At 54.6% G+C, this 136475-nt stretch overlaps 30 protein-coding genes across 35 annotated transcripts; 18 read left to right on the forward strand and 12 right to left on the reverse strand.

Annotated features, from left to right (window-relative positions):
* Positions 1-16387: 16387 nt before the first annotated feature.
* IUM83_03067 (uncharacterized protein) lies at positions 16388-40556 on the forward strand (the record flags this gene model as incomplete). Its single annotated transcript, XM_067927043.1, has 3 exons — positions 16388-16404; positions 16480-16989; positions 40448-40556. The coding sequence occupies 3 exons, from the start codon at positions 16388-16390 to the stop codon at positions 40554-40556; spliced, it is 636 nt and encodes a 211-aa protein (XP_067784031.1).
* Positions 40557-42164: 1608 nt separating this feature from the next.
* Positions 42165-46722, reverse strand: IUM83_03068 (DNA repair protein REV1; the record flags this gene model as incomplete). The annotated part of the gene is made up of 4 exons (XM_067927044.1): positions 42165-42291; positions 42359-42699; positions 44891-46301; positions 46403-46722. The coding sequence occupies 4 exons, from the start codon at positions 46720-46722 to the stop codon at positions 42165-42167; spliced, it is 2199 nt and encodes a 732-aa protein (XP_067784034.1).
* A 169-nt stretch (positions 46723-46891) lies between these two features.
* On the forward strand, positions 46892-47629 carry IUM83_03069 (GTP cyclohydrolase I; the record flags this gene model as incomplete). Its single annotated transcript, XM_067927045.1, has 1 exon — positions 46892-47629. The coding sequence occupies one exon, from the start codon at positions 46892-46894 to the stop codon at positions 47627-47629; it is 738 nt and encodes a 245-aa protein (XP_067784033.1).
* Positions 47630-48094: 465 nt separating this feature from the next.
* Positions 48095-50796, reverse strand: IUM83_03070 (ef hand family protein; the record flags this gene model as incomplete). The annotated part of the gene is made up of 2 exons (XM_067927046.1): positions 48095-48233; positions 48326-50796. The coding sequence occupies 2 exons, from the start codon at positions 50794-50796 to the stop codon at positions 48095-48097; spliced, it is 2610 nt and encodes an 869-aa protein (XP_067784258.1).
* Positions 50797-51005: 209 nt separating this feature from the next.
* On the reverse strand, positions 51006-53114 carry IUM83_03071 (Double-strand-break repair protein rad21; the record flags this gene model as incomplete). Its single annotated transcript, XM_067927047.1, has 5 exons — positions 51006-51432; positions 51518-51618; positions 51687-52438; positions 52513-52640; positions 52741-53114. The coding sequence occupies 5 exons, from the start codon at positions 53112-53114 to the stop codon at positions 51006-51008; spliced, it is 1782 nt and encodes a 593-aa protein (XP_067784313.1).
* Positions 53115-53715: 601 nt separating this feature from the next.
* Positions 53716-54378, forward strand: IUM83_03072 (uncharacterized protein; the record flags this gene model as incomplete). The annotated part of the gene is made up of 1 exon (XM_067927048.1): positions 53716-54378. The coding sequence occupies one exon, from the start codon at positions 53716-53718 to the stop codon at positions 54376-54378; it is 663 nt and encodes a 220-aa protein (XP_067784404.1).
* A 913-nt stretch (positions 54379-55291) lies between these two features.
* On the reverse strand, positions 55292-55798 carry IUM83_03073 (molecular chaperone DnaJ; the record flags this gene model as incomplete). The annotated part of the gene is made up of 1 exon (XM_067927049.1): positions 55292-55798. One exon carries the CDS (start codon positions 55796-55798, stop codon positions 55292-55294), a length of 507 nt encoding a protein of 168 aa, XP_067784283.1.
* Positions 55799-56340: 542 nt separating this feature from the next.
* IUM83_03074 (Ancient ubiquitous protein 1) lies at positions 56341-57518 on the forward strand (the record flags this gene model as incomplete). The annotated part of the gene is made up of 3 exons (XM_067927050.1): positions 56341-57015; positions 57085-57192; positions 57261-57518. 3 exons carry the CDS (start codon positions 56341-56343, stop codon positions 57516-57518), a joined length of 1041 nt encoding a protein of 346 aa, XP_067784403.1.
* A 2078-nt stretch (positions 57519-59596) lies between these two features.
* Positions 59597-67540, reverse strand: IUM83_03075 (putative integrator complex subunit; the record flags this gene model as incomplete). Its single annotated transcript, XM_067927051.1, has 9 exons — positions 59597-60499; positions 60568-60885; positions 60962-61078; positions 61631-63838; positions 63907-63984; positions 64054-65841; positions 65912-66115; positions 66194-66292; positions 66362-67540. 9 exons carry the CDS (start codon positions 67538-67540, stop codon positions 59597-59599), a joined length of 6894 nt encoding a protein of 2297 aa, XP_067784282.1.
* Positions 67541-76297: 8757 nt separating this feature from the next.
* IUM83_03076 (putative adherance factor) lies at positions 76298-77240 on the forward strand (the record flags this gene model as incomplete). The annotated part of the gene is made up of 2 exons (XM_067927052.1): positions 76298-77139; positions 77219-77240. 2 exons carry the CDS (start codon positions 76298-76300, stop codon positions 77238-77240), a joined length of 864 nt encoding a protein of 287 aa, XP_067784257.1.
* An 89-nt stretch (positions 77241-77329) lies between these two features.
* IUM83_03077 (putative adherance factor) lies at positions 77330-85577 on the forward strand (the record flags this gene model as incomplete). 3 transcript variants are annotated; one of them, XM_067927053.1, is made up of 3 exons in its annotated part: positions 77330-78338; positions 79725-80641; positions 85026-85577. In XM_067927053.1, 3 exons carry the CDS (start codon positions 77330-77332, stop codon positions 85575-85577), a joined length of 2478 nt encoding a protein of 825 aa, XP_067784281.1. The 3 variants fall into 3 exon arrangements, with proteins under 3 accessions (XP_067784281.1, XP_067784280.1, XP_067784279.1); XM_067927054.1 differs by lacking the exon at positions 77330-78338 and having other exon boundaries at positions 79763-80641; XM_067927055.1 differs by lacking the exons at positions 77330-78338; positions 79725-80641 and having other exon boundaries at positions 85128-85577.
* Positions 85578-86421: 844 nt separating this feature from the next.
* IUM83_03078 (Zinc finger, RING/FYVE/PHD-type) lies at positions 86422-88134 on the forward strand (the record flags this gene model as incomplete). Its single annotated transcript, XM_067927056.1, has 5 exons — positions 86422-87102; positions 87166-87210; positions 87293-87665; positions 87751-87998; positions 88087-88134. The coding sequence occupies 5 exons, from the start codon at positions 86422-86424 to the stop codon at positions 88132-88134; spliced, it is 1395 nt and encodes a 464-aa protein (XP_067784405.1).
* A 1398-nt stretch (positions 88135-89532) lies between these two features.
* On the forward strand, positions 89533-90785 carry IUM83_03079 (uncharacterized protein; the record flags this gene model as incomplete). The annotated part of the gene is made up of 2 exons (XM_067927057.1): positions 89533-89592; positions 89688-90785. The coding sequence occupies 2 exons, from the start codon at positions 89533-89535 to the stop codon at positions 90783-90785; spliced, it is 1158 nt and encodes a 385-aa protein (XP_067784406.1).
* A 1085-nt stretch (positions 90786-91870) lies between these two features.
* IUM83_03080 (uncharacterized protein) lies at positions 91871-93400 on the forward strand (the record flags this gene model as incomplete). The annotated part of the gene is made up of 2 exons (XM_067927058.1): positions 91871-91903; positions 91982-93400. 2 exons carry the CDS (start codon positions 91871-91873, stop codon positions 93398-93400), a joined length of 1452 nt encoding a protein of 483 aa, XP_067784028.1.
* A 1025-nt stretch (positions 93401-94425) lies between these two features.
* IUM83_03081 (ATP-binding Cassette (ABC) Superfamily) lies at positions 94426-98526 on the forward strand (the record flags this gene model as incomplete). 2 transcript variants are annotated; one of them, XM_067927060.1, is made up of 2 exons in its annotated part: positions 94426-97599; positions 97669-98526. In XM_067927060.1, 2 exons carry the CDS (start codon positions 94426-94428, stop codon positions 98524-98526), a joined length of 4032 nt encoding a protein of 1343 aa, XP_067784400.1. The 2 variants fall into 2 exon arrangements, with proteins under 2 accessions (XP_067784400.1, XP_067784401.1); XM_067927059.1 differs by having other exon boundaries at positions 94426-98526.
* Positions 98527-99048: 522 nt separating this feature from the next.
* On the reverse strand, positions 99049-100591 carry IUM83_03082 (Zinc finger, RING/FYVE/PHD-type; the record flags this gene model as incomplete). The annotated part of the gene is made up of 2 exons (XM_067927061.1): positions 99049-99428; positions 99517-100591. The coding sequence occupies 2 exons, from the start codon at positions 100589-100591 to the stop codon at positions 99049-99051; spliced, it is 1455 nt and encodes a 484-aa protein (XP_067784027.1).
* Positions 100592-102308: 1717 nt separating this feature from the next.
* IUM83_03083 (uncharacterized protein) lies at positions 102309-103745 on the reverse strand (the record flags this gene model as incomplete). The annotated part of the gene is made up of 3 exons (XM_067927062.1): positions 102309-102499; positions 102591-102831; positions 102912-103745. 3 exons carry the CDS (start codon positions 103743-103745, stop codon positions 102309-102311), a joined length of 1266 nt encoding a protein of 421 aa, XP_067784399.1.
* Positions 103746-104191: 446 nt separating this feature from the next.
* Positions 104192-104416, forward strand: IUM83_03084 (uncharacterized protein; the record flags this gene model as incomplete). The annotated part of the gene is made up of 1 exon (XM_067927063.1): positions 104192-104416. The coding sequence occupies one exon, from the start codon at positions 104192-104194 to the stop codon at positions 104414-104416; it is 225 nt and encodes a 74-aa protein (XP_067784029.1).
* A 526-nt stretch (positions 104417-104942) lies between these two features.
* Positions 104943-106533, reverse strand: IUM83_03085 (nuclear acid binding; the record flags this gene model as incomplete). Its single annotated transcript, XM_067927064.1, has 5 exons — positions 104943-104962; positions 105067-105331; positions 105415-106073; positions 106175-106303; positions 106446-106533. The coding sequence occupies 5 exons, from the start codon at positions 106531-106533 to the stop codon at positions 104943-104945; spliced, it is 1161 nt and encodes a 386-aa protein (XP_067784305.1).
* Positions 106534-106882: 349 nt separating this feature from the next.
* Positions 106883-109806, forward strand: IUM83_03086 (the record flags this gene model as incomplete). 2 transcript variants are annotated; one of them, XM_067927065.1, is made up of 5 exons in its annotated part: positions 106883-107648; positions 107723-108490; positions 108602-108647; positions 108716-108866; positions 108961-109806. In XM_067927065.1, 5 exons carry the CDS (start codon positions 106883-106885, stop codon positions 109804-109806), a joined length of 2577 nt encoding a protein of 858 aa, XP_067784303.1. The 2 variants fall into 2 exon arrangements, with proteins under 2 accessions (XP_067784303.1, XP_067784304.1); XM_067927066.1 differs by having other exon boundaries at positions 107723-108247; positions 108566-108647.
* Positions 109807-110070: 264 nt separating this feature from the next.
* On the forward strand, positions 110071-110382 carry IUM83_03087 (uncharacterized protein; the record flags this gene model as incomplete). Its single annotated transcript, XM_067927067.1, has 1 exon — positions 110071-110382. One exon carries the CDS (start codon positions 110071-110073, stop codon positions 110380-110382), a length of 312 nt encoding a protein of 103 aa, XP_067784145.1.
* An 875-nt stretch (positions 110383-111257) lies between these two features.
* IUM83_03088 (Acyl-CoA synthetase short-chain family member 3) lies at positions 111258-113952 on the forward strand (the record flags this gene model as incomplete). Of its 2 annotated transcripts, XM_067927069.1 has the most annotated exons (10): positions 111258-111433; positions 111505-111674; positions 111758-112380; positions 112448-112629; positions 112706-112792; positions 112858-113093; positions 113168-113286; positions 113364-113471; positions 113540-113623; positions 113698-113952. In XM_067927069.1, 10 exons carry the CDS (start codon positions 111258-111260, stop codon positions 113950-113952), a joined length of 2040 nt encoding a protein of 679 aa, XP_067784398.1. The 2 variants fall into 2 exon arrangements, with proteins under 2 accessions (XP_067784398.1, XP_067784397.1); XM_067927068.1 differs by lacking the exons at positions 113168-113286; positions 113364-113471; positions 113540-113623; positions 113698-113952 and having other exon boundaries at positions 113010-113043.
* Positions 113953-114157: 205 nt separating this feature from the next.
* On the forward strand, positions 114158-117296 carry IUM83_03089 (Acyl-CoA synthetase short-chain family member 3; the record flags this gene model as incomplete). Its single annotated transcript, XM_067927070.1, has 2 exons — positions 114158-114694; positions 116976-117296. 2 exons carry the CDS (start codon positions 114158-114160, stop codon positions 117294-117296), a joined length of 858 nt encoding a protein of 285 aa, XP_067784396.1.
* An 899-nt stretch (positions 117297-118195) lies between these two features.
* IUM83_03090 (Cation Diffusion Facilitator (CDF) Family) lies at positions 118196-119593 on the forward strand (the record flags this gene model as incomplete). The annotated part of the gene is made up of 1 exon (XM_067927071.1): positions 118196-119593. One exon carries the CDS (start codon positions 118196-118198, stop codon positions 119591-119593), a length of 1398 nt encoding a protein of 465 aa, XP_067784146.1.
* A 117-nt stretch (positions 119594-119710) lies between these two features.
* Positions 119711-121557, reverse strand: IUM83_03091 (inosine-5-monophosphate dehydrogenase; the record flags this gene model as incomplete). The annotated part of the gene is made up of 3 exons (XM_067927072.1): positions 119711-120785; positions 120894-121105; positions 121174-121557. 3 exons carry the CDS (start codon positions 121555-121557, stop codon positions 119711-119713), a joined length of 1671 nt encoding a protein of 556 aa, XP_067784147.1.
* A 152-nt stretch (positions 121558-121709) lies between these two features.
* On the reverse strand, positions 121710-122630 carry IUM83_03092 (ATP dependent DNA ligase; the record flags this gene model as incomplete). Its single annotated transcript, XM_067927073.1, has 1 exon — positions 121710-122630. The coding sequence occupies one exon, from the start codon at positions 122628-122630 to the stop codon at positions 121710-121712; it is 921 nt and encodes a 306-aa protein (XP_067784148.1).
* A 3482-nt stretch (positions 122631-126112) lies between these two features.
* Positions 126113-127120, forward strand: IUM83_03093 (PPR repeat protein; the record flags this gene model as incomplete). The annotated part of the gene is made up of 2 exons (XM_067927074.1): positions 126113-126580; positions 126692-127120. 2 exons carry the CDS (start codon positions 126113-126115, stop codon positions 127118-127120), a joined length of 897 nt encoding a protein of 298 aa, XP_067784055.1.
* Positions 127121-127262: 142 nt separating this feature from the next.
* IUM83_03094 (kinesin-like protein) lies at positions 127263-129348 on the reverse strand (the record flags this gene model as incomplete). The annotated part of the gene is made up of 3 exons (XM_067927075.1): positions 127263-127550; positions 127622-127693; positions 127762-129348. 3 exons carry the CDS (start codon positions 129346-129348, stop codon positions 127263-127265), a joined length of 1947 nt encoding a protein of 648 aa, XP_067784149.1.
* A 1141-nt stretch (positions 129349-130489) lies between these two features.
* Positions 130490-130858, forward strand: IUM83_03095 (uncharacterized protein; the record flags this gene model as incomplete). Its single annotated transcript, XM_067927076.1, has 1 exon — positions 130490-130858. One exon carries the CDS (start codon positions 130490-130492, stop codon positions 130856-130858), a length of 369 nt encoding a protein of 122 aa, XP_067784150.1.
* A 3707-nt stretch (positions 130859-134565) lies between these two features.
* IUM83_03096 (putative secreted RxLR effector protein) lies at positions 134566-135033 on the reverse strand (the record flags this gene model as incomplete). The annotated part of the gene is made up of 1 exon (XM_067927077.1): positions 134566-135033. One exon carries the CDS (start codon positions 135031-135033, stop codon positions 134566-134568), a length of 468 nt encoding a protein of 155 aa, XP_067784151.1.
* Between the last annotated feature and the right edge of the window lie 1442 nt (positions 135034-136475).

Here is a 136475-nt window from a genome sequence, read left to right on the forward strand (position 1 = left end):
GTGAGGCGGCTGCTGGCTCTGGTGCACGTCGAGGGCCCGCTTGATCGCTGCCTCGTAATATGCTGACGGCACGTACGCCAACCAAGGCGTGGAGTCCAATTGCTCCCAGTAGATCGCCGAGACTAGCATACTGACGAGGGCCTTCTTTCCAAATTGGTCGTGCAGGAGCTGCGGCTTCCCGGTCTGGTCCACCATATCCCAGAAGTCGACGCCAGCGCGCATCAATTCCCTGACGTTGCCACGGACATGCTCCCACGGCAGATGTCGAAGGAGTTTGAGCGCTGCTAAACGATCTGAGACCCGAGACGGAGATTCCTTGGAGGCGCGAACCTTCTGGGACGAAGGGTATCCGGGCAAGTTCATCCGATCGCTGATACGCGTGATCCTAAGGAGCTTGGATGGGCTCGTGCTGGAAGCGGCGAGAAAATCTGAAGACTGGCTCGGCTGGGCCGGAGCTTTTGGTGCCTTGCCACCAGCTTTTCGAGTACTGCTCAGCGATGGCGTCCGGGCGGAGCCAGACTTGGGCTTACCCTTCCGCTTGGCTTTGTAGTAGAAGTGGCCTTGGGCTGAGCTGAGGCTTTCACTTGAGCCGGGGCCGAGGTGGGAACCTGAGCCGATGTTGCTGGTGTTGCTGGAGGCATAGCGGAGCCCAGGAGAGATGTTAACGTTGAAGCTGCAGCGCTGAGGCCGCCGCCGAAGCTGGGCTTGGAACTGGATTCTTGGTGCCGAGAGGAACGTAGGGCCCGCAGTCATCCAAGTCTGGTCCCGCGCCGAGATCTGAAGCGTCGTCCTGAAGCTGACTGGGACGTCCGTCTGGCTCTGGAAACGCTGAACCAGCTCGTACAGGCGTGACCAATGACCGGAGGTGTTACAGTTCGCCATCAGGAAGTTCATCAGCGTCTCGGCCGAGAACGGGACCGCGCTCACCAACTGGTGCTTGGGCTGCGTGGTGTAGACGTCGCTGGCGTGTAAGGAGCTCTGGCAGGCTACGAGGTCGCTGCCGCACTTCTTCAGCTGCTCACAAAGCGTTTGGTTCTCAGCTTGCGCATCACTCACCTTCTTGGTTAGCGCTTGAACTTCGGTTTCTAGCCGTCGAGCTGGGCTGGTGGCTGCGCACTGAGTTGAGCCCGAAGTTTCTTGTTCTCGGACAACTGGAAATTGAGCTGAGCTTCAGCTGCCTGGAGCTCATCCCGGACCGCCTGCTCCCGCCAGGCTGCGGCCTATCATACTGGTGAGAGCGTTGGTAGTCGCGCATCTCCTGAGCGTGGCGCTCGCGGTCGCACTTCAGCTCCACGATCAGCCGGTTGATCTCGGCCGAGAGCTGCCCGACTTGAATGTGGGTCGCACCGCCGGGGCTGGGATGTTCGAGCGCTTGAGCGTAGTTGAGCATGCGCTGCAAGCACTGGGCTGTGCCAACAACGCGGCGCGCGAAGTGTTCCACGCCGAAACATTGCACCAAGGGGGCGGTCTCTCGCTCGAACTAGATGCGCGATCGTGGATCCGAGAAGTTGAGCGGTGCGGAGGCGACTGACTGACTCACGTCCTGCGAGGCGGTGACATGCGCCATCCTGCTTAGCCACGCAGGCTCACTTATGGGGAAGCGCGTGACGTCCTCGATGCGCGCGAACCCACCTATCCCATCGACGAGGTTCGCGTGGTTCTCGACGTCGGGAACCGTCGCAGGGACCCGAATGATGGACTGCAGCGACGGGTGGCGTTGCGAGGGACTGAAAAGCGTGAACGACTGCCGTGGACCCGCCAGAGACGTCGCCGAAGGCGTCTGCAACGCTAACTGAGGCGTCAGGACTGTCGTACCGACCGATGCGAGCGTCGTGGACGCGGAGGGGTGTGTGGCCGATGTGCAGGAGCTCGTGGTGCTACCGGACGGTAGCTGCGAAGCCGGCAGTGCCGGTGGAGAGCGCGGTACCGTCGAAGCAGATGTCGGAGTCGCCGGGGACATACTGGGGCAGCCGAAGACGTCGTGGAGCCCCCGTGCGCCCTCGAGGAGGTCGCCATCGCCGTGAATACGGAGGCGGAAGCCGTGGGAGTGCTGCCAGAAGCCGTGAACGTGCTACTTGTGGTCGTGGACACGCTGCCGGAGGTTGTGGAGCCGCAGGAGTGCCCCGTGAACGCATCTTGTCCACCGCCACCTAGCGATGGTGCGGGAGACGCTGGTCGGCCGCGTGATCGTCGGCCGTCCGAAAAATGTGCTGCGCGTGCCAGCGCTGCAATGTGAAGTTCTGTGACTCCGGACTGTTCGCGAAATGGCTGGGCCCGAGACTCGGGAGCCGCGGCAAGATATTTCGCGACCGGGACGGGGCGAGTGTTGGCATCTTCCGGTTATGTGCACTGGGGCCAACTCGATAATGATCTCTTTGGACCGAGCGCACATAGGGGACATTTGGGACGAGGGCCGAGCCAATTCTAGGCCAAGACCTAGCAGTCAGAAGCTCAAACCCTACCTCGTACCGGCCACATGTCACTTGAAACATGAATATTTGTTGACCCAAGTCTGGTCTTTGTACGGACTTCAAGTTGTACTGGCTACATCTGGAAGTTGGGCTCTGGGGTCGTCAAGATGCAGCAACCCCGGACCCCCAGGTCTGAGATGTGAATTCGGTCTGGGGGTGAGGTCTGAGATTCGCTCTAGAGACCACAGATCCGGGATTCCAGGCCTTGAGTCAGACAATGGGGAGACAGCCGAGCTTTGGCCTTTTGGATCTGTGGTTTGGAACCACATGGCTGCTTAAGGCCCAGGTCCCAGATCTCAGATTGGTAACCTCACAGTTTGGAGTGACCGGGGTTCTGAGACCTGAGAGTGATGTCAAAGTCTGAGATTTTGAGTTCAGTCTGGGGTTTGGCTGTACATCAGACCCTGATATGATAAGTCTGGGGTCTGGGAAGAGAGCGTGGCGTGCGGCGTCTGTTTTCATCTCAGCTCTGGGGTGCCACAGCTGGGATACGGAATCAGCATCGTAAATTTTTGCCCCCAGCTCAGATTCCCAGCCTCAGGGTCCCAGAATTCGAGCCAGAATTGAGACATGTCAAATTGGTTGCACAGCCGGAGTATGGAGTCGGTATCATATTTTTGCTCCCAGCTCAGGTTCTCAGCCCGGCAGCCCTTCAACTCGGGCCAAAACTGAGACACGGCGATTGTGGGTGCAAGTTGGTGTCTGGATGCACGATGTTTGTGAGGTTAGAGTGGGGACTGGCGAAAGACAGCAGCTGCTCCGAGCCTAGGACGTGGCTAAGAGCTTACGGCGTGCCTGGAGGACCTGAAGTGTGACTTCGTGGTTTGGGATATGAAGTGGCTACATGAAGATGGCTACATTACTGGTCTGGGAGCTGCGGTAGTTGCTCTTTGAAGTTGGCGGTTGCCGCTTGGAAGGTCGCTCTGAAGGGTCGCCCCGTTGTGGCTTTTCGGCACCTGGTGTCGGGCACACAAGATTCGGCCTGACCAGTCGCCTATGGATTTGGGCCAACGGGAGCCACAGGATCTTGGTGTCATCTGGATTACACCTGATTTGTACCCAGAGTAATCAGTGTAATCAAGTGATGACAGACCAAGTCCGGCCAATGCCGACCACAAGATCCTGGCGTAATCATGATATCACTGATTTGCACCCATGTTAATCAGTGTAATCAAGTGATGCCTGACCCAGACAGGCCAATGGAAGGACGCCAAAGCAGCGACGCGCATTCACGGGCGCCGCCAAGCCAGTAGCTTAGTGGGTGTCTCACCCTTGTTCAAGGTGTACCCAGGAGATGTTTGCACCCTTACTTGATAGGCCCTTTGTATGTGCATGTGCATGATACTAATCAGAGTTTTGCCCCGAAGACCGCAAGCTGCGGAGTTCGTTTTGCGCCGACGGACGTGTTGCTTCACAGGGACCAAGTCCCTGCCCCCGGCGGCGTGCGCAAGGCCAAGTGGAGTCGCTATGAGTGTTCTACGGTTAAGCTCAGCTAACTCCAACTAAATTGAAGTTCAATAACCAAGCCTTTTCGTGTTTCGGCCCGGTTTGCCTTCGTTGTTGTATTTCCACACGCGGGACATTGGTTTTACTGGTTTTGCTTGCTGGTTGGCTGGTTTCCTGGTGGTGCTTCATATTTTCGGGCGGAAGGTGCTCCACTCTGAGGTTTCGGCAGAGCAACACCTGGGATAGTGATTTCTGGGGTTGCTAGTGGTATCCGTGTGGCGCGAATAGTCTGGGATAGTGGTTCCCAGCTTCGCTGTGTCGCCTACATCAAGGCGTGGTGCGCGGAAGTCCCAGGGTGCAGAGCGAGAACCCTGGATCAAGGCAGGCTCAGACCGAGCCAACTCTCGGGGCCACTCTGGTCTGAGGGGCGAGTGAAGACCGTTGTGCGGCTCTCAGTTTGAGCCGCCGGAGGAAGTGTCGTGACTGGAAGCGACTCGAAGCCGAAGTCGCTGGGCAAGGAGGAGACTGTTGAGGCCCTGAGTCCAAGGGCCTGAGAAGAGAAGTGGACTAAGTGTGTGTGAAGTGGACGTGATTATATTCAAGAAAACGGGGCCCAGCGGACTTCGCACGTGCGTACAAGGGCCTTCCAAGCAAGGAGCAAGCTTCGTCTGGGGGCATCTGGGAACTGTCGAGTTCGGAGGCAGCTGGTGTGGCCGACGCAAATCTGGGCCCACAGCGTAGCCTTAGAAAGAACCAAGTCGAAAGATTGCAAGAGTGAGGAACACACGCCTCACCCAGCTTGGAATTTGAGATCAAATCTCAGATTCTAAGTTGAGTGGTCTGAGATCGAGGTCTAGCCGCCAGGCTATTCCCTGATTTTGGAGCTCGCATCGCCACAGGTCCCCGTACAGTAGCTCCGGACCGTGTTTCTACCCCCGTCTGGCTAGATCCACCCGCGCCGTCCAGCTCCAACGCCTTCTGTAACGGGGTTACACGCACAAGTGGCTACAAGCCATTTGTGATTTTAACAGATAAGATATCTGTTAAAAGTTTTAGATACTTCCTCACCTTGGTGTAAGTCACACCAATGGATACATTGAAGTGGGCCACCACAATGAGTGGTCCACACCTACCCAAAGATTCTATTGGTAGAAAGCAGCATCTTTCTACCAATCAGGGACATGCATATTAGCAGGGTTCTGACAGCCAGCCGCTGCCAACCCTTTCATAGATGATAAACAGTTTTTAGCAGATTTTAGAGGAAGATCAATTTACAAACAATACAGTTCTCATTTTACCTAATCAAAGTCACTTGGAGTCTTATCTGATTTAAATTATATTTGTGTATTCAAATATAATTAACAAGTAATTACGAAGTACTTACGCTACCTCATACACGTTGCGCAACGTGTAAGCTAAAGTAGTGAGTCAAGTTAGACCCACTACACCTGGTAGCACTTTGTAGTCCGTCCAACGACCGACTGCTTGACGTTCGTACGAGGTGTACGAACGCGGAGCCGAGAACCACATGAGCACGGAGGTGCCCATGGAGAGCTCCAACACGCCTGCAACGCATGTTGCACGCGCCGACTGCCCCCACCTGTCTGACCCAGAGTGGGAAGCCCTCCAACGACTGTCAACAGTCATTGGAGAAGCGGCGATAGCTACGATGCTGCGTACGCTATCGCCGACGGAGCAACATGGTGTTGCTCTGGGGTTCATCATGAAGGAGCAGCGTGATGCTGCTTCCTCAGTGACGGCGTCGTCAGGGACGACACCGCGTGCTCAACCATTAAAGTTGAGCGTAAGCAATTACGTGGGGAGAGAGGGCGAGCCTCTCCTCCGATGGCTAGTCGAGCTCGACACAGCCATAGCGGCTCCACGCATCGTCGACCCGCTGTCGAAGGTCGCGTTCGCCATGTCCTGCCTTGGCGGACGCGCAAGGAGTTGGGCGTATGGGCGCCGACTCTCCGATCCTACGTGCTTCAGCACGTACGCAGTATTCAAAGAGGAGCTCAAACAAGCGTTTGAGCCCCCGCAAAACGAGTTCCGGTCGAGGGCGGAGTTCCTCGACCTTCAGCAGGGTAAGCATGACGTTCATGCTTACGCGCAGCGCGCACGATATTTGGTATCAAATATCGTGACTAACCCGATTGACGAGGCGACCAAGGTCGTCACGTTCATGAAGGGGCTTAGAGATGGGCCTGTGAAGACCTATCTCTTCCGAGAGTACCCGAGTACCCTCGAAGCTGCAATTACTCTTGCCATGCAAGAAGCGTTTAGCCTGCGGCAGGCTAAACTGCATGTGAACGTGCCGAGGTCGCAACCGCGCCCGGTAGCGAGGACGGGAGGTCCGGAACCAATGGACCTCTCGAACGCAACGACTACTGGTTACCAGCAGCAGGGAGGTAACGTGCGATGCTTCCGTTGCGGAAGGATCGGTCACTTTGCACGGGAGTGTACAGCTCCCATGCCCCCTGGAGGTGGCCGTCGTGGCGATGCTAGGCATCGCCGCGGACCAACAAAAAACGCGAACATCCAGTAGGCGCGGGGCGCCCTACTGGTAATGCAGTCACGCGTGCCGACATCGGGCACGCGACGCTGAGGACTGCAGCCCCCAGTGAGATCAGCTCTCACTGCAAGAAACAAGATGACAGGCCGAACCTAGTCATCGTGATGGTTTACTCGAAGAGAGCGAGTGACTCCCTTCGAGCTTTGGTAGATTCAGGCGCGTCGAACAACTTCGTTCGACTACGAAGCCTGCCGAGACTTGACTTCGAGGTGGTAGATACCGGAACAGCCGTGCAGTTCGTCTCCGGATCAAGATGCCTTTCAAGCGTTGGTCTCGGTGTTACCTGGATGCCCAAGGTCGGATCCACTGCTCGGCCGAGGTTATGTTTGAACCTGCTGTACTCGGTGGACAACCTGCTCTGGGCCCCCAAGTCCGCCGATTGGTGCAAGGATGTTATCGAACTGGATGGGCAGGAGCCGTGGCGTAATTGCTGGGTCGACGTCCCGGCCCAGCACCCGTACAACACCAAGTTCGCTACATGCAACCCTATTGTACCAGTGTTTGTCCCTCGCGGGATGACTCTGCAGCATGTAGCGTTCGCGATTACTATCGATCCCTCGTTGAATCCCCAGCAAGTGGGTTCGCGAGTTCACCGACTTCCACGGTCCACCTACAGCGAGGGTTCGTGCTTCTGGAGGTGCTGCGGATGCTGACGAGCAAGAAGCTGAAGGATCAGATGAGGTAGATATCGTGGAGCTAGTCGTTGACTTGGATAACGAGGACTCGGAGCAGGAAGACGAACCCTCAGCGGGCAAAGATGCCCGGAAGCAACCCACTGCCGAGGACTCGTTGGAGGAGGTCAAAGGTGGCACCAGCGGCACCGACACTTCGGCCCCAGCCTCAAGCTCCAAAGTCTGATCCTCCCGTCGTGCACTCAAGTGAAGAAGACTTCGAGGACGACCGAGCTGTTGAAGACTCGGCAGCCAAGGTCCCAACTCCATCTTCGGCTTCAAGCGTCGAACCCTCGGCCGCGAAGTCCGTTTGCCGCACTCCCAAAGCGACGCGGCTCACAGTCACCGCTCGGGTCTCTTCTGACTCGAGCCACTGAGACCTCGGTCTCCCGTTTCAAGTTTTCCCGTCCGTTGCCGTAGCTAGCTCAGAATCTCAACGTGGTCGTAGTGTCAGGGCAGCTAGTATTCAGGCTTAAGTTAATCGTTATTTGACCATTTTCGTGTTTTTCATCATCTTTCTCTAATCGTAATATCCATTCGTAAGCTCGTTTCACATAACGTGCAAATATACAATCATTTTGGTGCCGTAGTAATTTTCGTCTACTTGGGTGGGCTGCGTCGCCCCCTCTCCCCCGGCAGGTCATCATTGACCACGCGCTGCAGCTAGTCCTAGTCAGCGACTTGAACCATCTGCAGCCGCTGGTCACGGAGCGTGCCACGCAAGTAGTCGTACAGCAGGCCGCCACAAGACAAGTTGGCGGCCAGATCCCACGAGGGCTCATCGTAATCAGCCCACTTTACCAAGAACTCCCTGACCGAGCGTTCGGTGCTGTTCGAGAGAGGGACGCGATCATCTAGGATCGCCTCTACCTCGTACGCGCCAGCGAGCTGGTCAGGTTCCCAGCTATCTTCTGGTAATAACGACTCGTCAAAGTCAAGTCACGAATCCTCGGTGACGTCTGGGGTCAACAGAGCTCTCGGTCAATCTCCGATTTCCATCACAGCTTTTAATCGCGACACATGTACCACCGGGTAGAACCGGTACCCTCTTCAATCAGGCAATTCAAACTCGTACGCATACTCGTCCACCTTCTTCTTGACACATAAAGGTCCATGCGAGCGGTGTGCGAGTTTCTTAGTCAGCCCAGGTTTCACGCGCCCATGTATAACCACAAACAATCTCCAGGATTGAAATGAGCGCTCGTCACCGATGTCTCATCAGCCTCACCGAGCTCTCGCTCAGTATCGGAAACGCCGCCTTCTCCTTGTACTGACCTAGGCATGGCTTCCCTTTCCACCCTTCTCAGCTCGGCGAGCTGTTCTGGTCGCCTGACACTCCTTCGCCATAGTCAGGGCAATTTCGTGCTGTCGGTTGACCTCGCGTCACCAAGCTAGGGCATCAGACTCCCAACCGAGTCCTCGCTTGAGGGATGAAACCCTTGCTCGAAGACTCGACCGAGCGTCCCAGCCACGCACGAAATAGAACGGGGTGTCTTTCCTGGTTGCGTCATGCGAATTGTTGATAGCAAAGATTAGCTTCTCCACAATCTCATCCCAAACTTGCTTGGGCGGGCCCTCCACATACACTCGCACTTGCATTACGGTCTTCAGCGAGCGTTCCTGTTGGCCGCTTGCTTGTGGCCAATAATTCAAGGTAGCTCGAGACCTCGTTTGCATCATATCGGTGAATGCTTGGAACACATCCCTCATGAAGCGTGGGTCGCGGTCGTGTCGTATTAACGACGGCGCACCGAACCTTCGGTAGACACACTCTTCGAATGTTTTTGCCACACAGAGGGCTGAAGTGTCGGCCATTGCCTTTCCCATCACAAAGCCGGTGAATGGGCACTGAAATAATAATAGTACTGTGCTCCCTCGCCAAGTCCTCGGTAGAGGTATAGCGAAGTCCATCGACACAATTTCCAGCAGGCGCTCGGCCAGGATGTTCCCCGGCGAATATCCATGAAACTGTGGAACACTTTTGCTTGAGCTACAATCCGGACACGCGCGTACATGTTTTTCCACACCAGCGAATAGGCCAATCCAGTAATAGTCTGCTTTGAATCGGTGGCAGGTTCGAACGATACCTTGGTGTCCACCCTCCAGCGAGTCATGGCAATCTTGCAAACTCTCTTGGTCCATAGGTGTCGGTACCACTAAACGAAGTGAATCCTCGGGGGCGCGTTCTTTTCCCCACCGACGGTTCGCTCCAACTAAATAAAGTAGCCCGTCTTCACTTAGCACAAACTTGTCAGCCATTTTCCAAGCTCCGCGAGCGGCTTGGTAGCCGAGGCTTGCTTCTTCTCCTCTCAGTACCGCCTTTAGGTTAGACCATCGAAGTTCTTCATCTTGGCTGTACTTATGCGCCGACGGCATTCTTCCTGCACCACCGAGGGGTCGATGTCGTGAGCACTCGGTTGGAGTATGACCGTTGCGTCAAGTCTCGGTTGGGTGGGTTCGTCATTTGAAACCTCGGTACTGACCCCAGTTGGCTCAGACACGGGTTCTTCACCAGCTTGACTTCCGACCAAGCCTTCGTCAGCAAAGCGGACGCGCCTTCGTTGTCCTTTTGATCGGCGTCTCGTCACCGCATCTACGTGTCCCGATTCCCATACAAAGTCGAAAAACTTCCGTCTACGGTTTTGATCATGCGTTTCAAGTACTCACACAGAGTTGAAAGAACGTGTAGTTTCTTCCACCGAGCCTTCCGAAGTGTCGGCCGGGGTTTTCAAAGAGTCGGGTGAGGTTTCGTAGATGACTTCTCGGATTCGATTCAATTCCATCCGTTCTTGCTTCCTTTCGTCACTGTCCACCACCACCGAGGCCTTCTTTTCCAATGTTTCGCTCGCGAGCGAATCAGCGGCCGCATTAAATTCGCGTATTGCATGCAGGTATTTCACCGAGCGAAGTCTCGCCGTGAGTTCCTTGTGCTTGTTCAGTTGTGTCATTAGGGACTCCTTCCGACATGCGATCACCCCTAGGTATTGCCGGATTGCGCGTCTCGAGTCCCCAACGATAATTAAGTCCTCAGACCCATGTTCTAGGGCGGCTGAGACACCATTATTCATACCGGTGTATTCGGTAAGGTTTACCGTCGAGGTCTCGAGATAAGCACTCGCAGCACTATGTGGAATTCCGGGAGTTTCCACAAAATCCAGGCACAACTGCCATAGCCACCGTGTTTGTCGGGCTTGGTTGATCCATTGAACGAGAGTACGAAGCCTCGGTTCGCACGGGGCAACCGAGCGTACAATAGTTGCGGGTCCATCCGAACGGTCCTGGAGCCACGTGTCGGTGGGGTCACCGAGGCCAGCGAGTCTTCGAGGTCGACGAAACTAGTAATAGTCGACTGTAGGCGTTGTGCATACGCACAGTCCTATTCTTTAATTCGCTGTACCACCAATTGCCATGGTGACAGTAGGGCCGCAAACTGAGTTGCTCGTCCATACAGTGTATTCGACTTGTGGACCCAGTCGAGCGTCGAGAATCGCGTATAGACGTGGATGGTCCGATCTGCGAGCTGCGTGTAACACACCTTTGACAGCTGAAGCAGGACCCCCTTTTCTGCCGGGTGGTAATTCATCTCGGTGTCCTCGAGGCCTCGACCGCAGAACCGCACAGGGTGTATTTTGTCATCGTGCTGTCGTACTTATAGCCCTTTCATTTGCGAAAAGGGTGACGTGGACTGCTCAGTCCCGGTCGAAGTGTCGGGGGATGGGCGCCTCACCGAGCCTTCGTTGTAACTGAGCGAAACTTCGTTTAGCCGCGCTGAGGTCGCCCCCGACCATGAAATCTTCATTCTTTAGCTGATACAGCACGGCCCCATGGACCGCAAAGTCCTGGATGAATCGGCTGTAGTAATTTAGCGCACTTAGGAATGCTTGCACGCCCTTTTTCGACCGAGGAAATGAACGCTCGGTTACAGCTTTGAGTTTCTTGGGGTCAGCCCTAATGCCCTCTCGCGTTACTTCATGCGACAGGAAATCCACCTTGGGCTGTACGAAGATGCTCTTAGTAAAACTTATGCTAATGCGGCACTCCTCGAAGCGACGGAGAAGTCGGTCCATTGTCTCGAGGCAGTCATCAAACGACTCACCCCCGAAGCAAATGCCATCCACGAAAGATCGTCGGTCGAACACCGGAACTGACGAGGACTCGTCGGGTTCTCCGGTCGCAAACATGTTGGCAACCGGGCTATTAACAAGCGCCGCGGCCGAGTCCTTGGTCGGGGTGTCGTCACAGCTCACCTCAAACTTCGTTGGCGCCTGACTTGGGCTGGCGAGGGGTCGCCCGAGGTCTGGCACGAGGCAACAGGAAAATTTACAGGTGGCCCAGGCGCAGCTGCCCCCGGCCGATCTGAGAAGAACATGTGATTGCGTGGAGAATGGAAGGTACACGCAGGATGACGTACGCCGAGTGTGTCCTGCTTTGGAGTTTGTGGAGATTTGGATGCCGGGCAACGTATAACCCCACATGTTCGGAGGCGCTTGCAGCGCCCAGTCCGATCACCGGCCTTGCTTGATACTGGGAACCCTGAAAGCAGGAGTCAAGAGCCCTCGTTGAACGTACCCTAAGATGCCATCCGCCTTGACGGGGCCGGAGCATTCACCGACATCGACTACAACCCAAGATCAGAAGTAACTCAGCCACCAACACCGAAAAGAAGGGCATACACGCCGAAGGAAACCACCACCCAGGTTGCAGAGCAGAAGAAGACCCCGAGCGAGCTTCACTGAATTAAAGACCTGAAGCAGCGATGCAACGTGCAGCGCTCGAGCTCGTGGAGTTGCCCGCAACCTGAATCGGAGATTGACCACCCGAATGGAGGTCGTGCCATCTGAATTGAAGATGCCCCGCCTGAATGGAAGAAGTTCAGAATGAGAAGCCCAAGGCCAACCCGAATTGATCGTTGGCAACCCGAATGGAAGAAGTCCAAGCGACCACCAATGACTAAAGTCCCAGGAACGTGCCCGGTCCGCGAAGTCAGCGGCCGGGATGACGTCCAAGTGCCAGTTCCAAGTATGACTTAAATTCACTATGGAGAGCTAGCCGTACCGCGCCCGAAGTGTCGACGATGCAGCAGATCCTGCCGTCAGGTCCCAAGTCCCTCCGACATCAAGTGATGTGTGTGCGCTACCAACTCACGCCCAGGCATACAAACCTCAAGAGATCCTGTAAAGGTGTGGAGAATTCCGACGAAACACGAGCAGAGGAGACCGCTGAAGAATAAATCCAGAGGCCCTCAAGGTAAACGAAGAAGATAACCCGAGAAAGAGATAGGAGAGAGGGATAAAATCAAACAGAGTTCATTTTGCGTCCAAGAGCACAAGTGGTTCCTGTGCATCCTAACCTTGGACGCATTTCGTCAAGAAGCGACGACGCCGAGGCAAAATCACCCCCCCACACACACACACACACACACACACACACACACACCCGCCCTGGACGGATAGCGCGAGCGATAACCGATGGACGCCGAAGATCACGCGCAGCAGACTCGCGTGGCACTCTCACTGCATTTCCATCCCAAGTCAGGTACCCCAAAAGTTGTTGGTCCACTCGGGCTGGTACACCTGTTTGATTTGACCAGTTGCGGTGTACCCCCCCCCCCCCCGGGTGTAAATTCGCATTTCATATTCCTGTTATAGGAGGTTGCAGCAATCGCCCCCTAGGACCTGATTGTAGGTTGCGTGTGGTAGGACGGTACCTGTATAGTTAGTTCCCACGACCTTTAGGGGGTGGTGCGCGTGGGGCATCCTGAATTATCTGTATTCAGGGTGCAACCAATTACTGACAGGCTATATATTGACTGTACAAACTCTGTATTGATTTCGGTTATCTATTTTTTAGAGAAGGTCTATGCTCGTGATCTAACTGACTTCCCACACGTGCAGCGCATGGAAGTTCTCTGCATTTCAATATATTGATCCCGAATTGATAGCAATCGGTGTTCGGTTAGCAAGCTCGGTCCGTTGAACATAAACGACGCCTATAGGGATTGCACAAGGTCACACGCCAACCGAGATACGCGGTTTTCTATCGTGTGTTTCTGGTTACCATGCGCTAACCCCTCCCGAGTCTACGACCCGCGGGGTGTCTAGGACATCGTTATACACCTGGACGAGAAAGGCGTTCACCTGCCTCGCATCAGCTGGTGCGTGTACCCGGATTTGGTTGCCTAGGGTTTGACCGAACATTGTATATTGATTTTCGGATCTTTAAGGGGTGCTGAGAGCTACTAACCTACTAACGCTGGAGGTTATGGCTAGAAGTGAGAGCACACGCGAGAAGGGACGCGGCGTACGCGCGGAAGGAACGCGCCGCTCGCGTTGGGCTCAAGGGATGCCACCGGAGGAGTAGCTCTCGCTCGAGAAAGTCGAGCGGAATGCTCGCCGGGCGAACGCCGCGAGGAGAAGGAGTCGACGGACGCCCAAGACCAGCCGCCAGCAGCCCAGGATGCACACCAAGTGCTGCCACTCAGGACGGCGAGGACAAGGCGTGCCCGGGTGGCTCGGAGGCTTCCCGCTCGGATGTGAACGCGGAAGATGTGGGTGCATCCGTCCCGGATGAACCCGCCCAGGCGTCTGTGGGAGGCGCCGTCAAGGTTGAGTCGCCGGTCCCGAGTGGAACTTCGGAACCGCCTCGACTGGCCCAAGACGTGGTAGTCCTGGAGGACGACTCGGATGATACATCCACACCAGTGTCCACGTTCACGGATGAAGGCCCGCTCCCGGCCGTTCAGGAGAAACCGGTGCTGATCCACCCGGACGAGGCCTCGCAGCCGAGTCCGGAGGCACCAGAACCGACGATTCCGCCAGCCGTCGATAAAGTGCCACCCAGGGAGGCACCACTGAGCACCACTGAGTGCGTCCCGAATGGCCATCGGCAGACCGGGGCTGCCGAAGATTCCGCCGGGCAGATGACGGTTGCTCAGGCGAAGGCCTACGTGGCGGACCAGGTCCGCCGGAGAGAACGAGTGACGCTCGGTTCGTGGCGTCTCTGGCGATTGAGTACGCGTGACCAAGTCCCGCGCCGAAGTTCCAGCCGTGGTGGGCCGCCGCAATGGCGACGTCCGAGTACGTTGCCGCCGGGATGGCGATTACCCACCCGAATGACGCTTGGGTCTCCTAATGGAACCTCGTCAGGCTGGTCCCCAACACGGCCGCGGACATCAAGGCGATCACGATGCCAATGGCGACGCCGTCTCCCCGGTAGTGCGCGGCCCTCGTCCAGACAATGTTCTTCGAGGCGCGATTCAGGTTTCGCAACCTGATCCCCGAGTGGTTCCAAGTCCGCGCCTCCCGGATTGAGAAGGCCTAGGTCCGCCTGGTCGCCGGAGACCTGCAGCAGATGCTCGCCTCGGAGCTCATCGAGTGGCACGATGTCACTTCGGGTGTGCCATCCCGAATCGTGCTCACGGTGAACGTCCGAGCGCTTGAAGCGCTCGGACGCTACAGAGGACGTGAAGGCGGAGATCCCGGGCAGACGCTTGCTGATCCCGGAGTATGAGGCTGGGCTACTAGGCCAGGAGTGCCTCCACCGGATGGAGGTGGCTGGAGTCCGTGCTGCCCGAAGCCTAGCGAGTTCGGCTGTCGGCAAGCCTGAAGCGAAGCGCCTGCAACTCGGGCCGCCGCGCCCGTCGACCATCCCATCGCTGAGCTCGCACCTGTCGTTCCGATCGCCAGCTCATGCGAGCCAGACGCAGACACCTTGAGCGGTCGAATGTCGACCGCCCAGAGTGCATCTTCGAGGCGCAGCGCGGATCTAGAGTCAAGCCTGTTCGGGACGACCGTGGTGGGCTCGGACGAGTCCAGCCCTGGTACACCTGGATCGCGATCATCAGGGTGGCACTCGTCGTCCTCGCCCTCGATGAGGTCGCTCGGAGGAGGAGCCGGTACTCACGCTGCTCCTTCCGGAATGGTGATGACAGCCCAAGGCGGTGCTGCTCAAGCACGTGAAGGTTGGGATGTCCAAGTCACGGAGACTGTCCTCCCTGCTCCACCGGTGCTGGTCGACCAAGACGATGTCATCATGTCGGAGTCGATCCGTACCAGCACCTGAGTGGACGCAGGTCGAGGACCTCCCGGAGGCACCGATCCAGAAGCCCGGCTCAGGTGGGTCATCCAGCGAGTCGAGCTCGGACGACGACGACCGACAAAGTTCCAGGCGCGCTCGGACGTCGAAACGCAAGCCCAAGTCGAGAAGGTCGCCGAGCCGCTCGGGGACGTCCGAATGGACCCGGGGCTCCGAAAGGTCCTGTTGATCCGCGATGTCGGGCGCCTCTTAGGTGGCCTTTAACACCATGAGGTCGACCCAAGCGGTGCTGGCCCGAATGGAGTCCACCCAGGCCGTCCAGGGCGAGAGTCTCCGGCAAGCCGTCCAGTCCCTCCAAGCGGAGGCCGCTCTGCGCGCGACACGCCTCCCAGGCGGAGTACGCGCAGGAGTCGCACCGCGAAGTCGAGGCCACCGTTGGGAGGACCGCTCAGGACGAGGAGCTCAAGAAGGCCCTGGATGAACTACACCAGCACTTTGAGCAGCGGATCAAGTCGCTGGAAGATCAACGCCTCCAGGGTCAGACGACCATTCGGTACCACGAGAGCGTTCAGAGAATTCGCTCGCGCAACAGTCCGACGACATCGACACACATTCAATGTGCTCAATCGGCACCCGCTCCCGACCTGACTGTTGAGGTCAAGAGAGAGCGAGTGCGCTCGGCTATGCACCAAGAATCCAGTGACGTAATCAAGGGACAAGCGGGTGACAAATCAGATGGCGATCTTCGTGTAGCACAGCTTCAAGCAACTCTAACGCGTATGACTGGAACTGAGTATGTGAAGGAAGAAGCTACGCCCAGGGCTCCCAAGCCAGCGCATCCCGAGCGTCTGCTCCGAAACCTGAACCGCAGCCTGTGAGCTCGTCTAAGTCCGACGACAAGAAACCGGCCGCTCGGAAGAGTTCACACTCTTCCGAAGTGGGCCGATCCCTCGGACGACAGCTCGAGCGATGAAGACTCCGACAGCTCGGTGGACGAAGCGCATAGCAATGTTGCGACGACCACTACCCAGGGCTGCGCTACGGTCATGACCTTCAGGTCGTACGTGAGTTCCGCCGCCCTGGAAGACTTCGCCAAGGACGCGCGGCTCCCCGCCCGGAGGCGTTGGTGGGAACAATTCCTAAACCTTGCGCCCCAGGGCGGGTGAACAGACCGGACCAAGGTCTGCGAGCTCATGCTCAAGATGTCCCCGTAAGTCCGGAACTGGCGTGGTCATTTTTCCAAGCATGACCGCCAGGACTGGGCGCGGCTCTCCCGGGCGTTCAGGCGCGAATACTGCAAGTCCAAGGTGTCTGAGACCGAGCACTACTACCCTATGGCGCAGCGCAAGGACGAGAAGGCTTTGACGTTCCTGTACCGCCTGAATATTGCCGCGGAGCGCGCGGACGTGGACTTTCGGGAGTTCAGCAAGCAGCACGTGCGCCAGTTCATCCGAAGGATCAAGGGCTATCAGCTCAAGTCGACTTTGGAGGGTCACCGATTCAAGAAGGTCGCTGACCTGGAATACATTTTGAAGTGCCGTGAGGAACTGCACGCCGGCGACGACGCTCCATCCAGGAGCACCGCGACTCGGGATTTCCGGGTTGGCAATTTGCCACACGATCGGTTCAGGCCCAAGCGTCGAGATCGGGCGTACGTCGCCGATGCGGACAACTCGGATGAAGAAGATGAAGAATCGGCTGAAGACTCGCCGGAAGTGACAGCAATCCGGGAGGTGCAAGCTCCAAACCTCCCGAATGTGACGTCTGGAACCCCGGTGACGCGAGAAGGCCTCGCGTATGAAGTACATCGTGCGATGGATCGCGCTGGGTGGCCGCATGGCCGACCCGCGCCACCTCCAGGGGCGCCGCATCAACAACCGCCCAAGCCGGCTCCCGCTCAGGCGTATCCGCCCCGGGTCAACCCGGATCGGAACGAGTATTGCGAGGGATGCCACAAGTGGGGGCATCGGCCGGAGAATTGTTGGGGCCCATGACGTGTGACCGATGTCGGCGCCAAGGATACCCCGCTCGGGTGTGCCCCCACGCAGTTCGGGTGGTGCAGCTGCAAGGGAAGCCGAAACCACTGGCTAGCGCGAATCCAGGAGTGGGGGACAGCAAGTTCCCGAGCGTGGTGTATGCACGGCGAAAACGGTCGAGCCACTCGAATCGGATGTGGCGGAAGCCCCCGACCCGGAAGTGAAACACTCAGAGCGTGAAGCGGGAGTCGTGGAAGACGTTGAATTGGAGTCGATGGAAGTACATCCAGAAAGTGCCTGGCGAGATGGCCCGAGCGAACCTGTTCCGGAGTCTGATTCGAGCCTCTCGGGTGGAGGCCGTCTGGGTGATGATGAACCTGACTTGGCGGTGGTCACCCCACTCAGGCGGCTCGAGGCGGAATATGCTAGGTGGATGCGAGTGAGTGCCGAAGAGCTGAACTTGGAGCCGGCTGTCTACATTCACGAAGGAAGCGCGCTGATGGCCTAGTTGAGGGATCAGTTGGTTCTGCTACCTGAATTGCCGGATCTCAGCCCCGAGTGCGACATCGACAAGGCGGACGTGGGAGTTCCAGGCAAAAGCAGTCCCGCTCAGGAGGGCAGGCTGCGGGGCATCCTGAAATACCACCGGAAGATATTCTTAGGTGATGGCAATGCTGCCCCAGCACCTGCGCGTGGAATGGTATGTGACATGGACGTGGGTGACGCAAAGTTTGTTGCCCAACGTCTCCGATCTGTTGCCCGCACCTTACAGTCAAGGTGTATGAGCTTCTGAAGAAACGTTTGGAGACTGGACTGATCGAGCACTCCGAATCGATATGGGTTTCGCCAATTGTGATCGTCCTCAAGAAAAGGGCGTCGATATCAGGATGCGCATTGACTATTGAGTGGTGAACAGCTTCATTCAGCTGTCCAACTACCCGCTTCCCCTGATTGACGACTTGTTAATTGGCTTTGAGGGCGCTGTATGGTTTATGAGTCTCGACATGGCCAGTGGCTTCTGGGCCATCCGAATGACTGAGCAAGCCAAGCTGATCTCGGCGTTCGTGTGTCCACTCGGGCACTTTCAGTGGGTGCGGATGCCATTTGGGTTGAAGAACGCGCCGCTGATATACCAGCACGTAATCAACAACTGTTGGTGGGGATTCGTCCGACTGTCACCCGAAGAGGGGGCTCTCGTGGACCAAGACGTTCTGGACTTCCTGAAGTTGAGCCCGGATGGCCGTGGAAGCGCAGGTACCAATAGCCATTCAGGTGGACCGCACTCGGAAGGACAGCTGCCTGTCCTGACGGACCAAATGACGGTGTTCAAGCGGAACATACCTGCGCAACCCCAAATGGGACCAGTCTTAGGACGCAGCTCCTATATCGATGACATCGCTCATGGAGCTGCCACCTGGGACCAACTATGTGATGACTTGGATGCACTACTCTACCGGCTACGCTGCTGGAATATCTGAATCAGCTTGCCCAAGAGTGAGTTCGGAAAACGAACCATCCCGTACCTCTCCCACGAGATTGGTGCAGAAGGGATTCGGGCTACCCCGAAGATTGCCAAAGGGATTCAGAGCCAACCGTTCACGAAGGCCCTGAAATGGGTCCAATCTTTTCTCGGGAGTCTGAATTACTACCGCACGTTCATCGAAAATTTCCTGGTGGTCGCTGCCGTGCTGTATGAGTTGACTGATGACCAAGTTCGGGTCGGGCAAGACTTGATTCGGGCGAAGGAGGCTTTCGACATCCTGAAAAGGAAGATTGTGTCCACCCCGATGCTTCGGCATCCTGACCGGACTAAGCCATTCGTGATTATCCCGCATGCCAACCGTTGGGCAGCCTGTGCTGTCCTAGGGCTGGAGTACGATGGAGTGATCCAGCCTGTACGATTCACGGGGCGCGTCCTGAATGATGGGGAGCTCCGCTATTTCATCGCGGAAAAGGAAGTTCTAGCAGTAATTCGGGGGTGCTCCAAGTGTTTAAGATCCTGGTCGAAGGATGCTCGCTGATCTTGTATACCCGTTACTTGGTTCTGAAGTGGGTAATCAAGTCAAAGACTGCGGATGGCCGCACGGTGCCGTGGGCGTCGCGCTATCTCATTGCGATTTGAATATCCAGAAGGTACAACGTGACGAAGACGGACTGGCGGTCAGCCTGGGCACAGGCATCATCCCCAGGGAGCACCTGGATGAGATCGCCGAATCGTTGATCCCAGCCAAGGGACGCGTCTGAGCGCTGCCCTTAACGAGCGTCGAGATGCTTGAACGTGATTACTCTGGAATGGCACTCAGTTTCGATAGTGCGGCCAAGACGTCCAGCCGACGGGGCAGCTGTGGTTGTATACTATGGCATCTACCCGAATGGACCGTCCTAAATACCCGAGGTTACGTTCTGGATAGAGTCACGGTGAACGACGCAGAATATTACGGGTTGCTCAAAGGCATGACTATGGCGCTCGAACGGAATATTCAGGATCTCGTGGTGATAGGTGACTCAAGGATAGTCACCCAGCAGGTCCAAGATTTGATTAACTGTAATCAACCCAACTTGCAGCGGAGATTGGCCGAGAGCCAAGTGCTGAAGGACAAATTCAGGACGGTCAGGCTGGTGCACGTCAAGCGTGAATTTAACCATTCGGCCGACTACATGACAACTAAGACGCTTGCTCTCGGCGAAAACTGCACCATTCAGGATGACGATGAACGGAGACACCTGGAAGTGGTCTCGAAAATCCTAGAACAGTTGGTGAAGACGCCGGAGCCAGAACCCAGTGCGGAACCCGCGGGAGTGCAGGATAATTCAGGAGGCCCATCTAGTGGCGCACCTGGAAGTGACCTCGCTTCGAGCCCAGAGTCGGCGCCATTGCCACTAGCTGCTCGAGTGATGGCCGTGATGACCCGGGCTCAGGCTGCAACCCCCTCCCCCCGGATGAAACACCAGAGATGGGACCCCTGGAATATCAAACCGAGCGGTGGCGACGCATCAAGGCGCACCAAGCTCAGGACTACTACCTCATGGAGATCAAGGACTTCCTGAATGGAGAGGTGGAGCGATTCTCCCCTCGACGTTTGAGGAAGATTGCCAAGGTGGCCGATCTGTTCGCTTTGGGTGCCCGAGGCGTGTTGTACCGCCTGGCGCGCTCCACCCGCGGCTGCCCGCGCGACACGGAGGATGAGCTTAGGTTGGTCGTCCCGGAGACACTTTGGGAGGACATGCTACGCTACGTCCACGAGGATTACCAAGGTGGTCATCAGGGTATCACCCGGACTCACGAGCGCCTGCGCTCGGAGTTCTATTGGCCCGGCATATACGCAGATGTGAAACGCTTCGTAAAGGAATGCTCCGATTGCGTTAGCGGCAAGCCCCCCCCCCCCGAATCCAGGACCGTCACCTAGCAACATTGAGCCGAGACGTCCATTCGAGGTGGTGCCCATGGACTTTGTAACGCACATGCCACAGTCCGCCCGAGGGAACACTTTTCTGCCCCTGTTTCAGGATGCATTCTCCGGGTACGTCATGTGCAAGCCAATGTCCTGCACGACCGCGCAAGGTGTCGCCGAGGTGCACGAAGAACGGGTGTTTTGGAGCGTCAGCCATGACCAGGCACGACCAAGATCCCAGGTTCATGAGTGAAGTCTTCACTCAATTCAGGGAGCTTTTGGGCAGCAAGCAACATCCACCCTGGCGAACCGCCCGCAGGCGAACGGACACCAGGAGCGATCCGTGCAGACCGTCATTCGGAGTGTCAAGGCCTACATAGCGGGAGCCGACCAGTCAGATTGGGACGGCCACGCCGAAAGGCTGATTTTCGCTCTGAATACGTCGTTCGACGCGACCCGCCTGGACACCCCGTTCTACCTGGTGCACGGGTGGACGCACAAGGCACGGTGGCCGCAATGTTAGGGCCAAAACCCTCCAGTCTTCCCGAGCTGACGGCCTACGAGTGGCGGTGTTAGTTTCAACGCGACTACAGCTACGCTCGAGCCTGCGCCGAAGACTTCCAGAAGAAAGCGAAGCGTGCCCGCTCAGATGAGCAAAACCGAAAGTGGCACGAGCTTTCCGAGCGTTTCAGTCAGGTTTCGAGAGGAGTGACGACGTGTGGCTGTACATCCCGAAGGTGCAATCCGGATTGAGCAGAAAGTTGGCACACCTCTGACATGGGCTATTCAGGATTGAGGAAATCCGAGATGACTTTCGGGTGCGCCTCAAGGTCGAGAACACGGGTTACTGTGTAAATCACTGAGTGCATGTGAGCCGCCGGAAGCCGAGGGTCATCTTCCCGAAGCGTCCCACGGTTGAGCTGGAAGTGGAGGAAGCTGATGGTTTTGATGCCGCGTTGTTACCGGAGGACAGCTGGGAGCCGGGCCTCGCGAATGGTGAATTTGAGGTGGAGAAACCCCTGTATCAACGATGGGTCAATCGTACGCGCACGTCTAACGCACCCGGGTAAATTGATTTTCCTCCTCAATCTGTTTATCATCTATGAAAGGTGATCAAACCACAACCAAATTTTGGCTGATCCCGCTACACCACGCGAGTGCCACATGGGCGTGCTCGGTGGAGGCTCTAGCTGCGAGATTCACTTGGTCTCACCTTGTGTACCCGTCGGCGGGCGGGCTATGCTCTCTCGGGACTCCTAAGGTGCAGCACTTAGCGAAGATCGAATGTTTCGGCGTGACGCGGGGAAATCGGTTGGCGCAGAGCGGGAACCTTCGCTCTGCATCCGATTATGGAGTGATCGTGTGGCCTGGGGTTGATCCGGGGCTTGTAGATGCCTTTCCGTAGGTGTTTTCTTCTGTAACAGGGTTACACGTACGAGTGGCTACAGTTACTTGTGGTTCTAACCGATTGGTGTCTGTTAGAAGTTAGATACTTCCTCACGTTGGTGTAAGGTACACCAATGGCTACATTGTAGTGGGTCACCACAATGAGTGGTCTACACCTACACCCACCCAAAGGTCCTATTTGTAGAAAGCAGCATCTTTTTACCAATCACCCCCCCCCCCCAGCGTTTGGGCGGGCAGTCTTTTTTTTGTCATTCAGCTTCAGTGCCTTCTTACAGGTGTCATCGCGGAGATCATGTCGGGCAAGCGAACTCAGCCCTCCATCACGAACTTATTTCCCAAGAAACCGCGTCCTGCACCTGACTCGGGGTGCAACACAACTGCGACACATCTACCAGTACCTGTAACGGGGTTACACGTACAAGTGGCTGCAAGCCACTTGTGAATTTAACAGATAGGTTATCTGTTAAAAGTTTTAGATACTTCCTCACATTGGTGTAAGTCACACCAATGGATACATTGAAGTGGTCCACCACAATGAGTGGGCCATACATACCCAAAGATCCTATTGGTAGAAAGCAGCATCTTTCTACCAATTCGAGACATGCATATTAGCGGGCTCTGACAGCCAGCCGCTGCCAACCCTTTCATAGATGATAAACAGTTTTTAGCAGATTTTAGAGGAAGATCAATTTACAAACAATACAGTTCTCATTTTACCTAATCAAAGTCACTTGGAGTCTTATCTGATTTAAATTATATTTGTGTATTCAAATATAATTAACAAGTAATTACTAAGTACTTACGCTACCTCATACACGTTGCGCAACGTGTAAGCTAAAGTAGTGAGTGAAGTTAGACCCACTACACCTGGTAGCACTTTGTAGTCCGTCCAACGACCGACTGATTGACGTTCGTACGAGGTGTACGAACGCGGAGCCGAGAACCACATGAGCACGGAGGTGCCCGTGAAGAGCTCCAATACGCCTGCAACGCATGTTGCACGCGCAGACTGCCCCCACCTGTCTGACCCAGAGTGGGAAGCCCTCCAACGACTGTCAACAGTCATTGGAGAAGCGGCGATAGCTACGATGCTGCGTACGCTATCGCCGACGGAGCAACATGGTGTTGCTCTGGGGTTCATCATGAAGGAGCAGCGTGATGCTGCTTCCTCAGTGACGGCGTCGTCAGGGACGACACCGCGTGCTCAACCATTAAAGTTGAGCGTAAGCAATTACGTGGGGAGAGAGGGCGAGCCTCTCCTCCGATGGCTAGTCGAGCTCGACACAGCCATAGCGGCTCGACGCATCGTCGACCCGCTGTCGAAGGTCGCGTTCGCCATGTCCTGCCTTGGTGGACGCGCAAGGAGTTGGGCGTATGGACGCCGACTCTCCGATCCTACGTGCTTCAGCACGTACGCAGTATTCAAAGAGGAGCTCAAACAAGCGTTTGAGCCCCCGCAAAACGAGTTCCGGTCGAGGGCGGAGTTCCTCGACCTTCAGCAGGGTAAGCATGACGTTCATGCTTACGCGCAGCGCGCACGATATTTGGTATCAAATATCGTGACTAACCCGATTGACGAGGCGACCAAGGTCGTCACGTTCATGAAGGGGCTTAGAGATGGGCCTGTGAAGACCTATCTCTTCCGAGAGTACCCGAGTACCCTCGAAGCTGCAATTACTCTTGCCATGCAAGAAGCGTTTAGCCTGCGGCAGGCTAAACTGCATGTGAACGTGCCGAGGTCGCAACCGCGCCCGGTAGCGAGGACGGGAGGTCCGGAACCAATGGACCTCTCGAACGCAACGACTACTGGTTACCAGCAGCAGGGAGGTAACGTGCGATGCTTCCGTTGCGGAAGGATCGGTCACTTTGCACGGGAGTGTACAGCTCCCATGCCCCCTGGAGGTGGCCGTCGTGGCGATGCTAGGCATCGCCGCGGACCAACAAAAAACGCGAACATCCAGTAGGCGCGGGGCGCCCTACTGGTAATGCAGTCGCGCGTGCTGACATCGGGCACGCGACGCTGAGGACTGCAGCCCCCAGTGAGACCAGCTCTCACTGCAAGAAACAAGATGACAGGTCAAACCTAGTCATCTTGAAGGTTTACTCGAAGAGAGCAAGTGACTCTCTTCGAGCATTGGTAGATTCAGGTGCGTCGAACAACTTTGTTCGACTACGGAGCTGCCGAGTCTTGACTTCGAGGAGGTAGATACACCTCGAAGTCTTCTGGAGGTACGACTGGCAACAGGTGCCATCGTGAAGACTGAGAAGCGCGTCGTGAACGTGCGCTTCTCGGACAAACAACGAGTGTTTGTCGAATACTTTATCGTCCTGGACCTGGACGATAAGTTCGACGTGGTAATGGGCATGCCGTGACTTGCACGGCATGATCCGGTGATAGACTGGAAGAAGCGCACACTCGTGCGCTTCGGCCGCGGCAGCGGAACAGAGAGCGATGGCCCTGTTACCGCAGCGCACGCACCAACAGGTGTGCGCGGCTCACCAGTCGAGACAGCGCTTAACGCTGCTGTCCCGGAGTGCCCAAGGAGTGCGCGAGGGCGCGCACAAGTGAAACCCACGTCGGCAATGCTGCCGACGTCGGAAGAAAAAGATGTGTTGGTTCCGGGAACCAACACCCACGTTCAAGCGTGTAAAGGACAGTCCCTGACCCGAAGAGGTCAGGTCGACAACGACGCGTCGGCTCCGGGAGCCGACGCACCCTCGGTCATGAGGGGCTCCGCCAATGAATGGCGTCGAGGTGACGAAGGCGTGTCAACTCCGGGAGTTGACGCTGCAAACAGTGCGGACGGTTGCAAACGTACCGCACTGACGCAATTTGCATGCTGTCGTGCAGCCGGGCTGCACGACGAAGCGCCATGCGATCAAGCCGGGCTTGATATCGCGCGCCCGCAGACAGGGTCCGCCGGCGAACAACTGTCCACGGCCGGTCCTGGACCAGAAGAACAACTGTGCGGAGCCGGGCTCCGCACAACAAGAAGACGGCGCAAGCGGGGAACGCTGCGCAAGTCTCGGTCCGGGACCGAGACGCCACGAGAACAGTCTGCTGGGCAGACAGAGGCGGTGACGCCGGACGTCGAGACGCTAAGCGTCTTGACGCGCACCGATACTGGATTCCAGTATCGCGAGATGGAACTCGCTAGTCCTCCGACGACGGCGTCGGAGTTGACTTCGCTTCCAGCCATGAACTGGAAGCGCTTCACGCGCGACTTGCACGATGGACGCATCGAGCAGGTCTGCGTTCTTTCGAACAGCGAAAGAACGACGAGCGAGAGCGAAGAGCTAAGACAGCTCTTCATGGGAAATACCACTGAGAGTGAAGACACTCTCAGTGCGAAGACGAAGCGAGAGCGCTTCGAGGAACAAGGTTGGGACTCGCTGAAGTCGAGTCCCTATTACGAATTGTTGATGGAGTACAAAGACGTACTCCCGGAAGAGATTCCTGCGGAGCTTCCGCAGGATAAGGGCATTCAGCACGAGATTGATCTCGTGCCGGGCACGAAGTACTGTGTCACGCGGCAGTGGCCACTGCCGCGAAAGCAAGTGAAAGCGATCGACGACTTCTTTGAAAGGCGATCGACGACTTCTTTGAAAGTCGTCGCAAAGCAGGACAAGTACGGGAATCAAAGTCCCCGCACAGTGCTCCGACGTTCTGTGTCAAAAGCCACAGGGCGGATGGCGCATCGGTCATGCCTACAACAAGCTGAACGATGCGACGGTACCGGCGCAGACGCCGATACCGCGAAAAGATGTTATCATCGATTCGATGGCCGGGAGCACCGTTTACAGTGCTCTCGACTTGCGAGACGGATTTTACCAAATCCTAATGCGTGAGAGCGATATCCCTCTCACGGCAGTGAGCACGCCAAGCGGCATGGCTGGTAATGCCGCAGGGGCTTAAGAACGCCCCTGCGACCTTCAACAGGTGCGTGACGCACTTGTTGCGCTCGGTGCTCGACTTCGCACCGAGCTACTTCGACGATGTGTTCATCCACAGCCGGGCTGTGGACGGGAAGACCGACGTAGAGATGCACAGGGTGAATCTCCGGAAGCTACTTGAGCTTATCCGAAAGCATAAGCTCTACGCGAACCTGAAGAAGTGCATCTTCGGGGCGAGCGAGATACCCGTCCTCGGGTGTCTCGTAGGGAAGAATGGCGTCCGCCCTGACCCCGAAAAGGTCAGAGTGATAAATGAATGGCCAACGCCTTCAAGTGTCAAGGAACTGAGGCAGTTCCTTGGCTTGGCCACGTACTTGTGCAAGTACGTGGAGGATTATGCGGGCAAGATCCGCCCGCTGTCACAGCTTTTTAAGAAAGAAGCTGTGTGGAATTGGACACCCGTTTGCCAAAAGGCATTCGATGCAGTCAAGCGGGGCTTGACTGAGGCGCCGATCTTGGTAGTGGCTAACCAAGATCGTCCATTCCACGTCGTATGTAACGCATCCAACTTCGCGATCGGATGCGCGTTGATGCAGCACGATCACGAGGGCCGTGATCGTGTCGTCTACTACCAATCGCGTCAGCTGAAGCCAGCTGAGCGCAACTATCCGGTGCATGACAAGGAACGCCTTGCCATGAAATACGCACTCGCAAAGTTCCGAGTGTATTTGCTTGGAAGTAGACCGTTTGTGGTCTACACCGACCATGCATCACTTCGCACTGCAGTGAAGTCGCCACACATTTCACAAAGAATGGCGAGATGGCTCTCATTCTTTGCGGAGTACAACTTCCGGGTCGAATACAAACCCGGAAGATTGAATGTAGTGGCCGACGCGTTATCACATCGGCCAGACTGCGCAGAAGCTGCTGACGTCAATACAATTGACGTCACGCGATCAAGCAAACCCACATCGTCTCTGCTAGACGATGTGAAGGCCGCGTTCGCGCATGACGCGGACGCGAAACTCTTGCTGGCCTATGGCACAGCACCTTCTGACAGGGCTCGTCAGAAGTTGCCCAAACACCTTCGTGCGCGTGCACACCGATATCAGGTGCACGACGGACTACTGCTTTACAATGCAGTCGACGACAACGCGGATCGCGTTGTCGTGCCGAATGACCATGACCTGCGACTCAGGATCATGTACGAATATCATGATGCCCCGACTGCGGGACATCTCGGACGTGAGAAGACATACGTCCTTCTCACGCGCGACTTCTGCTGGCACCACCAGTATAAGTGGGTGAGCAAGTACGTCCGTGCTTGCGAGGTGTGCCAACGCGTAAAGCCTGCGCCATTCGCGCAGGCTCCGTTACAATCACTACCGACTTCGCCGGAGTGTTGGAAGTCCATGTCTTTGGACTTCATCTTTGGTCTTCCCCCGGACAGCGGAGGGAATACCGGTGTTGTGGTCTTCGTCGACCGCCTCAGCAAGATGGTACATCTTGCTGCGGTGCCGGCAGAAGTGACCGCGAAGCAGACGGCCCGTCTGTTCGTCGACATGGTGTTCAAACACCATGGCATGCCGTCCGACATCGTGTCGGACAGAGACCCGCGCTTCACAGCGCACCTGTGGCAAGAAGTGTTTACACTTCTTGGGAGCCAGCTTTCCATGTCGACTGCGGGTCATCCGCAGACGGACGGTCAAACCGAGCCCGTGAATCGCGTGCTCGTCGATATGTTGAAGAGTTACGCTCACTCGTTCCAATACTGGAGCGAGTGCTTATCGATGGCAGAGTTTGCCATCAACAACTCAGTGCATGCCTCGACCGGGCATACACCATTCTACGTGAATGCCATGCGGCATCCACGTCTACCGAGTTTACTTGGAGTGATGGCTCCCACTTTAAGTGGAGGGGGGTCTACGACTGCAATACAGCAGCCGCAGAAAACCGCTGACACTTGCACAGTGTCAGCTGCAACAATGAACAAACCACGTGAGTCTGCGCCCTGCGCAGACTCCCCCAACAACAAGGACAACGACCACGGGTCTGCGCAGGGCGCAGACACCGCAAAGAACCACGCAGAGGCCGGGCCTCTAGCGGAGAGCGAGCTGAATGACTTCAGCTCGGATGCAATCAGTTTCATCACCAAAAGACAAGCCGTAATTCGGTTTGTCCAAGACACAATAGCAGCTTCTGTTGATCAACAGAAGCTGAACGCAGACAATGTGGGCAGAGGCAACACAAATGAATTTAAAGTTGGTTCATTAGTTTTGTTAGCTACACAAAACCTGCCTAAACATGCAGTTTCGGATTTCGGAGCAAGCTTGCTTGCTCCGCGCTTCATCGGGCCGTTCACTGTGTTGGTACGGCACGGCAACGCATACACGCTAGACATACCGTCTAGCATGCGCCTCCATCCGACCTTTTACGTCGGACGGCTGAAGCCATACCTGCAGCACGAGCCATCTAGCTCGGTTGACCCGAAGCCTCGGCAGGAGCCGAGGCAGAAGCCGAGGCAGAAGCGGAGGACTTGGCCTCGGCGACGAGCAGCCTCTCCTCCAGCGCGCGGACGCGGTGGAGTAACCCCTTCATCTGGGTCCCCAGCTCGACCTGGATATTCGAGGCGGTCTGCGAGACCGCCGCGACTTGAGCCTTCTGGTTCGCCAGCTCCTGCTTCAGGGCGGCGAACTCATCGCCCTGCAGACGCTCCACGGCGGTCACCCAATCGTGGAGAGGCGCATACTGATCAGCCCGGGGCTGATCATACCCGGGGCGTGTTCCCACCCACCCACCCCCACCCCCACCGCCGATCCGTGACGCCCGCGGCTCAACCCGCTGGATTGTTGAGCGGATTGTTGATCATAGTATCCCGAAAACGAACCCTCAAGGGGCTCGTTTTCGTATTCGTTGGAGAGGATTTCCTCCCCATCAAGATACATGGGAGCCGCGGAACGTCTTGCTGGAGGACGTTCCGGAAATGGTGAGGGCGTACGAAGAGCAGTACGCGCTGGCCCAGCGGAAGTAACACGAGCGCTGCGATCATCGCTAGCGCCCGAACCCTCACGTGCTAAGAACTTAGCACGGAGCTCTTTGAGACTCTCGGGCACACGAAAGGACGTGTACCCGTTCAGGTCGCGGTCGCTCAAGCGGACCGCGCCTGGGAAGCACTTCGTGCACTGAAAGCCCTCGGCACAGCGTACGGCACATTTGCCTCCTCCGCAGCAACGTGGAGTTGCCCCAACTTTCCACGCTTCGAGTACGTCTCGAAGCGATCACGCGCTTGCTTAATCCGATCACGGTAAGCACTCGGCCTCTTGTTGAAGTTTTCAACAAAGGCATTCCAACTTTGACAAAGTGGCTGCCATTCGGGCACTTTGCTGCGAGAAGATGTCTTCTTGCTTTGAAACCATCGGAGCTCATGAAAGTCCGATGTAGTAATCGCGCCTTTGATGCGTTTCCGCATCAAAGTGCAGCTCGGCAGCCACAGCGTCATCTTTGATGGCGCTGCATACGTACAGCGGCATCTCATTCGGAGGTACCGAGTTCCCATACCGGTCCGCGATCTCGGACGCGGACGGCATCCATGGATCGCGCGCTGCAGGCGCAGCGCGCGGAGAGCCTTGAGCTTTGACATCACGCGCTGCAGCAGCAGCGCGCGGAGTACTGAGAGCCCCAGCGGAAGCGAGTGGGGTATCGCTCTCAGTACGCGAACGCTTCGAGCTCGAAGCGTCCGATTCGTCCCCTTCACGCGGGCGAATGTTCTTGGCGTGAGGGTCGAGCGATTCGCTCGACACTGAGTCTTTGCGCTTTGAGGGTGAGTCCTCCTCGCCCTCCATATCTTCATCGTCGTCGTCGAAGTCGACGACGTCGCCGTACTTCGCCTTCTGGCGTTCGAAGTAGTCGTCGATGGAGAGATGACTCCCCACCGACTTTGTGGACTTCTTCTGAGGCGCGCTCATCGTTGAATGAGCGCGGATTTCTTCTCCAAACGCAGAGAATTGACGAATGGTCAATTCCAAAGATTGACGTGCGGGGACCCCGCGCGTCTAACCTTAAGGGGGGGATGGTGTAACGGGGTTACACGTACAAGTGGCTGCAAGCCACTTGTGAATTTAACAGATAGGTTATCTGTTAAAAGTTTTAGATACTTCCTCACCTTGGTGTAAGCCACACCAATGGATACATTGAAGTGGGCCACCACAATGAGTGGTCCACACATACCCAAAGATCCTATTGGTAGAAAGCAGCATCTTTCTACCAATCAGGGACATGCATATTAGCGGGCTCTGACAGCCAGCCGCTGCCAACCCTTTCATAGATGATAAACAGTTTTTAGCAGATTTTAGAGGAAGATCAATTTACAAACAATACAGTTCTCATTTTACCTAATCTAAATCACTTGGAATCCTATCTTACTTAACTTATATTTGTGTATTCAAATATAATTAACCTAAGTAATTACTAAGTACTTACGCTTCCTCATACACGTTGCGCAACGTGTAAGCTAAAGTAGTGAGTCAAGTTAGACCCACTACAGTACCGACTTCGTACAAGAGCATGCTGCGCGTGAGTGGTGTACGAAACAGGGCGTGCCAGACAGAGTTGCTGACTTTACTGTAGCTGACTTTGGCAAGCGTAATCCTGCTCAGAGACGCGTAACTTGTTTTTCATAGAACAACTAGTTGGTCTTGCGAGAAGTGATCCAAATCTATATTGCCATCGGTTCCTATTAATCTCATGAAAATAAGTTTCCAGCGCATTCAATTGGAGGTGTGATGAGACCGTTTCGTGTGGCCCGGTACGCACAACATACATGGCTCGAATATTCGACAACAAGCGACGCAGCATAGTGTTTATATTGTTATCTCTCTCGAGATGCAATGATAATGGAAAGTGAGGTTACTGTGTACGCACAACCTGGAGTACGCTACAGAAACTATAAGAAAGCTACGAGCAAGGATGGTTTCCGAAAGCACGTGGGCCAAAACTGCTCCAAGCGCCGCTCTGCTGCGTTGGAATACGCTAACCGTAAAACCACCTTGCGATATGTCTCCCTGGTCATTAAAGGTCAATCAAGCAGCGAACGGCTTCAAAATCGATCGCGACTCAAGTTCATACTCGAGATCTGCCTCATGCTTGCAAAGCAAGAAATTGCATTTCATGGGAACAATGAAAATGATTGCGTGTGTTACTATTACTGTAAGAATGTAGATTGTTCTAACTCCGATTTCCTACATTGTAATACGATAATTCTGAACATAAAGGGAGCTTCCTCAGTTCATGGTACGATATGTACCAAATTTTGCACGGAGAATGACTGAGGTAGGTAATAACGCCCAATACACTTCGCCAAGTGTGCAACGTGAACTGATTCACTGTACAGCAAATATTTTACGGCAACAGGTAGTTTCTGTCGAGGATGCCAGCGGGTTTTTTATTTCGGTACTAGTGGGCGAATCAAGCTGTATGACTAAGAAATAGCACATGGCGATTGTTATTCGCTGCGTATGCGTTGTTAGTGGTACTATCAAAGAACGATTTATGAGGGCAGTGCATGTGACTGATACAAACGCCGAAGCCTTATACAACAAACCAACAGCTCAATTGGAACTATGGGGTCTGCAACTATCGAAGTGTCGTGGATAAGGCTACGATGGAGCTTCAAATATGTCTGGCGAGTTTAACAGACTTCAAAGCCGATTGCGTTCTCGTTATCCCTACGCGTACGATGTCCATTGCTTTGCGCACCGACTAAATCTCGTTATAGTGTCAGTGGCTATGAACACCATATCAGTTATAGATTGCTTCGATACGGTGCAAAGCATTCACACAGCGGTAGGGGAATCATGCAAACGCAAGATCAGCTTCTGGACGAAGCATGTGAACTAGAACGAAGCATGTGAACTAGAAAGTTTGCTAGCGCAATCAAACGTAAAACCTGGAAAGGAATTAAACCAACCGATGATGACTGAGGGCCTGAGTCAGACACGATGGAACTGCCGGATTCGTGGCTTACGAAAAGTTAAAAAGCTGTGGACGCCAATCACATCAGTTCTAGATCGCGTTACAGCCTATGCTATGAAGCCTCAAAAATGAGCAGAACGAATCTGGGGTACTCGACAAAATGTGGACATCTGATTTTATTTTCCATATTGAAGTTCTCGTTTCGATCCTTTCGAAAACCAACCTGTGTTCACAGGACTTACAAAGACAATAACGTTGACATTGTATCGGCTGTCAACATGGTTCGTCAAATACTCTGTGAACTGGTTCAAATGCGCGACTCCACCTCTCCCCAGTCTAATCCTGCGAGTTTTGATTCAATATGGGGTGCATCGGTCCAATTTTGTGAGCATATACAAGAGGAAGGAACTCCAGCCATTCCGGGAAAAAAACGGTTTCTTGGGCTAGACAGGATGTTAGCAGTCGCGGTCGTGGAAAGAAAGGTATTCCAGGGGCTGATGCGTTAGAGGTGTTCGTGTTCCGACAAAAGAAGAACACTTCAGAGACAGTGTTTACTTGACCATCGTGAATGATATTATTTCCGAGTAAGAGTCACGCTTTAGTGGAACTGCTCTTAGTCTTTTGCAGCTGAGTGGATCACTAAGCCCAAGATCTAATTTTGAGGTGTGAGATGTTGATGAAATTACTCAACGCGCAGCTAAATTCTATGCGGATGACGTTAGTGATGAGATTGACGAGTCGCGATCTGAATCTACTCGACTTTTTGAGGTAGCGGAGATTGACGTGAGATTCCAAGGATTGGAGAGTACTCATGAACTGTGTACAGTACTCGTTCAGACAGACAACAGCGAAATCTTTCCGACTTTGTACAGATCGATTTACTCAGTCTGCGTGCTTCCTGTGTCGACCGCCGTTACGGGGCGGTCTTTTTCAGCAATGAAGCTAATAAAGACGCGCCTGCGCACTACAATGGGAGACACCTGGATGTCAGACTTGATGCTGCTATTTATTGAGCGTGATCTCACGAACAAAGTCGACAAAGATACAGTGATCGATTTGATTAACGAAATCGCACCTAGACCCACTCCAATTTAATTAACTACTATCCAAATTGGAAATTTGCTCATATTTTAGGGGAAATTCCACGTTACGTCCTTAATTTTGAACTAATCCCAAAAGACCGCAGAGAGCCGTAATCACCATAGTAGAAGGCTGTGTGCACCAAACATACCTTGTGATCAAACTCGTACATATAACAAGCACACAGACCGAACGCACACCACTATATTACTTCTACAAACCCTTCGGTAAAATGGCTCGCAGCCGTCGTGAGATCAAGGAACCGTTCTAAGAACTACACACAACAGGAAGCTAACAAAGTGCTTGCCAACAGTTCATCGGCGCTTTTGACAGCGACAACGGTGAATACGTATTCACGGCAGGAGAGGGAAGTCCGCGGTTCCAGGATGCTCGCTCAGCGCCCTACTACTCCACCTCACAGATGTTATATCTCCTTTAGTGTAGACCTTTTGTAGTATGTATGCAAAATTGCTGCTATATGTACTCGTAGCAATGTGATGAACCAGCACGTCAATACAATCGCTATGGTATACATTCGAATGTACTCTAAGTTTCCCTCTGGTCTAAGCGTTCCGTGGTTGGCTGGCTACGGCGTACAATTTAATTAATTTAGTCATTTAACGCTATTTATTAGTTTGATCTCTCTCGTTACATACACATGTCGTTATCTTCAACCCGTGTGACCTTCCTGTTACACCACAGCGTAGGTAGATAGTTAACACAAGTTGATCACCTCAGCGGTTGGGAGCGCCACGGCTAGCAGGGGAGTCCACCAGTGCGAGGTCGATCAGTGTCGACCAGGCTTTATTGGCCTGCACACATGGCCAGGATAGGGATGGCTGGGAGGAAGCATTATCAGCACTAGTGGTCGGGTGGTCCCACTAGCCGCTTCCTGCTCGTAAACCCGGTTATATGAACCGGACAGCAGAGTCCTTCGCACACTGGCACATCGGAGCCCTGTCGTCCCTCGGCCGAGGAGCTCCAACTACCACAGCCCCCGTGGTCTCTCTCCACGGTCCCACCACCCTATTCGAACACTGCCCTCATCTGTACACGAGCCTGCCTCTGCTCACCTGTCTCGACCGGAACCCTGCGTCGGCGCAACTCGTGTATATTAGTCTTGACCCTCCACTAACCAGTGAAAAGTCGCAACTGAGGATCGAGCCCCGACCGCCGCTCGCTGCCCTCCTACTCCCCGTCGATCTACCTCTACTCCAACTGTACGGGCACCTTCCTAGCCTACTAGTCCTCTCCCTCGCCTGTATTTCAAAGCCTTACAGCCTCACGCTCCTGCTCTTGATCTCGCCTGCATACTCTTCGACCTTGTCCTTCGGCGTGTCACCCCACGTCTGCGATCTTCTGTCGTCGCTGTCGCTACTTCAAACTTCCACTGCTTGCTCAACACCCGTCGGTGGCTGGTGGCACTAGCCCACTGGCTCGCCCTCGTCACCACCCGTATCTTGTTGCACACTACGGCCCGACTTGGCCACTTGACCACCGTACTCGCTTCACGACAAGTCGATCACCGCCACGCGATCGTCTGGTAGTGTTCGTTCGTGGCCTTGCGCTACGCGACGAGCCAACCTACTACAGTACACACAGGACGGACGTACAGTGTTGGCAAAACTATACGAACGGCACCTTTTCCAACGTTTTGACCCATGTAACGCTCTGATCGTGCTGAAAATTGGTCAACCAGCGTATCTCGGCACGCCCTATCGACTGGTGGTCTCCATTTTAAAATTGGAGAGAGCTGTGAAAAATTACGCCATCGAGGCAGCAAAATATAAGAACGAAGGCGTAAAATACAGATATATAATGCTAGCGGGATTGCTTTAATTTTATATTGATACACCCTCGTAACTAGAGCACACGGAGTAGTTAGAGAAAGTTTGGCCGGAATTGCTTCGGAGTGAACACAATGTGCCGTGACATCTTAAACAGTAATTGGCTCAAAAATACGACCCACCTTGTTTCTCTGGGACTCTGTAGCTCAACTACGTTTCTTAATATAAAATAACGTGCTGGGACAGCTTCGGTAGTAGTCTGAGAATACTCTAGACGTCTTGATTACGGAGGGTAGACATTTGCTAATCTTGGGACGAGTGCAGCGTGCACCCTAGTGAAAGCGACTTTCGAGTCATGCTAAAATCAAGATAAACCGACTTGAACATGTTGCTGAGTTGACCTTGGACGACGTTTGGCTCGAAAACGTCACCATGGACTTGATTGCAAGTGTTTATACTGCTGTAGTACATAGATTGAGGTAGCTATGTTAGACTCAATTATCACCTTTAGACCTGAAACAAACACGGCGGTGCTTCTAAGATACCGGTGAAAGGGACGTGTAGCAACATTTTGAGCCTTCCTTATTTGGGCAACACGGGCCCGTACTGCCATTCCTACTAACCGTTAATATCCCTAATTTTCCTATTTTCTCTAACACTCTTCCAAAGTGTCTGATAGCATTTTGATTTCAAAGCAACGCCGCTAGCATTATATATCTGTATTTTACGCCTTCGTTCTTATATTTTGCTGCCTCGATGGCGTAATTTTTCACAGCTCCCTCCAATTTTAAAATGGAGACCACCTGTCGATAGGGCGTGCCGAGATACGCTGGTTGGCCAATTTTCAGCACGATCAGAGCGTTACATGGGTCAAAACGTTAGAAAAGGTGCCGTTCGTATAGTTTTTGCTAGCACTGTATTCTGGAATTAGTTCAAAGTTACGGGCGTACTTTCGAATTTCTCCTTTTTGTTATTGCACTACAATCAAACTCCCCCCCCCCCCAGATTTTTAAGGCTGCGTCCGCCCCTGCTGATGACGCCTGATCACTGCTACACCTATTTGGGCCGCGATAGCAGTACTGACGTTGCTTCCTATCCCAGTATTAAATTGCCGAATGTTGACTATTTTGGTGTGTACTTCTCCAGTATTCCGTATGCTGATTATTTTTACTGGTAAACTGAGTAGCCAATCAAATTCGAGAGTTGAGAAATACAGTGCGCTGACAGTTCAGCCCAACCACAATTTTTTCACTAGCAATTTGGAGCGCACAGCCGACGGCGGCATGAACCAGAATGCAGTCGCATAAGTGGCGCCGGCCAAAAAGATGCTCGGGGCTCCTTCACGCGGAATGCGCAGTGTTACGTTGCTTGATTTCATTTTATCTGTAAGTTCTGGTGCTATGTATTGGGCCTGCAGTTGTGCTAAGGTGCGCTACTTGCGTTTTGTTTTGAAGCGAGGTTTTGGTACATTCTTCGGTCTGAAAAAAAAACTGTGTTGAATCCCAACTCTGACTCCAACCTATCCCAGCCTTCGCGAAGCCGTACTTGTCAGGAAAACGTCGTGTAAAACTTGTGGTTTCTATGCATTTCTTCGTGCACTGTGCACGAAGATTTCACCGAATGCAGTTATTTCAGGCATACAAAAAGCTAGTGGTTTCACGAGAATGCAATCATTCACTAGAATTCATCGTGCAATTTGCACGATGGGACTCGATGCGTGATCAGCTCGAAAAAAGAAAGAAAATATACATTTTTCAGCGTAAGTTTTGGGTGCTCATCTCTCTAGCTAGTGTTTTCCACGACAAGTGATCTAATCTTCGTTCTCTGCCCCTACTAGACACAGACGAAAACGGAAGACGAGATTTGATCTGCTCATACAGAAGGCCAGCAGAGTCGGTAGAGCTTTTAGCTCGGCGCAGCTCGGTGTTTGATAGTGAGCCTTCTATAACATGCATCAGTCGCTGGAGCTCAGCCAGCCGAACCTTTCCAACTCGGGTAGCCATGTCATGCTTTGACAGCATCCGTAGTGCAGGTGATCCAACACACCAATGCTGCCATATTAGCCGGAGGGTCCCGTTAGGAAGTACAAAATCTTCTGCAACTCGGTGAAAGCCACACCCCATTGCTGTAGCTCGAGAGGTGATTCCGTCGTGGAAACGACATCAACAGTCCTTCTATCCGGTTGTTCGCCAGCTAAATGGGTACAACTAAGTTGTGAACGAGCAAGAACCGCAGCAAAAGCTGATTCCAACGCCTCGATCGTCATTATTGAACCATGGACGTGCCGTTTAAGAGTATTCTCGAAGGAATTAGTCAGACCTTGTTTTAACGAATCAATTTCCGCTTTGTACTGTGCCAAGTTGACCATTATTCCCACATGTGGAGGAATTCCACTTGGAGTGATGGGATCATCGACTTGAAAATTACGACAAACAACTCGTTGGCGAAGCCACTCAAAATGCGATCGATTGCATGGTGTAAATAAAGAGGTAGTGAACAGCAGGTGATTATGGGGCAAGTGTTCGCGTAAGAACACAAAGTGATACAGAATTGAAGCAAGACCGAACTGACACACCATTCGCAAGCTTGGTGGTGCTCCAGAATAGACGGTATCCATGGCAAACTTTAAACGCTTTTCTAGCTCCAATCGATCTTCTTCAGAGTTGGTTTTTCTAGCTCCAATCGATCTTCTTCAGAGCTGGTTACTGGGCTAAAAAATGGGGGTAATGTAGCAAAGTTTGGTGAATCAAAGGGCAGACCAGACACATAGCGCCCAACAATCATATCACCAGCAGCCTCAAACCTCACATACTTGTCCTGGACCCCAGGAAGAGTCCAGCCAGCGCGAAGGCATATTGACGCAGCGGACGGACCTGATGTTGAGCAACTGCTAGCGTATGTAGAAGCTCCTTTCCTCGCCGAATGAGTGCCAAAATCCTTCACTGTCATCCCTAACTTTGATAACACATTTTGCAATACGTCTTCACTTAGCACGCGTTTCAGTAACTTGAGAAATCGACTATATTGATTTCCACCCTTGAATAATTTTCCATCGCTGGCGAAGCCCAGAACAGCAAAATAAATCCCCAAGCCCAAAATCGGACAAATCTCTGGCATCGTCGGGTTGGCGTAAATATGGCGAGGATCCCGAGGACGACTACCGTCTTGGTCATTCTTCATGTGTGCAAATTTTATGGTAACGGCATCTTCTTGCCACGAAACATGTGCATGTCGAATGGTTGCTGCATTCTTAGCGCGGCACATTAAATTCCAACAAATAAGTAAAAAAGAGTGACCAAAAACATCTTTCTTCTTGCTTGAGCGCAGCATAGCTTTGGCAATCTCTTTGTACATCGAAAATGAGAACGGCTCCTTACCCTCAGTAAGTCGCTCGTTGTTTCGCTGTGCAGTGCGGGCAACAGTGTGATGAAGTCCCTTGAAAAATCTTTTCATTTGGCGGTCAAAATCATGAGGACGTGAGTGCTCAGTCGTAGCGTACAGATACACTAAAGCCGAACGAACATTGCCAAACGTGGACTTCCCTCCTATACCGCGCTGCTCCATCGAGGTTAAATAGCGCATGCAATCCTTAGTCGTTAGCACCTGCAGGTCCATGGGGCTCTCCAAAGGTTCACGTGTGAACCATTGAGATATGCTGTCATCATTGACGGACTCCAGTGCGAGAAATTGCCTTGTAAACAGGACTTCACGGTGATCACGATCTGTATTGGCATATAACCACCCCACAAGCTGTATCAATGCACGACAATACACGTATTTGGTGGACGCTGCGGTGGTGTTGCCGAGTACTTCATCAACTCGAGCGTCCAGGGCCTCCATGATGCTGTTGTGCGACTGTTCACTAGATTTGAAGTCTCAAAATATTTTCTAAAATAGACTGCGTGCACTTTGCACGACGAAATCCATTTATCTATACATTAATACTCTTACTAAAACGACGAATTCGTGATATCTACGAGGAGACCGTGTCCGCAATAAGTTTGATAGACTTCGGGTCCATCCGTAATATCGGTGCTTCAGTAATTTAAAAAAAAATGGAGTATATTTAACAGAGTGCTGATCTGCCGTGTCGAAGATATTTGTCAGGCACGACGAAAAAGCTCTCCAACGGGTCTTTAACGATTGGTGATGTCTTCAACGTTACTCGAACGCGTAACTGGTCGATTTGACTGCGAGAGTCCTGGGGGCGATGAAAGCGCGACTATTTTCCATGTTGGGCATTTTCTGGTCAAAGATTGGGTCTTTTATTGGAACCGGGTATAAACCCACCGGGATACCCTGTAGATGGTGAAATACCCCTAACCGCGCGAATAATTGGGGGTTCTCTGGTGAGACACATATCGTGATTAAATCGATCTCCCAGCATATACACGTTCTGCCAGGGTTACGGGACACACAATTATGGGACACCAGCAACTATTCATAGTAATCAGGTTATATTTGGCAGAAATTGACTCGATCTTCTAGCAACTCCACAGTTCGCAGTTTAGCTCGTTGTGCACCGCGTCAGAGTTTACTTTCTTGTCGTTATGGTAAAGGTTATCGGGCCTAACGTTCATGTGCCCAACGAATCTCCACTGGACCAAATGGAGAGGGCTATCGCAGCTGTAGAGAGGAAGGAGATGTTAATTCGAGGAGCAGCTAAGGCGTTTGGCGTAACCCGTAGTTCTCTTCATCGCCGTGTTACCAGACAAGTTCCATTGAATGCTAAACGAGTACCGGACCCCATTCTAACAGAAGGTGAGGTCCAAGGAGTTCTGAAGGCCGTCGACGCGCGTACCAAATGAGGACTCTGCTTCACGAGATCCGAGTTGAGCATGTTTATCAGACAAATTGTTGAGGAAAGCCCGTACACACGTGAAATACCCGCAACGTTTCCGTCAGCTAGCTGGACCAATGACTTCATACATTGTAATAAATCACACTTCGGCAGACGTAAAGCTCAAAGTGTAGAGTTCTGTAGAGCACAAGCGTCCACCGTGTTGTGGCAACGCAGACGGTGTTGTTCCGCCCTTCATCATCTTTCCAGGAAAGAGCTATGACAGGAAGTGCACACAGGGCGGGTACCCCGGTTCAAAGTACGCGTCGAGCCCCAGCTCTTTCTTGGTAACATCACTCTTCGAGCAATACTTCGAGTGGTTCGTGAAGCTAATTCCTCCTGAGCGCCCTGTCCTTTTGATCATGGATGGATACAAAGCCCATTTTTCGGTCCGCACGTTGGCGTGTGCAAGGAAGAATGGCGTTATGCTGTATGCGCTTCCGGCACTCACGTCGCACTTCCTACAACCTATGGACGTCAGCGTCTTCAACCACTTTAAGCGCAATCTTGGCGATGAGATTAGAAAATACCAACGGTCAAAGAAGAATATAGTGGACGAAACCAATATCATGGGTGTTGCAGTGAAGGCCTTTCACGAGGCTTTGACCCGTGCTCACTTAGTTGATGGTTTTGAGAAGACTGGTATATATCCGCTAAGTCGCGACAAGATGGTCGCTAGTATTATAGGAGACCAGCCCACACCCACGAAAAAAGCAACGATTATTTTAAAGACGACTATCACGATTTCCGAGAGAACTACTAGAAAAATAGCTCGATCGGGAGATAACGTAGATCAAGTGCGTGTGGAATCGATGAATCACCGGGTTATGGAAGAGCGGGTGCTGTACAAGAAGCCAAAACGTGATATTAACGCTCAGATTGTTAGTGGTGCGTGTCTGATGACTAGCGATGAGAGCTTTGAACACCATGTTGCCAAGGAGAAGGAGAAGGTAGCTAAAGCACGCGAGAAGGAACTGAAAGCACAAGCTAGAGTGGCTAAATCCAAGGAGCGGTAAGAAAAGAAAGTAGCCAAGCTAGTAGCCGGCGTCCTCAAAGAGAGCGAAAAAGCCGTACTCGCTGTCGCCGCAGAAAAGAAACGTGTTGCCACTGCGGAAGCCAAGGAGGCGGAACGGATTGCCAGGGCGGAAGCTAAAGAAGCAAAGCGTATCGCCGACGTCAAAGCAAAAGAAGCGAAACGCATCGCAAAGGCACCAGCTAAAGAAGTCATGCTGGTCGCGATTGCTGAAGCAAAGAAAGCTAAACGCATTGTGCATGCCCAAGCTAAAGCATCCAAAAGGATTGCCACAGAAGTGGAAGCAGTGGCCGCCCCAATCCAAGATCTCTATACAAACTGCGAGTACAATATCACTTTCTGAAAGTGTCCCGCAATCTTGGCAGGCTGTTAGAGCACTTTTCCACTGAACGATTGCTCATTTGGAGCAGACTATTAGGCAGATCAGACTGCACCAACAAACTACATATTCCTTCTTCTTTCAGTCTTAGCTGGTTTTGTTTGTATTGCAAAGCACGAAGTCTACCTTTTCAGGCCATCTCCAAGTGTCCCATAACCCTGGTAGAGCGGATAACGTTTTTTTCAGCGTGTAGCTGTGTGTTATGCCGATTTACGTAGACTCTTCCATGCCCACATACAAGACAAAGTCAAAATACCAATGTAGGCTGTCTACAGACTGACGAACCGCAGTTAATGATCTCGACAGGTATGCTGGTGACAGATGCCGAGACGTGTCCTCGCATGCTAGCAGGTTCATATTCGCATGCTTCGAACCAGTTCGATACCATGTCTGTGCATTACCACACCGAGCATAACAGTAAGCCCCCTCATAATTCGCTCAGAACCCGCGCCTCTACGTGTTGATCTCACTCCCGATCGAACAAGTGCATGCTCGAGTTGATGCACTTGGATAAGATCGAAGGGTAGCGAGCGTAAGCGCGTTATAGTTGTCGTGGGAGTGTACAAGTGCAGGAATTCGTGAAAAGCGTGATATTCAAATAGTTGCATGGCCTCGCTTGAGCGATTGATTTGCACACGAAAAAATATAGGTTATCCCGAATTACCTAGTCTTTCGAAGGTTAATAGGTCCCTCATGCGATTTGGCATAGTCTCGGGAGGATCTATAATTTATCACCAAAGATGCGATATTTGCCGAGGTGCCGACCAACTCCCTAGATGACCTACACGTACTGTATACTCGTTCTGGAGTCCTATCGATCTGCCGCATAGCCAATACAGTGGAGATGAGCAAAATCAACCAAATTGGATCGCATTCACCTGTTGTTGTCGCACAAGAGTGATTGATCCCAAGGTAAATACTGCGTTGAAACGCTGATACGATTGAAATGAAGGTTCCTCTACTTGATATGGGATTATTATAGGAAGAAACACATCGAAAACGTGAAGCTTGAACCTTAAAAGGGCACATTGGTCCTTCAGCAAGAATGCAGCAATAAAGCTATGTCGTAAGGAGATAGGGGGGGGGGGGGGGGGGGGGCATTAGTTGAGTGAACGAACACGCGTGTACTTGGTTTGTTCTATCAAACACGGATTGGTCGTGCTCTGGCGCACTGCATCGGATCGACCGAGGGATCATTTCCGAGCTGACGACTTACACGCAATCGTTCTGGTTGACATGAAATTTGCCCGTTTTCGAGTCTTCGCAGCCACACTCACTCGTGTTGGGGTCCTTGATGCAACCCGTGCCGACACCCAGCGCAGTTCCGTTGATTTTGACACTGTTCACATACACATACATGAGAACTAGCTGGTCTCAGCAACGGGCGGAACATGGCAATGACTTACCCGGCCCAGAAGAACGTCCAGCAGTCCTTGTTGGCGACCATTTGGGGGTTCACCTTGCACGTGTAGGCGTAGCAGTCACCGTACGGGTAGCCGTGATTGCCGTCGTACTGGTGATCCTGCTTGAAGACAGCGTAGGTCTGCTTTTCGTGGGTACGCGTGTTGTACGAGCACTCAGCGGCCTGGATGGCCGTGGACACCTTGGTAACCTTGCAGTTATGCAACTTAGGACACTTGCCCTTTAAGTTGGCGTGGCACGGGTCCAGAGTCGCATTCACAAGAGCGGGGGCAACGAGGAGGACGAGGGCAACAGAGAGGCGCATTTTGGTGAAGGACTTGCGGCGCTGACGGAAAATGGATGAATGAGCTGATGTTGAACACATCACCAACCTCGGATTGATACTGTATCAACCATTACAAAGTTTGTTGGTTTCGAGTGCCATCTGTGCCTGCTTGCTTGTGGTGGCCAAGCACTCAACTCGACGACGGACTGTGCCAGCTTTCCAGCTGTAGATGCATGTACATAATAATATTGTGTATATTACTGGTATGTATCTATCGTATTGGCAACAATTTCTTGCTCGCTTAGGTTGCAACCTTCCTACAGCACGCAAACAATAGTGCTGTGCCTTAGATTGAGATGGTGCGCCACGACCATGCAGCGGTTGTCTCTCGCTCGACGTGGCTACATCAAGTCCTTCACAGACACGGCTCTACCACAAACAGCCAAACGACGCTGTTTCGACTCTAAAACTGTATTTACACAATCTAATCTCGACTGCACGTAGCTCAGCCCAGTTCTATGGTACATGAACCCCTCGATAATAAAACGGTTTCTAATCGAGTATTGCGAACACCGAAGTTGCGAAGCAGCAGACAGGTTTCTGGTGCTTGGTGGCTTTAACGCTTTGCCAGATCCAACAAATACCGATGGATACATGTTGTGCTCCTCGAACGCCGTACAATAAAAGTGTTTGATGTCGTACCTCCATCCTTACAATACATATGGCTGTTTCGTGAGCCGAAACTTTGTCAACTCAACAACAACGCCCGCTGAACGAGCGTAATTTTTGTGTTGGAATAGTGCGTGCGGTGTACTACTCTTAACATGTACTACAACTAATATCTAGTACATGAACGTGCACAACAGCTCTCATGTAAGTGGAGCTTGCTGCATCACCTGTATGTCCATTTGAAGGAGTTTATATTTGCAGAGCGTGGGACATACGAAAATGGTTGTTTTTTTTATTTTCGATTGCTGCCCTATGAATATTTGCTGTAAGCAAAAACACGCACAAGTCAATGTCTCTTGGATTCGTATTCCAATGGGGCAACCAAGTCCAACGTCAGCACCCCGTTGAAGTGTCGTCGAACGTCCCGGTTTACAAGATCGAGGAGGTGGTTAAAGCCACACTTCAACGAATCGGAGAGTTCGGCGGGGCTAACTGCACTGGAGCATTTACGCCGTAGGAAGCGAAGCATCCGCAAGGCCTGATCGAGCGTTCGGTTCTCCACTTCAACTAAAATCCGCGAGTAGATTGCATCAAAAGCGGCTGGTTGTGTCCGAATATTGCAACTAGCAATCAGGTGTTCGTCGTCGCACTCCTCGTCAACAAAGCGAACCTGGAGACTCTCCACGAGATTCGCGTATAAAGCCTCTATAGTCGGTAGTACAACAGGGAATGGCTTCTTTTTCGCAGTTTGGTCGGGACTACTGTCGGCTGGGGCTCGCGGTCTCGGTATGGGGGCAACCGTTGACGTGGGTCTGCGCTTCTTCGCATACCGGTCAATTTCTCTGCGGATAGCAAACGGGAGGGAATGGTAGACCTCGGAGTCCACTTGGGACAATCGAATGTCATTCAGTGCGTCTTCTCTCCCCGAGTCTACTGCAGGACTCTGCGCCGCACGGGCAAGTCTGCTGTTTGACTTGGAATCAAATATGTTCCGTGCTGGATGTTTCCGTCGAAGCGAAGCCTTTCCGTTGGTCTTTCGTGTGGGTTGAGGTAGTCGGGCTTGTTGAGCAGCAGGGGCACCAGCCTTGGAGCCTTGGTCATACGAAGCCAGAATTTCGTGGCGAAGCTTCTCGGGTAGCTCTTCCAGCACGTCCATATTGATCTGAGAGAAGGTTGTACCAGCAAAGTCACGCCTCTCCGTGTTTGGTCTTGGTTCTTCTACACTTTTTGTCTCTTGATCAACTTGGTCATTCACGGATTTTTGTTGAGCTGCTGTATTTCCTGAAGAGTCTTTCAACCAAGCCTTGAAAAGTTGCCCACTTTTATGGTTTCTGCTTGGAGCATCAGAAACGAGCTTCGTAGCCTGGACGCCAACTCCACGTAGCTCTTCACTTGGGAAGTTAAATTGGCGAAGAAGCTCAACGCACGCTGTTCCTATTACATTTTGGTCATCTGTTGCTTCAGACAGCACTTGGCTCTTGGAGAAATTATCACACACACCATGGCCCATAAACTTGGATGGCTCGATCGGAGCACCTTCCCGCCGTTTCTTGATGAGCAACGTTAAACACGTCGTCCGCACCTTGAGATTCCGAAGACGGTGGCTGAGCTCCTCGCCCAGAGCCATCAAGAATATAGCCGCATCTTCCCACTTTTCAAAGCGAATGCCGAAATTCACGACAGCGGAAACACTTTTACGCATCATATTAGACTCCACAGACAAAGGACGCAAATCGATCCCACGAGCGTAGTTGTACAGCATCTCCCCCGATGCTTTTCCGAGAGATCGCACCAGTTCGCCTTTAGTCATCGAGATCACCTGTCCAACCTCTTCGATCCCTAGGTCATCCAACTTCGCTCCTGTCTTGTATCCCACTCCAGGGAGATCGCTAACCTTCAGCGAAAGCATGAATTCTTCTGCTTGACTACGATCACCGATTTGGTACATGCCATCCGGCTTTGCCTTCTTAGAGCACAGTTTGGCCAGCAGTACGTTAAAGGAGATACCAACACTGGCAGGACACCCGGTCTGCTGGAAGATCTGCTGTCGAATCAGCTTCGCCTTTTCCATCCCGTCGGTTCCTTTTCTAAACTCGAGGAACGCTTCATCACAGCTCACCGCCTGCACGTACGGAGTGTGAGCGAAGAAAATGTCGTAAATCTGAAACGACACGCGCTGAATGGCGTCGAATTGGTACGGCAGCACAACTAATTCAGGACACAATTCCTTTGCCGTCTGCATGAACATGCCTGCGCCGACACCTTTCGCTCGAGCCAAGTAGCTACACGACGATATTTCGGAAGACCCAGCGTTCCCAGAGTGCGCGACGGCAACAGGCACCTTCTGTAGCTCCGGCCGTCCTCTCACAGCGACCGCCACGAAGAAGCAGTCCATGTCCACGTGGAGAATCACTCGATCACTAGACGAAGCTGGCGCTCTCGCCACGGGTCCGCCCATGTACTTGGCTTGGAACCCGGCAGCTTTCTGCTGGAACGTGGCTCTCCATGTGCCAATATGATGCAAGCGGGACTTGGCGAAGAAGTGCCGGACGAACTCCGGTCCATCTCTCGTCGAATTGGTCCACAGCTTGGTCGTCGAGCTCGCAGGCGGCAAAGCTGGCGGGTCTTCTTCAGGCACATCCTCTCCGTCCTCGTCCTCCTCGTCCTCCCCACCGGCCAGGACACCCGGTTCACCACTACCAACTTCATTTCCTGTAGTTCCACAAATGGCGTGTTTAGACGCTGGATCGGCAGCACCAGCACCAGCACTGGGCGCTCGCTTGTCCTCAAGTTCAACTGCAACACCGACATGACTCTCCGAGCCCTTGGCCAATGAACTTGACAGCGACGACGCCGACAAGCTCAAGATGCTGCTCTGGGTCGGGTCGGCGAAGCCCGCGTACAGGAATTGCTGCACCGGCAGCAGCTTCCGCTGCTCGATGCTCTGCACGACCCAGTCCGGGTGCACGACCGGCAGCGGCTTCCTGGCGCGCCTGCCAAGGCAAGGCAGGACAGCACAGCACTCACGACCCAGTAAGTCACTCCTTACTCGGGACTAGGGCAACTTCAACTTCAACTTTCACGTGGCACGCACTTAAGTTGCAGCAGCTTGGACGCCGGCAGGTGAGTGGCTAAAATGTGGGTCACGCGGCCCGTCTCGTAGTGCTCGAAGCCGCCGCCGTGCAGCAACATAAGCCGGCGCAGCTCCTCCTTGCCGGGCACCGTGTAGCCATCTACATACACGTGCACGCCGCGGAACAGCGTCGCTGCTGCGCCCTCCGCCTCCGAGGCCGCGCTCTCGTTCTGCCCGCGCAGCTTCTGGATCTTGTGCGACATGTACACGCCGAAGCTGCCGTCATGGTGCTCGCCCAGGCGCTTCCTGCCGGCGTCGGCCTCGCCGCCTCGGCGTCGCATGCCTGCTGGCGGTCTATCATCGGCCCGTTTTCCTCCACCACCGCGTTTTCCACCAATCCCAGCCCCCTCAGCGACACACCCGCCCTCCCATTGGTCCAAATCGCCCGACCCAGTGAAAAGCCGTCCTGCCCTGCCCGCCGGTCATTCCGCAACGTCCGTCTGACCAGCCATGGCGCCCATCACCACGACGCTCGGCGAGCGCGACGCGTTCCTGCAGCCGTCGGCGCCCAAGCCCGTGGCGCACAGCAGCAGCAGCAGCGACGGCGAGGCGAAGGAGCAGACGCTGGCGCGCCTGTCCATGGCGCTGCCCTCGCGCGCGCCCGACGACCACGAGCGCGACGCCGCCAAGCTGCAGCAGATGGCGGCGGCCGTGACGACGCTGCTCGAGTGCATCGGCGAGGACCCGCAGCGCGAGGGGCTGCTGAAGACGCCCATGCGCATGGCCAAGGCGCTGCTGTACAACACCAAGGGCTACGGCCAGAGCCTGGCCGACGTGCTGAACGAGGCCGTGTTCGAGGAGGACCACGACGAGATGGTCATCGTGCGCGACATCGACCTGTACTCCATGTGCGAGCACCACATGGTGCCGTTCACGGGCAAGGTGCACATCGGCTACATCCCCAACGGCAAGGTGCTGGGGCTCAGCAAGCTGGCCAGAGTCAGCGAGGTCTTCTCGCGCCGCCTGCAGGTGCAGGAGCGGCTCACCAAGCAGATCGCCAACGCCATCATGGGCGTCATCGAGCCCAAGGGCGTGGCCGTGGTCATCGAGGCCACGCACATGTGCATGGTCATGCGCGGCGTCGAGAAGAGCGGCGCCAGCACCGTCACCAGCAGCGTGCTGGGCGTGTTCAAGAGCGACCCGCGCACGCGCAGCGAGTTCATGTCGCTCATCCACAGCAGGAGATAAAGGACGACAGCGCTGGCATGTCGCAACGGCGTGTGCTCTGCTCGGCGGAGTGTAACCAGAGGAGGAGGGGGAGGAAGACCCAGTAGACGGACCCACTTTTGCTTATCGCCGCCGAGCCGAGGAGACTTAGAAATACGCCCTTCCGACAGGCGCGCTTGTTAATAGCTAACGCTTTTGCTGTTTTGCTTTGAAGGAGTGGAGGTCGGGCAGATGAGTGTATTCAACCAGGGGGTGCAAGTGATGTTGTCTGATAACTACTGTAGTTGTAAGATGTGTGCCAGGCCTCACGAGTAGTCCGAGTCGACGGCCTGGATGAACGCGATGTAGTTGACGTCGTTGGTCACTTTGCGCCCGTCGCGGTGCGCGAACTGGTGCGTGAGCTGCTGCACCTCGGCGGGCTTCAGCGACAGCTGCATCATATCGAGCACGGCCGCGTACTGGAATTTTGTCACGCGCGTGACGTTGTTATGGTCGTAGTCCTGGAAGTACGGCTTCATGTGCAGGCGGCGGTGGTTCACCTCGTTGCGCAATCGCTCCAGGATGAGCTTCGTGGGCTCGTCCAAGCCGTCTTGCTGTTGCTCGCCAATGATGCCGGCGGTCGGAGCTGGCACGCCGTGAGAGAAGTCAAGAGCCTCCATGAAAGTTCTCCAGTCGATCTTGTCCGGGTTCCTCGCCGAGCGGAAGTGCAGACTCAACGTCTGGATATCCGAGGCGTCCAGCACGCATCCACTGCGATTCAGCGCTGTGTGGAACTTGGCCACCGTGATCTCGCCGGAACGCAGCTTGTCGCCTTCTGCGATGAACTCTTTTAGGCGGATACGCTTGGAGCTCAGCTGCCGCCGAATCTCGGCGAGAAGCTGCGATAGATCCGCTGCACCGGCGAGGTTGTCTCGAGCCCTCCGCCTGTTGGCGTCGTGGTTCATGACACCGCCTTGGTACAGCTCCTGGCGGAACGCGACACTGCCCGGTAGAACGAGGTTCCGGAGGTCTTCACTGCTCGCATTGTTCGTATAGCCCCCGAGGATGTGAAGCGCTTGTAGGAAGGCACGGTAGTTCACATCGCAGATGGAACTTAGCGTTGCACTCGTTCCGGTTGCTGCCTGCTCCCGGAACTTGATCAGCAAAAGCCGCGAGTCCGAAGCTTGAGCAGGCAGCAGAGCAAACATTGACAGCACGCGCTCAAACTTCGTCGCAGAAATGAAGCCTTGTTTTGAGCGGTCGAAGTCCTCAAACGCTGGTTTGATCTCCATGCGCTGGCGGTCGATGGATCGCTTCATGGTGAGTAAGACCCTTTTCACTTCATCTTCCTCCGCTGGAGTAAGGTCTTTATCGACGACAACGCCACCAAACTGCCCTTCACGGGTCTCCAACGTTTTCAAGTCTTGGTGTGGCTTCTGCTCCAGCCCCTTCACCGTGAACACACTCTCCACATCATCGACGAAGGCTTTCCACGCGATCCAGTGCTTCCCCATACTATCGACTTCTTTGCACGCATATTCATCTCCAAGCAACGTCATCTCTTCCCGGGACAGGAGGAAGCCCGCAGCGTTCAACCCTGCACAGAACTGAGCGGCAGTGATCTTGCCATGTCGAAGTTTGTCGAAATCTCGGTAGTACTCTTCCAGGCGAATTCGATCACGCTTGATAGTCTGCTTGATGTACCGGATAAGCATCGGCACCGATCGAACATGCGTCTCGGCCGCAGTCTCCTCGAATGTGTCAGCATGTAGCTTTGACGGTGCAATGATCTCCGATACGACGCCACCTCGCGAGGACGGACGACTACTCGAACGCTGGTTATCATTTCCCCAGTTTTCAAGGTCGTAGCAGAACGTGACGTAGTTTACGAAGCGTTCTCCATGAGAACTCGAGTATCGTTGCAGTAGCGCCCGCCTTTCACTCTCGCCGTTCAGCGTCAGTTTGAACATGGCCATCACGCGGAAGAACTGGTCGACCGTGATGTGTTCACGTCTGCCCTTATCGAAGTCTTGGAAAGTTGGCTTGACCAGAACTCGCCGAGTGGAACAAAACGTGTGAAGCCGCTGCATCATAGCCTGGTGAACCTCTGCGTCCGAGTCTGTCAGCGACCCGCGCATCGCTCGCGAGCATTTATCCGCAGTCGAGTGGTTGGTGGCCTTGGTGATCGTGGCGAGGATGTCGTCAAAGTTGTTGTCCTTGAGCGATTCCAAGTTAGCCTTGCCTTCGATGTAGTTGCAGAACCGAATGTAGTCGACCTTCGTCGTATCCAACGTCTTTACACTCCCGTACTTCTGAACCAGCAAGTTCAAATCGTGGTCGGTCACTACGGGGAAGCACAGCTTCACACAGCGTCTGAACTGAGCCTCAGTGCACTTGCCCGTTCGTAGTTGATCGAAATCCGTGAAAAAGTTTTTCGTGCGAATCCGATCGCGGAGGACCAGCTCCGACAGCTCTGCCTCGAGTTCTTGGAGTGCACTGGAGTGGAAATCACTGTCACTAGCTCCTGGGGCTGATCGATGACGTCTCTCCGGCGAACGGGGCATCGCTACTTTCGTTCCCGCACCAGACGCACCGGGGCAGATATCAAAGTGCAGCGCCCGGTAATGCACGTCCAACTTGTCGCCATACGCCTTGAGCAGCACATCCATTTCGTCGGAAGATAACACCACGATGTCCGAGATATCTCGGACGAACTGCGGTCTGGTCACCTTGCCAGCGTTGCTTCGATCGAAGTCGTGAAACACGTCCTTCAGCACGATTCCCTTGTTCATCACCGCTGCGAAAATCTTCTGCTTCACGACCCCAAGCAAAGTGTCTTCCGAGGGAGTCAATGGTTCAAAGGCGAAAGACTTCACCACCGGCAAGTCGCTGTGAATGTTCGATTGGTGTGCAGGCTTGGCCTCCAGTCCTTTAACCGTGAACACCTTGTCCATCAAGTCGCAGAAACGACGGTAATCCACAAACGACGGATCGTCCGGGAGCCTGTATTTCGCAACGATGAGGTTGACTTCCGCGGTGGACAGGTGGAGACCGCTTACATCTAGCGCGCGCTTGAACTGCTCGGTCTTGATTTTCTTGACTCGGTGGATGTCGAATGTCTTCATGAACTCCTCCAGCCGGATGCGGCGTTGCTTGCATAGCACGCGGATCTTGGCCTTCAACGACCGAAATTCAGGAGAGCTGTGCATCTTGACTGCTGTCACGAGACTTGAAAAAGCCTGAACTGCTCGTGCTCCAGCCTTGGGGTAGATGCCGTACGAAGAACGTCGCGCTTGGCCCCACCATGCGAGTCTACACAACAGCAAAAATAGCGGCAAAACACCCACGCGAAAATAAAACCTGGAAACATATCCGTTCATAGCTCTTACTTAGGGTACGCATCAAAATTGCCTCACTCTCAATTCGCATCCACGGCAGGAATGTGCTCCGAGAAACGAGCGGCCTTGGAGATCTTGATGTCGGAGTACGGTGCGGCTTGCTCGACGTCCACGTAGTCCAGCGTCTTGAGCTGCAGAAGCTCGAAGAACAACGCGGCTGCAGTTCGTCGGTCTTGGGTCTTTTTGGTGAGCTGCTTGTACGTGACTTCCTCTTTGTTCTGAAGCGACTTCCGCAGCACCTTCATCACCTTCACAGTGTGAGGATGCCACTTGTGCTGGGCAGAGGTGGCATCTGCGTGGTCAATCTCGGGGACGCTGTTCGCCTCGGCACGAATGTCGTTCACTGCCCCCAGCTCGATATCCACATTGAGATCCTCCAAGTCTTGCTCCGCGGGCTCGAGTGGCGCTTCGATGCCGTAGTCTGGGAAGCCTTCCTCCTCGCGTTCACTGTGAGATTTCAACATATAACTATTCGTTAGCTCGTCTTATTCAGCATGCGCGCCTGTGTGCGAAAGTAAATAAATACACTTACGTTGTGGTTGGGCCCATATCGGCGAATTCAAAGTGCTGTTCCTCCTCGATGTCGTGCAGCATCGAGGCATCACATGAGCCCATCGTCACGTCCAAACCAGCCTGAACATAGCAGGTTTAACGTTAGATTTTGCTCCAAAAGCACAAATACCACTCGAGTAATAGCTTACAGAGGCCGAGCTGCGGCGCGAGCTTGTGCTCATACGACGAGTCAGTTCGATATCTTCCGTTTGATTCGTCTCCTTCTCCTTCGAACCGAAAGGGAACTTCCGCTTCTTCATGGTCACCTTGAACATACTCAGCAGCTCCTCCGACATGTTGATCATACACGGTCGGAAGAACATGTCCGCTCCAGCCTGCAGGTCAAACTCGCTCTTGCCTCCGGTTTTCGTCTTGTACGTGATTTCTCGCGTGCGGGTGATGTCGGAAGTGTCCTCCATCCCCTTCTTCAAAAATGCCGAGGTCAGCTCCGTGACGGTGTCACGCGCGATCTTCCTCTTCTTCTTGGGCCTGTTCGCCTCCACCTCCACGTTCACCAACGCCGCATCCAGCGACGCGCGCGTCGAGCCGTTGATGCTGACGTTGATGTCCGTGCTAATATCCAGCGTTCCGCCACTAATGTTCATCGGGTCGTCAATGGGGTTCTCCATCTCCAGTCCATTGTCGGCGGGCATCTCGAACGGCGCCTCGTTGAAGCCGAACTCCGGTTGCTCTGCATCCGCCAATAACGAGCTCCTGTCTGTGGATTTGTCTCCAGCGTTCATGATCCCCGAGTCGTCCAGCGGCACCACCGGGGCGTCGGCCTCACGGGCAACTTCAATGTCACTCACGGCGCTGATATCCAGCCCGGAGCTGCCGAAGTTGTCGTCCAGATCGAACGCCTGCCAGTCTCCTCCGAACGAGTCCTCCATATCAATAGCATCTGCAAAACACAAAACAAAGTCAGCACCAGGAAAAAAATATAACAAAAACAACAATAAAAATAAAAATTCTCACCTCTCTCCGCGAACGCATTGCTCTCCCGGATCCTGTCCAGCGGGTCCGCCAGCGTAATATCCTGGCGCCTCGCCACCGTCTGACTGGACGCCGCGACCCACTCGTCCAACGACGGCACTGAGATGGCCCTGCAGCAATAAGAAAAAAAAATACAAAATAATAATTAGTCGACCTATAAAAATTAATACTTGTCACCCCACCCCTATTTTAAATAATTATTTAACGCACTCCACCGAGTACGTGACCTCGACCTCGAACTCGCCGAAGTTGGCCACGTTGATGGCGTGCGGCGCGGCCTGCTGGCTGGCGGCGGGCAGGTCCACGACGCCCGGGCGGAAGGCCAGCTTGATCTTGACCAGCGCCTCGCTGCAGTCCGCGTACAGGTACTTGACCTTGCGCGAGTAGATGCGCACCACGCCCAGCAGCAGGTGGCCCGACACGCGCAGCGCCAGCGGCACCTGCGGGTTCAGGATGCTGTCCACGGAGCTGTGCACGTCTGCCGAGAAGATCTGCGCCTTGTTCAGCTTCTTGTCCCAGTGGGCCGCCAGCCAGATCTTGCCCAGCGGGCCCTTCTTGGCCAGGACGATCTGCGAGTAGAACATCGCGTCAAGACCCGGCAACAATGTCAACAATGGGCACTAACTGCTGTGTGTGGCAGCGTTGGGAATGGCGCCAAAACGTACTTGGTCGGAATCGCGGCTAAGTGCGATATTGGAACCTCTATTAATGAATGTTGACATTTGGGTCCTTAACAACTAGATATGACAGGGTTGTTGAGAGAGAGATTAGTATTGGTAAACATGTTTACAATTGTTATTGTGACGGAATCTGAAAGTGATTAACTATTATTGAGATGAAATTGAAATTGATATTATTGAGATGGAGAGGTGCAACTTGCACGGCAAAGGCAACTTGCAAAATGAAATGCACAGGGTGGCGAGTCAAACGGACAGGTTTCTCGGGGGAAGTAGGTCGAAGGGTGATGGCAGTAGTAAACTCGAGTCTTTCCACAACTTGACGTGGAATTTTCCGATTGCCCTCATTTGAAGAATCGATGGCACGATATTTACCGACTAGCAACGAAAAATACAGACTACGAAAGAATTCCGCGCCCAAGTCGAAAGCCCTACTTGGCAGTCGTGGCGCCGAGCTGCAGCCAGCACGAACGTGGAGCCTCGAGTCGTCCTCCCAGTGAGCCCAGACATGGAGGCCCAGTGGCGCAACCAACTGGCCACGACAAAAGACATCGTGGCAGACTTTGGACGGATGCTCGAGGAGGTGAAAGCTATCATCGCGGCCCAACAACGCAAACTCGAGCATCTGGAAGTGCAAATTGGCATGCTTCACAGGGTGAACGGGACGCTTCGAGGTAGGGTCACAGTTCTGGAAAAGAACAATCGTGCTTTTCACAGGGAGAACGGGACGCTTCAAACCAAAATCTCAGTTCTGCAAGAGGCGTTTCATGCCAAGACCAGATACTACGACAAGAAGTTGGCGGCCCAGTTCGCGACGACCACGAATCACGCCAAGTCGATTGCGTCGCTGATGAAACACCATGGGCGGGCTCAAGATGTCAGCCTACGCGGTACGCTGGATAAGTACCGGGAGAAGCTCCTGCAAAAACTACCCAAGCGCAGGAAGAAAGAGAGCAAGGCTTCTTGGATCAAGCGCATGAAAGCGGCTACACAGAATTCGCTGGACCGGTTTGTGCTCGACGAGTACCACGCGGTCTCTGGCCGCATCCACGAATTACCCTCTCAGGATGAAGCTGAGGAGGCCATGACGCGTATTCACCCATCAGACAAGCACCGGGTTGACATGTATGCCGCGTTGTTCGCCGGCTTGTATCCGGGACGTGCCAACTGACGCAGCCTTCTTACAACATGTCCCCGCAGATTCCGTTGCCGCAGGCAGTTCCTAGTTTTTAATTTGATGCGTGTTTGAAGCGTAGCGGTATTCATCTTTCTTGGTGACGAATTGGCATTAGACCTCGAGATCGTTGGTCTTATTCTAGTATTTCAGAAGAAGATAGAGTAATCGCAGTCCCGGTTCCTGCGCACTCGATGGAAGAGATCGAAGCCAAGAAACGCGCACAAGCGCCCGCAGCTACAAAATTCAACTCGCAACATTCCACGAATGCTGCACACGTGGTGGACTTCCTCTGTCTGGCTGGCCTCCCGCACCGCAGGCTGTAGAACTCGTGCCGCAATGTTGAATGCATCGTTGACGCACTCGTGGGGTTCTCGTCCCGCTTGGTATCGCAGTACACGACGAAATTTTGTGGCAACTTGGCCGACGTATCGGTGCCAAGTTTTCTGTATGTACCCGACTCGGTGTGACGCGCAACGCGATGGGGAAACATGGTTCGCAAATAAAGCCTGACGGCCGGGTACAGTGCCTCTGACAAGCGGGCATGGCGGTTAAATACCGACGGGACTACGTTAGGGCACAGGAGTTTTCCCTAGTTGTTCTCGTGGCCAAGAATTGGAGCTGCTATAGATTGTGAGGGTGCCCCGAGCCCGCAGCCCGGAGTGGCCGTGCAGCACCGGGAACTCTCATGTCATCGTCATCTTGACAAATGCCAGACCGAGATTTCCTTCATGTATCTCTTTGCACGGTGGGGGGCTGCTTCGATTGCTCTTCTTGCTTGATATCGGATCCAAGAATCGGATAGCTGCATTGTAAATCACAACTTGCGTCAAACGTTGTGAAAGTCGTCCCGAGGACGTGAGAATTCATCCAGACAACGAAATCCTTTTCCTTCATTGATGGACGTTATTCACCGCGCGTGGGCGAGCAGTAGCTCGTAGGCCTGTAGGATCTGCTTGAAGACGGCTTCGGCCTCCGGGTCCTGGTTGCAGTCCGGGTGCCACTCGAGCGCCTTGGCTCGGAACGCGTCCTTGACCTGCTGCTGCGAGAGCGAGACCTTGTCAACCGGCGCTGCATCGATGCCCAGAATCCCCAGCGCCTGGCGGACGTCCGCCTCGCTGGCCGCCAAGTGGCGTGGGTCGTCGTCGCCCGGCCGCCGCCGCTGCCTGGCGCGGAACTTGCGCGGGTCGAAGTTGAACCAGTTGAAGGGGCAGGTGCTGCACGCCACGTCCCAGCCGCACAGCAGGCAGCAGAACTCGAGCTGCTGGCGCTGCAGCGCCGAGTGCGTCGACACGCCCGAGCGGTCGCCGCTCTCCTCGCCCCGCTTGGCGTCGCTGTGCACGACGCTGTAGTTGCGCACCCGTGGGGGGCCTATGGGGGTCAAAGCGGCGCGACGCAGAGCGCGGCGGGGCAGCATGAAGCTACAGAGAACGATCTCTCTAGGCAGTGAAGACGACGGCGAAGATGCAGATCTGACGGGCGCGTGGCCGTGACCCAATGAGCGCCGACTATATGCGCATGGTGCAGTGCTCGGAGACCCCTTCGTCGTTACAAGAGCTCTCCCCCGCGATTCCCGTGGCCGCGGGCAGGGGATGAATGAAGGAATGAGAACATTGCTCTCAACCGTTGCAGTTGGTTCACCACAAGAACCTTTCGGGGCTTGAAGTCGTCGACACCACAAGTGACTGGAGCACCTGGTTGTGCTCCTTCTCGACCAGGTGCATCAGAGAGAGAGAGAGAGAGAATGGAGAGGAGATGCGGCCGGGCGACATAACCAGCCGCCGTCCCACCGACAGCCCCGAGTCTCTGCCAGCGCCGTGACTGGTTCGCCCGGCTGCATCACCCGCTGCTGCTTCCTGCTCTTGGAACGAGCGTGGCATTCCTGCAACGTCTAAATCCGTCGCCAAGGTCTCTGCTCCGCTCCTGCTTGAAGACAGATAGAGCGACCGACCGACAGCCATGGCTCCGTCCGTCGTGGGATCGCCCGTGGCGCCGTTCCTGGACCTGTCGATGCAGTCGCAGTCCCCCACGGTCTCGGGGGTGCGGCGCGGCCTGGACCTGCTGGGCGACGGCAAGACGCCCGTGACGCTGGACCCGCCCACGGAGCAGCAGCTGCTGCCGTTCGAGAGCATGTTCCAGTTCGAGCGCATCAAGTGGCCGCTGGGCTTTGGCCACCTGCTGCTGCTGCTCTACACGCCGTTCGGGCTGCTCCTGCTGCTGCTGCGCGGCTTGAGCTGCTTCTTGGTGGCTCTCGCGCTGCCGCGCGTGTGCTCCGAGGACCAGATCGACCGGTGGCGACTCGCCCGAGTCTTCGTCTGGCTCACGGGCACCCGCGTGCGGCGCGTGGACGAGCACCTGTTCGAGAGGGGCGAGGACCGGGCCGACATCATCGTGTCCAACCACATCAGCGAGTTCGACGCCATCGCCATGCTCGACATCACTCCGGCCTACATCTTGGGCTACGACTTCTACAAGAAGATGCTGTTCTTCAAGCTGCTGGGCGACAAGGCCGGGCTCGTGTACGTGCCCTACGTGTCGAGGCAGCAGGGCAACGGAGCCGGACGCGATGCCGTGCGGCAGATTATCGTTGAACGACTAGCGAGAGGCAACAAACCGCTGGCTGCGTTTCCGGAGGTAAGAGGGGTGTTTTTGGGGTAGATGTCGGTACTGATGTCTATGTGCTGGTTTTTGGATTCCATTTAGGGCGGACTCACGAACGGGAGGAAGGGTCTGCTGCAGTACCACAAGTTCCTCTTCTCGCTGGAGAAGACAGTGCAGCCGCTTGCTATCCGGGCGTCGGATGGGCCTTTTGTGAGTAGTTCTGGGTTTCAGCGCTACCTTGCTACTATTTTACTGATTTGTGTTTGGCTTCTTGGCAGCCGGTGAACATCAACGACGAGACCAGCACGTTCCTGGCCAACGTATTGTGGTACCTGTTTGTGCCGTGGCATACCTACACGGTGCAGTTTCTGCCTTGTACCAAGGCAGCTCCGGGGGAAGACCCCCTCGTTGTAGCACAACGAGTGATGAAGGCGACGGCTGACGCTCTGGAGCAGCAGGCGTCTCCGTTCATGTATCGTGACAAGATTGCATACACCAGGTATAAGACGCATCAACGCAAGAAAAGCAGGAGGTGAAAGGTAAATCCACAGCCTAGAAAAAATCCTACTGTACACAAACATCTCTGATATTACGAATCATGTTAAATGGAATGTTACCACGGATCGGGTCATGTATATAGCGTAAGCTGTCAATCAGAACACTTTTTTACGCTGACAGTTGAAAGAAAATTTGTCGATTGGTGTACTCGAGTCACATTTCAATACGATTATCCCATGCACTTAATTCTTCCGTATCGTTCCAAGCCGTTGCAAGCCTTCAGCTTCCAATTGCGCACATTCTGGGGGTATCACGATGAGTCCTCGTGACAGACGAGTGAGGGCCAAAGTAAACGCTGCCGCAGTTGAAAAGTTTGCAGGCCGTGAGCCGTAATACAGCACTGAACGATAAATCCCACAAACCACCGATAGCTGTATCTACGGCGTCTGCGATCGAGAAGCAGTGTAGTACACGACTGTCGGTCCGTTAATCCTAAACTTACAGAGTAAAATCGAGTTCTACCACCAACTCTACTGAGCTGGCGAGGAGTTCACAAGCTTTTCGTTAAGAAGCAGCCTTCCTAGCGCGTTTGTGGCCTCGACAACGTCTTCGGTCCCTGCCTCCAGCGTGAACCGAGTAAATTGCTTGGAACAGTCGTCCTGTGTTGGACCCGAACTGAAGTGCATCGGCACGTGATAAATAACCAGTCTAAGCAATGTCTCTGGTAGTGAGGAACTCGTCAAGGGGGTCGCGACACACCACCCCGTCCAGTCAGCGTGCATGCCAGTGAACAGGCCTTCACCTTCAGTAAACGACCGCCACACAACCACCGTTTTGCCATCTTCATCGTAGCGTCGACTCACAACGCGCTGCAGAACCGACACAACTCGACCAGATTTCAGTTGAGTGGTGTTGCGAAACTTGAATGCCAGTGTGTTGGGAGGGCCGAGGTAAGCTTGTCGGCCTTCTTGGCGATGTTGCAAACTCCCGACCGTCCAAAGTGTATCGCTCGTTTCCTTAAAGCCGAATGGCATGGTCTGTTTGTCCACAAACGTGTAGAAACCATTCTTGTCCTTCTCGTTCCACTGCTGCTTCGGATCATCCGAGCCTGCAGTCGTCGTGCATAATCCACATGAGCGCAGCACCATGTCGGTCTGTTCGTACAGCACATCGAGTTTGTTCCAATAAGTCTCGTAGAATTTTGCATCGGACGGCTCAATGCGTAGTCTCTTGTGTTGGTGGTCACCGCTTAATAGCAAGTCTTGGCTATTATCCGTAATACCTTCATTAACGTAGCGTTGCAACTCGTGAAGCAACACAGTTCGGGATTCGATCGCAGCGCACAAACGGCGCTGGTGCGCCTCGGCGTTCAATCGAGCTTGCTGCTGCCACTTTGCCACCATTTCCCAAGGTGCTGAGATCACCAGTTTGCTGTGTTCTTTTGTCTTCTGCAGATGCTCCAACTCCTCGGTGAGTTCCCCAATCTCCTGTCTGAGATGCTCCTTTTCCTGCCGTTCCCGCTCTCGACATGCACTGCGTCGCTTTCGGTCTTTTGCTCTCACTCGTTCGAGCTTTGCAGCAGCATCGACGGTACTCGGTGGTTTTATTCCTTTTGACGTTCTTGAGTCACCGCCGGAGACATTAATATCGACTCGCTCGTGTGCGCCTGGGCTTGAAGTTGCGGGTTCACCGACATCGAGAGCTTGAAGCAAAGGGAACGTGGGCAAGTCGAATTCGAGCAGAAATTCGTCCATTTCTGCCAGAAATTTAGCGTCGGGGGTGGATGGTGCTGACATCGTCGAAGCAAAGAAATGAAGGGGGGGGGGGCATTACTACGAGCAATAATTCCCGACACACAGCTATTTTTAATATTTTCAAGCTGGCTAGCAGTATAAAAATTAACAAGAAAAAATAGCCGCGTTTCCGCTCTTTAGCGAATACTATGCATATGAGAAGAGGCCTTGACAACGGATCCACTAAGGTTTCACCACGGAAGGATTTTGCACTTCATCTCAGATTAAATTTTATAAGGTACTGGTAAATCATCGTGACGAATCTAAAAAGCACTGCAAAAAGACTTGACAGACGACTGTATTACATTTGGACCGAGTTACAGCTACTGCGGAGCATTAGATGCGACGAGAAGTGTCGTCTTGAACGCGGCACTTTTTAGATACACCCCAAGCTTGCTCTTGGCGATCTCACTGGGGTCATCGAAGAGCTGCTGCAAGATCTGTCGTCGCTGTCGCGCATCTGCGAAGGCCAGATATTCCAGAACGGTATTCACAGCCGATTCCTTTAAGCCAGGACGTACGACACGCAGACACTGCTCATACTGGCGCATGACATCGTCTACGCAGACTGAGTCATTCTTCATAAGGTTGAGCAGTGTTTGGCATAGCGTAGCCATGACTGCCTTTGTCACCGTCTCCGAGACCAGCAACGAGGCCACTGGTGCTGCACAGCGCCGTAGCAATGCCACAATTGCTGCTCCTTGGTCTGTCTTGGCGCACAAGAAGTCGATTGCCTGCAACCCTTGAGTGATGACAGCCATGTCAGTGCGCTCGGTCAACGCTTTGCCGTTTGCTGTGGAAGCAAGATCTTGGTTCTCGATGCGGGTCAACAACTGCTCGATTTGCTGCTGCTGGCTTGCTGTTGAGTGGTTCTTGTTCCGCCCAGCTCGAATTGATTCTAGGGTTACATGTAGACTCCACTCACTGTGTCGTTGGGCCATCACTTCTCCGAAGGCCACCGTCTCAGGTTGCGATTCATACATGCCGACAATGCTTTCCAGCAACAAAACGCGAGGTGCTGCGAAAATCAATTCACTGGCGAGGTCGAAGTCGGCCTCTAAGGCGTCGTAGAAGAACTCCCATGTGTGTGAAACGAGCTGATGGAACTCAACTGCGTGGTGATCGGCGATCACGCGCAAGATCTCAAAGAGGAACTGGCAGAACGGATCCAGCACGCTCCGATGGTGCCGCATGTGGGGTCGCATGATCTGCATCGCGCTCAGGATCTGATACAAGAGTGATAGCGAGTTAGCCACAATAAGAATCTAGGTATCCAGCGAGTTACTTAACTTACATTTTGGAAGAATGTTGTGTTGAGATAGAGCTGAGACAACGAGACAGCACCGAAGTGCTGCATTAGTTGTCGAGGAAAGCGCGAAAGCACCAGCATTGGGTGGCATCGGGTGAGCTCTCGGAATCGCTCCATTACTTCGCTTCCTTCGCGCGTCAGATCACGCAGAATGTCGTCCACCTGCGATAGCAAACGGCGATCGCGAATAACCAACTCTGGCTGCGGCTCCCCGCTGACATCAAAGTTTACAAGTGACTCCCAGTCGGGGTTCAACACATCAAGCAGTCCAGCCACGAGTTTGGGGTTCTGGAAGTACATAGCCTGTAACGTGAGCAGCAACGAGGCGGTTAGTTGCAAACCACACGAAAAGCATCTACAAGCAATCCCCTATACATACCCCAATGAGATCTCGCTTGACATCTCCATGAATCGCGACAACATCACCAAGGTTTCCGAGATGGGGATCCGCAGTCATGATCGGTTCTAGCAGGTTCAGCATCGTGCTGTCATCTGTCTGGTCATACGCGATATCAGCCAAGACGTTCGCAGCGAAGGAGTTGGAGACGTTGTTTAGTAGGCGTTGAAGAACGTCTACTTCCTTGACAAGCACCACTAGGTTATGCAAGGCCATAGCATCCAAGCGAAGTGGCGCACCCTTTGATTTCCACCCCGCAACAGCCCGGTTGATGAATTGGACCACCAAATGCAGAACTGTGTAAATATCTGAAGCCACTGTCAGATCTGCAAGCATGTAAAGACCCTCAACAGTGGACACTTGAGCAAGATGTCGGACGAAACTGACCGACGCTGAGTATGAACCAGCGAATCCTTCACTAAGGTTATCCAGCGCACGCTTCGCAAAGCCAAGGCATGTTTTCCGGTGGACATCGCTTGGGCAAGTCGGCAAGTGGCCCACAACCTGAAGTAATGCCTTAGCAAGTTGGGCAGCGGCAGCTTCGGAGCTGCAGGAAGAGCGTGCGAAATGCAGCAACGATACTTGCAGTTCCCATAACTCAGCGGGGGAATGCGCCGTTGATTCACCGGCCTTTGGACACGAACGACTCACGGCTTGACTCGCAGCAAGAACGAAGTCCTCTGGGGCAATTACTTCTGGCAAAGAGCCCGTGCTGGAGCTTCGCTTGAGCTCGTTCACCACGCCATCAAACAATGGCACACTATCCTGAGAGACGCCAAAGTATGTATCCTTGAAAACGCTAACGTCAGTGTTCGGGCTTGCCGTAGTTTTCGACGGCACAGACTTCTTGGGTGCCTCAACCATCGGTTCTGTGTAGAACGACGAGGTGCTAGGTGCTTCAGAAAGCTGCGTTGCTTGAATTTTGAAGGTGGTAAATCCTTCCGACAGCAGAAGTGCTTCATCATCATCTTCATCGGTAACCATGCTACCGTTCGATCCGCTCCGCTGTTGAAGCCAATCGCGCAATACCTTCAGCTGTTCAGTCGCCACTGACGACAGTGAGACCTCAGGACTGTACGCGCTCAGCTGCATCAGCACCATATCTGCTGCCATCGAGGCATCCGATGCCTTCGTCACAGCAATCAAACTAGCAACAGCCTTGCTTTCATTTTTCTGAATAGTCTCGAGGAGTGTACGCAACGCGATCTCCAGGCACTGCTCGCTTAAAGCAGATTGGTCGAGAAGATTCCACAGCGAATCGGTTGACATAGCGCGAATAGCAGTCGCGCAAAGATGAGAGGTTACAGGGGTAGCTGCAGCTGCAAGCTTGGTCAGCAAGTGGTCTGGATACAAACGCGCATCCTTTGTAGCGACAAGGCCTGTGCTAGACAGGATCGCAGCGTTTGGTGCTGCTTTGGGGAACAAGCTCTGCGTTAGTTTCGCTGTGCAGGTGGCGGTTCGTTTGCTTTCCGCTGGCAGTGGTTCCTTGTGCGCATGAGGTGAACAAAGCACCTGAATGGCGCCATGGATAATTGCGAGTGGCAGTTTAATCTCACGAATAGTGTTTGCCCCGTCTGTCACGTAAAACACCTTGCAGTCTGAAAAGCTGATCCCAGTAGTTGCCTTGAGCTGCGGGGCCATTTCCAGCTGCGATTCGATCGATCGCCAAACCACCTCCACTGTGGTTGCATAAATATCATGGTCCTTCAGCAACAGTGTCGCCACCAAGTCACGCCCTGCAAGTAGTCTCCCGTACGCCCCTGCCAGCATAAGCGATTGTTCAACGGCGGACTTTTTCGGGTGACTGCCATCCTCCTCCTTTTTAACACCTTCAGTCTCGTTAATGCTGTCATCGCCATCCTTCAAGAAGTCGTGGAGGGCCATCACACACATTCGAAGAGATGGAATCGATGCTTCGAGCTCGAGCAGATTTTCCAGAGAGCGGAAGATCTTGCTGCGGATGCTACTGTAACACGGCAGCTTCGCTAGCTCGCGAAGCCATGAGAAGCTAAGAGTGCTCTCGGTACCAGATGTAGCGATAACTTGGTGGATCTCATCCGATAACTCGTCCACGCTGCGAGGCGCAGTCAGCAAGTATAGAATATGAGCAGCAACTCGTCGCGTCGACAGCACGGGGGAGTTTAAGCTCTCCAAATAATACAACACGACATTCGACGCCACCCCAGAGCTATCACTTCCATCAGCAAGGTACTCACGCAATTTGCTGAGCAAGCGCGGGATGATTTGAGTCAGAGCTGGCTGATTTAGCGGTACTTGAGTATCAGAATTGTTCTTGGTGTTGTTCGGTCTGAGTGCGAGAAGGAGCAGCTGGCACAAGCACCCGTAGGGAAGATACTGCACAGTATCGAAGTCCTCGCAAACGATGTCAGCGATCCACCATGCGCTGTTTGCCGCAGCGCCTGCAGGATTGGCGTTTTGCGCTGCATTTTTGTCGTCGTTTCTTGATACCATTTCCATGAGGAAGTCCTTCTTCCGGCTCTGCCGAAGACGCATGCCAAGCTTGAATTTGCGATCCAAGGTACGAAGGTGCTCCAAAATTGCTGGTGGCGGTTGGCGTGCCAGTCCGTTTGCATCGAACAACATCAGCGGATCCCCCGTGACCGATGGATCTGCTTGGTTGAGCTGTAGCAGTTGCTGCTCGTAGTCCCGCAGCTGCAAATTACCCTGGATCAGGTCTGGGAACGCCGATCTGTGCTTGCCAAGTAGCAATGGGTCAGGAGCGCCAATAGCTGGGAACGTGTACCGGCCAGTGATTACCATCTGCATCAGTCCCCGCAGCGTCGGGAACTCCTCCCACAAAAAGGTGCCAACGGTGTTGGGGTTAAAGCAGCCGACAATCTATGGGCCAACAAGACCGATTATTTAGCAATTACGACGCGCGCAAGATTAAAAGAGAATGCACTTACCAGCAAAATGGAGCAGCAAATCCAGAAGCGACTAGAGTGACAGAATTCTTGCTCCTGCTTGTCGTCGCCGCCTTGCCACTATTCCAGTAAAAGCAGTAGAAGTTAGCATTTTCAGACGTCGAGATTGAGAGCAAACAATGTACGTACCATTGCAAGCTTGAGCAGGTACTGGACGAACTGGGTATTCTTCACTTCAATTCCAAGCACACCACCATTCTGAGCGTATGAAGCAAGATCATCTTCGTGGTGCTGCCACAAAGTCTCTCGGTGCATGTGAGCCTCAGCACCACGAAAGACGATCGTTTCCAGGGTCCGCAGAGCCTCCACACGGTCAATAGCTCTACATGAATTGTACAAGCTCGTAAGCAACTCTAATGAATCTTCGTGAACAGGGATGTCTTCCTTGGTGGACTGGAAGCAGGTTCGATCGTGCTCTGTAGGCTGCACGTCCGATGGAATATCAAGAAAGAGTAGTTTTTTCACGATGTTTTCATACAACATTTTCTCGAATGGCGAATCACCATTGAGACCAAAGTGCTTCAGTACATCGCGGCAACAGATAATCGCCTCGCGCTGCACAAAAGCAAGCGCCTGTTGCAATTCCTCCTTGGCCCATACCGAGATTTTCACCGTTTTCGATCCTTCCGCTGGTGCACTGCCGCCATTTCCACCGGTACTTCCACTTGGACCGTGGCCACTTGGAGTGTTGCTGCCGCTACCTGGGGTGTGGCTTGACGGTTTGCCAATTGATGGTTTTCCTTTCTGAGGACCGAGTCTATTAGCTCTGGAAACTGGAAGAGGAGGGTTCGATCCTCGCCGGGCGATCGGCTGTGTCGCACCGTGTTTGAGTCCTGTCGATCCCAGGGCGGTTGAGTTTGTGCCCTGGCGATTCGATGCATTTGACTGCTGGATTTGAAGGCTCTTCACTGCCGCACCTCGCATCAGCAAAATCAACCACACTACACCAGTGACGAGTCCCATGTAGTCCAGAACACGTGCGTCACCGGCCAGTGCATCCCAGTGACCATCATTATCGAGAATTCCAACGCACAATGCCTTGATGTCCACCTGTTCAAACGTTAATTGCTTCAAAATTTTGCGTACAATAGTCTTCAGCACCGGAGCAACATCTGATACGCTAGCCATTTCACGGAAAACTCGAGCCAGCTCCCGACTAGCGAGAGTTCCCTGGTGTTCAATCGGCTGTCGGTAAAATAAATCATCAGAGCTACCTAGGATAGAAGAAGCAGACAATGATCGCGACGCCCGGAAGATGTGCTGAAGCATCTTGATATTGTCCACGTCTCGAGACATGTTGTTGGGTCGCTCCCGAGCAATAAACATCGACAACGCACGGTTCAGATACAGCGGGTGGTTGCATACGAGATGCGTGATTGCTTCAACCTTGAGCTGGAACATCGTCGACTTCAGCTTCAACTTCAGTATCAGATCCACGGTGGTTATATCGTGAGAACTCGTTGATTTGCATAGCGTGACAATTTTGTTTAGCAACTCCTTTGCAGGGCCCTTGACAGATGGGTTTTGTAGCCATGATTCCAAGTTCTCCGCACCAAATACGCGCACCTGAGGAATGCTAGCAAAATCGGCGAGAGTCATGATCATGTTCCTGACTGCGTGGTTACCGCCAACACCTGAAGACCCTCCCATACTGCCAGGTCGCTCCTTTTCCAATTCCACAAGACGAGAGCGGATGTGGTTGGTAATGAGATCTCTCATCTCCTGCACAACGTTAGCACCCTGAAAGCGTTTGCGAATGAGAGGTTGTGTGGGCTGCTGGTCGCTAGCATCTGTCTCCAGCACCGTCTTCACGTTCTGAACAAAAACCTGGCTCAGCTCGTGGTCGACCCACACTCGAGAATAAAGAGAATCATCCAAGAACACTTTCACACTGTCCACTGGCCACTCATCGCTACCCTAGATACAAATCAAAGCCACGCGTTGAGAAATCACAACTGGTGCACAGCAGTTAAAAGAGCGAATTTACCTTCATGATCTGCACCAACACATTCGTCACCAGAACAGGAAGTGAAAGTTGGAAATATTCTGTCGTTCCAGCCAAATGCCCCGATCCCAGTGCAGTGGACGTGCTTGGCTTTTTGCCGTGGTCTGACGGGTCCTTCAATCCGGTGTAATGCTTTGATCGTAGCAACCGGAGCAAATATTTTAACACCACTGGTTGGCCGAAGCGCTGATATTCAGTCAGAAACGTGAGCACACATTAAATAAACTGTCACAATAAATGCGTCATAGATCTTGCGGCGCGTACCTTGGGGGCTTCCTTGACGGCACCAAGTAAACCCACACAAAACAGTCGGCTCGGAGATTTGCCTTCTCGGATAAGCCGACCGCACGCTTCCGTCAACACCTAAAGTCACGATACGTAAGTCAGCATGCGGCAGCAAGACACCACCAAGCTTTTGCTAGTTCAACGCACCTCCATCAGCTTCGCATCAGTGTTGGCTGCGCTGAGTGCCTCACGCAAGTGCTGGTCGGGCACTTCGTCCGCATCTGTACCAGCGTCCGACGCTGAGGCCGATGCCGGGGTCATCTCCACATCCGCTTGCTCCTCATGCTCCTCCTCGTCGTCGTTAGCGTCATTCATCAGCGTGTCAATCGACAAGCCCTTGCGCTTTGCAGGCGACGAGGCCGGGGTGGGCGCAGCGGATGGCGGCTCGCTCGCCGACTTCTGCTCCTCCTCCGCTTCCTCCTCTTTAGTCTCGCTCTTGCCGCTCTCGTCCTTTTCCTCCTTGTCTTCTTCCTCTTCGGACTCGCTCTCGGCGCTCTCTTCGATCTTCTTCGGCGGCTGGCGCCTCTTGGCGGTTTTCTTCTCCGGAGGCGGCGTCTTCTTCTCGGCCGCCGCCGTCTTGGCCCTCGTCTTGCCCCTCGGAGTCGGAGTCTTGCTCTCGTCCTTGCGGGTCTGCATCTTCCTGGTCCTGGGCTTCACAACCTCCTCCTCCTCCTCCTCTTCTTCGTCATCTTCTTCGTCGTCTTCATCGCCCTCTTCTTCCTCCTCCTCTTCTTCTTCTTCTTCTTCCTCCTCCTCCTCTTCTTCTTCTTCATCTTCGTCCTCCGTGTCGATGATCTTCCGCCGCTGCTTCTTCCTGGGCGGCGGCTTGGCGCCTCTCAGCTGCGGCTTGCGGCCTCCGCGCGTCCTGGCGCCTCTGCGTCTCTCGCCGACGTCTGCCTCTTCTTCTTCCTCCTCCTCCTCCTCCTCCTCTTCTTCTTCTTCTTCTTCCTCGTTCTCCTCGTCTTCGTCTTCATCTTCCTCCTCCTCCTGTTCTTCTTCTTCTTCTTTTGCAGCCTTCTTGTTTTTCCGCTTGTTGGTCACGGTCTTCTTCTTGTTGTTGCTGCTGTTGTTCTTCTTGTTCTTCTTGGCCTCCTCCTCCTGCTTCTTGGCCTGCGCGCGCGTCAGCTTGGGCGGCGGCGTCTTCTCCTTTTCTTCCTCTTCTTCTTCTTCTTCTTCTTCTTCTTCTTCTGCCTCCTCCGCCTCCTGCTCTTCCTCCTCCTGGCTCACGTCCTCCGCCTCGTCCTCGTCTTCCTCGTCCACCACCACATTCTTGCGGCGCAGCACGCGGCGCGTCGAGCCGCGAGTCGCCACTCGCCCGCGCTTCATCCCGCTGCAGCGTCGGAGTGCGCACGGATTACAATCGGTGGCGAAAAGAGGGCAATCGGTGGTCTGGCTGCTTTGCTACTGCCACTGATCAACGCATTTTGTCGACTTGTGATTGGATACCGTTTTAGACCAATCCGATATTGCTAATGATCGACATGGATACATGGACATGGCTACACACATGTTGAAGTGAAGAAGCTGCGCCAAGTAGGTCGCTGTAGCCACTTGCACGAAGCGAACGAGTCCGTTCTCCCTATCGGTATTTAAAAAATGGCAATACCACTTCAACCTCCGTGGCGGTCGTACGTGCCAGGGCCGGGGCCAGGCCCCTTTGCGTGGTGAAGCCGGCGAGAGATGACGAGCGAGAAATGGTCGGCGTTGCCCATTGTAAATTGCGGCGCTCGTCGGTCACGGAGTGAGCACTTTTCCGGGTAAATCGGAGTGCTTGTCGACGAACTGGTTGATGAAGACGGCCTAAAGCGAGATTCCACAGATGAGCCGAACGGAACGATGACGATAGGGCTCTTACTAGGTTGACTCTGCTTCGGTGATGCCTCCTGGTTGCTTAACGGATTGGCGGGACTGCTGTTGCTTGAAACGAGAAGAGCAATTTTACTTGAAGGTCCACGGACGAACGATGTGGGTCTTCGAATGGATACTGACCGACCAAACCCGCTCTTCGGTTTCTGGGGCTTCACTGGGAAACTGGCCTGTGACCTGGTCCAAGATGTCCCATTATCGTGGGTAGCGCTGCTAAACGTAGCGCTTCTCATTTCTTCGTCCTTAGATGGGGTCGAAAACCGCGGGGTATTGGTAAAAGAATGTCCCGCCATGCCCGTCTTTGAAGGTGAGTTCAAACGCTTGTCCAGCCACGAGTCAAAGCCCTGTACGTGTGCTGGTGAGTTGCTTACGCTGTCATCGTCCAGTTGGACGTCACTATTTGCCCTGCAGTCGCGATTTTCGGGGGGTGCAGTGCTTCCACTCAATATCAGACTCCCTCTTTTAGAGGTGGAACGCCGGCATTCTCTTCGACGAGGGGACCGCCGCAGCAGTTCTCGATCTGCTTCACTCTCTTCATCATCATCGCTAGCTTTGACGATAGTAGGGCGAATGTAGACTTTGTAATTAAGCATGAACTGGTAGTAGGCTGGCTCTCGCGATGGAATAGCAGAAGGTGGAAGCTCGTCCATTAACGAAAAGTTCCACGTGCTTACAGAAGCGCCGGTCGCATTTGCTTCTGGAGATACTTCAGGTGACGTCCGAGAAGTGGTTTCTCTAGTTTCGCACCCACCAGAGTTGCTAGAACTGCTGATACCAGGTTTAGTCGTGAATACAAGCATGGTGAACCGATCACCAGCGTCAATGTGGGCCAGTCCGAGACGGATAGGGTCGGGCTTTGCAGCAGCAACAAGCTCACGCAAACTGGAAACTCTGGATAAGGAAGAAGGTGAACCGCACGTGGCAGACTTAGGCGCGCGTAGGTCCATATACGCAAGCAGCCTTGGTTTCGGGAGAAAGGATTTCGTGCCATGCTGAGTATTGGCCGACAACGGCAGTCCGAGTTGCTCAAGTGAGTTGTCGCCCCAAACAAACATTCGGTCACGGTCATCGAGCGCCAGCGTCATATTTTGCTTTGCTACCATTGTGCGAACGCTGACGCGATGAGCTGAGCCTTTCAGGATTCCTACAGGATGCGGTACCCACACACTTTTGTCAACGACATCGACCGTGGAATCGCCCTCCAAGTCGAGTCCTAATTGTCCCTCAGCTCCTCGACCCCACGTGTAAACGACTCCAGTCCGAGATGTAGCAGCTGAATGCGCCGTACCGCAACCTATTGCAATCGCAGCTAGATCCTTGAAAAACGCGATTTGTCGAGGAACCCACTCACTAACAGCATCACCGTGTCCTAGCTGCCCGTCAACGCCATTTCCCCACGAGAACACGTCTCCTGTGGCTGATAATGCGAGGTTGTGTGTACTACCAGCACATATTGCGGTGATGGTGGGCGGAGTCATACACCCGTTGTTACCAGCAATCCCGACTCCAGGGACGTTAGAAGCTGCCAGCCACGTCGTGAGCAGCGCTCCTTCAAATCGATCTTTCTCATCTCCAAGCCCAAGTCGCCCGTTCATTCCATCGCCAAAGGAAATAATACCCGTCTTGGATTTCGCAGTAGTTCGTCTGCTGTCCGAGTTTCCTCTCTGAGTTCGAATGGCAAGAGCCAATGTGTGACGATCGCCACAGCTAACATCCGTGAATCGCACATCGCCACCATCTTCGACAGACACTGCGGCGCTCAGCGTCTTTCGATGGTTCGCCAGACCGGGAGCAGCAGCAAGTAGCGTTGACCATTTCAATGTTACCATGGTCGGGACGGTGACGTTGTCTTCGTCACCTGTACCAAGACGTCCATACGACCCGCTCCCAAACATATACAGATCACCAACGTCCAAAACAAACCCACCATGAGCACTTCCACATGATAGACGTAAAATACGTCGTCGCGGTTGCAGGCAGAATGGTGAGGACATCAGCATGGGTATCATCGCGTGTGGTCTGTCATGACCTTGCCCGAGCTGTCCGTAGGTATTGTCCCCAAAAGAATACGCTCGGCCATCATCACAGAGCAGACAACCCCAGCCAGAACCACAACTCACTTGCACAATTGGAGAGTCAAAATTAGCCGCGATTTCGTGTACAGCGGACGGATGAGCGCTATTGTCTGCGACTGGGGGCTTTGATTTCGACGTCTTCGCGTGAGTCCAGTCCCCCAGTAAACATATTGTGTACTCGTGAGAGTCGGGCGAAAGAGATTCGCCATTGCCAGTGTGTTTGGCTGTCGATGCGGTGACGCTAGAAGCGACCTCTGAAGTGGATTGAGTTGGCATTGCAAGAGAATAAATTATCTTCACAATTTCGGTGATGGAGCGTGTGAGGCTTTATTCGTGGTCTAGAAACTGGGACGTGCCAACATGTATTTTTAATTTTTTGGCGCTCACTAAAGCCTTCTGAAATCAATTTGCGCCGTGATCAAACAACCAAGGCATTGTGAGCCGCTTTAGATCGTTGAACGAGCGTCAGAAAATCTTAATGTGAACCGAGTTCATGCTTGATTTCGCAGCTAGCAGGAGCTAAAGGTATTTAATATCAGGTGCTAGTTAGAACACTTGATCCCTTATGAACGAAGAAGATGAATGAATAAGGTGTCGCGAGCAACGACGCATATTGAAGAAGAGGTTACGTGTTTACGGTGGGGCCCAAAAGAGATTCATGTTAAGAGAGAAGTTCAAGAGCTGCAACACCAAGCGGGAGTGAATAACACCGATTCTGTCGACTTCGAAGGTAGACGTATTTGATGACGAACAAGCCGAGGCTTTTTGTGCACGAAAATCCAAACTAATCAGCTGAGTTTGACAACTCGTCCTCACTACATGTACATGGCAACGTACTGCTGTCATAATGATCAAATATCAACTGTACAGTATGGTATCTACGAGCACATCCATCCGGCTGTTGAAGCGTCCGTAAACTTCAAATCTCGATTAAGTATCTTCGACATGAATGTTCTCGCATCGTCCACAAATTTGTTCATTTCTGTTTTGACCATGTCAGCACCACTCAAACCTGACGCAGCATTTCTCGCCGAGGTGGAAGAATTCTTGCTCTCGTGCGACTTACCGACGTTGCCTTCGCTTCAAGCTCTCGATGCCGACGAATTCGAGAGGGCATCTATAATGCCAATTCAGGGGGCGGGGGAACGAAATAATACTAACGTCTTCCGCAGTGACCCAAGAACGCCAAGAGGGAGGAAACCACTGAGCGCCGCTGATGCTGCTGCAAAGCTTGACCTGGAGAGAGCAAAGGATCGGAAGCGGCGCAACGCATATCGAGCGCGGCAACGGCAGGAAAAGGAGCATCTCAGACGGGAAATTGGAAAGCTCACCGAGGAGTTGGAGCACCTGCAGCAGACAAAAGAGCGCAATACGTTGGCGATGTCAGCGTCATGGGAAATGATGGCAAAACGGCAGCTGCAAGCTCGATTGAACGCCGAGGCGGACCAGCGCCGACTGTGCATGGCGATTGATTCCCAAGCTGCGTTGATTCACGAATTCCGAAGCTACGTGAATGAACATACCATGGACGACAGCAAAGAGGTGCTGGACAGTGATACGTACCGTTCGCACAAGACACTATGCATCGAGCCTTCCGACGCAGAATTCTACAAGACTTATGTGCTGGAGCTCGATGCGCTGTATGCAAAGACTAACACGGTACTGAGTTCCTGTGCCTTGGACGAGGCGACCGCGGGCTGGGATGTCCCGAAACAGCAGTGGAGAGAGGAAGGCAAGAGTGGTTTCTACACGTTTGTGGACGTGCAGACCGTACCATTCGGCTTCAAGGAAACCAGTGAAACACTTTGGACGGTTGGGCGTTTGCTCCATCGCCAAGAGGACCGCCAGGCTTACCATGGCCTCCCGAACACACTGGCATTCAAGTTTCGCAACACCACTCAACTCAAATCTGGTCGAGTTGTGTCGGTCCTACATCGCGTCGTTAGCCGTCGCTACGATGAAAATGGCAAGATGGTGATCGTATGGCGGTCATTCACTGAAGGCGAAGGCATGTTCACTGGCATGCATGCTGACGAGACGGGGTGGTGTGTGACGACCCCCTTGACGAGTTCCTCACGTCCAGGAACTTTGGTCAGAGTGGTCATGCGTCATGTGCCAATGCACTTCAGTTCGGTTTCAACGCACGAAGATTCTTCAAAACAATTTACTGGGCTCATGCTGGAGACAGGGACCGAGGATGCTGTTCAGGTCACAAAAGCGCTTGAAAAGCTGCTTCTAAACGAGCAGCTTGCGAGCTCTTCGTTGTTACTTTAGCGAAGTTGTGGCGGCACCTGAACTTGAGACTTAACCATTTCCTGCAGTTCATCACCAAATTCAGAGACCCAACTTGTACTTACGCTTACAATGTAAATTCTATGATTTAAAAATGCCAACTGCGAAGTACGAACTGCGGAGAAGAGATGCATCGTTTTCGTTTTAAGGCGAGGTATAGTTTCAGTCTTTTAGGCTAGAAGAGATGCAGTAAGCACTGAATTTTAACCACCGTGACTTAATATGCAGTACAAAATAGTTACGTACGTGTTTGCATTTAGTTCGCTTTGTTTTTTTTTTCTTTCAACGCTACAGTCGATTGTAGTTTTCGATAACCGGTTACAATAAACTCTAACCGCGGCGTACAATGTATTACGTGGGTGAATTCATCGGTTTGAAACCGCGCAGTGTCGGCGGCTCTAATCTTCGACAGAATCAACTACAGAGTTCACCCTTGAAGGGTGTCCCAAGCGATGGCCGAATGAATGGAGCATCTATTGACGGCTTAGGTAGGACGGTAAATCGACTGGTGGACATGGGCTCTGATGACCTTTCCCCTACCGGAGAAAGCTATATTTTAGCTGCCTACAGTGCATGTGTGTCGCCTGCGGGATGGAAGGGAAAATTGGCGCATCCCAATGTGGCAACGATTCTTCCGTTCAGCGCTTCATTTTTCATTTCCGTGGAGGACCGGCCGCCATTTACCATAATATATCTACGTGAGCAAGCGGGCAACGGTAGATACCTATCCAAAACCATAATGAGACCGTTAGGGCGTCTTTGCAGTGGTATCGAGGTTCGAGTAGACATATCCTGAGTAGACAGAAGCGTCCGACACCACCGCATCCGACACCACCGTAGACAGCAGCATACTCCCCACCGCAGTCCAGCCGAAACCATTATTCTTCTTCCTGGGAGACTCGATCACGGAGGAGGGTATCAACACAGCAAAGGGCGGCTTCATTCCACTGCTTCACAACAAGGTTTCGCGCTCGGCCGACGTCGTCGCTCACGGGTTTTCGAGCCACAACACAATGTACACCCACACACTTGTTTTTATCATTTCGCTGATTTTTAATACGCGTTTCATTTTATTGTTAGCTTTGCTTATTGTCTACTACACTATAGCTAAAATATGCAACGCGAGTCGTTGAGGATGAAATCAGCAACCACACGTTCACCCCGAGTTTGATCACAATGGTTCGGGACAAATGACGCCGTCCTGATGAACGGTAGCAGAGCTGAGAAGCACGTCCCGGTTGGTTCGTACTGTACAAGAAAATCAGGTGTCAACATAGCACAATTTCCAAGCGTTGGTACCTGCCGCCGATATACTTAGTCACACCACCGCACGTCGATGACAACGCCAGACACAAGCATACAGAGGAAGATATATGGAAATGGAAAGGCATAGTGGATCGATCGGATGCAAGGTCAGGGATTTATGTTCACGCATGCGTCGAAACGGGCAAGGAAATCGGCATTCCTGTGCTTAACCTTTACACGTACTTCCACGCCATGGACGCATCGGCGCGAAACGCACTGCTATGGGACGGTCTCCACTTTGCGCCGGAAGGCCACCAAATCGTTTGCTAGAAGGTTCTCAACATAAGGCAAAGGGAATTCCCTGATGTAGCTACAGGTCGGATCCTGGAAGATCATAGGTTCCAGCGTCTTGTCCGATACCGATCCATGGATATTAGACAGTACGGACGAGACGGCGAGTTGATGTTACCCACTTCGCGTAATTGCCTGAAAGTCGAAATACAATACTCACGCTGGAGCAACAGTGCATGAGCACGGTCCAAAGGAACCACGGCAATTAAAAGATAGTGTAAAAAGCCGTTCATTCCTTGATTGGTGTGCACTAAAATCTCATCCGTTTTTGTATAATACACCGTCGTCACCCCTCCCAATGATCAGGTATTAGATGGAAGCCAATTAGAAAGGGAAGCCGGTCTACTTGTCGCTCGATAACTCGTGGTACTTCGGGAACAGCGCCACATCGTGAATTTCAAATGGTCGGGGCTCGTACACGCCTCGCGAGAAGTTCTACAGCATGTGCTTCTTGTTGCGCTCTTTGATCTTGTCCATAGTGTCGTATTATAATCCTCCATGGCGACTTCGATAATGTAGCCTTGGAACGCCTTCAGACGTGAACGGCCTTCGATGTCGGTGGTGGTGGTAGGAGGAAGTAAATCCTCTCAATTGTCGACGACGGTAGGGTCAAAGCTCTCTCGAACAGGTTTGTATATCGTGGTTGATCTTCTCTGTCAAATCGCCTCGTCAACATGTATTTCACGTAAAGCAGCCTTTCCAGGTTGGCGCTCTCCCCTGCCCCCCTCCGCTACGGTTTTGCGTTGTGTTCCATAGTTTGAACGCCGATCGACTGACACCTGAAGGCATACTTAGTTCTCCACGATTTGCCCACCGTCGTCAGAGCTGGCCTCGTAGATGCAGGTGCTGTAGCATGGCCTATTATAATACTGCCGTTCACCATGCGTGGTCGACTTATCGTGCAGCTCCACCGCGGCCACTTCAACCTTCAACATCGACGCCAGCATGACATTGTTTAAAACACTGCTCGACTGAGCCACAAGCTGACGACAGCATGCAAGTTGCGCAATGATTGCAGCAATCAGGTCCACCCAGCAGAAAATCGGCCCAGCTTTCCGCTGCTCAAACAGCCATGTTGGTTGCAATCGCGTGGCGGAGGCGGGGGTGCGCTCGGCCACGCAAATGCTGTCCGCTCGTCGTGGGCAGAGCCGCTGGCAACAACACCTTGGCGCGGGCACCGCCAGGGATGTTGTGCCCGTCGACGCCAGTGTCGGACCGTGACCTCACTCTCAACCTGTGGGACCACGCTTTTCTTCCCTATGAGCATTTTACTCACGTTAAACGATGGCGCGGGGGCAACGGCGATGAATTTTGGTGAAGAGGCTGAGGTTGCTTTCCTTCTCATGCGCGATGCTGTCGTTGCCGTTGTCGTCGCTGCGTCGGCGACTTCGGCGAGCACCGTCGATCCTTTGAGCCGTCTCGGTGGCGTCGCTGACAGCTCGCCTATCCAGGAGGAGACGGCGTGGTGCCACCACCACTGGTGGTGGTGGTAAAGCTCTTCCACGCCTTCAATGTTTCCCCAATGGGATAGTCCCAACTAGCGGCACTTTACCTCGCGGCAGCTTCGGAGCACTGAGGTGCTCAAGAGCATCGTAGTGGTCGGAAGGGCGCCAGGATCACGCCGACCACTCTCGTGGTGTACATGTACTGAACGATTCCACCTTCACGAGCTCGTCGTCGCTGTTGTTCTAGTCGTTTGGTCGTAAGTCCACAAGTTGCATACCGACGACCTGCGTCGAAGCGCAATATTTGCAATACGCAGCCAATCAGGGGGCTCTGCTACAATAACGCTCGCCGCCCATTGGCCGACCGGCTTGGAGCCAGCATTTTGACGTGCGTGGCCATCTGGTTCGGTGCAGCGCTTGCAGCAGTATAAGACGAACGAGGCCGCAAGAGGCAGAGAGCGAGAGCGCGACGCCAGCGCCAGGCCGATCCTCCCCGCCAGCAGTCCGCGCGCAGTCGTCTAGATCGACACTTTCACGGCGCCACACACGTGGACGTTTCCGTCTCTGTTTCCGCCGAAGACGCAGCGCAGGTACGGTACAGCCAGCAACTAACTCCAGGTGCAAAGGCAACTTAACTTGCCTTCCTGTTGCAAATTGCAACACCGCTCGGTTAGGCTAGTGCTAACCGTCTTCTTTCTTTCCCTTCCCTTAAACTTCCAACCTACAAAACGCAAACGCAGGACAAGAAAATCTCCTGCCTCCACTTGCGCATTTGCTGGGGATCGGACGACCATCACTCCTCCGCAGCCATGGGCCGAGCGCGCACGCTGAGCCGCAGGCGCGCGCAGAGCGGCGCGTCCAGCGAGGAGTCGTGGCAGGGCGCGTCGCTCACGGCCAGCGAGCGCGCCTACATGATCCGCAAGGCCAAGGAGGCGTCCGTGGCGCTCGTGGACCACGCGCACACGCTGGACGGGCCCGTGCAGTGGCACTACACGGGCAAGTTCCGCGGCATCCAGATGTACCGCGGCGAGGGCAGCTACGACCGCGTGGGCACGGCCGGCACCGAGTTCCTGTGCGGCGTGACCACCATGATGGGCTCCATCGAGGAGGTGGCGCACTACTTCGACCAGCAGAACACGGAGCGCATGCTCGCGCGCAAGGCCGAGGACGTGCTGGACTGCGGCGTGCTCTACTCGCTCGTGCAGGGCGGCCCGGACAACCCGTTCTACCGCGTCTCGGCCAAGTACCAGCTCTACGAGGGGCCCTCGGCCTTCTCGCGCGAGCGCGACTACTGCTACCTCGAGTGCCAGAACACGTTCCGCCACGCCTCGGGAAGGCGCGGCTGGGTGCTGAGCATGCACTCCATCAAGCTGCCCAGCTGCCCCGAGCTGGACGGCGTCGTGCGCGGCAGCATGTACCAGTCCGGCTACGTGTTCGTGGAGGCCGAGCGGGACGGCTACATGGACGTCATGCACAGCCTGCAGATCAACTTCAAGAGCACCAACCGCCTGCCGCACTTCCTGCTCAACTCGGCGCTCAAGCGGCGCATCCTGTCGGTCGTGACCATCAGCAGGGAGATCCAGACGTCGAGAATGGGGAGGCAGACGCTGCTCAAGAAGAAGGACCTCATGCCCAAGCGAGCCAGAGCCCTGTGCGTCAACTGCTCGCGCAAGTTCTCGCTCTTCGTGCGCAAGACGAGGTGCCGCGTGTGCGGCGAGGTGGTGTGCCAGCCTTGCGCCCCGCAGGTCATGATCTCCACCAAGCGCGGGCCCGTCAAGACGCGCGTGTGCACCAAGTGCTACCATTTGTCGGCGAGTGATGAGTATGAACCTGTCGGAGCGATGCCCAACCCCAACTACGCAGGAGACCCGAGGCGCGGGCAGAACGACACCCGGTACTCGGACATCTTGCAGGACCAAGATCACCCGGACATGTATCACGAGGAAGACGAGGACAGCATGGAGGAGGACGGGGACGAGGATGGCCTTGAAGAGCAGTCGGATTACAGTGTGTTTGCCGCGTCCCGGTTCACGGATGCGAGTCGCGATTCCGTTGCGACGAGTCAGTTTGGCGCCTCTCGCAGCAATTTTGAAAGCCATTTCGAGAGCCATTTCGAAGGATCGAGCCAATTCGGCGGCAGCAGTGAACTTGATGACAGTCAGTATTACGATGGTGGTGTTAGCGAGGACAGTTTCGTGAGCGGCGTGAGCGGAACCAGCTCCTCGTACTGGCACGGAGGAAACAGTGCTGCGAGCAGCGCGATGGGGTGGAACCAGGCTAGTAGTGTCAAGCCCACGGCCGGATACATTTACGACCCTCAAGCCTCCATGATGAGCAGTAACTACGGAAGCGACTTTGGATCAAGTAAATACTCTGCCAACGAGGAGGAGCCTGCTAAGCGAGCAGGTAGATACAACGCAGCAGCGCCTATTCCCGAAGACGAGCCCACCAGCCATCGTGGGTACACCATCAGCCCCAACACAAGCTACAATTCGAGCACAGACTATAACTCGACCCAGGGCACTAACTACAACTCGACTCAGGCCTCGAACTACAATTCGACCCAGGGCTCGAACTTCAACTCGACCCAGGGCACCGATTACATCTCGACCCAGGTCTCGGACTTCAAGGCAACACAAGCCACAAACTACGATGCCAGTTACGCCAGTCATGACTCGAACACAAGCCATGCTAACAAAACGGTGTCGATCCAGAATCTTGCTAAGGCTCGCTCGGCGCGCTACGGGATCAAGAGTCAGTTTCCTCCTTCGCCCCCGCCGCCGCCACCGCTATCTCCTCCGCCAGAAGAAGCTGACGAGGATGAAGAGGGTGACAGCCCCTTACATCTCGGTGCGCTGAAAACAGACAACACCAGGAACAGAGACCGAAAACCCAAGGGGATTGCTGCTCGTAAAATGTTTACACCTCCACCTCCGAAGGAAGGACGTCGCGAAAATGATGCAAGGGCATCGTCTAACCGCGTCCCTAGGGTTCCCCGGAGCAAGGAGTTTGCCGCTGCGGCAATTAGTAGTAACAAGGACTCGCGGATTTCCCAGGCTAGCTCGAGAGACTCGCGTGGGTTCGGAAGTACACGGTCGTCGGCGATTCTACAGCAAATGCGCCGGAATCGCCAGCGAACAGCTCAGCCTGCTCCTGATAGCGAGCGATCTTCAGCGCAGCTGAAGAATTTGGAGGAAGAACATTTGAACAGGATGCGCGAGATTGAGCGGATGCAGGAAATGGCCAAGGAGAAGGCGGCGCGACGATCAATGGCATCCAGTGCAAGTCGCTCTTCCATGCAGAGCTCTCAGCGTTCGCATAGTGGTGTTCGTTCCCAGAGTAGCCGCGGTAGTGCCGCTGGCGCTGCCAAAAGGCAACAGGACAAATTCCGCCGCAGTGCTCGCAATTCACCACTTAACTCTCCGATGGCTAGAAGGCAAGATAAATTCCGTGGCAGTGCTCGCAATTCACCACCGCACTCTCCGATTACTAAAAGACTGGATAAATCCCGGCGCAGTGCTCGCAACTCGCCACCCCACTCCCCAACTGGACCGCCACCCAGTTCGCCCATCGGACCGCCGCCTGGATCTCCGCCTGGGCCTCCGCCTCGATCTCCACCGGGTACACCGCCCAGCATGCGAGGTCAGCGACTGCCCCTCAACGCATCGTTTAACCAGCGCGCGAATCGCTCGTTTGGTGGTCGGACGGATGCTAGCAGTGACTTTGGCAACAGCCAGCAGCTTTTGTCAAACAGATCAAACGGTGCTTTCGCCAATTCGGCTGTTCGAAGCGAAGATCTCATGTTTAATTCCCAGCGGTCTGGGTTCCAAAGCAGCAAGGGAAGCAATTCCTCCTTCCGTGGCCGACGGCTAGATGCATCTCAAGCCTCGAGCAAGGGAAGCAGCTCTTCGTTTGGAGGTAGCCGGCGGTTGGACGCGTCTCAGATCTCCAATACTCCGATGTCTACGCACCCCGACGACCTCGCTTTCGATGCCTCTCAACTTTCGGTTGACAAGTCCAAGTTTTCCAGCAGCTTTGCCATCCTGGAGACTCCTGCCGAATCAGCAGATCACGTTAGTATAATGGAAAGGCCGAGTGCTGAGCGTGGGTCCAATTCGTCTTCGTCATTCGACGAGGACCTGCTCGATCAATCGTCAGTAGGCATGGCTCGTCACATTAGCTCAATGAGAGCTCGTGCACCGTACCAGCTTCCGGATGAGGAACCCCGCCCTTCAGACGAGCTCCGGAAGAGGCAAGAGGAGCACCGTAAGCGAATGGAAGAGCTCACCCGAATGGCTGCGAATCATGTTGGCGAGGACAATATTCGCGACAGCACATCAACGCTTGGTGGTCTCCACGATAGTTCCATCAGCCTTTCGTCTGGAAACCACTTCGGCGATAGCACCATCAGCTCCATCAGCTCTGCCAGCTCTGTTGACATTGATGATGTCGACTTCGACTTCGAAACTCGCCCTCTTGGACGCACAAAGCGTAGTGGAACGATCCCCTTTGCTTTGGAGAACCTGGACCAAGTACCGGATGTAGAAGACGAGGAGCAAAGCGAGGGGCCGGATGATTCTGAGACTTCGTTCTGCATGAGCGAAGGTGCTATGGAGAATGAGGACGACAATGAGCTGGGAGATGACAAGCAAGCGTATCACGAGGGCAAGGAGTCTGTGGACCAGATACGCCCTAGTGAGCCTAAACGCTCATACAGCCCGCGTGAAAAGTCGATGAAACAGGAGCGCACAGATGCACAAGGCGTTACCGACTCGTCTTACCGATTCAGCGACGAATCCGCTGAACATGATCGCTCTAGTGTGTCGGACGGTGTGGACTCATCATACCGCATGAGTGAGGAGTCTGTGGAGCAGGGACATGAGCAGGAGGATGTGAAGTCTGCAAGTCGCGTGAGCGAGCCGTCTTTTGACCGTGAGAGTGACCAAGTCCGTGCTGCTTCTCCCTTCAACAACAATTCGAGGGAGCGCAAGAGTGAACAGGAGAAGGCCGAGTCAGCTTACCAGTCGAGCGTTGAATCTGAGTCTGAACCAGAAGACGCGGATGCAGCTTACCGCATGAGTGGTGAACCGGTGACGCCTGCAAAGAGTCCCAAGTCTCAGACTATTGCCGAATTCACTGATGATAGGTCAAGGGTTGGTTCCAGCGGCGCGTACAAACCAACAGATTCAAGCGATGGCACTCGTTCACCACGCGACACTGAAGAACGTCACCAGCAAAGCATGACGGTTGTTCCAAGCGTCGACAGCGAAGACACTCCACACGAATACGAGTACAAATCGCCCAAGGCAGAATTCTCCAACACGATGTCGCTTAATGACCTTGCCTCACCTCGCAAGTCGGCTGTGTCGGACATTGACGAAGACCTGATGAATCGTCCGACGAACGAGCTGTTCGAGATGGTCCGCGCAAACCGGGCCATGCACAGTGCTGATACATTTTCCTCTTCGTACACGTACACGCCTGTAGCGAGTCACGTGCGTCGTTTGGAAGCTAGCCATGTGCGTCGTATGGACGAGCTGAACCGGATTGCGGTGGACCATCTTGGTGACCGCATTTCCAACCTGGATGAAGATATGTTCGGCAGTTCGTACCAGCCTGCGATGAAGGCTCCCAAGTTTGATCCACAAAGCTCTCAGTTGGTTCTAGGCGAGAGTGGTCAGGATGTGGACGAATTCCATGCTTCGCAGTTGGCGTCAAGAAATAAGCTTCCTCAGGTGGAGGAGCAGGATTCGGATGATGACGACGAGAAACGCTCATCGCGGGACAGTGATGAAATTCTCAAGGAACAGCTGAAAACCAGCATCGATGATGAAGACGCGGCAAAAGCGCCACTCTCAAACAGTGCGGCCAGCAGTGTGGTGTCGGAGCAGCTTGACTCTCCTCGCGAGTCAGCTGAGTCAGATATTGACGAAAACTTGATGAATCGTCCGACGAACGAGCTGTTCGAGATGGTCCGCGCAAACCGGGCCATGCACAATGCTGATGCTTCTTCCTCTTCGGACACCTACAATCCTGAAGCGAGTCACGTGCGTCGTTTGGAAGCTAGCCACGTGCGTCGTATGGACGAGCTGAACCGGATTGCGGTGGACCATCTTGGTGACCGCATTTCCAACCTGGATGAAGATATGTTCGGCAGTTCGTACCAGCCTGCGATGAAGGCTCCCAAGTTTGATCCACAAAGCTCTCAGCTGGTTCTAGGCGAGGGAGGCCGGGCTGTGGACGAATTCCATGCTTCGCAGTTGGCGTCAAGAAACAAGCTTCCTCAGGTGGAGGAGCAGGATTCGGATGATGACGACGAGAAACGCTCACTGCGCGACAGTGATGAAATTCTCAAGGAACAGCTGAAAACCAGCATCGATGATGAAGACGCGGCAAAAGCGCCACTCTCAAACAGTGCGGCCAGCAGTGTGGTGTCGGAGCAGCTTGACTCTCCTCGCGAGTCAGCTGAGTCAGATATTGACGAAAACTTGATGAATCGTCCGACGAACGAGCTGTTCGAGATGGTCCGCGCAAACCGGGCCATGCACAATGCTGATGCTTCTTCCTCTTCGGACACCTACAATCCTGAAGCGAGTCACGTGCGTCGTTTGGAAGCTAGCCACGTGCGTCGTATGGACGAGCTGAACCGGATTGCGGTGGACCATCTTGGTGACCGCATTTCCAACCTGGATGAAGATATGTTCGGCAGTTCGTACCAGCCTGCGATGAAGGCTCCCAAGTTTGATCCACAAAGCTCTCAGCTGGTTCCAGGCGAGGGAGGCCGGGCTGTGGACGAATTCCATGCTTCGCAGTTGGCATCAGGAAACAAGCTTCCTCAGGTGGAGGAGCAGGATTCGGATGATGACGACGACACTGTATCGCCTCGTAACACGGTCCTGTCCAAACACGAAAGCGTGAAGACTGCTCTTGACGCTGACGAAGAACATACGACACAGGAATACGAGTACAACTCACCCAAGGCAGAATTCTCCAACACGATGTCGCTTAATGACCTTGCCTCACCTCGCGAGTCAGCTGGGTCAGATATTGACGAAAACTTGATGAATCGTCCGACGAACGAGCTGTTCGAGATGGTCCGCGCAAACCGGGCCATGCACAATGCTGATGCTTCTTCCTCTTCGGACACCTACAATCCTGAAGCGAGTCACGTGCGTCGTTTGGAAGCTAGCCACGTGCGTCGTATGGACGAGCTGAACCGGATTGCGGTGGACCATCTTGGTGACCGCATTTCCAACCTGGATGAAGATATGTTCGGCAGTTCGTACCAGCCTGCGATGAAGGCTCCCAAGTTTGATCCACAAAGCTCTCAGCTGGTTCTAGGCGAGGGAGGCCGGGCTGTGGACGAATTCCATGCTTCGCAGTTGGCGTCAGGAAACAAGCTTCCTCAGGTGGAGGAGCAGGATTCGGATGATGACGACGACACTGTATCGCCTCGTAACACGGTCCTGTCCAAACACGAAAGCGTGAAGACTGCTCTTGACGCTGACGAAGAACATACGACACAGGAATACGAGTACAACTCACCCAAGGCAGAATTCTCCAACACGATGTCGCTTAATGACCTTGCCTCACCTCGCGAGTCAGCTGGGTCAGATATTGACGAAAACTTGATGAATCGTCCGACGAACGAGCTGTTCGAGATGGTCCGCGCAAACCGGGCCATGCACAATGCTGATGCTTCTTCCTCTTCGGACACCTACAATCCTGAAGCGAGTCACGTGCGTCGTTTGGAAGCTAGCCACGTGCGTCGTATGGACGAGCTGAACCGGATTGCGGTGGACCATCTTGGTGACCGCATTTCCAACCTGGATGAAGATATGTTCGGCAGTTCGTACCAGCCTGCGATGAAGGCTCCCAAGTTTGATCCACAAAGCTCTCAGCTGGTTCTAGGCGAGGGAGGCCGGGCTGTGGACGAATTCCATGCTTCGCAGTTGGCGTCAAGAAATAAGCTTCCTCAGGTGGAGGAGCAGGATTCGGATGATGACGACGACACTGTATCGCCTCGTAACACGGTCATGTCTCAAACACGAAAGCGTGAAGACTGCTCTTGATGATGAAGACGCGGCAAAAGCGCCACTCTCACCCAAGGCAGTGCTCAACACGATGTCGCTTAATGACCTTGCCTCACCTCGCGAGTCAGCTGAGTCAGATATTGACGAAAACTTGATGAATCGTCCGACGAACGAGCTGTTCGAGATGGTCCGCGCAAACCGGGCCATGCACAATGCTGATGCTTCTTCCTCTTCGGACACCTACAATCCTGAAGCGAGTCACGTGCGTCGTTTGGAAGCTAGCCACGTGCGTCGTATGGACGAGCTGAACCGGATTGCGGTGGACCATCTTGGTGACCGCATTTCCAACCTGGATGAAGATATGTTCGGCAGTTCGTACCAGCCTGCGATGAAGGCTCCCAAGTTTGATCCACAAAGCTCTCAGCTGGTTCCAGGCGAGGGAGGCCGGGCTGTGGACGAATTCCATGCTTCGCAGTTGGCATCAGGAAACAAGCTTCCTCAGGTGGAGGAGCAGGATTCGGATGATGACGACGACACTGTATCGCCTCGTAACACGGTCCTGTCCAAACACGAAAGCGTGAAGACTGCTCTTGACGCTGACGAAGAACATACGACACAGGAATACGAGTACAACTCACCCAAGGCAGAATTCTCCAACACGATGTCGCTTAATGACCTTGCCTCACCTCGCGAGTCAGCTGGGTCAGATATTGACGAAAACTTGATGAATCGTCCGACGAACGAGCTGTTCGAGATGGTCCGCGCAAACCGGGCCATGCACAATGCTGATGCTTCTTCCTCTTCGGACACCTACAATCCTGAAGCGAGTCACGTGCGTCGTTTGGAAGCTAGCCACGTGCGTCGTATGGACGAGCTGAACCGGATTGCGGTGGACCATCTTGGTGACCGCATTTCCAACCTGGATGAAGATATGTTCGGCAGTTCGTACCAGCCTGCGATGAAGGCTCCCAAGTTTGATCCACAAAGCTCTCAGCTGGTTCTAGGCGAGGGAGGCCGGGCTGTGGACGAATTTTTTGCCTCAAGGGTGGCTACCAGTGGAAACCTTCCTCAGGTGGACGAGCGGAGTTCTGATGATGACGACGGTACGCAATCACCTCGCGACAGTGGTAAGTTTCATCAGGGAGATCTGATGAAAGTTCCTAGCACCAACGAAGATGATACTGCTCAGGAGTACAACGCACCAAAGGCGTACTTCTCGCACAGTGCAGCCAGCAGTGTGATGTCGGAGCAGCTTGCCACTCCCCGTGAGTCATCCGTGTCCGATATTGACGAAGATCTGATGAACCGTCCAACGAACGAGTTGTTTGAGATGGTCCGCGCGAATCGAGCTATGCACTCCGCTGGTGCATCCAGCTCGTCGGAAATGTACAACCTGGAAGCGAGCCACATGCGTCGCATGGATGAGCTGAACCGGATTGCGGTGGATCACCTAGGCGACCGCATCTCCAACCTTGACGAGGATATGCTTGGCAGTGCGTATCAGCCTGGGCGGTCACTGCATCCCAACTTCGGAGATGAAGACGAACAAATGCAGTGGCGCTCATCAGACGTGATGGGGGAGGTTGAGAGCAAGCACACGGCCGACATGGAGAGACTTCGCCGCAGGATTCGCCAACTCGAGGAAGAGTGCCGCGAATCGATTGCGTCCGTGCTGACGCCGGATGAAATGGACCTATCCGAGCTAGATCACGAGGAGGATTTCAATGGACACCAGAGCTACCATGGCGGCAGGAACTTCAACCCGCAATCCTCCTTTATGTCCGCGAGCGACCTGAGCGCGTCGATTATCTCGGAGCAGGCAGAAGAAGAAGAACCTATGCCTGCTCGTATCCTGCTCGAGCAGATCGCCAAGCTGACGCAGTTGCAACAAGACATGGCCGAGGTCGACGACGACGACGATGATGAAGAAGAGTACCGCGAGCGCATCAAGGACCAGTACCGAGCATTGCGCTCGATCCAGTCGGAAACACAACGAGAGCGACGCTCGTCTTCGCTGAGTCAGCGGTCGTCGGTGAGCGAAGAGAACTGGATTTAAGTCGCGCTGCTCATTAGTTTATGCCGAGTAGAATGGCATTGCAAAATGCATAGATGTCTGTTTCTGTGTACATGTATAAGTGCAACGACCGATGTCCTGCGTAAGAAGTTCTAACATGCTGTACTTGTGTAGTGATGGTTTGCTTGTAGGCATCTTCTCTCAGGCGCTACTGCTGCGGAACGGGATCAGCCAAATTGCGTCGCCATTGAACAGCTGCGTTGAACTCCTCACTCACCCTCGCACTCAACAAGATGCGCACGTGCATGCAGGTTCGCGGCAGTGTCCAGCGCCTGCAACTCGGAAGCAGCGCAGCACAACTTGGCGGCGGCAAAGATATCGGGCGATCTGCGATTCCATCTGGCCCACGTAGCACGCGCACAGTTCTCCAGAGTCGCCCCTCGCGGTTCGCCAGCCTGGTTACAGGAAGACTCGCGCAGCTTGAGTTCCGCTCTCTGGTCTCTGCTCGATCACAACTCCGACGCCAGTCGCCTCGAGGCGTCGAAGGCGCTGTCATTTGCGCATCGAAGCCACCTCGTTCACGAAGCCTCAACCCTCATTTTTTGGGGCCCGGGGAAGGAAGGTCCAGGCGCTTGTGTGTGTATCACGCGTGCGCACCACCTGTGCGATTGGGGCTCAGTGTGTGACAACCTCGGCACGCCGCGCTTGGTTCCCTGTCATTTCCGCAGTTCGTGTCCGCTCGAGATATCGTTCATCGATCCAGCTCAAGCTTTCGGCATTTCTGGACGCAACCCTGCGCACTATCGTGTTCGCCTCCTTTTCCACCTCCTGGGATTTGCCAGCACTCTTCGACTGACGCAGCGCCACTTCGGGAATACTAGGCGCCATGGTGGGCATCACCGTCTCGGAGAGAGAGCGGCTGGACCTCGTCCGCCAGGCCGACAACGTCTTCCTGGAAGTGCAGGAGCGGCTGTACAACGCCAAGGCCCAAGGGCACCCAGTCGAGTCCAAGGACAAATGCGTGTCGACGCTGGACACCTTCACCGTCTACGGGTCGCTGGACGACGTGACGGAGCTGTACCTGAACGATGGCAAGAAGATGGTGCTGGATTTCTCGGAGTCGCGGGAGCTCGTGCTGCTGAAGCCCTCGACGAAGAAGCGCCCGCTAGACCGCACGAGCCTGCGGTGGTCGCTGTTCCACTCGCCCAGCCGCATCCTGGCCAAGGACCAGGACTTCTGCTATCTGGAGGTCATGAAACCGTACGGTACGGCCGACGGACGGCGCGGTTGGGCCAGGTGCTCGCATTCGATCAAGCACGACGCGTGTCCGCCGTTCTCACCCTCACAAGGCATCGACTTCAACCGAGCCGAGCTGGTCTTCTGCGGGCTGTTCTTTGAGGAGACGGATGCGCGAGGAGTGCTGAACGCCACCATCTACTACAATGTTAAGGGCGACACCATCCCGCCTGTGCTGATGCCGATGGTGCTCAAGGCTCGCGGCAAGAGGACTATCGAGCTCATAAACCATTACCTCAACATGTCGGACACGATTTTGAAGTCGAGAAAGGTATCCCTCACAACTGCACTTCGGCTGCAAGGCGAGAAGCGCTGTGGTGCTTGTGAAACTCAGCTCTCCTTGTGGAAGCCCAAGGAGAAGTGTCATATGTGTGGATCGGTACGTTTAAACTGCACCAAAAGACTGGTGGGATGGAGACGAGCTCTGATGTGTGCTTCTGTGCTCTGTTGTGTTGCTGCAGTTCATGTGCGATAAGTGCGATGACATCGTCTCGAAAAATTACCGAGTGGACGGCGTTGCCAGAGGACAGGTTGTGTGCTTCTCGTGCGCCCACAGGCGTGGCACGAAACTTGCGTCAGAGTCGGAGAATGACGAGTTGGCGTCTAGCGGCAACAGTGGATCTGCTGTCAAGACACACACCTTTGCGGAAGAAGAACAGAACGGCGGTTTGCGTGATGGAAGCATTTCGTCGCTAAAGGATGCTAACGAGGATCATCCAAAATGGTTTCACGACGAAGGAAAGCCGTCCGTTCCGCTTGAGCAACGGAAAACTTCCAAGCAGAAACCTCCCCAACCTCGGCCGCAGAGGTTGGCTCCGAGTCGCAGCTCCGAGTGTACGTATTTCGTGGATCTGGACATGCCATTCGTTGCCTCTGATGTCTTCTCACATGCATCACTTTTATTTACTTTTTATTGCAGTTCTTCCACACGAGACCGTCTTCCTTCCGGGTGATCATACGGCTGAGCAGCGACGACGTTGCCAATCGCGCGCATCAACCCGCCAGCCAAGAAATGTAGCGATGGATGATTTCTTGGAGCGTCGTCAAAGTCGAACGACTGGGAACTCGAGGCTGTCAAGCAGAGCAAAACCAACCGGTTGCGCGCCCACAAGACGGAAGAAGTCTCCGCGCGACATAGCAGAAGGAGATCCGACGGGTTTCGCTCCGGTGGGTAACCAAGTCGGCCTCAATCTCGAGGAATTGAACTGGCGGATGCGGCGCTATACGACTAACTCTGTTCCGGTTGAACCGATAGAGTGGCCAGATCAAGGACGTCGAGCTTCCGCCCGCTATCACACCATAGATGGAACACGCCCGCAAGAACGTTATCGCAAGGCAAGCAAAGCGCCTTCACGACCGGCCTCGGTATCATTCACCCCATCGACGACAGACATCCCGAAGCCGGCTTCAACCCGGTACTCCAAGGCAAACCCGTGCGACTTGTCCTATCTGGCCAGCTTCAAGTAGACTACGTAAATGGACGCAATCCAATGCAGAGGATCTCCAAGAGCGATGAAGGATCTCCAAGAGCGATGAAGGATCTCCAAGAGCGATGAAGGATATGCTCAACGCAGTTTACGTCCCAGGATACGCGGCTCAGACACAGCGAACGCAGCTGTGAAAAGAAAAAAAAAAGAGTAAACATAAAGTAGAATGAGACGCTTGCAGCGTCATGCGAGTACAGTACGTGTAATACATGTAGCAGGTATCCGGGGTCTGGACCAGAACACTGGCTGCATTAAGGCTGAGGAGGAACTTTGATCGCGGCGGGATCTGATCGTCGGGACTGCGGATTGCAGCCTGAAGATGTACTGTGCATGCACTTCAATATCGTGAGACACCAGGAACAGCTCCGGCAATTTTCGGTTCGTGCAGCAAGATTCTCTGATCAGGAAAGGATTCAAGAGCGACGAACATGTACACCGGTACAGTACATGTAGCAAACAGTGGTGTCTGAATCACTACGCCGCGTTCTAAAAGATACGCAGTGCTATTACATGTCTACATGTACAATTGCTGTACTGTGGAATTCAATGTCGGTGGAGCATTACTTGCGAAAGGAGGAAATTTTGGCGTTATGGTATAAATGGCCATGTGCAAAATGGTGGCGAGTCCGTCGTGTTTCGTTGCTGGCGATGTGGAGGTCGGAAGTCATCAGCCGTCGTCCTGCACCACCAACTTGCACCGTCAACAGCGCTTCGTCCGGTCGGAGAGACTCTTTCAGGCCCAGTGCCAACAGTCCACCGCAGTGTAGGGGCACAACAGCGCACAGTGCAAGCCGGAGAGCAAGGTCTGCATGGATTTGCAGTCTTTCGTGCACATCTGAGGTACAATCCCGCAACCACACCGAAGCGACTTGATGAGCCCCTCGAACTTTGAGTCCAAGGCCACTTTTCGCCGATTCCAAGGCCGCTGTGGCCGTACGTTCCACACCCCATGCTCCATGCTTGAGCATTGCTCACACTCGCCTCGCACCTCTGCGCGCAAGCCGGACGTTCGCGTTGCTCTGCGGGGAAGGCCCCAGTTGCGAAATTGCCGAACAGCACTGCTTCTGAATTCCAGAGCTGGTCTGTGGCCACCGGCGCACTCAACCATCAACCAGTCTGTCCTCAGTCCCGAATTCAGACTTCTTGAAACGCGACCGCCGCGAGGAAGAGCACACACTCGATATACTCTTTTTTGATTGCGGTCAAAAGACAACATGTCCAGCGGAACCGGCAGCTGTAGCTCCCAGTTAGGAAGGTGTGCGTTCTGTGGAGAGGTATGTCGTCAAGCATCCGTGTGTGCCTTGTGAGTATCGCTGAGTACGTGTACTAACTTACCCGAAAAAAAAACTCTTGATCCGCGTTTGAGTAGCACCTAAGCAACACGTCCTCGGCGATCCCTATTGCTTATGGTACGCCATCATATGAAGGTCGAGGGACGTTCTCGAAGCTCAAGCCGCTGCGATGGCGGTTCCTGACCAACAAGGCCCCTCGCACCAAGTTCATGTGCGGGAACTGCGCCGAGAAGCGTCAGAAGCCGCAGGTGATCGACCAGCAACCGCTGGGCCTCGACTCGTCTTGGTCCGGCGCAACACAAAGCTCGAACACCAGCTATAAAGCGCCCCAACAGAGGGAGGAGAGGAACAGCAAGCATCGGACCGTGTCGAATAGATTCGAGCATCTGCACGAACCACATGACAGCCCAGCGCAGCAACACAAGCGAGAGAAGCTTCAAGCTGAACAGCGCAGACAACACGAAACTCCGAGAAGAACGCATGACCAGCCTAGGGCTGAAGGCAGGAGGCGAGGGTCGTCACAGGGCATGCTGCAGCCCATTGGAAATCATCGCATGTCCAGGGATTCCATGACGAGACACCGTCCAGCTAGCTCAGCGGACGGCAAGACGTGGACCTCCGTACCACAGCAGCGTGACTCGGTCGAGAGCACCACCCGTCCGAGAAAGTCGAGTAGCGGACGCTCCGAGCCTCGCGGATCCGAAAAGAAGGGTCAGCGGTTGAGCTCGACAGCCGACATCCTCGGCTTGTCCCGGTCTCTCGAGCTGCCGCCCAATTACTTCGAGATGAGCTCAATGTCGCCGAAGTTCACCGCGGCGAGTGCACCGGAGGGTAATTGCCCTCTGGACTGGAAGCAGCTGGAGATGCAACTGCCCCAAGTGCAGCCCCGGAAACAGGACGAGACCGAAGAAGAGCGCCAGAGGCGGCGAAGCGCTTCATACGCCCACATGCTGCTAAGGATGCGGCGTCACTACGACGCCGTCCAGGTGAACGGAACCAGTGGACATCCTGCTACAGCACCGCCACGCCGGATTCGAGCGGAGCGACGAGCTAAGTCCGTCGCCGTGCGGAACGTCAAGGATGACCTGGTCATGGCCGACTTAGTCAAGGAGGACCCCGTGGACTCCCTCGCCATCGACCTGAACTACCTGCGCGCGTACAAGGACGCTCGGTGAGTCGAGCACATAGGCACCGGCATGTATATATTCAAGGCGTTGTCAACGCGCCTTCAACGCTATGAAGACGACGACGGTCTCTCTTATCAGGTCGACAGGGCTGATCACTAGATTTTGACTCAACACCATTCAATAATGCAAAGTCGTCCAATATGTATCAAGGCCCATCCGTCTTTTGCCTCGACACAAGTTGCTGCGTCGCGTTGCAGTTGCAGCCGTCGATCCGTCGCCATGGAGCCGAGGCGACTGCGAACTGCAGGTGCTCGTCACAATAGGGTCTTCTGCAGGAGCAGGTGGCGCTATGCAGAGACTAGTCAGACCATTTCCTGAAGTTCTGACATGCTCAACCTGATACTGTCGCGTTGTATGAAATATACTGTGTACATACAATCTGTGCTAAACACACCTCTTTAACCTGATGATCGACAGAGCGCAAAAGATACTTTTGTGACTGACTCGCCAAATTGAAGTGCTCACACGGCGGCAATATATTTTGGCTGGTCTGCACAGATCCCACCCTGATCTGACTACTAGCAGCGCTGTACAAGTATTAGAAGTCTCGGTTTGCCAAGGTTAATCCTCCTCCAGCGGCGACCAACTTGCATGAATTAGGTATCATATCACGGATCCTGTTGGGCCTGCAGCCTGCATTGTTCAGGTGAAAAATTGGTCGGTGCATACGACATCTTGGTGCTCTCGTTGCAACGCGTTGCAACGCGTTGGACTTGTGCGTGCGCCGGGTCAAGATGTTGACCATCCGCAGAGCTCCCAGGAGGATCTTTCGGCCACCGCAGCAGCTTCACCTGTCGAATGTCGCGGCGGTGTCCTCGCCCAGCTGCTTTGACGGCGGGCGGCCGTTTTCCGCTACAGCACGGGCTGCTCTCAAGCCCTTGGTGACCGTCTGTCAAAGCAGCCTGGTCCTTATGCGCAGACCAGTCCTCCCACTCCTCTGCATTCCTGTGGCAGAGCGACGCACTCGGCTATCCATCCCTCACTTCGCCATCAGACGGGTAGCGGATACTGTAGACTGTAATCACTGTGAAATGGTCAACTGCAAAGGAGTCGTGAGCTCGCCGCGAAGCCCCATGACGCAGGAGATCTGTCGCTACTGCAGAACGGTAGGATGTCACCGAATTGGTGCTGGTACCTCTCTCCACGCACCACTAATAACGTTGCAATGTTTTGTTATCTTCCAGCAAGTCTGCGAGGACTGTTTCGTCGCAGCCACGAGTAGGGACTCCGCACCGCAGTCGGAAGCTGTCCACCAGCAGCACGCGTGTCTTTCGTGCAGTCGGTTGCACCCGGCGGCGAAGAAGTCGCGGTCACCTCCGCGTGACCGTCGTCTGGCTCGCTTTGGTCGGATGCATTCGGCGCCGATTTCAGGCGCTCCTCTCATCGATTCACTGTCTAAGGGGATGCGAGATGTCACTGGATGGACACGCCACTCGAAGTCGAGCACAGGATTCTTGTCGGCGGAGGACAAACCGGAGCAGCAGACGACAGAGAGAGTGTCGAGACGCGGGTCAACCAGGACGAGTCAGCAGCCGGAGGACTTGGAGTTCCCATCTGTCGATCTGCGCCGCCGTCGACACACGTCGGCCATTGCCCCGACAGCGCGGTCGTGCGATGTCACGCGTCCTGGCAGGGGTCTGAGCGCTCGGCAGCTCATGAGAGCCCATTCCACGGACTTTAACATGATTTCAAGGCGACAGGCTAACGCGACGGAACTGCACACCTCGCAAAGAGTTGGGACGTCGTATTTGTGCGATTTCACACGAACGAACCCGCGGATGGCCATCCGTGACGCTGCATCGACTGGGCCCAAAGAGCGTTCAATGATGCGAAACGCTGCGAGGTCGCAGCCGCTTGACCTCACAGGCGCGAAACCCAGCTTGGACTTGTCGGACGGGACCAACGAGCTCGAACTATCAACGGTGGATCTGCGTCTGCCCAAGTACAAGGTGGATCTACCCGCGCCAGTAAAGCACGGGCGACGCGCCTCAGCAGCTGACCCGGTCAACAGCGCTCTCACCCCGATCTCGTATGATAATCTTGCTGCGTTGGACTCGAAACTCGAATTGATGCACCTCGATACCCCTGACAAGGAAAGCAAGGAGAATCAGCCGGAGCAGTCGAGTGCGCCGAGAAGTTCCTCGTTTGGAGGCAGCAGAAAGCTTTCTAAGCACAGTCACCACCGCGGCGAGCCCATTGATTTCCACTTGTCGACCGTGGATCTTCGACCGCGACCTCGACGACACACCACACCGGAAACGTGTCAGAAAGTAAGAGGCTCTCGGCAAGGGAACCAAGAGCCTGTGGCAACGGAGGGGAGCGTGCAGGAGCGACGCGGTGGGTTTACACACTTCCATCGGCAGAAGAAGAGTGAGCCCATCGACTTTCATTTATCGAAGTTCGGGCTGATGCCGCGCAGACACACGACGGATTCCAACCCCGAGACGAACCGGACTGAGGTCGAGCACCGCAAATCTCGCACCATTAGCGTCAAGAAGGCGGAGACCGTTGCTCCGACACCGGAAGCAACGACTCCGACCAACTCCAAGAACAAACTGTGCGACTTGGCGTACTTGGAGAATTTCCGGTCGTACACAGTGTAAATGCTGTGGGCGGTGCATAGCTATGCAGCTACTGTCGACCGTCGGAACCTTTGTCGGAAACTCACTTGTACGTTAGTACTGTAGATGTGTAGTTTTACGTGAGTTCTTGTTTAAGCAAATAGAGTACATTATGACGAGAAAGCGCATACCAGTAATCGTTTGAAGAAGACGTCTTGAGGTCTAAGGAACTGCATACATCCTCCATTCTGCAAGCTCATGACGGTCTGACTCGACATCATTTTGCTCTTAGAGCAACGGTCCCACTTCTGGATCAACGTTGCGATCCTCCCTCGCAGTGCTCAGATCACGAGAAACTAAAATCACCGGTCTATTCTCCCTAGACATATCTACGTGCAGTGGATTGGAAGCGCCTAAGAGTATGCGCCTTTTGTGGCCTCAGTTCTAAGATGCTCCGTTAGAAACTATTGAATGATAGCCACTTTGGACGGATTCAGCAGATACAGTGCTGTTTCTTCTTTGGAGGATGCAGAACTCACATGCTGACGCCACGGATCTCTCAAAATCAAAGCGTAAGCAGGCCAACCTCAAATCCAGCGCCACGCGAGCTTTGGACATCACGCAGCCGCTTCTTGTATTCTCCACTGTCATGCTTCGCTCGCGTGCTCCATCCTCTAAATGCTGGCAATTGCCTACCTTGAAGTCTAGAAAACGCATTCGTCGACGAACTTGACCCTCGAGATTGCAGCCTCGCCGAGGTCCGCCGCGACGACATGTATACACGCACAACCCGCGCGACCGATTCTCCCGATTGCGGTACCGTCGAGGTGATCTGAGATTGCAGGTAAAACGCGCTCAAAGTAATCTCGCCCTGCCCGAGAGTGCTCATAATCGGTTGTCCGCCTATCAGCGGCCTCCGTTCCCGATTGTGCCAAAACCTAAGTGCTGCTGCCAGGGTAATCACTGTACCACTTCCGCGACTGCACAACAAACGACCTTCACGCTGGACTCGCTAGTCTGCATGGAGCCCAACCATTCCTGAATTTGCCTCCTAGTGCTCACGAGCAATGGGAGTCTCTACACCGGTGGGTCGCGATGCAGCCATCACCTTCGACTCGGGCAAAGGTTTGATGGCCAAGGGCCCCGAGGCGCTGCACGACCTCATGCTCGTCAACATGGAGGCCACCACGGGGCGTTCAATGCCCCGCATGGACGTGCGTTTCAACAACCTGTCGGTGACGGCCGACGTAGTCGTCGTAGAGGAGGACGGCTCCAAGCAGGAGCTGCCGACGCTGCCTAACACCGTCAAGAAGGCCTTCGCCGGTCCCAAGAAGCGCTCCGTGCGCAAGGAGATCCTCAAAAACGTGAGCGGCGTCTTCAAGCCCGGCACCATCACGCTGCTGCTCGGCCAGCCGGGGTCCGGCAAGTCGGCGCTCATGAAGATGCTCAGCGCCCGCTTCCCCGACGGCAAAAACATCAAAGTGGAGGGCGACATCTCGTTCAACAACGTGCCCCGAAAGCAGATCCTCGACCGCCTACCGCAGTTCGTGTCGTACGTGGACCAGCGCGACAAGCACTTCGCCCCGCTCACGGTCAAGGAGACGCTCGAGTTCGCCTACCAGGTGTGCGGAGGTGACATCACGAAGCGAAAGGAGTTTAACGCATCGCTGCCTTCGGAGAAGGAGAACGTGGAGGCGCTGCAGGCCACGAAGGCCATCTTCCAGAACTACCCGGACGTGATTATCCAGCAGCTCGGGCTGCAGAACTGCCAGGATACGATCGTCGGTGATGCCATGATCCGCGGTGTTTCCGGTGGTGAACGCAAGCGCGTGACGACTGGCGAAATGGAGTTCGGCATGAAGTTCGTGTCGCTCATGGACGAGATCAGCACGGGTCTCGACAGCGCGGCGACGTACGATATCATCAACACGCAGCGCAGCATCGCCCACAAGCTCAACAAGACGGTGGTCATTGCTCTACTGCAGCCGTCCCCGGAGATATTTGCTCTGTTTGACAACGTCATGATCCTGAACGAGGGAGAGCTGATGTACCATGGTCCGTGCAGCAAGGTCGAGGGCTACTTCGAGTCGCTGGGCTTCAAATGCCCCCCCGAGCGCGATATCGCCGACTACCTCCTGGACCTGGGCACGAAGCAGCAGTACCGATATGAAGTCGAACAGGCATCCAAGGCTCCGCGTTTCCCTCAAGAATTCGGCGACAGCTTCCGCCAGTCCGAGCTGTATCGGGACACGCTCACCGCACTTGAGGCGCCTCACGATCCGGAGATGCTGAAGACGGTGAAGGAGAACATGGATCCGATGCCCCAATTTCAGCAGTCGTTCCTGGACAGTACGGCCACGCTCTTCAAGCGCGAGATCATGATCACGTACCGCAACAAGGCCTTCGTCTTCGGTCGCGTGCTGATGATCACGGTCATGGGACTGCTTTTCAGCACTATTTACTACAACTTCGACCCCACGCAGGTGTCTGTTGTGGCTGGCGTCATTTTCTCCACCGTCATGTTCCTGTCGATGGGCCAGTCGTCCCAGCTGCCAGTTTTCATGGTGAACCGCGACATCTTCTACAAGCAGCGTGGCGCAAACTTCTACCGGACATCGTCGTACGTGCTGGCAAACTCGATCGGTGGCATCCCGCTGTCGCTGGCTGAGACCATCATCTTCGGCTCGCTCGTGTACTGGATGTGTGGGTTCGCTGCGGAAGCGGGGCTGTTCATTATCTTCGAGCTCATTCTGCTGCTGTCAAACCTGGCCATGGGCATGTGGTTCTTCTTCTTGTCGTCGGTGTGCTCTCACGAAAACATCGCCACCCCGCTGTGCATGATGTCCATTCTGATCTTCATCATCTTCGCGGGCTTCATCGTCACGACGGATGAAATCCCAGACTATTTGATCTGGGCGCACTGGATCAGCCCTATGAGCTGGAGTCTCAAGGCACTGACCATTAACCAGTACCGATCGAGTGCCTTCGACGTGTGCGTCTACGGTGCGATCGACTACTGCGCGGACTACGGCCTCACGATGGGCGAGTACTACCTGAAGCTGTTCGGCTTGGACACGGGCAAAGAGTGGGTGGCCTATGGCATCATTTTCTTGGCGACCATCTACGTGGTGTTCATGTACTTGTCGTACCTGGCACTGGAGCACCTTCGGTACGAAGCTCCTGTGAATGTGGACGTGTCGGAGAAGACTGCTGATGACGGATCGTACGCGCTTGTCGAGACGCCAAAGTCCGTTGCCAAGAAGAGCGACGTCGTGGAGGTGGAGGTGAACACGCACGAGAAGAACTTTGTTCCGGTGACGGTGGCGTTCCAGGACTTGCACTACTGGGTTCCGGATCCGCACAACCCCAAGGAGGAGCTTCAGCTTCTCAAGGGCATCAACGGCTTCGCTGTTCCTGGTTCCATCACGGCTCTAATGGGCTCGACTGGCGCCGGTAAGACGACGCTTATGGATGTGATCGCTGGCCGCAAGACTGGCGGCAAGATCACCGGCAAAATTATGCTGAACGGCTACGAGGCCAGCGATTTGGCTATCCGCCGTTGCACGGGCTACTGCGAGCAGATGGACGTGCACTCGGAGGCGGCCACCATTCGCGAGGCTTTGACTTTCAGCTCGTTCTTGCGTCAAGACGCCTCGATCCCGGACGAGAAGAAGTACGACTCCGTCAACGAGTGCATTGAAATGCTCGGACTCGAGGACATCGCTGACCAAATCATTCGCGGTAGCTCGGTGGAGCAGATGAAGCGCCTGACCATCGGTGTGGAGCTCGCTGCTCAGCCGAGTGTCATTTTCCTCGATGAACCGACGAGTGGTTTGGACGCTCGTTCTGCTAAACTGATCATGGACGGCGTTCGTAAGGTGGCCGACTCTGGTCGTACGATTATCTGCACGATCCACCAGCCCTCGGCTGAGGTGTTCTACTTGTTCGACAGCCTGCTCTTGCTGAAGCGTGGTGGTCAGACCGTGTTTTACGGAGACTTGGGCAAGAACTGCCGCAACCTGATCGACTACTTTGAGGGAATCCCCGGTGTGGCCCCGCTGCCGAAGAATTACAACCCGGCTACGTGGATGCTGGAGTGCATCGGTGCCGGTGTGAACAACTCGGCCGGCGACAACTTGGACTTCGTTGATCACTTCAACAAGAGCTCGTACAACCAGCAGTTGGAGGCGAACATGGCTAAGGAAGGCATCACCGTTCCGTCGCCCGACCTCCCCGAGATTGTGTTTGGCAAGAAGCGTGCTGCCAGCTCGCTGACCCAGATGAACTTCGTAGTGATCCGCTTCTTCCAGATGTACTGGCGCACCCCAAGCTACACGCTGACCCGCTTGGTGATGTCCGTGTTCCTGGCTCTGATCTTCGGCATCGTCTTCATCAACCCGCAGTACGCGTCGTACGCCGGATTGAGCTCGGGTGTGGGTATGGTGTTCATGGCCGCACTCTTCCTGTCGATGATGGCGTTTAACAGCGTCGTCCCGCTTACGAGTGCCGAGCGTCCTTCGTTCTACCGTGAACGCGCGGCGCAGACGTACAATGCGTTCTGGTACTGGTTGGGAGCGACGCTGGTGGAGATCCCGTGGTGCTTCTTGAGCGGCTTCCTGTTCACAATTGTGCTGTACCCTCTCGCGGGCTTCACGGACTTTATGACCGGCGTGCTCTTCTGGGTGGCGATCTCGCTGACGGTGTTCATGCAAGTCTCCTTGGGCCAGTTCTTCACTTACGCCATGCCGACGGAGGAAGTTGCGGCCATCATCGGCATGCTGTTTAACTCGGTGCTCATGATGTTCATGGGCTACAACCCTCCGGCCTCGTCCATTCCTCAAGGCTACCAGTGGCTGTACACGATTTCGCCCCAGAAGTTTCCCATGTGCATCCTCGTGGCGCTGTGCTTCACCAAGTGCGATACCCTGCCGACCTGGGACGAAGCTTCGCAGTCGTACACCAATGTCGGCTCGGACCTCGGTTGCCAGCCGATGGCAAATGCGCCCGCAACGATCGGCCATACGACGCTCAAGGAGTACACGGAGTCGTACTTTGGCTTCAAGTACGACGAGATCGGCCAAAACTTCGCCATCGTGATCGGGTGCATCGCGCTGTTCCGCATCTGGGGGCTGCTGGCTCTGCGTTTCGTGAATCATCAGAAGAGATAGAGAGCTACACTCTACGCAGTAGCTCTTCCTAGCAGGAGTGTTTTGCTCAGAAAATGTACTTCATAAGAAAAACATTTCATTTTAATGAAATCACAACTCATCTTAAAAGATGAATTGATAGTGTACGTCGTTCTCAAACACTGTAACTCTGATGAAAGTCTCAAAATTTAAAAGGGTAGGTAGTTTGGGTGTTTTTAACTACTGTGTATACTACGCCAGCAAGTCGAACCTGATGCCAAACAACAAGCATCGCTCACGCTTTACGGTATGATAGCAGTGAAGTTTCATGAAGTTCATAGACCATCTCTGCGTGGCTCGTGTATTTGTTTCATCTGTTACTACGCCCTTGGCGTTTGGGTGGAGGTCACTTGCTCCTTCTTTCGGAGTCTACGGGTGTGTGTGGCTTTGTATCCAGGATACATGACTTTTCATTTCGTTTCTGCGCTTCTCCTCGCTCGGTACTTGTGTCGACGACTTGACTCGTGGTTGATACGTTGGGTTCTTGGTACTTTGGCTCATGGCTTAAATATCGACGCGGCGGGTGGCTCCAGCGCGGGGCGTGACCAGCTCGGACAGATACGACAGATCGATGGGCTCGGCTCGGCGCGGCTCGAAGTCCAAGTCCAGCGTGAGAGCGCGCGAGACTCGCGCAGTACGTGGTCGCTGCTGCTGCTGGTTCCGCTCCCTTCCGTTCGACTGGGTGCTGCTGTCCGAGCTGCTGTTGACGCTGCTACTGGTGGGGCTGTAGAGATGCAGGTTCTCAAACCGCTCCCGGACTGTCGCCGGGTCATCACGAGAGCCGCTACCGACGGAATCCGTCAGCGAGATGGACGGACGCTGCTCTTCCGAGCACTCGCTCGTGTGCAACGCGTAGGCCGGGAGGCTGTTCTGCTTTGTGAAGGCTGCAAATGTACGCAGAGAGAGATTGATCCAGGAATTAGTTAAGAGCGACAAGTAGAGCGAGATGCACTTGGATGTGACGTGACGCACCATTGAGTTTCGTGTCCGAAAGTGGCCGCGTCCGCTCTCCCGACACCGTCGCATTGCGCACGCGCGTTCTCGGTCGTCCGTAGTCGAGCCCGCTCAAGCTGCGGCTCGTGGGGTTGACGGAGCCCGTGTAGATGGCGCAGGCCAGGCACATGCGGTGGTTCTTGCCGCTGACGTCAGCGCGGTGGTAGCAGATCTCGACGCACCGCTTGCACAGAATGGCGTCGCAGAAGCGGCAGCGCTTGGCGATCGTCCACTTGGAGACACGGTCTCCGCAGGCCTTGCAGTCTCGGTCGCTGTCGCCGTCGATCGACGAGGAGGTTCCGGGTGCCTGCTGCGGTCGCAGTTGGCACATGATCTTGAGCACTTGGTTGAGGTTGTCGGCCGCCTTCTTGTTGGCGGCGATGGCCTGCTGCACGACCCAGTTGGGCAGGCCCCGGCCGTCGATGTGCACGAACGTCACGTGCTCCAGCACGTTGGGGCGGTCGGTCTCCCGGAAGATCATGCCGGACACGCGCATGTAGGTGCGCACGGGCCCGTCGGGGTGCTGCGAGGCCGGGCAGCACAGGTGGTTGATCGACCGCATGCCGCGCGCCCACACGCGGCGGCCCGTGTCGCGGTCCACGAACGAGTCCATGTACTCGAGGAAGCACACGTCGCGGCCGTCCGACAGCTTGGTCGGCGGCTTCCACAGCGACCAGCGCATGGCCGCTCCGTGCAGGGGCTTCTCTTCGGTCGGGCTTGCCAGTTGATACAGCCGTCGGGAGCGCGCGGCGTCCAGCACCATCGGCACGCGGCCGTCCTGATCCAGGAACAGGTTGGCCACCTCCTCCAGCGTGCCGAAGAGCACCGACGTCGTCCACATGGCCATGGACTTGTAGTCCACCGAGCGGTGCGCCACGTTGAACACCTCGCCGTCGCTGCCGAAGCGCACAGCGGTCTGCACCGCTGGGAACAGTTGGTCGTACGCGGCCTTGGCGTCCATGAGGAGTCCGTCCAGCTCTGGCTGGGGCAGCGGCAGCATCTCGAGCGCGTACGGGTGGTCGGGCGACCGCGAGTACGCGTACTGCTGCGTCATTCTGATTGACTTATCAACCGCGAAAGGTTGATTGAGGACGCCACGCCACGCGCGACTAGCAGAGCTCCGGGATCGAAATCGATCGATCTCTCTGCAGTCGCCGAAGCAAGAATGGCAGCTTCGATGCTTGAGGAGGAGAGGCCCGAGCAGATGGGAGCCGCCGTCCTAGACAGGGCCGAGCCGCGCCGACTTGACGGGGATGCGCCATGTGCACGGCGTCGAGTTGTTCACAACAGTTGGTCCGCCGGCACTGACAGAAGCGAGACGAGAGTGGCTCAAGCACTGCGAGCCAAGAGTTGGGTGCCTTCGTCCGTCGTGGTGATCCCTTTGCCGACCTCGGTGGCTGCGTTTCTGCCGGAGATCGACAGGGTTCGACCGGGGACGCTGGCGCCGCTGTTGACGGCAGTCGATGGAGAGGCCACGAGGTCGAGATGACCAAGGTCTCCGCTACGTATTGCCTGCTTTCGGTGTTTTCGCTCGCGCGGACCGACAGATGGGTCGAACGGTGGCGCTGCTTTGCGTGCGTAGACTCGCTGCGAGGGAACGCGAAATCGTACGCGGGCGCCACGAATCTGTATTGCTGGAGGCGCGATTTGCATCGCCGATTGTTGCAAACCAGCGCTGGCTGGAGCCGTCTCTTGAGGGCGTTTGACTCAGCCTGCTTGAAGAAGTCGACGTCGCAGCTTCCGGCTCGCTAAAGCGGTCGGCTGAAAGAAACCGCGGCTTGTTTTCAAAGCACTCGAGCGCTGGCGGCCGAGCCTTTTCCAGCACAGCGGAGGGCTACTCTCTGTCCTACACTTTGCGTCATTACACACCGGCACTAACGCCACGGAGCGCAGAGCCCCGGCCATCGGATACATGAAGGGGTTTCGGCGCGAAATGCGGGTCAGTTGGCCATGAAAGGAGACCACACAGGTGTCGATGAGGACTCGCTTCTGCAGCGAAGGCCAATGTGATACTGTCGCATGCAATTCGCTGCCACTATAATAATACAAGCGCATCGAGATTTCAAGCGAATTCAACCAGCTCTCGCTTTGGTGTATGTGCGTCGTCAGCATGGCCTCAGCTTCCGCGACTGGCGTCAACTAACGCGATGACTGAACGCGGTCTAACTGTAGTACAGCCGATTGTGCGAGCTGCGCCCTCCGTCTTATCGCGGGAGCTCGAACCGAAGCGACTGCATCGTAGAAGTCCGACAGATGCCGCATCCAGCTCTCTCGCTTCATTCCGTGTCAGAACCAACTTATCTGCCGAGGTCGAAGCATGGCGTAAGTGAGTTAAGGTGGTCACGCGATCGCGCACGGCTCGTTCCTCAAGTCGGAGGACCTTGAGTCAGGAGGATGTCGTGCAGCAACTCGCCTCCAGCGAAGCTCTCGGAAGATACTTTACACAACCAGCGCTTGCTCAAGCTCATCTTGCTGCAGTCACTTCAACAAGGCAGCCATCCTGTTCGTGCCCTACTTCTACTAGCAGCATCGCCTCGGGGTCTCACAAGATTCATTGTCAATGACGGCACTACACCTGCACAGGCTGCCCGACTGCGCCCGGTGCAGTCGACAGCGAAACCCGTCAGGCTGACGGTCAGCCACCGCTGCAGAGAGCGAGCTGCATCAGCATGCTCGTCAGCAACAAGACGCTGGATCAAAGCGGCGTCATGTCACGACAGAATACATTAGCGTCGGCCTCACTCTCGACCATTTACTCCACGACACTCATGCTAAACATCGTTCAAATACGACAAGTCCACCGTGGCGGTTGAGGCCCCCTCCGACTTGGCGTGGCAACTTCTGGTCTTCCGTCGGCAGTGGTTTGGCACCACGCGCTCCTCGATCACCTGAGGCAGCGGGCTGTCGGAGCCCGCCGTGCTCGAGTTGCTACTCGTTAGGCTTCTATCTCCCCTGTTCGAACCTGAACGACAAGTCAGCAGCTGTAAGCATCATGAGCACCCAGCGCGCCACCATCTCTCTATAGCTAAACGCCAGATAAGTCACCAACTTACGCGTTGTAGTACCTCCGGTCGTGCTTGCCTCCGCGCTATCGACAGACATGAATCTGCCGTTGATGCTGTCCGGTGTACTCACGTTGTCCGAGTGCAACGACCCACTGGAGGGTAGCGTGAGCTCCAGCTGGCGGTTGGTCCGAGCCAGGAAGTCGTCCACGCAGTGTACGCAGATGCGGTCGAGCTTCTTTCGCCCCTGAATCGCGCAGTACACTACGTCGCTGCAGCTTTTGCAGATGAGCTGCACAACAGCACGCGACCAATAGTATCAGCTAAACTACCGTCGAATGACACGCCTCGATGCATCACCACCTCACTTACCTCACCGCAGTCTCTGCACTTGCGATGTCGCCCCCACTTCGGCAATACAGCATTGCAGCCTGCGCACAGCTTAGCATTGAGGTGATTCTCCTGGAAACTCGATCCCGGGTCCACTCCTTCCTTCATCACATGCTCCAACCGGATGAGGTGCTCGAGGTTGTGCGAGTTCTTGGCTTTCCTGCTGGCTACGATCTTCGTCATCCACGGCGGCACGCCTTGCGTGTCAGCATCGTAGTATGTAACAGCTTCGAGGATGTTGGGCTTGTCTGTCTCGGTATACACTGTGCCGCAACAGTGCAGGAACGCTCGAACCACATTGTGCGACCCCATCAGAGGCGGGCAACTCCGGTGCTCTAGCGACTGAGTCATCCGCGCCCAACCGCGACGTCCACGCTCATCGACGAAAGTGTCCATGTATTCCAAGTAGACAATGTCTCGCTGGCGAATGAGCTTCGACGGCGAGTGCCACAACGACCACCGCATGCCACAACATCGGTACGGGTGCTCCCTCGTAGGCGCCAAGAAGCGGTATATCTGTTGCGACTGAGCAAACCCGATCGCGGCATTGGTGCGGTCGCCAAGAAACACATCGACCAGCTCCGGGATGGTGGCGTGGATTTTCGTTTCAGCACACACCGTGGCGCGTGTCGTGCGAGCGAAAGCGCGGACGTTGGTGGCAAACCCGTTGGCCTGAGCAAACCGAACGTTCTTGAACAGCTCCTTGTACTGCTGGTGCGCGAGCATGATGAGGTCCTCGCGTTCGTTTTCGTAGAGCTGCACAGGGGCGAAGCGGATGGGCTCCACTGTACTCCCACGTCGGGGGGTCGACTGCATCGTTGAAGAGATTTCGGCACAGGAGTCGACTCTCCTTCCGCGAGTCGAGCTCGAAAGTGATGGAGCCGACCTTCAGGCTCAGACTGCTCCCAATCCAATTCCAAAGTGACAGCGTCTGCGCGGAAAGTCGATTGAAACGTAGCGCCGACGAGTGCACCGCCACGAAATACCTGCAAGGCTATGTACTGTGCGACGGCATGCGCGCTTCTGCAGGAGTGGTTCGCGGTGGATGTTTCTGCATCGAGTCCTCTACACGCAAGGTTAGAACTGCGCGAAGTATCACCACCGACCTCGTTGCGGGTTGTGTCAGGCACTAGGAAGGCACACATGTCATTGGGTCGTCGAACCAAGTGAGCTCGTGGCGAACTCGGATCGGACTTCAACGGTGGAAGCGGATACGCACTAACTTTACGGGTTACAATTTAGACCAGACTATAATTGATCACTTGGATACATTTTCCGAATCGTTCGCAAAAATGGAGGACGTTGAAAGTGAGCTGCAGCGACTCGAGTCCAACCACTCGGAGCTGCTGCTGCACCAGGAGACGCTCAAGAAGCAGTTGGCGTTCAAGAATGACCAGCTGAAGCAGTTCCAGGCGGCGGTGGAGGAATGCAACAAGTTGCTGGCTCAGCCGCCTCCAGCCCAGTCGGACGTGACGATGGCAGAATGAGGTGGAGGACAGGCACATCCGACCAAGAAAAGCACAGTCAGTACGCATAGCGAGCGACTTCGAGCGAATGCAATTCAATGTTCTGGCGACTATGAACGAACGCGACGTCGATCACAACTCAAATGTGCCATTTTACAACAAAACAAAAAACAAAAAAGAAAAAGCAAGAAAACGAAAACAGAAACTCTTCATCAGCATTTCACGCTCGCCCCACCGTGCCAATAAATGTCGTTTGCTCGCTCGCTCGCTTGCTGCTTCTTCCACCCTTCCCGCACGCCGACCAGCCTCCTCCACGCGTCTTGTCGCCACTTGCGCTGTCCTCATTTTATCTGGCAATGCCCTTGTCACCTCTTGTCTCGTTCGCGCGTGGAAAACCCACTCCCCGCTCTCGGCTGCTCTCATTCCTCTTCCGGCTACCTTTATTCTCGACTATTTCCCGCTTGAATCCATTAGCTCCTCGGCTTACATCGAGCCAGCCATCGCGGTTCCGTTCGCGACGTCAGCTCCCATCGGAGTGTACGACGCATTAGAAGCCGGAGGAATATTCTGCGCAGTCATCAGCAAGAAATAGTACCATTAGACAAATGCACAGGATGGCAATTCGTATGCAACGGCCAACAGCCACAACACTGTATGTACCTGGTACGCACGTTGGGAGGCGTAGCGGCGGTTCATAGCTTCAATATCGTCCGGCCGCGTAAAATCGCGCGGCTGGTCCTGTTGCTGACGCTGCTGGTGGCCGTAGTTGCCGTGGTGTGCCTGCTGACCTCCAATAGGCTGCTGCTGCGACTGCTGCTGGTACCCGCCCTGAGCCTGGTTGCCCTGCTGGGCGTACTGTCCGTAGGCGGTGTAGCCGTAGGCAGCTCCTTGCTGATACTGCGGGTAACCGTAGGCGGCGTTGTAGCCGTAGTAGTTCTGCAACAAAACAGCCATAAAACACCATCACATCAGAAACTTAATCTGCACCTCCGCTCTCCACAAGGACTACTGCAACGAACCTGGTATCCGGCCTGGTACTGCCCATACTGCTGCTGGTTGTAATAGTTGTTGTGGTTGGCCGCACGCGCCGCAGCCGATCGGCCCCACGCACACCGCACCTTCACGCCGCTAATCACCGTGCCGTTCATCTGAGTGATGGCAACCTCCGCCGCCTCCTTCGTCGTGTACTGCACAAAGCCGCATCCGCGTCCAGGGGGCACCTTCACGGACACGATTTCTCCCAGCGCGCCGAACCGGGCGCGCAGCTCGTCCTCCGTCGTGGAAGGGTCCAGTCCTCCGACAAACACAGTCGTGTTGGTTCCCTCCTCCTCGGGGGCGCCAAAGGCGCCCTGCTGCCGGGACTTGCTCCTCTCCGTGGCCACGCTCACGCGCATGGGGCGCGACGAGCAGTACACGCCGTTCATGGTCTGCAGCGCCTGGTCGGCCTCCTCCTTGCTGCCGAAGCGGACGAAGCCGAAGCCCTTGGACATGCGCGTGACGGGGTCCATGACCACCTTGGCGCCCCTCACGCTCGTGAAGCGCGCGCTGAAGGTGCTGAGCAGCAGCTCGTCGGCCACGTCGGGCGCCAGGTCCCCCACGAAGATCGAGTGGTCGTCCGACGTCTCAATGCGGCGGCCGCCGGCGCCCCAGTTCATCCGGAAGCGGTGCATCGTGTTCGCTAGTCGAGCGCAAGTCCCCCAAACATTATCAGATTGTCGCACCATACATTAAAAAAATAATAATAAAAAGATGTAGCCATGAACAGGGCGAGCAACTTACGGATCACCTGGCCGTTGAACGTGTCCAGCACCTGCTGCGCCCCCCTCTGCGTCGGGAACTCGAGGAAGCCGTAGCCTGCCGGGTACCCCGTCACCTTGTCCCGGATCAACTTGACCACCGGCTGCTCCCCTGATAAATAATAATAATAATCGCCAGCGAATAAGAAAATAAGAAGAAAAAAAAAACAATAAAAGGCGGTTAGGCAAGTGAAGTGGAGAGAGCTTGAAGAGGTTTTATACAGGGGCGAGGGGAGGGGGGAGGGGAGACGCACCGGCCGAGGCGAAGAGGGACGAGATGAAGGCTTCGTCCCAGTGCATCTGGATGTCGCCCATCCACAGCGTCTTGCATTCCGTCTCCATGGTGCTCGCGTCCTCCGGCAGCTCCGGCAGCTCCAGGGGAGAGCGAGTTCCTTTTTCGGCCGTGGGGCGGTTTGGCTTGTGTTTTTATTCCCGGCCCCCTTTTCTGGGCTTTTCTCCCTCGAACGTGGCGACAATGCTACGGGCCCCGACCGGTCACGGACCGCACGCTTGCCGCCACCGAATGTGTAGGTACCGCCGCAAGGTGTAGCCATGTCGCGAAACGACGCGAAGCCTAAAATTGACATGGCCGGGTCTGTTACAGGTTGCAGTGAAGTGCACTGCACTGCTGATCCCGAGCCGCTTGGCCATTTCGGTCGCTGCTGCGTAGAAGACTCGGCGGTTGGCCGGTATGATCGCCCCCACGCCGCTGGGCAACACCGGCGACTCCATGATGATGACGCTGCGCTCGTCCATGGCGCGTCGCAGCTCGCTGGGCGTGCCCGTGTCGACGCTCATCTTCCCGCGCTCCGCCGCCGACCGCAGCGAGGCCAACAAGCTCACCAAGGCCATGGAAGACAAGTTCGGCTTCCACTACGTCACCAACTCGTTCACGCAGGACCCGCTCGTGGAGCTCGACTTCCAGGCCTACTACACGGAGACCAACCTGGCCCCGGCGCTCTACGCGAGTTTGGTCTGCTGGGTCATCTGGTCGATGCTCACCACGCCCGACTGGGTCGGCTTCTACGACGACGACCCGGACGTCCGAGCCGCGTCCGCACTGCGGCTCTGGGTCTCCATTTTCATCTACATCCCCGTGCCCACGCTGGTCGCGTGCTGTCGCTCCCGGTACTTCATCGGCCACGAGCAGACGCTGCTCTGCCTCATCGCACACTGCTTCGCTGCTGGAATTCTTGGTCAGGGTCTTATCAAAGCAGACGACTACACGCGCTACTTCTTGAAGGACTTGAATTCGCTCTTCTCGCTTGCGTTCCATGACGAGCCATTTGGCACGTCCGGTTGGACTGATGCATCCATGTCGGCGGACAGCTCTGATGCGGCCATGGACCCCACTATCAACGCCACTATTGTGAGTCTGGACGGCTCCACAGACTGGTGGATCTACCGCAACCTCCAGTCTTCGGGTCGCGACCTTGTCCTCACCTACATCAACCGCGGTACGTTTCCTTGAATTCGCTGTAGCTTGGCAATGTGACCTGCAAACTCATGTCTACGCTGCGTTTTGTTGTAGTGGCGATACCGATGGTGCACCTGAACATGAACCTGTTGCGCCCGCTGGTGGTGTTGCTCGTGGCTCCTCTATTCAAGCTGGATGCGTTCCATTACTTGCTGTTGGCATTCTCGATCAACCTGGAGTTTTGCATTCTCGTATCAGTGCAGTATCCAGACTCGCGCTCGACCATCTTCGTCGTCAATAAGTTTCTGCTCGTCTTCACGCTAGTTTGTGTTTCGGCCGTTCTGGTGATTCGTGTTCGCCAGACGGATCGATTTCTCCGACTCAACTTCCTTCACGCCAAGATCGTCGAGGAGCGTGCCCGGGCCTCGCATCTCCAGAAAGAGATCATTCTCAATGAGAACAAGAGCCTGAAAAAGATGCTGGAAGAGCGTGTAGGCGGACACGGTGACGGTAGTCCCCCGCTAGACTTCGACTCCCCGATGGCCAAGGTGTTGCTGGATCTAAAGGCTTTGCAGCGTGCTACGGAATTATCGCCCGAACTTCGCGAAAATCTAGACGGGATCGTCACGCTGTTAATGCGCAAAGGCCAAAACCTTTTCGCACCAGATATTCATGAGCAGCTCAAGATGAAACGTGATGGAGATTTGGACGGTGACATCAAGTCTTGGGCCACCACAGTGCTTGCCAACAAGTCGTACACGCGCAACCGGCGAGCGTCAGCAGTCTTTCAAAACAGCGCTGAAAACTCTGCTAGCGGCAACAGCGCAAGCGGCACTAGTAGCGCGGCTAAGGACTCCGAAAGGAGTTTGACAGCGGGTTCCGGTAATTCGAGCGTGTCCATGGGCTCCGTAGGATGCACCAACGCTGCTCGTTCCGTCGAGATGCGACTGCATCCAGAGGTTACTGCACCAACTGACGAAGTGTTGAATGCAGTTGGAGAATTGATGGAGCGCGATGGCTGGAGTGTCGACACATTCGAGTACGTTTCTTGCTTTGGTCGCGGGTGTGATCGGTGTCTGGCTCACTTGCGCTCTTGTGCTCTAACAGGGTGGCGCAGATGACGAATAACAAGCCCATTACGTTCATCACGTATATCGCCTTCGAACAGCACAATCTCTTTGAACTTTGCTCCGTCAACAAGAGCACACTGGCCAACTTCCTCCATTTCCTGGACATTGGTTACCACCGAAATCCTTACGTAAGTTTCTGGAGACTCAATCGTGTTGCTTATCTCCGGCTTCTTTCTCGTAACTTGACTGACTATTGCTATGTTCTTGCTTGGTGGGCTTCAGCACAACAACTGCCACGCAGCGGACGTTGTCAGCTCGGTCGAGTATCTCATTTCAGTCATGGATAACGGGTACTTACAGGACTTGCTCACATACCAAGAGGTGTTTGCAGCGATCGTCGCTGCAGCCATTCACGATTTCCGCCACCCCGGCAAGAATAACAACTTTATGATCAAGAGCGGCAGCGACCTGGCCATCGAATTCAGCGACTCGTCTGTACTGGAGCGAATGCACCTCGCCGAAGCGTTCTTCTTGACAAAAGACCCCATCTTCAACATATTCGTGGGACTATCACCGGGGCAATACAGCGAAGTGCGCAAGGCCATCGTGGAAATGGTGCTCTCCACCGACCTCACTGTCCACCTCCAGCTCGTCGGTAGCCTGAAGACAGCACTCATCTCACAGGAAGATTCGGAAGTGGAGCACTCACCCATGCTGCTCATGAAGATCGTCATTAAGTGCGCCGACCTGGGCCACTCGTCCAAGGCGCTTAAGCTGCACGCCCGGTGGTCGGACCTGATCATCGAAGAGTTCTTCTTGCAGGGCGACGACGAGCACACGCTCGGGATGGACATCTCCCCCTTCATGAACCGCAACAGCGAGAACAGCGCGCGTAACCAGGTGGGGTTCTTCGAGTTCATCGTGCTGCCTTTCTTCGAGGTGGTCGCCGAAGCGGTGTTCCGTCCCGAGTTCAAGACCATCCTGGACCAAGCTCACCAGAACTACAAGCTCTGGAAGAAGGCCGACAACATGCAGATCAACTCCATCAAGGACATCCTGGACCAGGTGCTGGACCCGGAGGCGGCCAAGATCGCGGCGGCGGCCGGCAAAGCCCCCACTGGCCACTAGACCCGTCCGTAGAGCGCCGTTTTGGCGCCAGGACGCTTGCGCCCGAGCCAGAACTTGGCGCGGTCTCCGTTGCTCTCCAGCAGGGCGAAGAGCAGGTAGAGGCACGACACTGCGTGGCCCAGACACAGCAGCGCCCCCACCGTCCAGAGCCCGTAGCGAGTGCCGCGCTCCGCAGGCGCCAGACTCTTCTCTCTTGTGTAGATCCACGCGCCGACGAGCGCAAAGCCCACGAGCTGGTTGAGCAGCGAGGCCGTGGGGGGAAGAATGATGGTCTCCCGGTACAGCAGCGTCGTGAGCAGCACCGGCAGCAACGCGAACGAGTCCACCGACGGGTTGGAAGAGCCCAGCACGGCCGCCAAGTCCACGAGCAGCAGCGCGACCAGCGCCCCGCACGCGGCGAACCAGGCGGTGCGAGCGGCGCTGCTTCTGCCAGCGGGGGAGCTGCCGACGTCTGGAGGGTCGAATACGGAGCGGCGTGGCGCCGAGGAGGCCGCCGCCTGCAGCTCGTCGTCGCTCTCGCTGTCGCTCACCGCGCGGATGATCATTGCGCACGTCCAGCAGATCTTGCTGAAGTGACGGGTCGTATACGAACTGTATACTGGTTTTGGAGAAAGTGTATAGGTGGCGTATACCGGTGTTTGGGGCTGCGAGCACTCGGCTGAAGATAAGGCTAGGATAAATAGGAGGAGAACCAAGAGAGGAAGACACGTTGGGTATCTCTTTCCTTAGTGACGACGAGAATGATGCCTGCCTCCCTCCAAGTTGAAGTTGCATTTAACATGGACCTCGAGTCGTGAATCCCATCCAGCGTCCGCAGTCGCAGCCTGCGAGATGTGTTGCACCAAGCACGGGGGCATTGTGCCGGTCATGTCGGTGCCCCCGTTGTTCTACATGTCTGCTCGACAAGTATGGCGACTAGCAGCGCAAGAGCTCTCTGGCTCGGCGAGCCCCTGCACAGCTCTGCAGTCGCAATGCACTCACGCTCTTCAGTCCCGAGGGCCTGCATACCTGCAACGGAGGTTCACGCAGGACGGACATCGGTATTTGACGCATGAGAGCCTCCTGCGGTCCAATTGCGGCGGTGCTGGTCCACGTGTTTGACAGACCAACTTCAAGTTCCACGGCCGAGTCCAGCCCAACGGCAAGTCTTGTCGACAGCACGAGTCATTGCATACATGTAGCACCAGACACTAGACGCAGGGCATCCCAAGGCGACCTATCTATCCTACCGTAGATATATTTCTCGCTGCACCGGGCGTCCTGAAACGCAACGTTCGTACGCACTTGCCGTCCCGAACGCACGTACATTTGGTGGTGCGTAGCGTACCTGTATCTCCGGTGGCAGCAGCCTGTCGCCACCTCACCTTGAAGTTGCACCCACTCACCTGGTCATTCCGCATTCTGCGCCGTGGGGCTCAAGCGTCTCGCCGACCATCACTCCTGCTCTCGCCATGCTGCGCTCCAGCCAGCGCCTAGCGGCGACTCGCTCGCTGCGCCTGCCCGCGCGCCGCGCGATCGCCAGCTACGCGGAGCAGTACCGCCGCAGCCTGGACAGGCCCGAGGAGTTCTGGGCCGACGCCGCGCGCGACATCGAGTGGTTCAAGCCCTGGACCAAAGCGCTCGACACGTACGTGCCTCATGCGTAAGCTACAGGGAGGAGCTGGACAGTAGCTGAAGCCCGATGCTTGTTGCCTGCAGGACGCGAGGCCCGTCGTCGCGCTGGTTCACGGGCGGCGAGATGAACACGAGCTACAACGCGCTGGACGTGCACGTGAACAGCGGGAGGGGCGACGTCGTGGCCTTCCACTACGACAGCCCGCTCACGAGCACCAAGACCACAGTCACGTACAGCCAGCTGCTGGAGCAAGGTCGGCGCTGCGCTGCTGATTGCAAAGGCTACAGAGATTGTGTCTTCTTACCGTTGTTGTGCTTGCTTTCTCGCTCGCTGCAGTGTCGACGTTCGCCGGGGGCCTACAGAAGCTGGGCGTGAAGAAGGGCGACCGCGTGGTGATCTACATGCCAGCGGTGCTGGAGACGACGGTGGCGATGCTCGCGTGCGCGCGCCTGGGCGCGGTGCACTCGGTGGTGTTCGGCGGCTTCGCGACGCTGGAGCTGGCGGCGAGGATCGAGGACGCCACTCCCAAGGTCATCATCTCGGCGAGTTGCGGTGTGGAGCCCAAGGGCATCATCGACTACGGCCCGCTGCTCAACGGCGCCATCGAGCGCTCGGCCTGGAAGCCCAGCAAGGTCGTCATGATGCAGCGCGATCTCTGCCCGTTCCCCATGACCAAGGGGCGTGACGTCGACTGGAGAGATGTGATGGCCATGGGCAGCCCCATTGACGCGGTGCCTGTGCTTGCGACGGATCCGCTCTACATCCTGTACACGTCGGGCACGACGGGGCGGCCGAAGGGCGTGGTGCGGGACAACGGCGGCCACGCCGTCGCGCTCAAGTGGGCGATGCGCAACGTGTTTGACATCACCCCAGACGACACGTTCTTTGCTGCGTCGGATATGGGTTGGACGGTTGGCCACTCACTGGTTGTGTATGGCCCGCTGGTGCACGGATGCACGGTACGCTGCAAGAGTCCTTTGCGATGAAGTTTCTTCAGCTAGCTAACGTCTTTATCTCCGTTTGCAGTCGGTTCTGTATGCAGGCAAGCCGGTAGGAACGCCTGATGCTGGAGCATACTGGCGTTTGATCACAGAGTACGGCATCAAGTCCATGTTTACCGCGCCTACAGCATTGCGAGCGATCCGTAAGGAAGACCCGCACGCTTTGCTGCTGAAGGACAAGAAGGAAGAGATCCGGAAGACGTTCAAGTATGTGTATCATGATTTTTTTGGCACAGTTGCCCGCATTTGCGCGCCATTAATTTGTACCCGTATCGTTGTACAGGACGATGTTCGTGGCCGGCGAGCGTGGAGATCCGAAGACATTCAACTTCTTTTCAGAAGAGCTTGGCGTACCCCTAATTGATCATTGGTAAGTTGGTTCATGGTTCAACCTTCACGCAGCGCTTCTGATGCTTCATTACGTATGATGCATAGGTGGCAAACGGAGACTGGATGGCCGATCACAGCACCGTGCATTGGAATGCAAAATGATGATATCACGGAGGACGGCTATCCACGGATCAAGGTAGGCTCCGTAGCTCGCCCAGTACCCGGATGGGACGTTCAACTGCTGACGGCCGACAGAGCGGACCACGACGAGCACCATGGACACAATCATGAAAATGAAGAGCAAGATGCAGAGCTGGTAGTGAAGCTGCCGCTTCCTCCAGGTCCGCGATTGATTCAAGCTCTAAACGTTCAAATCGTGCGACTAGCTAACGCGTGTGATTTTACTGCTAACCAGGTGCTTTAACTACTTTGCACAACAACCCGGACGACTTCTATGCCAAGTATTTCAAGCGGTTCCCGGGCTACTACCACACGGGAGATACCGGACATATCGACGAAGAAGGATTCGTCTACGTGAGTTCATTGCCTCCATCACCTTTGTCCACGTGATTACCAGCTTACAGATGCGCTGTGCCAATGCTCACTCATAGGTGATGTCTCGAACGGATGACGTTATCAACGTCGCGGGACACCGCATCACGACGGGATCGATCGAGGAAGTCATCATTGAGATTCCGGAAGTCGTAGAGTGCGCGGTGGTGCGTGCTGTATTTGGCTTCGGGGTGTCATGATCGTTGTGTCTGACAAAATGTCCTGTGCCAAATAGTTTGGCGTCGTCGACGCCCTCAAGGGACATGTTCCGGTCGCGCTGTTGGTGATTGACAAGAAGATCGATCGATCGAAGAAAGAGGTACGGCAACTCGGTGTTTTACACGTTGCGAGTTCGTTCAGTCTAACCGTCTTGCTTGCTGGCACGCACGTTAGATCATTGAGCAAGTGGTGCGCGACGTGCGCGAGCAGATGGGTAGCTTTGTGTGCCTGAAGGATGTCGGCCTCGTGGACGCTCTCCCCAAGACACGCTCGGGCAAGGTCATGCGCGCCACAATCCAGGCTGTCGCCAACTCGGCGCCGTTCCGTGTGCCGGCCACCATCGATAATGTTGCGGTGCTGGACGACATCCGCGGAGTGCTGCAGAAGTTGGGCTACGCCAAGAAGAAGTCTCTCGTCGCGGGCAAGTAAGGTTCAGCGTGGCATGTGAATGTAGTGTACAGCGGGGGTAACAGTGAACGTGGGTGAAGTTCACCGTGAACAGCACCGACAGCTTACCATGAAACAAAGCATGGTAGTTGCTCACAAACATTCTTGCTGTTCAGTGCACACCTTACTAATCCGATACTTACCTATCATAGAGATGGTAAGATTAGACCACATTTCAGCATTGGCCATGACGACGACAGACGCTGCGTTCCTCGCCGAGGTGGACGACTTCCTGGTGTCGTTCGACCTGCCCACGTTCCCAACGCTCCGTACGCTGACCAGCGATGAAGACAGTGACGAAGCTTCGTCCACTGACGCAGTGCCGACAGTCCAAAACGCCCCCAAGTCGCAGGCCAGCTCAGTCGGCTCGAGGGGGACGAAGAAGCAACCTCTTTGCAACGCGGAAGCCGCTGCAAAGCTGGAGATGGACAGGGCAAAAGACCGCAAAAGACGCAGCGCGTATCGAGAACGCCGGAGGGTCGAGAAGGAGACTTTGCAGCAGCAAGTCGGAGACCTCTCGACGGAGTTATTGAACCTGCAGAAGGCTAGGCAAGCCGAGAGGTCCCTCGCGTCGTCGGCGTGGGAGATGGTTTCCAAGCGCCAACTGCAGGCGCGACTGAATGCGGAGGAGAAGCAGCGTCGACTGATTCAGGCGGTCGAATCCCACGCAAGCGCGATTGAAGATTTAAAAGGCTTGCACGATCGCCTCTGTATTGCGGACGACGTGGGCGAGACCGTTTACAAACCGAAGCGGATCCGCCTGGAGCCTTCGGACGCGGAGTTCTACAAGGCTTTTGTAGAAGAGCTAGATGGTATCTACTCTCAAACAGACGAGATGTTGAGTGTCTACGGGTTGGACTCGACGGATGCCAGTTGGGAGAGACCCAGGCGACAGTGGAAAGAAGAAGGTGAGAACGGGTACTACGTGTATACAGATATGCACGTGATGCCGTTCGATTTTGAGCAAATTTGCAAGTATACGTGGCAAGTGGCGCAAATGGCCCATCGACAGAAGGATCGTGAGCATTATGACGGCGTCCAAAATCCCGAGAACACATCGGCGTTCAAGTTCCGAATTACTACTCGCCTCAATTCGGGTAGAGATGTGTCAGTACTTGAGCATGCAGTTGTCCGTCGCTATTTGAAAGACGATCGTTCCGTAGTAGTGTGGCGCTCGCTTACCGAAGGCGAAGGGATATTTGCAGGTATGCATGCTGCTGAATGTGGTTGGTGCGTCTGCACACCCCTGCCGAGTTCATCGACACCGAGGGCCTTAACGAGGACAGTAATGCGCCACGTCCCGATGCATTTCAGCTCGAAGACTCTGCAAGAGCCTGACGCGAAACAGTTCACCGGGTTTGTTCTTGACACGGGGACCGAGGATTCAACTGAGATCATCACCAGGCTAGAAAATTTGCTTCTTCAGGACAAGTAGGAGAGAACCGTTGAACGATCACAGGTATTTCGCCGACCATGCCGCCTTGCTAGTGTCTCGACGATGGTCACTACGTGTAGTTTGTATCAAGGTTCTGGGCACATGCTAGCACTAGATGCATCAACCAGTGTCAACAGTATTAGCTGATGCTACGGACCAGGAGTTGTGTTGTTTTTGAAGTGCTCAACTCTCTCCCAGGTAGAGGCAGAAGGGAGCCCAGACAGCTCCAAACGTATTCGTTTGCTGCCTGATTTCTGGAAATTAGTGCTCCAACAGCGATCAGATAAGATGCTAGTTAGAGGGGAAGTACACAAAGCCTGCAAACGATACACCTTTTGACAGCTCGCGATACTTCCTGAGTATCGCGAGAACTTTAATCTTAAAGTCCCAGAGATCCCTCACGCCTCGGAACTCGAACTCTTCTTCTCAAATCATCACCGGTGGGTCCATCTCATTTTCATTCGTCGTGCAGAACTTCCCACACTTCGTCTGGGATGCCACCAGGGTGGATAAGTTGATAGTCGCCGTCAGGAGTCTTCAGCCACTCGCGGTTTTTCAACTTCGCCCGGAAGATCGTCACTTCTTAAGCAGGAATACCGATCTGCATGATGTCTACGATGCGTTACTTGAGGTCGTGGATGGTCTGGTGCTCCTCGATGTTGCTTGTGGTGACGTAGCCCTTGAGGTTTACCGGGACGCGGATGGCCTTTGACAACGCTGGCGAGATGGGGACATCAAAGATGATCTCGCGTAGCACTGGCCCTAGCTCTTGTAGAGCGAATTCGACTTCGTGAATGTCAGCGACGATAAAAAGACCTTGCAAAAATGTGTGAAAGGTACGATAAAGCAGAAGTGTATTTGTGCTAGATGCTGTATTTGATTTTTAAATCTAATTTGAAAATCATATACCAAATTAGGACAATGCATAACGATGCTGGCTTGTCTTGCTTGGAGTAGATAATTTCAGCATCTAACGTATATGCAGCGATTTAGCCCACAGAATGGCTATCAAACGATTGATAGTAGAAAAATCCCAAACTCTTAAGCCTTGTTGACTCGAAATCAATCTTTATCGTTACGATATCAGGTTGTCAAAGTGGCTGCACTTTTTTCAGAAACAACTTCAAGTTCACTTCTCCGCACATTCAAAGTGCCCTGCATTTGCAAACAGGGGGCACTTTGTTGGATTTGGCGCTTGCTCGACTTGATGGCACACGCGAATGAAGATCATACCCAGGATAAGAAAAAAAAAAACCGCGATTCGAGCACCACGAAACCCAGAGCACCGAGCCACGACACTCCTACCTGGTCAGCGATTTGCATTACTTGGCGGTAGCTCGGTCGTGACGCGCCCGCGCCGTGCTGTTTCGTCGACGTTTGACAAACTTCAATGGTTCTGAACGCGGATTCTGTCGCTCTGTATGAGCTGCATAGAAGCCCGCTGTGATGGCGCGCGCTGCTGGCGCCGAATTCGTCAGTTATGGGCTATCGCGCAGCACGCAAGGTCTGAGGTCACTCACAACGGCAACGGAGACCAAACCCACACGCGAACCTGCCCTTAACCATGCAGACCATCGCGCACTCCATCCCGAGCAAGGCCGCCACCGCGCTGGTGTCTTCAGCGCGCGCCACCTCGTCGCACGACCTGCAGACCGTCTCGACCAAGACACTGGCCCGCAGCGACCACCCGGGTATGCTGCGGCTCGAGTACCTGCGCAAGATGCTGCTGTACGCGTTGCTGTGCCTGCTAGCCAAGGCGCTGGCAGCGAATCCGTGCTTCGGCTTCGCCATGCAGTACTGCCAGCTGCGCATGCCGAACGCACTCGTCGTATTCGCCAAGGCCTTCCGCTGGAGCAAGCAGTCAGAGGCGCTCTTCTTCTCGTTCATCTAGTCGGAGGACCGTTGACGACTGCAGCCCGGACCCAAAGCATTCAAGACCCAGGCGATCGAAGACACGCCGCACATTTATTTATGCCTATTTGCACCTTTGCCACAATAACAATGAAACCACATCTTCGCTTGGGACTTCCTTCTCTCTACCACTGCATTTGCAGCGACTCGAGATGAGACTACATGCACATGCACAGTATAATACTGCAGCGACCACAGCGCGCCACCACGTACGCAGCGAGGTGGACGGGATTTGACTGGCGTTGCACGCACCGCGGCACCGCGTTCCTGCTGGCAAGCGTCTGCAACTTCAGCCCGTGTGAGTCACCGCTACACGCGACGGCCAGCACGACATGGCTTCGGTCCGGGCTCGACCGTGATCACCCGTTGCTTTGCTTGTCAAGCGGCCACAATACCCGCCACAGAATGCGATTACTTCACTGCGGACTACACCGCCGACACGACGACTCGGCGTCAACGACCTCGGCGCCGCCGCAGCAACTGCCGCGATCCTCCGAGGCATGTGCGCGCCGTGCTGTTCGCATGTGACCATCCCAGCAGGGAGCAGCTGTCCGACAGCTCCCGGAGCTGTCCCATTGCCCGTCAACTGCGTTAAATCGTCCATGTTTCCCTCCATACATTAATATATTCAGCGATAGTATCCAGAAACGGTCAACCACTCCTCTTTTCACATACAAAACCTCCTTCCACACTCTATCGCCCCTTCAGAAACGTTATCGGAGCTCCCCAGCTGGCCAAGCCCCACGATTAAGCGACGCCACGGCTGCCAATCTGTCCTCGCTCTCCCGCCGTCGGCGCGTCCGGGAGCTCCATTCCCACTTCCTCCAGGGCTGCACGCGTGGCAAGCTACGCCGACTCGAGCTCCCTCTCCTGCGCGTCATGGGTCCAGCAGCGCAGCCGTCGGAGCCCGGCGCGAAGCCGCAGCGCACGCCGCTGCCCAAGCTCAGCATCACGGTGGACGCGTCCGCGGACGTGGAGGAGCTGCAGGGCCCCGCCACGCACGACCACGTGGTGGCGCTGGACCAGCTCGAGGACAAGCACGAGCACGAGCACGAGCACGAGGAGGACGGCGCCCACACCGCCACGAGGAAGCTGCAGCTGGCCTGCCTCTGCTCCTTCGTCTTCATGTGCGTGCAGTTCGCGGGCGGCTACTACGCCGACAGCCTGGCCATCATGACGGACGCGGCGCACCTGCTCTCGGACGTGGCGGGCTTCCTCGTGTCGCTCTTCGCCATGTACCTGGGGCAGCTGCCAGCGTCGGCCTCCATGCCCTTCGGCTACCATCGCGCGGAAGTGATCGGCGCGCTGCTGAGCCTGATGCTCATTTGGGTGCTGGCTATTGGCCTCATGTTCACGGCGGTGAGGAGGATCATCGACCAGGGACGCCCTGACGCGAAGGAGACGGTGGACGGGAAGGCCATGTTCCTGGTGGCGGTGTTCGGCCTGGGGATCAACTTGGTGCTGATGCGGATTCTGGGTCATGGTCATGGACACAGTCACGGCCATGGACACAGCCATGGACACGGCCACAGCCACGGACATGGACACAGCCACGGACACTGCCACGACGAGAAGACCGGCGTGGAGCAGAGCCCCAGCATGCAGGATTTGGTGCGGACGCCCATGTCCGCCATGGCGCTGATTGACGAGGTGGAGGAGCCGGATAATTGCGCGTCCGAGGGACTGGCGCCGAAGTCGTCGGTGTTTGAGAACATCAACGTCCGCGCGGCGTATATCCATGCGTTGGGAGATTTCGTACAGAGTCTTGGAGTGTGCATTGCTGGAGGACTCATCTGGTACAACCCGTCGTGGCAGATGGCGGACCCGATCACCACGATCCTGTTCTCGTTCTTAGTGCTCGGAACGACGGTCGGCGTGCTCACGCGCAGTGTGCACATTCTGATGGAGGGAGCTCCGCCTGCGTTGGACCTGCGTGTTGTGGAGAAGCGGATTCGTGCACTGCCGTGTGTCTACGACGTGCACGACTTGCACATTTGGATGCTCACCGAGGGCAACTTCGCTGCCAGCGTGCACATTCTGCCGAACGGTGAACCTCGTGCTGCTCTTCGAGCTACGCAGCGCGTGCTGGGAACGCTAGGCGTGCGCCGTCAAACGGTGCAAGTGGAGGACCCGACGGACCGTGACTGGAACGAGGACCTCTACTGCAACTGGACCACGTACTCTGGTGGCGCGTCCGAGGCAGAAAGCAAGATGTCCGTGCCCCGAGCAGGAACGAGGAAGGCCGCGTTGGACCGTCTTCCAGGCACATTCGACTAGATGATTAGTTAGCAGCAATGTTATTTAATTGCAAGATTCTGTACCTTGTCGTGCTGCTAGCAGTTCGTTTTCTAGGAGCTAGATGTCTACCGGAGCTACATACCTGCGTCTGCGTGTCTAAAGCTTCACAGGTGTGGCAGTCTGAGGTTCCTCCACAGACTTTGCAGGCTCAGCGTCCGTACTAGCAGCCTTCACGGGAGTCTCGGACTTCTTCGCCTCTTTGACTGGGGCTGCGGTGGCATCTGCAGGCGCAGCAACCTTCGCGTCCTTGGCATCCGTCGCCAGGGCGGAAGCTGCCTCCGGCTTCGATTCTGCCGCAGCTTCCACCTTAGCCTCAGGTGCCGGCTCAACCTTCGTCTCGGGCTTCATCTTAGACTTCAGAAATTCCATCAGGCGGAAACCAGGCGTGGCGTGGTGGTCCTTCGAGATCTCGCGCACGATATCCTTGATGGACAGGATGCCGGCAAGCTCCTTCTCGCGGTCCTGGCGCATGACACCGATCACGGGGAAGTGGCGGCAGTTGGACGTGGCTGCCAAGTCCCAGCACTTCTCCAGCGGGTCCTCAATCTGAAGCACCGAGCCCACAGGCGACATCACGTCCGTCACGAGCAGCTTCGTCGGGTCCTTCAGCTCGAACAGCACCTTGCGGATGTAGTCACGCTCCGTGAAAATACCCAGCACACGCTGCTCCTTGTCCACCACCAGAACGGCGCCGAAGTCACGCTTGGCCATCTCCTCCACAGCTTCGGCCACGGTGACATTGTCTTCCGGGCGCGTGTTCAGGATCAGCTTGATGTTCTTGTGCTTCTTCTTCAGCAGCGTCGCCGCAGTGACAACCGGAGTCGCGGGGGTCGCAGCTGCGGCCGCATCAGGAGCTGCCTCTGTCGTCTCTGTCTTGGCGGTTTCAGTCGCCGTCTCCGTCGGCGCAGCTGCAGCCTCAGCAGGCTTGGTCTCCTGAACCTTGTCATTGCCCCCCTTCGCCGTCTCCGTCGCGTCCACAGCAGTAACTTCCTGCGGCACCGCCGGGTTCTTCGAGGCCTCAAACTCCGCGTAGGCACGGACGATATCCGTGATCGACAGCACGCAGCGCATGTCCTCCTCCTGCACGGATCCTCTCTTGACGGCGCTGGTCATGTCGCCGTTCACCACCGCCAAGTGCCGGATGTTCTCCTTCGTCATGGTCGCCAGCGCACTACAGGCACCAAAACAAGCCACCTCATCAGCTCCAATTACACCCCCCTCCCTCCCACCACCACTACACTACCACAGCACCACCCCCAACTGCCAGAATTCCACCTACTCGATGACCGTGGTGGTGGGGTGGATGCACATGATGTGCGAGGACATGACGTCGTGCACGAACTTCTCCTCGCCCAGCACCGTGCGGGGCGAGGTCTTCTTCAGGATGTCCCTCTCCGTGACGATGCCCACGATCCCCTCCTGGGCCTCCGTCACGATGAGCGAGCCGATGTTGCGCTCCACCATGGTCAGCACGGCGTCGTGCACCGTCTCCTGCAGCCCACAACATCAGTCCACAGCCCCCTCCCTCCCCAGCTCCAGAGCATGAGCCTGAGCCTCACCGTGCCGGCGATGCTCTCCCACTCCTCGAAGTCGAACAGCGCCTTGTCGGTGGCCAGCTCCTGCTCGCGCGCGTTCAGCACGTCGGCGATCGTCAGCACCTTGGCGTCCTCCGCGCCGACGGTGCCCAGGTCGATCTTCACGCTGTCCGCCGGGTCTGATACTGCCGCGTCTGATTCTGATACCGACGCAGCGGCGGCGTCTGATTCCTTGGCGGCGGCAGCAACGACCGAAGACGTGGACGCCGACGAGTTCCAGCGCGCGCAGGAGGCCGCCAGCAGCTGGCGACGCACGGCCGAGACGCGCGCGGGGGCGGAGGACACGGCCAGAGCGCTGGAGGACGCGCGCACGAAGGCGCCGCGAGCGCGGAGCACGCGCGTGAGCATCTTGACCTGGGTCTGGTCTCGCTTGGGTCTGGTCTGGCTTGGGTCTGGAATTCGATAGTGAGTGAGGATCGGCGACGGGCAGTTGATGGGTAATGGGGTACAGTGTACCATTCGTTTACTTGTTAAACAACGACAACGACGTTATGTACCGGTTATGAGTCGAGGCTATTTAACTTCAACATCGAGTTGAAGCGGATGCCCGCGGGGCGTTGGCTCCAGTGGGCGTCGCCGGCGAGGAAGTCGCTGCGCACGACCTTACCGCGCTCCTTCACGCGGCCGTGGCGCTCCCACTTCACGTAGATGCCCTCTATTGGGCCGTCGTAAAACTGCGAGGGGAAGTGCTGAGCCATCGCGACCAGGTCGCCTCGAGGAGGCGGCACGCGGCCTTCCCACAGCTTGGGCACGAGTTGGATGGCGTTGCTGTCGTTGCAGGAGGCAGAGGCTATTGCCAGCAGCTCGGCGAGAGACGACCGGTCCCAGAACGTGCCGGTCTCGCGGTCGAACAGGTCGAAGGCGTAGAACAGACTCCCCAGTCGCGAGTAAGCGATGGAGTGCGTCGCCGCCAACCACTCGCCGTACAGGATGAACCGACCGGGGAACAGCGGATCCCGGTGCAAGATGTCGTACAGCACAGCACGGTGCGCGCTCAAGAACTCGTCGAGCGCTCGGAACTGCCGGTGCGTCTCGGAGTTGACGACGTGCGAGCGGTTCTGCACGACGAGAGCTCCGTCCGCGGACAGGGAGATGCCCATGTTAGCGCCGTCCACCTTCTCCGTGATGGCGATGGTAGTCTCTTCATCTGCTGGGAGGGATATGCAGTTGATGTCCGTGACCAAGTCGTCGCTTGTTGCAGCGCCCAGGTCGAGGAGGTGAGCCGTTCGCGGGAACTTGAGCAGCGGCAACGGAGGTGACAGCAGATCCGCCAACTCGAGTGCGGCCTCCACAGATGTGATGCGAACTATCGTCTGGAAACCTTCAGCCAAGTTGGGGTACTCGAATGTACTGGAGTGCTGCCGCACTGCGAATTCTACACGACGGCCAGGTGGCAACGTGGGGTGGTCGGCGCGCTGCATCGCTCGAGCTTCGCACAGCTTCGTCGGGATGTCGAAGACTACGGCAGTCGCATGGTGACTCCATGTAGTAGCAAGACTCAAGAATGTTTTACGGTCTGCGGCGATACCATTGCATCGGTCAAGAATGGCCCGACGGAGACTTCCCTGGCCGATACTCCTCTCGCAGCCCTTGCGACCAACTTCGTCGCTGTGAATTTCTGTCCAAGGCTGGTAAAGAGCGTTGTTCGCCCGAACTGTGCTGGGTGCTACACGTGAGGCGATGTTGCGCTTAGCCAACGCTCTGCGGAAAGAGCTTTTGCCTGACCCGGGAATTCCACAAAGCACAAGCAGGTCCGTTGTCTCAACTGGTTTGCCGGTGATCTCGGGACGACTCGGTAGTGGCTGAGCAGTCTCTGGCGGGAATACACCTCGTCGTTTCCAAAGAAGCGAACAGTATGTACTCACGGCCTCTTCCTGCTCTTTTGTCTCAACGCTTCCCGGACGCATTGCTCGCAGAGCTTGAATTGCCTCCGTCGCTGTCATCGCAGGCTGAAACCACCCGTCGTTTGAACCAGTTTTGCTGTGTACGAGTTCTGGTGGTGGTGGAGCAAAGCCGAAAGCCACGAGGTAGCATGCAATCATCGTACCTGCACGCCCCTTTCCTCCACCACAATGAACGAGCACCGGGGTTTCTGCTGGTGACGAAGTACAACAGAGCCGCATGAACATGTCGATCTGTGGGGTGCTCGGCGCGTGGTAATTTGCCACAGGGAGGAATGTGTTTTTGATATTGGGCAGCCCCTCAAACCACGCTGCTGGCAGCGGCTCCTCTTCTGTCAGAGTGACAATGTGTCGGACGTGCAGCGAGCCGCAGAGGCAACGAATGTCGTCTCGATTCCGAGGCGTGGACATCGCTGCCAGTTGGAAAGGTACGATCCACCGGAAGAACCGGGGAAGCGTGTACTGCGTCGGTGACCCAGCGAGACAGTCTCCCACTGCAGCGTAAGGCGTGGTGAATCGTTCGCGCGAAGGATACGAAAGCGAGGAGGTGCTACGAGCGCTATCGCGTATTACCATCCACGTCGCGATACCCCATGGCGCACACAGAACTCTACGCAAGCCTGGAGGCACTTGATCAATCTCTCCGTCGACAAACACTGGACCCCACTCCGTCGTATCCGCACATTTTGAAATCTGTTTGCAGCAATGTTTCCACAGTGGTGATCCCCGGCCGATACCCTCGCCTTCAAGCAAACCGCTGATCATCCGCTTTATCAAGTGGCCATACCCGAGCATTGCGAGCTTCGGGCGGCCTGCAAGTAATGCTGCATCAGCAAGTCGCACCCAACCAAGCGTCGTCCCGTCACCAAACCGAGTGCACAGTAGTGTGCCGATCTCCACTGCGCGTTCGAGTTTCTGCTCCAGCATAACTTGGCGGCTCAGTGCTTCCAGATAATACTTGTCCAGCAATTTCACGCATGCCTCGTCGAGTAATGCATCACTTGTCTTGTCGATATCATGACGGTTGGTAGTCGACACAGACACATGGAAATCCTTCGGCGGTAGGCCGTACTTGGCTCGAAAAGCCTGTGCTTTTGGCCACACGCAGACGATGAAGTACACTCCGCTTGGATCCAGGTTTGCCGTCGCCCCTCCTCCTCCGCCCAATCCGATCGCGAAGCAGCGAGTGGATAACACGTTAACCGCTTCTTGTACGGCGTCAGCACTCAATCCTCGTAGCTCTTCCTTGGTTACCAGCGTCATATGCCACTCGTCCTCGGGAAGCATGGCAAAGCGACGCTGCTGGTTGTTGGGGAGACCCAAAATTCTTCTGATCTCCCGTTTCACTGTAGAGTTGGCCCCAAATCGCAGCGCCAAACACCCACGATACCGCTGAACTCGGTCCAGGTCACCCATACCTGTCGTGGGCTCTAGTGCTTGGTAGCGAATTGTGTTGTGCTCGCGGTATACCATGCGCAAAGAGACCATCACTCACAAAACGCACCAGCACATGACATAAGAAACAGACACATGAGTCTTGGCAAAGTAAGTTCGTTCGAGTAATTATTGTCCATTATGCTAGTAATTATTAATTCAACGTGCCAAGTGGGACTACGTATCAGAGGTGAGGTCATTCACGGTTCCATATCGTCATTGGAATGCTATCCGAAAATTGCTAGATGTCACCCGGAACTGGGACCACTTGCGGCATGACCCCTGGCACCATGCCAATGGGTCCAAGGTCAATGCCAGCTTCTTGGGCCTCCATTCGAAGGAGTTGCAGACGCTTGGCCAGTTCAGCAGTCTTGGCTTCTTGCTTTGCGACAGCAATCTCTTCCAGTACACGAAAAAACCCACGCTTTTTCATCTCGACGAACACTGCGCCGAAATTCAGGGTCGCTGCCTTACCCTCCTGACGCGTCAACGCGATTTGCACGAGGACTGCCCCGAAATTCTTCCTTGTAATCTCGTCCAGAACTTGTGCAAAGCGTGCCCGCGTGTTGGATACAGTGGCTCCTACCTCGACGGCAGTAAGCTTCCTGGCTTGATCGCTGACTACTTGTTTAAGGTGCGCGATTTCAGAGACGTTTCCCTTGAGCTGTGCTTTAAAAATCTGCTGCACTTGGTTCGCCTTTGAAACCTCTGCCTTGAGCACTTTAATTTTGTTTTCTTGCTCTGAAAGTGCTAAAAGTGCTTGCTGCAGCCGATCATTAGTCGTCGAAACTTCCGCGGCAAGTGCCTTCACTTTCCTTTCTTGCCCCCGAAGTTCTTGCTGGTAAAAAGGTACTTCAGCGTGCCCTTCCAGTATATTTTGAATTCGTTGCCGCATTCCACTAACCTTTTCTTGAGCTAGCTGATTTTGAACATGCGCCATCACAGTCTGTATGTGGAGGGCATATTTCACAGATTCTTCGACAGCTGGGATAGATGCACTCACAGACTCGGTTTTAAATTCCAGGGCAGTTTTCGTTTTCGTCGTAAGAATGTACTGGCGTTGGCTGAGAATATCGACGATGAGTCTCCCTTCAAACTCTGGATCGAGCTCACTTGGCACCGAAAATCTCTCCATCTTGTCAGTCAGCTCAACGCAGTACTTGGAAGCGGGATCGAGAGCTCGGATATTCCAAAAGTGTTGGCGACACCTTGCTCTTGACTGCAGCTCTACGAGCCGGCAAATAAACGCGATTTCATCGTCAGTCCAATTGTAATCGCGTGCCAGAATATGCGTCTGAACATGAGTAGCGAAGTCACGTGACCAGCCGAGGTCGCATATCCACCTAAAGAGCTGCCGACCATAGCACCCGGAGTTCAAACTTGGCGCAGAAAGCAGGTTTCCAAGTGAGCGAACGATCCAGCAGCAACCCCAACCACACACCGAAGACATCGACGTCGTAGTCGTCCCGACTTATCCCAGTCAACTGCACCACCAAAACGCTGACCACGCCCTAACTTTCCCACTAACCGTCCTTACCACCCTCCACCATTCCCATTCGACAATCAACATGACGGGTGCACAGCTGCTGCGCTCGGTGGCGTCGGCGCTGCGTCGTCCCGCCGCCTCCACGCGCGGCCTCTCGCTGCGCTGCCCTCCCGCTCGCCAACTGTCATCCGCCGCCGTGGCCGCCGCCCCCAAGAGCAGCGCCGCCGCCCAAGCCGCCCAAGCCGCCCAAGACGCCCAAGACGCCGACGCGCTGGCGCTGCTGGAGCGCTCCATCGCGCAGCGCCGCCCCGCGCAGGCGCTGGACCTGCTGGCGCAGCTGCAGGCGCCCGCGCAGCCGCAGCTGCTGCAGAGGCTGGCGCTGCTGCTGGCCAGGCAGCGCAAGAGCCGCGGCCACGCGCTGCGCGCCTTCGAGATCCTGCGCGGCGTGTACCGCGCGCCGGGGCTGCAGCCCGACGACTACACGCAGCTGGCGTCCATCTACGTGCTGGACGCGTGCCTGCGCTTCCGCCTGCTGGACCAGGCAGTGGAGGTGACGATCCATTGATTTTCACGCTGTTGTCAGCCTTCCACGAGCTCTGGAAGTGACGATATGCTGTTTTTTTTTTGTTTTTTGTTTTTATTTTACTATTATTTCTTATAGTTGTACGACGAGGCAGTGAACCAGGCCGTGGTGCTGGACTTGCCGGCCTATGACGGGCTACTGACGGCGCTGCTGGACGCCAAGAGGGTGGAGGAGGCCACCGAGATCCTGAGAGAAGTGCTGGCGGGCGACGACGTGTGCCCCGTGGAGCGCACCTTCCTGCCGGTGCTGCTGGAGCTGGTCACGGCCAGGGAGTACGATGTGGCCACGGACATGATGAGACAGGGGCAGACGCGCGGCGTCGAGTTCACTAGTGAGACGTTCCACCCACTGCTGGTGCTCGCAGAGAAGGACACGGCGTCCACCGACTCGCTGATCACGTTCCTGCAGTTCGTCGAGGACTCGTGGGAGGAGTACAAGGCTATCGACGACTTCGACCCCGAGGAGGACGACGTGGACGACCCCGAAAACCCTTTCCGTAGGATGTAGGGCTTTTTTGGAGCGGAGCGAGACCAAGCGCTGGTCGCATCGACGAGGTGTTGCTATTCGTTGCAGCGTCCGACTCCTGCTACGCAATATATGGCTCAACGAGCGACATCGTACGAAAACTGGCACTTATCACTATGGGGGTTTATTGCAGAATCCGTGAAGAAACGCTGGGACCTGAGCCGAGTCGCGAGGCGGAGCCCGTTTTGGATCCTGGTATAAGGCGGCCAACCTTGGGCACAGCGCGGTTGTTTACCATTCCTGGTTTCCTGACATCGGGTAGCGAGCGCTGTGGCTGTCCTGGGGCTGTGTTATTGTTGCTGTTGTTGCTGGGTGTTTTAGGTCTCCTATTCTGCGACTTGCTCTCCAGACAGCCGACTCGTGCCTGCAGCTTCGATATTGCTCCTTCGTACAACGCCTCCATCTGCTGGATCTGTGCGCGGTGAGAGACGTCCAAGGTAAGCTATTTACTGGATCATTTGACCTCTGCAGAGTTCTGCGTACCGCTTCTTTGGGCACAAACTCGGTGTCGATTTGATCTTGAAGCTTTTCTCGTTGGGATTCGCCCTCCGCCATCTACTCAGATCAAGATACACTATACTCAGAGCACTGTCGGGCATACAAGCAACCAGGATTCGAAGTACCTTCGCGTGTATCGCTTTCAGCTCCTTCTCCAAGACAGCGATTTTGGACATTGCCGCATCGCGTTCCCGCTCACGATCCCGCTCCTCCTGGACAAGTTCGGCGATGCGTTCCGTGGTGTCCTCCTCCAGCTGAAAGTAGCGGAGCTTGAACTCCTTGAGCTCCTGCAACGTGTGGAGCACTTGGGTTTTCTCGCCCGCCAGTTCTCCTTCGACTTCGTGCCACTCCTGTGAGGCCTCCTGCGCAAGTCGCTTGTACGTTTCGATTTGCCGGTCGCATGCAGACTTCACCTGTGCTACATCCTGAGCGTGACGTGCTACCAGTTGCTGAAGTTCCAACTTCATACGCTCCACGTCGTCACCTTCGCCAGCAGTCGAACCTATTGAGTGCCTGGTTGCTGTTTGTGCTGCTTCAAGCTCGAATTCCAAGTGCTGCACCCGCAGAAGCGCCTTCGTGATCTTGTCTTCTGCGATAGCAGCTCGCGCTTTTTCGTCACTAGCTGCTGCCTCGGCTTGCTGTGAGCGTTGCTGCTCCTCGTCAAGTGCCTGGCGCATCTCTTCGTACAGAGTGCGATAGTCGAGAACCGACAAGGCCGAACGGTGAGCACGAACCGCGACCTGCATGGCGCGTTGACCAAACTGCAGAGTCTGGAGAGTCTCCGGTGCTTCCGAGATAGCGGGCGTGACTGTCACTACCAGAGCGGTCTTGGCATTGCCACCTAGACTAGACTGCAGCAATCGCGTGAGTTTGCTGTCCCGGTACGGCACGTGATAACTCGCTTGGTTCTGCTGAGACTGCTTGCTGAGCGCGGAGATGCAGTTGCCGAGTGCAGAAAGGCTGAGGTTGATAGCTTTGAGCTCGCTGATGTGACGACCGTGCACACGAGCCTTCTTCACGCGCTCTGAGCCTGCAAGATCCACCAGGTAGAGGTTGCTTAGTCGGATGACGGGCTGCATTGTGCCGCTCGGTGCACCGGTTGAAGACGGTGGCGGTGCAAACTCCTTGCGTTCAACTCGAAGAATGAGGATGGCGTGGCTACGACTGGAGTGAGCGTTCATTTCGGTACTGGAGACGGCCCGGTTCGTGTTACCTTTCTCCATGAGGCTCAAGCAGTCCTCAACATTGGCGACATGAACCGCAGCAGCTCCGTCGATATACACGCCGCGGTCTGCGTCTTCACGCACCAAGATGTTGCTGGGCAAGGTGTCAGGCTCCAGCAAGTCGAAGATGCGCTCGCAGTATATCTGTACGTAACTCATCGCGACGGTCGTCTTTGCCTGCGACCGCGTTTTCTCTGCTCGGTTGAAGATGTCTTCCAGTGCGCGTGGGATGAGTCCTCGTTGGTCTCCGTGCACCAAGTCTCCCGGCCCAACCATCGTGTGGGTTTTGCCTGTCGCCGTCTGGCCGTATGCCAAGATGGTGCCATTGTATCCTGCCATCACGTCCTCCACGATAGGAGCAGCTACACGTTCGTAGACACTTAGCTGGTCGCAAGCCTCGTTCAAGTTGCCGTCGAACTGGAACAGCCGAGCCTCGCCGTGCGCTGCTGTGGGTGCCTGGAAGGTGACGCTGCGGCCATCCCGCTGCATCGTCAGTGATGGCGTCAAAGACCCAGCGATTCTGCGACCCTTTTCCGTGATGAACGTGGCTGGATCATCGTCAGAACTCTCTGGCGTTGCATCGGTGGCGGGTTGTTGCGTATCGCTGGCATCCAAGCGCTGACCGTCTTCGCTGAAGTGCTGGCAGTACTCTTCGTAGCTCCACCCGTCCCGTTCACGCTGCAGCAGAGGCCTCACGCGACAGAAAACTTTTACTCGCTCCACAGCTCGAGCACCAGCTTTGTTGTTGCCAGGACCAGCATCCATTGTTTCGACAGTGTCCAAACTGGCAGAAATGGAGGCTTTGGGCGGACACCTACACATGTGAGTGAGACTTGGGGAATCGACGAAACGACTCGACTATTTCAAACACAGCTCCAGAAAAACGACCCCATAATTGAGTGGCACTTGGGATACTGTGTTACCTCATGGCCAGGGGACATTAGTGGGCATCATCAGCTTCAGCGTACGAGAAATGTGCCGTCAGGTTTGGGAACAGCACTCGTGGAAAAAGCAAGAAGTTTGAACTTGAACTCAGCTTCTCATTTATTTATCTTATCCTTCAGCAAAAATGTGATCACAGAGCACGATCTCCGTTTTGATCAGTTCATTCAACTTTACAGTACTATGCTCCCATTAGCGCCGACATTCAAATATTTTTTCGATAAGTAAACACCAAAATCATCCTCGCGATGGCCTTGGGAGGTCTGGAAAATAGAACATACATCCGAATGCAGGCATGGGCAAGGAGCATCACATTATGCTGGCCATACAAGTCAGCCAACCACCGGGTGCCAACGAACTGGTTCCAGTCACCGAAATGTGATAAACGCCGGCTGGGCAACAGAGCGGAGTTGGTCATGGAGCTAACCCAATCACCCCAGATTGCGCAAGCAATAACAGTTAAAAAGAGGGGGGGGGAAACTACGAACGACGGAGGTAACAACGTTCCCCGCCGCATGTTGCAGGTGGTAGTTTTCGAACGGTACACCACCAAACAAACTGTACACTGTTTTACCGCCGCTTATTCACTTTTCATTTCGCTGCGTAACACACAAGAAGTCCCAATCTCCACCGAGTCATGGTAAATTTTCTGTTTATGACAACGGTTTGCCTACTGTGGAGCACCGCCATGGGCATGGAAGTGTGGCTGTACAGTCTCGGGAGCAATGGGAAGTTCACCATCGACACCATCCAGCGGTGCTACACGCTCAAAAAATTGTGGAACGACCGAGCGGTTCGGGCGACGTGGAAGAAGTTGCCAAAGCAAAGCGCGATTGTCTTCTACGAGGACGCCCGCTGCACAGGTGACAAAATCACGAACTGGAACACCCCGTCCGGAAGTTACTCGTTTGAAGACCGAGGCAAACTCAACCAGGCAGTGTCGTCGTTCATGGTTTTCACGAACAGTGAGGACCCGTTCATGGGCAAGGTGGAGATCACGGCCGACGATCCTGGCTCGATCTTCGACAAGGCGAAACTCACAACCGCTGGCCGTTAATGGTGGCTTGTGTCGAACTACAATCGGATGAAGTGAAGTTGTTTCCACAACTCCACCTTTCATATAGTATACGACAATAAACTTGCTTGATGCAGATAGCATACTTATCATTTCTAACAACATCAAAGCTTACCCAAATCATCCCCAAGGTGGAAGCGCCTACGGGAATAAACTAGTTTAAAACCTCTTCAGCGTCTTGGTTAAATCGTTGGCGTACATGGTGCGAGAAATTACTATTAATGACAGCCAGGGACTTGGGGAGGATGGCTACGGCGGATCGTCAATACCGGTAAAACCAACATCACCGCATACTTTAAATCCTACTGATGGAGTCGGCAACCTATAAGTTATGGTTGTTTTGCGAACAGATTGCTGTTACTGGATATAGCCTATAACCAGCAACAACAATCTGTCGGCAAAACAACCATCTATAGGGGGGAGAAGTGGAGGTCTACCACTACGCGCCTTTAGGAGAGAATGTGTGGGTAATCTCTTCTAAACATGGTGGCAACGTGGATTGGACTCCACTCAGCCTCTTGCCACCGCTGGATCCTCGCTTCGGCACCACTGATTCCTTATGATGTCGTCGTCGAACTTGTTCAGAGTAGCCTGCATGTTTGCATCGGCCACTCCCAATCTTCGTCAACCTTTCGAATGTCAGGCCGCGTTCTTCTACGTCTTTATACGTTTTGATCTGTCGCAGGCAGGGATAACTTTGGACCGGCCCATTGACGAGAGTTGGTTCAGCACCGACGCCGGTACATCGTCGGAGGTAGTGATGAGTGTGGTCACGCCCGCGATGAGGATGAAGCTCAGACGCATGCCGAATGCAGTGGCCGGATGGCTTGGGCTTGGAGCTTGAATTACGAAGTCAGGGTTGTTTGATGCCGCACCGTTGGCTGTCGATAAATCTACACCACCTCCTTCCATCGGAGGCGATCGAGTCACATCATGTGATAGACCTTACCAAGTATGCATTTATTCATGAAGTGGTGGCACCGATATGTAGTTTCATATCGTGGAAAAAAACTACTACAGAAAACAAGTGTGATGTAGTTGTCCCCAAGTAGTAACAGACTCAGGGATGCGAAATGCTAAGCTTTGGTGTATTGTCGACGATCATGCCTGAGGCGTATACTATATAGACTTTGGGTCTAGGCTCTGGTTGTTGCAAACCCACCCAACATTAACATACTGAAGGAGGAAGAAGAGGAAATCTACTTGAGCAAGTTCGGAGTCGCGCCATCGCCTTCTGCATATCTGCACGCAGAGATAACGCGACTACGCTGTGACGAGCATCCACATGGTCCAAGTTGAAACATACATGTATAAAACGTGAGTTGGATTCCATCTGCGACCAGATATCAATGCAGACATGCTTATGCCACGACACCACACGAAGTCATCAAATTAGGCAAGAAACCCCAGATTACATGTTATAATTGCTTGCTTTATTAAAGCCTTTTCTTACAGCATTCACTATAGTGTCACTGCTTTTAGTGTTGCTTTCGGGCCTTACCTCCACTAGCGAAGGTATCACAACATATTGATGTCCCCATTTCCATGGATATAGCTTATAGGGATAAAAGCAGCTCTTTGCGCATACCTGTGTTTGTGTTCGACTTTCATGTTTACGGTTAAATTGCTATTTTGCAACTGAAGCAGCCGGTTATACCCCAAGCCTGTTATTATCTGCCCAAGTGAACACGCCTTAATATCCTGTTTCACAAACTTGCGTTCTACAGTTTCTTAGGCGTAAAACACAATTATAACCAAATGTCACCAATGATTTTGCTTGATGCTTCCGTTAGCAGACTTCAGTGTCGTAGATTCTAATAAAACCATTGATGGGGTCTGTTACCGAAGAGAACGGCGGTGGATGGCGTTTGTAGAAGCTCTGGAGTAGCATGGTCCGTGAACAAGGAGGAAGTACGGGACAGCTCAACTCGCTACCTTCGATTCGACATACCCACCATCGACCAATCTAATAACACCTATTAAATAAGGTACCACCGAGCAGTTCGGCATCCCGAGTGTATTATGTACACTCGACACTACCATATAATCGGTCCAAAGGCGGGATAATCAATGCACTTCAATTGAGTACTGTATGTACGGATTCCGCCAAACCATTTCGTAGGATCGGGATGTGCCGGAACAGAAGTTAATACGTGACCCTTCATTAAAAGGGTTAACGAACGTGACTTTTAAGTCAATTTAATGAAATTCGTGGTGCTCGTTCGTTCCAAAGTGCAGGACTACACTATTTTAATAATGTAGTCCTGCACTTTGAAACGAACGAGCACCACGAATTTCATTCTGCTATTTGCTCGGCAAACCCCACAGCAGCACAAGTCGTCAGTCAATCGGAATGCGCCTCACCTACTTCGTCGCGGTTGTCATTGGCGCCACCCTTCACGCCAACGATAGTGCGTTCGCCTCCACGAAGGACCGCAACCAGGCCGCGACCGACAATGTGGTGTTACTGGACATCGCGCACTCCCTCGAAGAGAACGGCGACCGAATGCTGCGCAAAGTGGAGAAAAACGCAGCGGAAGACGACATCGAGGAAGAAGCGGGAACCTCCTCGGTGCCATTCAAAAATGGCTTAAACACAAAGGGGAGTACCTGAAGCTCACTTCGAAGAAATATAATAGCGGGACGTTCGAGAACATGCTTCACCGGGAGTACAAGGCCAGAATGCGCGACGTCGAGTTGGAAAAGAAGCTGGCTGACAGTCTCCGCGCTGAAGCCATCTTGAACTAGAAATCTGTGGTTTAAAAAGGCTGAAGGATTGGTACTGGTGCTTGGCACGAATGTACGTATGCGCGAGATAGTGTATATTCAAGATCAAATCTCAAACCTGCAGTTTGGCGACGGTCAGGTGTTGTTCCATCCACCACGCGTGTGCGGAAAGCGCCCGCATCTATCTGAGCGAGCTTCAGCAAATATACACAATCCATTTCGCTTTCAGGTATTGCTCCCTTGGTTTCAAGAAGCCGACTTCTATCAATGTGGAGATCAAGAAAACATGTAACATATCCTCAGTGCCAGGAAAAAGAACGAAACTGGCCTACGCAGGTCATCGAGGTCGAGTATTTCTTACAATACAGTAGATGCCCGTTGTAGTCAGGTGAGCTTACTCGGTTGTTGAACGGGGACGTCAGCACTGGAGGGTGCCGACACCCTAAGCAACCCATCGGAACAACGTGACTAAGTACTCCACTACTCGTAAATTATACTTCGTTGACGTAAGATTCGTCTAGATACACATCAGGCTTGATAGGATGGTGAAGTAGTAAAATACGTTGGCCGTTCCTGGCTGCAAACCACAAACCACATTTGTTCTGGAGCCCAATGGGTCTCTGAAATTCAGCGACGGATAGCGTTGGTCTACAGCGACTACGCCGAGTTCATGACAATTTACAGCTACGTGCGCGAGGCGCTGGCATTGCTGGCGGCTTTGATGCACGTCGACCTGTTGGCGTGGAAATATCAAGTAGCATTTTTATCATCAAATACTTCTAATAAGTACCTGTTAGCGGTCATCAAAAATCAACTATGATGCAGCATGTAGGAAGTTCAAGCACCCGGCACATACGAACGTAGCAATTCAACAGAACGCATTTCGGCAAAACGTCCTTTGTATTGTCAAAGCAAAGGAGAAGGGAGGAGTGGTCTACGCAGCCCTACCTTGACGGAGCCTCTCACACCGTCGGGTTGAGCGAGTGGTACTGCCTCAGGTACTGCGCAGCGTACAGCTTCCAGGTCTTCCACTCTGGGCCATTAGGAGAGAGCGTGGGGTAATCCCTTCTCAACATGGTGGCAACGTAGGTTGGATTCCACTCAGCCTCTTTCCACCGCTGGATCCTCGCTTCGGCACCATTGATGTTGTTAATTTTCCTCAAGATCTCGTCGTCGAACTTGTTCAGAGTAGCCAGCATGTTGGCTTCGGTCACTCCTAATCTTGCCAATATGTCGTCGATCTTTTCCAGGGTGAGGCGCTCTTCGCCTTCTTCCTGCACCTTGACTTTTCTCAGGAACCTGGAGGTCTTCACAGGGGTAATGTCGACCGCGTCCATTCTCGAGAGTGGGCTCGGCTCCGACGCCGATACACCGGAGCAGGTAGCGACGAGAGTGGCCACGACCGCGATGAGGATGAGGCTCGGACGCATGGCGAGATCGGGCAGTGAAGTGGTTGGTAGCTTGAGGCTTGAGGCTCGAATTGCGAAGTGAGAGCTGAAATGCTGGAGCGGTTGGAGCAACACCACCTCGTTCGTTCGAGTGGATACCATAGTCACAGGTGTCGCACTGTCGACTCACATCCTGTGATAGCTCTTATCCGGATAGATGCAGGTATTACGGATTAAGTACAATTGGTGGCGCCGGCTTTGGGAGTTCAACTCACCAACACGGTTATGTTTGCTGTAGCGTCTATGGGACGCAAGACGCCGAGTGAACGTAAACAATTATACCGTAAACCACGGTTCACCGCAACGTCACGGCCTCAATGCAACACGTAAACACTGTCAGGTTTTCGGTAACCCAAACTAACGTTGGATACTTATAATTAAATAGTATTTGCTTGAAAACTTGATAGACCTGTTATATAAGAACATACTGAGCACCCCCATATAGCACAGCAAAATTGATTTACAAACATGCAAGCAGGCGGTAGATGTAGGACGGCTGGTGGGCGCCCGTATTGGTGATGAAAATCCTCACGCACCACCCCAACATTGACGTTTCTTCTTCCACCAACATGTCCATATCCTCTCTATCCTTAGGATAAATCCACCTAGTTCCACCAATATGCTAGTGTTTTTTTGCTAAACAATATGGTACAATTTGCAAACAGCCTATATTTGTGCAATCACTAACAGGTCCTACTAACCGGTCGGTGGCCCGACCAAGTAACGTTTTTATCATCAGATACTTCTATTGTGAAAACCGGTGTTTTGTCACTCCGTATAGCTCTGTAAATCAGGGCTGTGAACAAAAACGATACGTAGTAATTTGTACTACTCCGTCTCAAAATTGATGTCCTATCCCACTCTTTTTTTTGTCTCAAAAATGATGTCCTCAAACTGTATTTGATTTAACTATGGTGAGTAGTCTGCTCCCTGTAATTCTGCGACACAATTACGGCTGTTTTGGGGGAGCACTGAAGGCTCAGAGGCAGTCTTCCCTCCCGCTGAAGCTTCAGTGAGGCTTGAACATGTTGCCTCCTGTATCCTGAATGCACAAGTCCATCGACCCCTGCAGGCTTAACTCTTTCAGTACCGCCCACTTGCTACAAGTCCCAACGAACCTGTACCATAGCCAATAATAATTAAGTAGCAGACGATATTAACCAATACAATGTACGTAACCCGATGACGTGGCTTCTAAACCGTATATGATCAGGTAAAGATTACAGCTAAAACATAGTTTAAAAAGTAGCTTCAATCGCCAATCTACAGAAGTCCCATCTTTTAGACTACAAACGGTAGTAACTCTGTGTCTTGCGCAGCAGCCGTCAATACCAACCGGAACGGCTGGAGGGCTCTCTACTATTGGCTAATATTGAATCAAGGTGCTCTGTCGTGCACATATTATAATAGCACGCGGTAATAGT

The sequence above is a fragment of the Phytophthora cinnamomi genome (genome assembly GCF_018691715.1).
Source record: "Phytophthora cinnamomi strain GKB4 chromosome Unknown Contig92, whole genome shotgun sequence".
In the NCBI taxonomy this organism is placed as follows: Eukaryota; Oomycota; class Peronosporomycetes; order Peronosporales; family Peronosporaceae; genus Phytophthora; species Phytophthora cinnamomi.